Raw genomic sequence first — 141,008 nt, 5'->3', positions numbered from 1 at the left:
ATGCAGGAACACAACTTCACTGTGGGAGACTGGGACACTGAACTGCAGCACCTTTGCTGGCCAGCCTGGGGGCAGGGGGGTGTTAGCTATCTACACACACCCCAGCAGGGAGACAAGACTCTCTTTTGGGTAACAGCTCATGTCAAGTAAGCAACATTCTCATGTACAGTCACATCAGTGTTTGTAAAGTGATACTGAAAGCCAGGTAGGGCTGGATGCCGAGATGTGTACTGACAGAAACCACTTCCTGAAGCCCCTTTACAAAATGTAGGTCCTTAGCCCCTAGCAGTTGGCACTGCTCTGACACCAGGGATCCTTGTCTCCCCTTGTTCTGCACGTCTCCCTTTGCCAGCAGGCTCCACCAATCAGTACGAGGTCCGGGGCTTTGCATGCAGTGAAATAACTGATTTCACGTCCTGGTGCTCCCAGTACTTGGAGCAGTGTTTGAGATCCTGAAAACGTGACAGGCCGAAGGGGAGCCCTGCGTGCTGAGATCAGGGAGGATTTGATGCTGAGGATGCAGGCACCCCTCACTGCTCCAGCTCCGCAAAGCACCCCACACCTTCCTCAGACAGCATGGTTGGGGTTAACCCTCTCCCTCCCGCACAGGGCAAGCGCAGCAGTAGAGAAAAAGAGAATGTGACTTGCCCTGACAATTCATGCCTCCTTGAGCATGGCCCCCATGAAGGAGGGAGTCTACAGCAGCTCTGCTAGGCTGGAGTCTAGGAGAGGGAGCCAAGGACCAACCCACAGAGCACGCAGGAAGGTGCGTGCAGCTAGAGGAGAGCCGGTGGCTGTGTGTGAGGGATGGTTACACAGAAGGGGGTAAGAGGAGCCTGCAGCTGTCCAGAGGTTGGACACGGTGGCTACACAGACCAAAATGGGAGGCGCAACTGCGCAAGGACTGGAGCATGGACACTGCCCAGGATGGGACTGGGGCTGCGCAGGGTAAGGGAAAAGTGGGCTACAGCTGGGCAGAGGTGTAGGACAGGGGCTGCTAGGAGGGAATGTGTGCGGCAGAATGAGGGTGGCAGATGAACAGACTCAGTGGACAGGATTGAAGCTGCTGACGTGAAGGCACGAGGGTGGCACAGGCTGAGCAGCAGGGAGAACGAGCGACAGCTGCACAAAAGCAGGGATCAAGGACGATGTTAGCATGGGAGTAAGCTATACAGGGTGGGAGATGGGAGCGGCTCCAGTGGAGGAAGCTGCAAAGGGCAGGGCATGGGGGCTACAGAAGAGTCTAATGCAGGGGTGGGCAAACTTTTTGCCCCAAGGGCCACATCTGGGAATAGAAATTGTACGGCGGGCCACAAATGCTCACAAAATTGGGGTTGCGGTTCGGGAGGGGGTGAGGGCTCTGGATGGGGATGTGAGCTCTGGGGTGGGACAAGAAATGAGGAGTTCAGGGTGCAGGAGGGGGCTCCAGGCTGGGGAGTGGGGTGCAGGGGGGGCTGAGGGCTCTGGCTGGGGGTGTGGGCTCTAGGGTGGGGCTGTGAATTAGGAGTTTGGGGTGTAGGCGGGTGTGCCGGGCTGGGATCGAGGGGTTCAGAGGGCAGGAGGGGGATCAGGGCTGGGGCAGGGGGTTCAGGAGTGGGGAGGGGCTCAGGGGTGCAGGCTCCAAGCGGTACTTACCTCAGGCGGCTCCTGGAAGCAGTGGCATGTCCCTTCTCTGGCTCCTATGAGGAGATGCAGCCAGGTGGCTCTGCACACTGCCCTGTTCACAGGCATCACCCCTGCAGCTCCCAATGGCTGTGGTTCCTGGCTAATGGGAGCTGCGGGGGTGGCACTTGGGGCAGGGGCAGCATGCAGAGTGGAGCCCCCTGGCTGCCCCTATGCGTAGGAGCCAGAGCGGGGCCATGCCGCCGCTTCTAGGAGCCACGTGGAATGGCCTCCCACCCTGCTCCCCATCTGGAGCGCCGAAGCAGAGCAAGCCCCAGACCCCGCTCCCCAGTGGGAGCTCAAGGACCAGATTAAAACAGCTGGCGGGTCGGATCCAGCCCACAGCCATAGTTTGCCCACCCCTGGTCTAATGCAAACTGTTCAGCTATCGTAACGTCCTGGGGCCAGTCTGTAATTTGGGAGCTGGCTAGTGTGGACCAGGCTTCTTTCCAATTTTGTGGCCACCTGCTAGGTATTCACTTCCAGGAATCTGATTTGCTCCTGGATTTATTTATTTAGTTTATGTGACATCCCCATCCTCTAACAGAATCCAACAGAATCAATAGCTGGAAGTCTATGGTCTCAGCCCTGTGCACTGCTGCAGGCTCTGCCTCTGCCTCTTACCTCGGCCAATGCTGCCAATTAGATGAGTGGAAACGTTCTTGTTATGAATCCTGCCAGACGTCTGGTGAAGGATAACGTCCCGAACTGGGGCCTCCCTAGGGAGAAGGGAGAGATAAGAGGGGAAAGGGTTAGGGATTCCAGCCAGAGAGAATCCCGGAGCGGCCCAGTCACTGACCTTGAATCCCAGGGCAGGAATTTTTACACACACTGATTTCTGGAGACTGCCTCCTGTCCCAGCAGGGCAGATGGGCAGGGGAGATCAGTCCATCAGGGGGATGTTTCAGTCACTAAGAAAGCACAGGGTTTTCAACTGCCTGACTGTATTTATTTGCTGATAAATACCTGGGAAGGGCCTATGTGGCAAATCTGAGTGCATACGTGCATCATGGGGAGGGAAGGAATTAACTAAGAGCCTTTCTGAACCACTCACAGTTATATTGGACAAACTGGAGAGAGTTCAGCGGAAGGCAATGAAAATGATTAGGGGGCTGGGGTACATGACTTACGAGGAGAGGCTGACGGAACTAGGGTTATTTAGTCTGCAGAAGAAAAGAGTGAGGGGGGATTTGATAGCAGCCTTCAACTACCTGAAGGGGGGTTCCAAAGAGGATGGAGCTCGGCTGTTCTCAGTGGTGGCAGATGACAGAACAAGGAGCAATGGTCTCAAGTTGCAGTGGGGGAGGTCTAGGTTGGATATTAGGAAAGCACTGGAACGGGTTACCTCGGGAGGTGGCGGAATCTCCATCCTTAGAGGTTTTTAAGGCCCGTCTTGACAAAGCCCTGGCTGGGATGATTTAGTTGGGGATTGGTCCTGCTTTGAGCAGGGGGTGGGACTAGATGACCTCCTGAGGTCTCTTCCAACCCTAATCTTCTATGATTCTATGATATTGGCGGAAAAAATTAGACACCTGAGAAGGTGCTGAGAGACAGCAGAAAAGCCAAGGGAATACCAGTTTTCAGACAAGGAAAGGAAAGATCCTGAGAGTCACCCTCACTATAGAGTCAGAGAGTTTAAGGCCAGAAGAGACCACCAGTTCATCTCGTCTGACCTCCTGTGTATCCCGGGCCACCAACACCACCCAGCATCTGCACTCTAAACCTAACAATCGAAATGAGGCCAAAGTCTTTCAGCCGTCAGGAGACTAGACTATTGTGTGCCACTGGCAGGGACTAGGCCTGAGGCCCAGAACAGCAGAGAAATGATTATATTATAAGGCGGCCTTTTATTCACTTGGGAAATTGGCTAGGTAGGACACAAGAAGGTTCTGGAGGGAACAAGCCTGCCCTGGTCCCAAGGAGACAGACTGGATGAACGAATGGGGTTTTTCTGTTTAACTCCCAGGATTCAATTTATAAAGCTTCCTTTTGACACCTCTGGGAGCATGGACAACAACAATAAAAACCACAAGAGAAAAGTCCCACCTTGGGGCTGTAGATTCAGAGGGCTGACTGGGCTTCCTACTGGCTCCCCCTCCCACTGATCAGGCCCCCAATGAGCCTCCCTCCCCTTATCTGGGCATTCACTTGGCTTCCATCCACTTCCGTCAACTCAGCACCCAAGCTTCCCCAACTACTTTTGGATCTTGCAAGCCATTTCCTCCACACCCCAGTGGCACCTCCTTGCCCGGCATGCAAACGCATGATGCAGGGAGCGGAGCCAGAGCGTTCAGTCCATAGCAGAGCAAAGCAGGGAGCACTCAAGCACCAGGGTTTTGGGGGTGAAGATAGATGGGCTTACAGCACGTGGATGCTCCCAGAACAGGGGTAGGAGTAGGAGGGCAGGCAGTGAAGGAGGATGCAAAGTAAAGGGGGCAGATGGAGTGTAATCATCAATCAGAATGTGGTGCAACCATGCCTCCTTGTGGCAGGTCTGTAAAACTGCACCTCTATGTCTGTCCCATTGGATCCTAATGCCCACCTGCTGGTTGCAGAGCTGTCTCCTCCCTCTGCTAGGGGCTGCTGGTCTGGCTTCCAGGTGCAGAGCAGGATAGCGTAGCCACAGCCCGGCTGGGACACCATCATCTCGGGGGCACCATCAGGGCCCGGGTTCACAGAGAGGCTGTCCACCTGCACCAGCCCAGGAACAGTAAGCAGGATTGTGAGTGGAAGGACTGTACACTTCCCAAAGGGAGGGAGAGAGGGAGAGAGTGTGTGTGTTTGCGTGAGTGTGAGAGAGAGAGTGTGTCCCCAATCACCCCCAAGGCAACAGGCTCTCTGGAAAAGCAGGTTTCTGCCAGAAAGTCGACAGGCATTGAACCGAGTTCAACAAAGGAGATGACATGTCCAGTCCCATGTTGGGGGACACAATCCTTTTTCCCCAAAAGAGAATGGAAACACCATAGTGGGTTGCCAGTTTTGGTTGGCTGTATTCCTGGAGGTTTCATCACATGACATAATCTTTAATTAAAGACTCCAGGACAATCCTGGAGGGTTGGCAACCTTAGATTCAGGGAGAGCAGAGCAAGGTTAAAGCAGCTGACTGGACACCCAATCACCTGCACCTGTCAGCTGCCCTGCACACACCGCACAAACCCTGGGGGGAAATTCACTCCTGACGCACCCATTGCTGATCTTTTGTTCAGAAGACTGGGGCTTGGCTCCTCTTCCTTTGGAGGGCTCTGCTCTTTGGGAGACCTAGCTCCTGAAGTCCATACTCAACATACCTCCATCTAGGGCACCCTGCTTCCTACCTGCCCCTCCAGCAGCCACTTCTTCAGCAGCACCAGCTGGCCGGTGATGTGGTCGGAGCTCTCAGACAGGTCCTCCCAGCGGAAGGCTCGCACCACACGGTCCGTGTAACCCACCACCAGCTCGAACTTCCCATCTCCATCTGCAGGGGACACAGGGAGACAACAATGGCTTCCATCAAGGCATCACAGTCCCACTGCCTGCAGGCACACTTAGCACAGAGTCACACAAGCGTCCGCTGTACCATGATCCCAAAGATCCTTAGGGCTCAGATACCACAGTGAAGGGCACCTTAGAAAAATCTCAGACCTCCTAGCTCCCCAACAGCTCATGAACTGCAGCACCCCAAAAGCCCCAAGATCTTCTCTCCTCTCTTCTAGGGCTAAGATGGGTTGGGTTCCTGCTTCCCTCATGTCCTGGTACATGCACTGCCCTGCTGAGCCCCATGCACCTGTTCTACTCTTACCATCGCCATGTGCTTGAGCTCCTGCTCTGCCCCCTTCTATCCCACATACTCACCAATGTCGTTGATCAGCATGACCTTGGTGTTGGCAGGAATGTGCTGCTTGAACACCGGCTTCTGCTCATCTGCCAGTGGGGGTTCATGGTGGCCAGACGCATCTGGATGCTTTGAGGGTGGAGGAGTCAGGTCAAACAGATGAAACCAGCCCTCGGCACTCACGGCAACCACCAGATTCTGAGAGGAGAGGGGAGTCCTTGAATCAATGGAAGAGGTGGTGAGATTGCCTGCAACAGACCACCACGGGGGCAAGGGCAGGGCCATCAAGATGAACTGTGACTACACTGCGAGCTCTGTCTGCAGGGCCAATTGTTAGTGTTTGGCTAGGTGTGGTCAGTGCAGGGGCTACTGCGCCAGAGCCAGCTCGCACTCACAGAGAGATGTCTGGGAAGTACAGAGCAGTGCAGCAGAGCCAAAGCATCCAACCGTCTTGGTCACCTTTACCAGACCAAGGGCTTGCCTGCACTTGAAACGCTAGAGCAGTGGCACCGCTAGAGTGGTGGATCATATTACAGAAGTTCTGTATTAAAATCAAAAATGAGTTTGATTCCCCATAGTTTAAATTCCAGGGTATTACTAATTAAGAGGTCTCTTGGTTTTTGGTACTGTTTCGCTCCCTCTCTGTGTGAAACTTGCAAGCTGCTAATTGTGTTAGTACATTCTAAGACAGAGTCTGTTCTCGAAGCAATTCACACAGAGAGAGACTCAAAGCAATACTCTGTAACAACAGAAACAGCACCCAGAGACTCCCCGCCCTTTTGTTGTATTAACAATTGTGATTAAAATAGAGAGAGAGGATGTATGTGGATGGATGCTTGGTGTGGATAATAACCGAATGGTCAGGGAGGTGCCAGCCTAAGAATCCAGTGTCCATCGGCTGAAGAAGGCGTCAAGTGGAAATAACCAGAGGATCCCCGGACGGCAGACTAGAATCCACCCAACAGCCTCAAGAATGGGAGAACCAAAGAACAAGATAACATCTAGCAGCACGGAGCCGTCAGGAATGTGCTCTCTGCTGATTGATTCAGCAACAGCATGATGAAGCAATTCCCATAGACTGGCATAGGAAGAAATTCCTATAAAAACAGACTCTAAAAAGTGAGAACTTTGGGGTCTGATTCTGCAAACCAACTTCCAGGAGCATCAGATGAGCAACTGACAAGGCCCTGCTCCCTCCTCATGTCCAGGCCACCTGGCCAGTGGCTTGGCATGAGCAACTCTAAGGCTGGTAACTATGCTAACAACCTTGCAGAACCTGTGTGTGTGTGTTTGTATGAATGAATGTGTGAATAAATATGAGATTGAATGGAATGTTATAGCTATGACTAACTGCTTACTATGATTCTTTCTGTATTCACAATAAATGTGGTATTTTGTCTTTTTCCCTTCAATAAGATCCTGCTGGTTTTTATTTTATTGGTATAACAAGAGCATCTAGTGTATGCTACCTAAGCTGGCAGGAGGGCTTCTCCCATTGGTGTAGGTAATCTACCTCCCCAAGATTTAGGTCAACTTAACAACATCGTTCAGGGGGTTGAATTTTTCACACCCGTAAGCAACACAGCTGGGTCGACCTAACTTTTTAGTGCAGACCAGGCCTAAGTCTTCAACTGTCACAGTCCCTTCCTATTCATCACACTCACATAGTGTGACACTCTCTCTCTCTAGTGTATAATGGTTCATGAGGCTGCTATAGCACTTAAGCCATGGAACGTGAGTTTAGATGATGGGATCCAGAGGTCCGGGTTTAATTCTCCCAGATAATGGCCCAGCAAGAGCTGTCTTATTACACGGACTGGAGTCTGCAATGGCGCTTGGGCTGCTCTGCATCTCAGTCTTTGCAAGGGCCAGTTTAAGTGCACACAAGTGAATGGCAGGCAGGCAACAGCTGCACCACAGGGCCCAGCACAGTCAAGTAGTACACATGAGGATCGGGTGGGACACTCCAGGGTCAAACATGCCCATACAGGTTAGATGCACTAGTCATTGGCAGGTCACTTCCCTAGTAAGGTGTTGGTTTGCTTACTCATCAGGCCGGTCTGTGGCTCATACAGGACATTAATTGAGGGACAGTGTTTAAACCAGTAGCAGTGCTAGCTCTCTCAGAACCCGGGAAGGGCTGTACGGCGAAAGAACCTGGGGGACTCTCCTCCCCACTTCAGACGTGCTGCAACCCCAAACAACTGCACATGTCAAAGGTCAATCTCCCTCCTCCAGTGTGAGCATTGCTGCGGGGGGGTTGGGGGGGAGCCAAATGCCCTCACCTTTCCTCTATTGCACACGTCCCCAACACCAACGCAGGTGAGCTGCAAGAAAAGAGAGGGACTTCAGAAACCAGGAAGGAGCAAAGAAAACATACATCAATACTTTGGGCTAAGCCTGCACTAGTGATCCTTCAGCCCTCAGGATCGTCCTCAAAGTCAGCATCCCTCTGGCTGAGGACCTGTCTAACCTCACTCCTTCAGACAAAGGAGTGAGGCCAGGCCCAATGGCAGAACCTGGCTTTCCCACGCAGAGCTTGGGGGCAAAACCCTCTGCACACGGGGGAAAGGACGAGGATGGAGGAGGGAACAAGAACTTTCTCTCGAGTGGCTGTTCAGCACTTTGGACAGCACTGCTTGCCCAGAGTGTGAGAGCCCAGGATTGGGGCGGGGAGCAGGGTCTCTGATGCAATTGTGCAGGGCCTCAGGACCAGCCCTGATGCCTTCTTCTCTGAAGGCTTTCCATTCCCACATGGCATTCCAGGCAAACAAACAGCACAGGCTCCAAAGAACGCAGAGGAGTGGCAAACTCTGCCCCAACAGACCATTCCTTGGCAGGAGCGCACGGCCCAGGGCTTGCTATCGTCATTCTTGTACACGCAGAGTTTCCCGTTGGTGTCCCCTACCACTAGCTCGTTCAGCTGGAGAAAAGGGAAGAATGTTAATGATGGGAAATTCACACCCACCCTCATCATCCCCAGCAGGGAAAAAGAAACCAGAATTCAGATGTAAAGCTGCAAAACAGGAAGCAGAAAATGGAAAAGAAGAGAGAAAAGGGGAGATCAGAGATAACAGGAGAAGGAGGGAAGAGCAGCAGCAGTAGAGACATAAGATAAAAGACAACATTCTATTCCACCGGATAGTGTAGTGGTTAAGGGGGTTCCCTGGAGCACCTTATTCAAATTCAACTATCAGGGAAGATTTCCCTGTCCCTCCCTGGACATTGTTAAATCAGCCCTGTCATAAATATAAAGGGAAGGGTAACAACCTTTATGTATGCAGTAATATAAAATCCCTCTTGGCCAGAGGTGCAGAATCCCCTTACCTGTAAGGGGTTAATCAGTTCAATTAACCTAGTTGGCACCTGACCAGAAGGACCAATGGGGAAAGAAGATACTTTCAAATCCGGGGGAGGGGAAGGGGGAGCTTTGTTTTTGTGCTCTGTGTGTGTTCTCTTGGGAGACAAAGAGAGAGACCAAGCAAGTAATCCAGCTCCTACTGAATGATACATCTAAATTACAGGAATAGTAAGTAATAGCAAGGAAATGTGTTAGAGTATCTTTTGTTTTAGCTTGTGAATTTTCCCTATGCTTAGAGGGCAGTTTATCCCTGTTTTTTGTAACTTTAAAGTTTTGCCTAGAGGGGAATCCTCTGTGTTTTGAATCTGATTACCCTGTAAAATTACCTTCCATCCTGATTTTACAGAGGTGCTTCTTTTACTTTTTTTCTTTATAATAAAGGTCTGGGTTTTTTTTAAAGAATCTGATTGGTTTTAGAGTCCTAAAAACCCAGGGATTTGGTCTGTGCTCACCTGTACCAACTGGTGAGGATATTATTGTCAAGCCTCCCCAGGAAAGGGGGTGAAGGGGCTTCAGGGGAATACTTTGGGGAACAGGAACTCCAAGTGGTTCTTTTCCTTGAATCTTTGTCTAACTCACTTGGTGGTGGCAGCGAATACCGTCCAAGGACAATAAGGGATTTGTGCCTTGAGGGAGTTTTAACTTAAGCTGGTAGAAATAAGTTTAGGGGGTCTTTCATGCTGGTCCTCACATTGGTACCCCAGAGTTCAGAGTGGGGAGGGAACCCTGACAAGCCCCATCAGAGACTACATCCTTGGAGCTGTTAAAAATGCTTTATAAAACATTTGTCCAGTGTATTGGAGTGGGACTCAGAAGAGCGGGATTCTACAACTGATGTACTGTGTGACCTTGTGCAAGTCACTTTGTTGCTTTGTGCCTCAGTTTCCCCTCCCGTTCTCTGTTTAGAGTGTAAGCTCTTTGAGACAGGAACTGTCTCTTTCTCATGTACAACACTCAGCACCAAGGAGCTCTGATCTCAGTTGGGGCCTATCAGCACTACTGTAATATAAACAAATAATGCTTATGCCTTTGGAATGGACTAGAATACACCAAGTGGCAGGGATTTCAAAAATATCTCCTGGGGCTGGCCATTCCCTACAAGCTCTCCTGGCCCCTTCCAGTTATGTGTATTGCATTACGCTAGGAATTTGCTCAGTATAATTTCCATGAGCAGAATATAACTATTGCTTAGAAAGGGTGTGATGGTGCCCCCCATAAGGTTTTATGAAAATATACTTATGAATGTATATATGACATAACTAGAATGAGTTTATGCTACATATGCCATGTAACATATCTCTGTAAAGGTTATGATCTACCGAATCTATTAATCCTATTTGTATGCATGTATCATTTTTGTATTCGAAGTTATGAATTTTGCCTGTGTACTTGTTTGATTCTGAGTAGGTTTTAGTGAAGCAGTTGGTCAGCTTCCTGAGAAAAGACTATTCTCAGTAAGTGTCCAATCAAGAAGCCCTTAAGCCAACAATGAACTTGGAGATGCCAATCCACATCTGGGCTTTCCCAGGAATGTGGCTTGGCTGGTAAGGAACTCAGTCATGCATGGACATGTGACTTGCCCAGGTGACTCCAAAACTCCATTTTGCATAGGAGAGAGGAGGGGGTCTCTACCCACAAGATAAAGTCTATTTAAACCCCTGGGAGACCCCTCCATTTTGTCTTCAGCTGGCTAAAGAGAGAGCCTCTCCACCCCCAAGGATACCTGAAAGAAACTGGAACAAACGACAGTAACTACAGGGAGTTTGAGTGATTGCTGGACCCAGACTAGAAGGAGACTAGTCTGTAAAAGAGAGCTTACTGGAACTGGTGAGGTTTTATCTGTATTCAGTTTGATTAGACATAGACTTTTGTGTTTTATTTTATTTTGCTTGGTAATTCACTTTGTTCTGTCTGTTACTACTTGGAACCACTTAAATCCTACTTTCTGTATTTAATAAAATCACTTTTTACTTATTAATTAACCCAGAGTATGTATTAATACCTGGAGGGGGGGCAAACAGCTGTGCATACCTCTCTATCAGTGTTATAGAGGGAAAACAATTTATGAGTTTACCCTGTATAAGCTTTATACAGGGTACAACGGATGTATTTGGGGTTTGGACCCCACTGGGAGTTGGGCACCTGAGTGTTAAAGGCAAGAACACTTCTCAAATTGCTTTCAGTTAAGCCTACAGCTGTTAGGGGATTTGGTTCAGACCTGGGTCTGGGTTTGCAGCAGGCTAGCGGGTCTGGCTCAAACCAGGCAGGGCACTGAAGTCCTAAGCTGACAGGACAGGAAAACAGGAGCAGATGTAGTTTTGGCACATCAGGTGGCAGTCCCAAGGGGGTTTCTGTGATCCAACCCGTCACAGAGGGCGGTGACTATTAGTTGCCAAATGAAGCCACTGCCTTCTACAGTTTTGATTAGAACAGATAGTTTGTGTTTAAGTAGGGAAACAAATTACATGTTCATGATGACCTGTGTTGCTAAGTGGATAAGCTCCTGCATTTTGTACGAAGTGAGTGTTTTCAGGGTCAGTGGCTTTGTTCCTGAATAGGAGTTGTAATAATCAAGGCTGGTGGTCACAAATTTCGCTCAGGGAGCCTCATGGTGGCAGCTGACCAAAGTACCCCACTGCAGTGGGGTTTGTTTGCTCCATATTAGATGAGAGGAACAGGAGTGTTTGAACGGCGTTCCTGTGACCAGACCAAGGGTTTGCACTGCTGCAGTCTGACCCCGGTCAAACTGGGGCGGCACAGGATTTGTGTTGAGGCTGCCACCTCGTACTCCAGAACTCGTCTCTAACCCTTAAAGGTGTGGAAATAATGGTCCAAATGTGAATTGTGTAAACCAGTGCAGCCCCACTCATGCCAAGAGGGTGTCAGCTCTCACAGTCAGCAGGTGCCAGGGGGAAGCCAGCACCAAGGACCCAGGGGAAGGCAGCGCAAGGAGGGCGCCGGGGGAGGGCAGCAGAGGGAAGGCAGCACCGAGCAGCGCAGCGCAGGGAGGGTGCCCAGCGAAGGGCAGCACCAGGGGGCGCACCACGCGGCCCCCGCGAGCAGAACCCCTTATGCAAATACCGAGCCAGACCCCGCCCACTCCTCCGACCGATTCCCACAGCTGTTCGCGCGCTCGCCCGACCCTCCCGCGCTCGCCCGACCCTCCCGCGCATGCGCCCTGTACATCACCCTCTCCGCCTTAGACCCCAAGCCCCGACGCCTCTTGGTACCGTATCGTTATCGGCGTCTCCCAGGCATATGGCGTGGGGGAAGAGGCTCCCGCTGAACTCGAGCGCCACCCGCTGCACATAACTGACCGACCGCATCTCCGCGGCGACCATAGAGATGGTCTCTCTCTCTTGGGCGGGCCGACGCTCCGGCTCTCTATGACCATCGGGGTGCTACGGAGGCTCCACAGGCTCAAAAAGCGCACCGAGGGTGGGGGAGAAAGCGAGGCGTAATCACGTGACGGGCCGGTCCCTGAAAGACTCGGTTCCAGCCTGTGGTCGGGCGGGGGCAGCAGAGCCGGGCTCTTGGAGTCCCGCAGCCAAGGGAGGGCGGGGGCCGAGCTGTCCTCCCTTCCCCCCCGCCCCCAGGCCAAGGGGTGGGGGTCACCTCTCCAGCCCCACCTGCCCTTTGCGCGCAGGGGTGGGGCCTACAGCCTGAGCCTGGCTGTCACAGGGGTCTGCGTAAAGCCCCAGCGCCTGGAGTCAGGAGATCCAGGGCAGCTCCCGGCTCTCCCTGGAAAACCAGTGCTGGCTGTGGAGAGGAGCTTGACGCCTCACCATTGGTGGTGCAGAAGCCAGGGTGCAGCGACCCCACCAGCTGTTAAGTTTTAAAAAAATCTCATGATTTGAGAGCCAGTCTCAGCTTGTGGGGGCTCGACTCGTAAGTTTTGAAGAGCAGGGCTTGGTGATACCAGGGTTTAGGGACTCGCTGAGGACATCAACAATGCGGGGGAAGGGGGGATGAGAAGGGAAGAGCCTAGCTCAAACTCTCAGATCCCAGGCTGAATCTGACAGGCTCGCAGTTAAAAATACGTCTCTTGTTACTTGTAAACTGAGCACATTGGCTCTGGAGTCACCGAGACCCACAAATCATGGAGCCCCGTGATGCCATTTTTGACACTTGTCGGCGCCCAGCTTCAGTTCAATATAAAGATGAGACCCTGGTGACTCCAGCTTCTGGTATGTAGTGCTCCATAAGGCTACTCACAGAAAGCATTATATGTTGGAACACTGGACTAGAAAGCAGGAAATTAAAATTCCCAGCTCTCTAATTTGCAGCATGACCAGGGGCAAATCACAGGTCTCATCCCCAACTATAAAATGGGACGGATACTTACATTCCTTTTTAAAGCACATTGAGGTCTACCATTAAGATGCTTATGAGTTGTGCTGCAGTCACTACAGTGCAGATGACTGAAATCTCCATCTGCATTGTCCTGTGGTGGAAGCAACTTCTCTGAGCAGGTGTAGTGGTACAAACGAAAAGCAATATACAAGTACTATTATAAAAGATGGTAGAACTCTGTTCCTGTTTTGGGCTATGGATCCTGTGTAAAACTTCTCATGCTGAATTTGTTACATAATCAGCTCTGTGGAGGTGCTTGCAGGTCCAGAAACTCTGAGTCTAATCCAGGCAGTGTTCATATTTTACAGGTGGGGAAACAAACCCTGAGGCCCAAGACCATTGACTGGCTGGATGGCCTTGACCTGTCTCCCCACCTTTAAATTGACGATACCTATAGGTGTCTTTGGTGAGGAAGGCTAATGACATACAACCAGAAATTCTCTCTTCTGAGCTGTCTTTATGCTTGTGGCGCATCACACAAGGCCAACAGAGCAATTCTTCCCTCAAACCACTCATTCAACCATTAAGTGTGTCAATATTCAAAACCTTCCAAGGGGTAGGGACACTGTGGGCCCAGTTCTCTTACTCCCACTGCTGCAAGCAAGGAGGAGTTAGCGTCACTGAAGTCAATGGAATTACAGAATAGTAAGTGGGAGGAGAAGACTGTCATAGATCTCCAATGGGCACCAGGCAGCAAAGAGGGTGCTCTTCTGATGGACTATGCAAACTCTGTTCTTAAAAACAAAAAATAATAATAAAAAAATCCCTCTTCAGTATCTTCATTTTCTGGTTTTATTCTTCCTGACATCTTGTGGCTGTCTCAGGAAAACAGAATACATCTTAACCGGAACAGACACTATAAGACCCAATTATTTTTTCCATCAGAGCAGGGATGTTTGTTCTGGTTTCTTAGCCAAATTCCAACTCCCATTATATTCTACTTCCTTGAAATTCCCCCTCATAACTTCAGTTGGGAGACTGTTCTTCATAGCTTGTCCTAAACTGTCATATAGTGTTTCTAACGTTCCACTCAAGAGGCGGCTGCACTGCAGTACAAAAGGAAATGGGTCTTGTGCACATAGTCTGATTCTTCTCCGATTTACACTAGAGTAAATCAGGAGTAATTACATTTAAATCAGTGGTGTTACAGGGTATAAGTGAGATCAGAATCAGGCCCGACGTCTGTAAAGTGGGTCCAATTCAGGAGGAAAGGCAGTTACAGTAGAACCTTAGAGTTACGAACACCAGAATTACGAACTGACCAGTCAACACCACACCTCATTTGGAACCGGAAGTATGCAATCAAACAGCAGAGACCAAAATAAATAAATACTGTACAGCACTGTGTTAAATGTAAACGACTAAAAAAATAAAGGAAACGTTTAACATTTTATTTTGACAAGGTACAGAAACTTTCTGTGCTTGTTTCATTTAAATTAAGATGATTAAAGCAGCATTTTTCTTCTGCATAGTAAAGTTTCAAAGCTGTAATAAATCAATGTTCAGTTGCAAACTTTTGAAGGAACAACATTTTGTTCAGTTATGAACATTTCAGTTACAAACATCCTCTATTCCAAAGGTGTTCGTAACTCTGACGTTCTACTGTACATGCATTTCAATAAAAGTCATAATGTATATATTGGTTCAACTGAGTGTGTGAGATTTTTTTCCTTTCCTCATTGAAATTCATCCTGGGCTGTTCCTTTCTCCACCTCATTCTACTCCTCCCCCTCTCACCCTTTGTCCAATGGAAGGACAAAGGGGCATTTATACCTACCTTCTCCCCTCAAGGCAAAGATCCCCATCCTGTATCTAAATGAAGGATGTCTGCTCCAATATTCTGTCCTGCCTAAGTGGACATTCCACTTAAGACATCCAATTTGTGGTTTTGCAAGAACTCTGCCCTCAGAGTGAACCCGCCTACTCCTCTCCCCCTACTGTGTAGCTACAAAAGGAAAGTGCTTCCCCTTGGTTTCACTCAGGGTAGCAGGACAACCAACTGCAGATAAATTTAGAACCGTGCTACATTCCATGCCTGCAGCCAGGAAGCACACTTCACAGTTGGGAGGGGGGTACTACACATAAGGGCTTCCCTGTGGAGCAGTTAACAGGAGTCATTTTGCTACTTTCTTCTCAACAGCTTATGCTTAAGATTTAAAAATCCTGCATATTTCTAATGGTCTAACTTTAACCACTGCTGCTGTCCCTTTAAAACCTATGCATCAGTGAAGGGTATTTATGCAGGCCCAGCTAGGTGCTTCAGAAACTGAGTTTGTTGACAATGCTCCCATGAATAGAGATGCCATGTGCTAAAGCTGAGGGCACTGCTTTCAAACCGGACTCCCAGTATTTCTAGATACAGTGAGAAATGCATTTCTTCCCCTTGCAATTAGTGGCTGGAGAGAGCAAATCTTTTATAATAGTGAATGTAGTGAACACTGTATAATACAGGCATTCATTAAAACTATCATGGCTAAGATGCAGCTGCATGACTGGGAAGGCTTGGTATAGTTTGGGGACGCTGGGAGAATCAAGTTCTTTCGTAGAGCTGTGCACATCCTGCTTAAAAACACAAATTTGACCTTTGGGAGTTTTTCTGCTTTATTGCTCAAGCTTTGACTTCACAGTCTTCACCTTCAGCAATGTGCAAAGAACAGGCATAGAAGGAGGGTTACAACACTTACTCATGGGAGGGGGGTCTCTGCTTTAACAGAGGCAACAGCAAGGAGCAAGGTGGAGGCGGAAAAATTCGGTGCAGTGATTTGTTCATAAGTCTCTCAGGTGAGGACTCTCTCGGGAAAGGCAGATTGCTTTAAAAGAAAAAATCAAATGGGTTTAGGAAGCAGGACTGGGATTAGAATGAGCTGGGACCACAAAACAAGAGACACACCAATGGCAGAGTGAAATGAAACTGAGCAGAAGGAATCCTGACAGACCTCCCGACAACAACAGAGGGCTCGAATGAATAAATAAAGTCCCTAGGATTACACCAGATCTGGGCCACCACCGAGTTTCCTACATAGACATACACATGAAGCTGTAAATGACTGCGGTGTCGTGGCCCCAGCCTCTGCTCCCCTGAAGCCACCATCCAACCAGATAGAAAAATAAAGGTCTAATTCACTGGAAATTCTTCAGTTTACAAAACTAATGGAATTGGGATTGTTTTTATGCTTCTGCATCAACTTGTGATTTATCTTCGGCTCCGTTCTGTTTGTCTTCTTTCATGGTTGTGTCATCTTTACAGCTGCCACTGGTCTGGAGGGTATCAGCTTCTGGCTACATGGGAGACAATGAAAAAACTGAACGAAACGTTTACCCCTTCCCCATTCCAGCAGCTTATCACTATAACAGAGATTAATTTGGTGCTCATCAGCAGGATATCTGGGCTCCCTAAGGGGCTCAGCTGAGACTCAGGCTCTCTCATGCAGAGACCATGCACCCTGCTTCCCTAAAGTTTTATCAGTTAGCTAGGAAAACAAGTGCAGTTAGGGAGGCCTGGGCAAAGAGGTGCTTCTTGCAGTGCTTCCTAAACAAGGCCCGGGTCATGCAGGGAGCAACAACATGCACATGCTTCTGACTCTATTTTGGCTCTGAATGACGAGGATTTGTAAAAGAACATTTCCAATCTACACAACTCCCTGTGCTGCTTGGCTCTGACAACGCGGCCAAACATGGTACCAGAGGGCTGCTTCCATTCTCTGCAGATGCGGTGCTGGGGAGTCCTCCCTTTGTACCACTGGCAGCACTGAAGATGGCAAGCAGAATGCCCCAATCCCTGTTGCCTCTTTTCCCGCATGTATCCATTCAGTTCTCCCAGGGTTTTGCGGTGTGCTACCACTTACCTTGGCACCCTTGTCTGCAAGCCTCTGGAACATGTTGGCATACATCTTCTTTTCTCTCTCATGCTGCTCCCGGATCTTTTGCTGACAGGCTAGTAGCTGCACTTTGGCTGCTTTGTTGCTAGGGTAAAGTTGTAGCACCTTCTGGAAATCTGCCCGGGCCAATTCAAAGTCATTGACAGCTAGATGGGCCTCGCCACGCCGGAAAAGGCCTTTCTCGTTGCTGCTGTCCAACTCAAGCGCCTGGATAGGAAGGGAGCAGCAGGCTGTAGTTTGGTTTCAGGAATTCAGCCAGACAATCAGCAGGAGACACTTAAGGGATGAGCTTGCTTATTTTACAGGGTAAACACTCCAGGAATTCTGGGCTTGGTAAGACAAAGGGAGGCAGTGTGGTTTAGCAACTAGGGCATCTGACAGGGAGTCAGGAGATGTGGGTTCTAGTCCTGGCTGGGTCACTGGCTTCCTGTGTGACCTTGGGTAAGTCATCTAACTTCTCTGTACCTCCGTTTCCCTATTTGTAAAGTGTAGCTTACCTTCCTTTCTAAAGTGCCTAGAGATTCTCAAACAAGAAGCTATTAAAAAATCCCCCCCAGGGAACGAAGATGGAAAAGAATAATAATTTCCATTGAGGAATTTGATATATTGGCCCTTCCCAGGGGTGGACGCAGGGTAAGAGAGGCACAAACCCACCACAGTGATTTCTGTTGCCCAGCTAGTTACAGCAAGATCCAGATGCTCTGCCTACTTTGCTCACTAGGGTGTATAAAACCTTGTTACCTTGCTGCAGTTTTCCAAGGCCAGTGAGTACTCCTTCAGCTTCAGATGGCACATGGCCAGGTTAAGGAGGGCAGCAAGCCTCAGGCTCTTGGCCTTTGCATCATCCTCTTCAGAGAAGCCTGTTTCGTGCTCCAGCCAGGATGCAATCTTCTTGTATTGTAATGTTGCCTGTTTGTACTTCCCTTCCTGTAGTCAATAAAGTTGGAGTTAGTCCAGCTCCACCCTCCTCTTCACAACACTCCCTACTCCCTTTTTCAACCCAGGAACAGCTACCTTAAGGTGAACAGAGAAAATTTTCTGTGGCCAAACTCCACACAAGTGCTGTACGTGAAGACAAAAATCACATACTAATATGCTTCTGGGTGGTTGTGCACAAATCACAGGAACAGGCCAGAATCCCACTGGGGAGCACAGTCCCCCATGAGTGCCAGATGTCTGAAACAGAGCAGGGAAAGACAGGACACCACTGTCCCCCCACTGCCGCAACTGGTTAGATGCAGAGAGCAGGGAGCATGCTGTACTCTCTGAGCGTACTGCAGCTACCACTCTGGCATGTGTGCCATGAAGGCCCCCAAGAAGAAAGCAGCCATGACAGCTAAAACTCCTCCTGGCGACCCCAGCTGTAACATGGCCGCTTCAGGCCCCCCTTTGTGGGCAGAACCTTGCCCATGTGCAGCACTATCTCATAGCAGCAAATTCAAGCATTGTAGCTTTGCCACATTGTTCCTGCACAGAGGAGAACTCCCTGTAGAGCTGCAAAAGCCCCAGGGTCACTAACCCCAGACATATAAGAGAGAAAAATACCAAGTGGGTACACCTTGCAAGGCTCCACCTCCAGCTCTTTGTCCCCAGGGAAAGTGCAGAATGGACACTAAGGAGAGCTCCCTAACAGGACAAAAAAACCTCCAAGGCCCATCCTCCAGCATCCGAGAAAAAACTAAGATAAGTACCCCTATCTTCAGCAGCACATTGCATGCAACATGCCATCAATGTGTGAGACAGCCCTGCAACAGGGTCTTCTCCAGCACCAATACTGACCTGTAGCAGGGACTGGGCAATGCTGACCACACGCAGGGAGGACTCTAACTTACCTTGAAATATTGGGTGCCTCTCTCCTTCACAATGGAGCTTTGTTCCAGCTTCTCTTCTGTATTCATCTCCCAAGATTCCTTAGCCTGTCCAGACAGAAACAGTTCAGTCATCCATCAGATACTGGAAGAAACTGTGATGCTGGCAGACCAGGTGCCAGTTCATGCCAAGGTATCCATGTCTCAACTCAATACTGACAAATACAGAGCTGGAATCAGTCTGGCTCAACTGTGTGTTAGTATTGTTAAAACAGGTATGAGAATTGTAAGATTGTGTTCAGTGTTTACACTTTACTAAATGCTTGTGAGTTGTTGTAGACGTTAATCTCACTTAAAACATCTGTATCTCGTACTGTAAGATAATATTTGAACACTTGTATTGTGAGCCTCTGTGACTGTGTAAATCACCAGACACGAGAAAGACATTAACTAGTGTAAAGTGCTGATCTCCAACAGAAGAGGTTACATCCTACCCAATGGGAAAAGTCCATTGACACCAGACATACTATTGTGGGATGATAAAGAGGACAACGGATGTTTGTTATTTTGCCTCTTCACCCCTCTCTCCCTGTGAAGATGCTGAGCTTGCACCTCAGAGCACAAAGGATAAGAGGAATCAAACCCCAAACAGAAGGAAATCTATGCTGCTTGAACTGTGGGGGGCAAGGTTTACTAGGCGTAAGTGAGAGATCCCCAGTGCTTAACCTGGGTTAGCTCTAAAGGTCGTGTAGAGCTTGCTTATTATAGAAACTTCTATTACTTTTCAAAACTTAAGATTTTAACTCATTTGTGTATCTCTTTACCTGCTTTAACCTTGTAAATAACTCGTTTCCTCTTCCTACTTAATAAATCTTTAGATAGTTTATTATAGAATTGCTTACAGGTATTGTCTTTGGTGTGAGATCTAAGGTACAACTGATATGGGGTAAAGTGACTGGTCTTTTGGGATTGGGAGTGACCTGAATATTGCTGTGATTCTTGGTATAAGGGACGATCTACCACAAAAGTACGCTCACCTGGGTGGTGAAATGGATTGGAGTACCCAAGGGGACTGTCTGTGACGCCATGCTTAGGGCTGTTATAGTGCCTGAGGAGTTTACACTTGATAATTGGTTAGGGAAATCTAAGTATAAACTCACAACCAGTCTGGGGTTTGTGCCCTTCTTCCTAACAGTCTGCCCTGAGGTTGGTACTCAGGCTCTTGAGTCACTGCAGGCAGCATTACAGAAATCAATCAGTATGTGCTGCATCTTTTTATGGGGTAAGGAGAGGAAGGAAGGCATGGAAGAATGGGTGGAGGTATTGCCACTGAGCATGAGGGAACTGGATTACAGCAGGAGAGATGCTGCTCAAAGCAGATGTGGGTCCACTGAGAATATAGGGGATTTCGTCCAAGGATTCCTATTCCCACTTCACCTTCCATAGGTTTATTATTTTTCCCATCCTCAGCTGATCAAAGTTCACCTCTTCCTCCTGCTCTCTCAGGCAGAGCCTGTATCCACACACACCCCTTTCCCCATCCCAACAGGACTTCATCCCTTTGTTCCTACCTTTTCAAAGCTTTTCAGTTTCACTTCATATTGCAGATCTGCATTTGGAGGGATCTGAAACTTCTCCTTCCCAGCACTCCCAAAACCGTAGCTGTAAGAGAAATAAGTGGCTTCTAAAGAATCCAGCTAGACCTGTTCTCTGTTAGGGAAGCAGAAGCCAAGAGAACATGCCTATATAGATGCACCAAATTCGCATTCTGCTCAGTGTTACCAAATACACAAGGGCACAAGCAGTTTTTGCCTAAAAACAGCAGGGGTGCGGCCGGGGTGACTGTGTGGGATTGGAATGCAAAGTCTTTCATCTATAGGTTACCAGTTTGTATCGATTTTGGGTCAGCAGCCACCCGAAGTCGTTACCATCTCATGGCTGTTAGATGGCCTCTATGAAATGAGTTTGCTGGTCTCAGTTAAGTTCCTAGTGGATGTGACCACACCATAAAACTACTGGTAACTGGCACAAGATGCCTCTCTTGTTGTGAGGCCAAGAATTTAATGAGCTTGGACACTGAGCTATCTCCTCCCATCTGAAGGTAGTCCCTCAAGCTCAGGTGCCAGCATGTCGGATTGGATGAGCATGTCTAGCTGCTGCCTGTTCTCTATCCATTCTGAGAATAAACAGAGGACTCTGGTCCCAACTGCTGTTTAACCTGCACCATTCACTAGCACTAGATTCATTAAAATATTTCAAAACCTAAAACAAGCCAGGGCTTGCAGGAAACGGAGGACAAACTTTTCTCTTGCTTGCAATCCTGCTATGAAGCCTGCACCTCCCCCTTTCCACAGAATCTGTCTTATTTCCTTGGAAAGGGGAACTACTACTTACATGCAGGACCATCAAAAAAGCTGCAGTAGCTGGCTCTCCATATTCCAGGCCCAGCCATTCTCAGCTCACGCAAGAATGTGTATCTTCGAAACAGCTCCCATGGTGGATGCAGGGTTTGGACAGAAACTGGTCTTGTTTCGGAGAAAGCAGAGAGATTCTTTCTTCTCCCCAAAGGCCTCACAAAATGTTCATAGCTGTTCTATCAGCAAAGGGATTTTCTAACAGCCTCTCTCCTAACCTGAGCATCTGTGAGCTGGCTATTTTCTCACATCAGACTGGCCAAAAGGCTGATCTCAAGAACGGCCATCCTCTACCCCCAGCTCATTCACATGCATCACTGTACGCTGAGTATTACTGAGGTAAACAGCTTATTAAGAGTCAATAAAGGGCATGCACATTTATACAAATAGGAACAGCATGTGAAGTCCCAAGGGCTGGGATGAAAATGACAATGGCTGTGAATCCAAGTGCTTCAGAGCATAACTCCTCTCGGGGGGGCAGGAAGGCATTGACCACCACAGTTTTGTGCTGAATAGTTAGGAGCAGCATGTGGTTTTTACACCTCTCCCTAGCCCCTGAAGATGGCTAGACTATCGCTCTGTTCTGGTACAGCAACCCCTATGTTCCTACATGAACTCTTTAGCCAATGCTACTTTTCCACCCCAACAGTGCGGAATGCAGTTCATGTCCACCCACATTCCAGTTTGGCTGCTTCTTCAACCGGAGTTTCAGCTAGCTAGATACTTCCCAGGTATCAGGTTTCTGGGGCCATCCAAATTTTGACCAGGGTATTTTGGGGGGTGAGGGGGCAGAACTAAACTAATCAGAAAAACACACCCACTCCGTTGAGCTACAAACACGCCCAGAATAATCAAAAGACAGAAGTACTGGGGCCACAGTCACAGTCTAGTGCAGTGGTTCTTAACCTTTACTTCAGCCTGCATGCATCCCTTTGGTTCTCAAAATATGTTCTCGCACTCCTTATAAAAATCAAAATATGTTCTTGCACGCTTTATCAAAAATCGTTGAAGTAGGTCAGTTCTTTAAACCTAGATATATTTTTGTTTGTATATTACAGTAATCGTTAAAAAAATGTATAATGTTATCAAACACATAGGTTTGATGAAACAAAGGAGTTATACTTATGTGCCTGTGCTTAATTTGTGTTTTCGATGATTTACCTTCTAAAAAAATCTGGCATGTCTCGCACCCCCAGAAAGGGCATCTTGCACCCCCCAGGGGGTGCATGCACCCCAGGTTAAGAACCACTGGTCTAGTGAAACTACTGGAGTTCAGCAGATGCTTACCTGGGTTTGAGATACACCACAGATTCCTCTGACTTCTCCATTCTCTGAATTGCTTGTTCCAGGCCAGGAGGAAGGTCATAATTTTCTCCTTCTCCAATCTCAAACCGCAACTCCCGCTCGTCAAACACTCGATCTCCATGTCGACCTTCTAGCTGTACTGAGATACAAAAAAATCCCACAGGCAGGTTAGAGGGTATCTAAAGCAGCAAGAGAGAAGCTAGCAGAGGGAACCAGGAGAATGCCAGGCTTCCTTGTACTAAGCAACTTCTTCCCCTTAAAAAGACTGTCTGGGCAGCAAATGTAACATCTAAACCCAATAAACCCTTTCACTTGCACATCTGGGTTTTCTTCTTTGTGCAACACTGAACAAATGTCAGAACCTTCCCCATGCTCTCTATCTTCCTGAAAAATGTCTGGCTCTTCTTGTCAAGGAGGGTGGGCACCTAGGCAGCCCTACAAAGCCTCCTGAGTCCCCAAGTCAGGTTTCTGGTAGAAGGATAAAAGCTGTCCAGCAGCAGAATGAGAGGTGGTTTTGGAATGGCTCCTTTGCTACCTAGTGGCCAGCCATCGCTCCTGCTACCCACGCACAAGGCAACTTCCTTTAATAGTCCTGCATTTGCCCCCTGAAAGAGATTTACTCTCTACAAAGGCTCCCTCGTTGGGCTTGGAGTAGCCTTCGCCCTTCGTACGGATTCTTCGGATTATTCCGCCATCTTCATCCTCTGTGAGATCCTCTCCCTTAAACTCAAACAGCTCTATCTGCAGAGAAAAGGACAGCCTTACATTAATTCCTGTAGTGTCAACACAGAGCTCTTATGGAGTTCAGTCTCTAGTCATGAGAGGAAAAGCCACAGCAGAGAGGCCTTTGAAAATCCTGCTGCCCATAAAGGACTGTATGTTTCAGGCATCAGACAACTAAGGCTGGGAGATATGATTGCTCTCTATAAATATATCAGAGGGATAAATACCGGAGAGGGAGAGGAATTATTTAAGCTCAGTACCAATGTGGACACAAGAACAAATGGATATAAGCTGGCCACCAGGAAGTTTAGACTTGAAATTAGACGACGGTTTCTAGCCATCAGAGGAGTGAAGTTTTGGAATAGCCTTCCAAGGGAAGCAGTGGGGGCAAAAGATCTATCTGGCTTTAAGATTAAACTCGGTAAGTTTATGGAGGAGATGGTATGATGGGATAACATGGTTTTGGTAATTAAATATTCGTGGTAAATAGGCCTAATAGGTGAAATTCTGTGGTCTGCGTTGTGCAGGAAGTCAGACTAGATGACCATAATGGTCCCTTCTGACCTCAGTATCTATGAATCTGAGTGCACTTGCCCTTCTGCAAAATGGAGTCAGGGCAGCTCAGGTGTTTGTGATTATATCTAGCCCTCTAGTGGCTGGAAGCCCCCAAAGAACATAAAAGCCTGAATACTATGGACCATTAACAAGCTTTGTGATCACACAGTTCTGCCTTCCATGTACTGTTTAACTGACAACAATGATGCTGTGTGAAGTCAGGATGACACTTTGGGCGAGATCCAGCCCTCATCCTTCCACAGGCTGTTTAAAAGCAGTGTGTATTTGTGTGGGAGAGGGTAGGGGGGAGCGTTTACATCAAAAACCCCTTGGAACACAGGCAACACAGCAGAGATAACATTAAAGACTAGCATTTTAAAGCCTGATGGACTTGCTCATGGTTGCTGCTTTGGCACTGAGGTAACGCGCTGGAACTCAGTGCACTACGAGTGGGCATGGCCAGGACCTGCTCTCAGACAGGACTCTAGAGGGAACAGAAATGTTAACTGGGTCAGGGCTGGACATGAACTAAAAAGAAGAGGTAGAAATGGGAAAGATGGGCACAGAGAGCAGGGAGTGAGGGAGAACATGCAGAAACATCAAGTGCAGCTATGTCAGCTGAAGCAAGCTGCTCACTTGCAGCCTGATCCTGCTCTCACTGGCATCAATGAACAAACTCCTATTGACTTCAATAGCCACAGGATTGGAGCCCCAGTTGAGACAGATTCCAAGGGGCTGGTCCCACAGGATCAAAGGAAACCCAGGAAGAGCTCTACAGGGGTCTAGACAGAGATGAGACTCAGTCCAGCTTTATCTCAGCTGAACTCAAGTGATTCCCAACCTATATTCATTTGCCCTCCTTCTCCCCTTGTGATGGACTGGTGAATGAGGGTCCCCCATCCTCCATATCATCCTTCTCCTAGGCCTTAGCACCCTTGCTGCTCTCATTTTATTTCCATCCATGTTCTTCTCTAGCCTTGCCCACCCTGAAGTGAAGGGGGCCAGGTTGGGAAACACTACATTTCAGGTGTACCGAGAAGAGAAGGGTGAAGCCAAACCGACTCACTCTGAGCGTGTAGGCGGCTGGAAGGGAAACGCAAACAATTGGAAATTGACCTGGATGGAACATGAACCTGAGTTCTCAATGATAGTGTGGCATGAGAGTCTAGTTCCAGATTTTTAAGAATTGATCATTCTTCCAGAGGTACCTGTCTTGGGTCATTGTTGGAAACAGGATACCAGACTAGATGGACAAGCAATCTGATCGCCTATGGCAAGTCTTATGTTATGACAGTGGTAACAAGAGGTTGTTTTGACCAATAAACATGCTGTAGTGAGACTGATGGTAAAAACAAAGAGTATAAATGAGCAACACAGTTGTTTATAATCAGCCTTGTTTAGACTAATGCACCCTGTTTTAAGATGGCAAACGAATTTGCCCAAGGTCACCGCGGTGGAGTCCCACAGAACAGACCAGAATGTCTGGATCTGGAAAGGTGTTGACAGTTGTAAACAACAGAACACTTCTACTTGCACAATCTGATGAGACTTCTCTCTTGGGACTTTCTTTTAAGGGATAATTTTGAGCTGTGATCAGCCTCTGATTCCAGTTAATTCTTTCTCAACTTGTTTGGGCTCCTGATCCCAGATTAACACTCTGACCAGAGAGAAATGGGAGAAAGACCAGACTAGGACAAGCCAACTTACTCCACAACACTTTGCTGATGACAAGCCTCTGTCCCTGGTTCCGTAAAGAAGTCAAAACCCTATGCTAGCATATATCTATCTAGCTTTTTCTCACACTGTCCTAGCCCTCTCTGTTTTACTTTCGAATACATATTGAATCTGGCAGGAGGAGGGAAAAATGAGAAATGACTGCAGCCTGTGACCAGTGCCAGATGCTGGCGGGGTGAGGAGACAGCTGCTCAATCTCCAACTGCACACTCCTGAACCTACTGTGTACAAAGCCAGTCATGAGAAGGCACTTTCATTTCTGTTTCCCACTAACCCTCTTCCAGAATGCAGTGTGTTTCTCCCTCTTTTTTCCATGGCATGTGATGTCACTGCAGGGGAGCTGGGACTTTCTGATTGAGATACTGAAGGAAGGGATTCGCCCCTCCCTACAGAAAAGGGAATTCATAGATACTAAGGTCAGAACGGACCATTATGATCATCTAGTTTGACCTCCTGCACAACACAGGCCACACAATTTCACCCACCCACTCCTGCGAAAAACCTCACCTATGTCTGAGCTATTGAAGTCCTCAAATCGTGGTTTAAAGACTCCAAGGAGCAGAGAATCCTCCAGCAAGTGACCCGTGTCCCATGCCCCATGCTACAGAGGAAGGCGAAAAACCTCCAGGGCCTCTTCCAATCTGCCCTGGAGGAAAATTCCTTCCCGACCCCAAATATGGCGATCAGCTAAACCCTGAGCATATGAGCAAGATGCACCAGCCAGATACTACAGAAAATTCTTTCCTGGGTAACTCAGATCCCACCCCATCTGACATCCCATCACAGGCCATTAGAATTGTTCTACAATAACGGCTCACTTCGTTTGGATTTTCATAACTAGCTTTAATTTCAAGCCATTAAAGGCTTTAATCTTTTGGGTATGTCTAACAACTGTTGGAAAGATTTCCTGGGTCAGAGTCTCCGCACAATTCAGGCCTGTAGCACTGCTCAAGTGGCATCACAGGGTTGGCTAGTGGCTTTATCCAGCCACCTGAGAAGCCCCTTGTTTGCGGGAGGGAAGCTCTCAGTGGGCATAAAGCTGGTTCTATACCATCCCTCCCACTTGTCCCAGGTGTAAGGAGAGGGAGGGGCCCTGGCTGGAGCACTGCTGTTCTCTAGAAATTCTCAGCTTGTCTATCGAGGACTGTGACCAGCTGATCTAAATTAGAACAGCCTACCAGGAGCACACTGGACCTGCACAGGGCAAAGAAACGGATTTATAACCAGCTGAGGGCCTGCTCCCCTCTCCTGCAGAATGCAACTTCTTTTGGCTAGCAGATTATCACTTTGTAACATCATTCCAACCCCACAATTAACTGGCTAATGTGCAGGTGGTAATAAAGGGAACTTTACATTCTGAGGCCTTGTTTTCATAAAAATAAAAATTACAGTGGCTTAGTTAAATGGGTTTAGAACTTGATTTAATAAGTCAGTGCAACCCTGTGGCGGACTCACTTACTTTGGTTTAAGTACCTTATTGATTCCTTCACTGACTTCAGCTAAATCACGATCAGGTGCAGAGGGCAAGGAGTAGGGAGCTCTATGTCTGGGGGATGGTTCCCTCTTTCATTAGTCAGCTGGATATAGAGCAGGGAAGGGGGAAGCAGACGGGTGGAAGGTCTCCTACTGGGAAAAGAAAGGCTGGAGGCCCCAACTCACGGCTTAGAACACTCGGTACTAGAGCACTCATGCTAAGGGTCTGAGGCATAACAGCAGTGAGGGGAAGCAGAGGAGAGGAAGGAGCAGGCTGAGGTTAGTGAAAAGCGGACTTCAGTTCAGAAGAGAAGCAGTTGCTTTTTGGAATTTCTCCCCTAAGGCTCTCAGGAAAGTCATTTGCATCATATTACTGGAACTTATTTCGTTATAGAAAAGCTCCTCCCAGGCTGCTCAGCACAAGCATTTGGAAGATCAAACACATTTCTTCCCAGGCAGAAAAGCTGTAGTGTATTTGCAGTCTTTAGTGGGTTAGAATCAAGCTGAGCCACTTAAAATGATTACAATGATTTTCTCACCAGAGCTTTAATGTTACTTCTCTTTTTGCATGAATAAACTGCAAAAAAACATTTCAGTCAGAAAGATCTGGTATCCCCACAGTGCCTGGAGAGGATGCGGGGTACTGTTGGCTCCTGGGCCTTAAGGTATACAAGACAGTGGGCCAATTTTATTTTTTGAGCTAGTAGATCAGAACAATGCAGCATTTTTCAGTGGGATGGGGAGGAATACAAACTCATCTCCTTGATGCAACTGGTATTCTTATCAAAGTCCCTCCTGGGGATATAAACCAGGTTAAATGCTCTGAGGCAGATTTTTACCATGGGAGGGAGGCACTCACATGATGGGGCAAAGAGGAAGGAGATTTATGAGGATTCCATCGTAAACTTCCTCCCCAGACATTCCATCAGGGGGAACAGACCACAGCTCCAAGCCAGGGACCATGCACATCCCTACAAATCCACAAGCACATCCATGCAGAGACCTTGTGGTCTCCACAGCAGTGCATTCCAATGGAGTCACCCAGCCAAGGACTCTTTCAAAGGGGAATCCCTGGCCTGGAGGAATGAACTCAGCCCAAAACTATCATTTTTTGTTAGGAAAGTCCTCAAGGAGGGGAGGGAGATCATGTGTGCATTGGGAGGTGTTTTAGGGGGGCTCCTAGCAGAGCCATAGGAGTACTTTGTTTTGCAGGTAATTGACAGACTTCTCCAATCTTCAGTTGCCACAGCAATGTCCCAGGCTTTTGATTGCCTCATCAGAACAAATCAGAGCCTCTGGACCAATGCTCCTATGAATGTGCAGGAATGAGCATGGTTTCTAGGTAAGAAACCTGTTGCCTTTTCCCCCACTGGAACATCTGGGAAGGAAGGGAAGTATGCGATGGAATCTTCACACTACAAAACATGCTCCCAGACCTGCCTTAAAAGGGGGAATCCCTGGCTTGGAGAAATGAACTCAGGCCAAGGCTCTATCATTTTCTGCTAGGAAACTGCACAAGGAAGGAAGGAAAGAAAGATGTGTACCTCTCCATCCCTGCCCCCAATACAACCACTTCCCCAGTGTTGACAAAGAGGCAGCTGACAGCATCCTCCTTTTCCGCTTTGTATTCACCTTGGGGATGCTGTTTGTTGGAGGGGGAAAAAGAGGAGACCTCTCTGCTAGGAAGGATAATCTGGGCTTGGAAACACAGACACCACAGAGACTTCGGCCTAGATCCTCAAAGTTATTTAGGCACCTAACTCTAATTGATTTCAATGGGAGTTCGGCACCTAAATACCTTTGAGGAGCTGGACCTTCTAGCTTCACCACAGGTGATTCAAGGCCACTTATATCATGCTGCAGGGTGAATCAAGACATTATTTAAAGTAGTGAGAAGGAAAGGGCATTGAGTGCAGGGCAGCCTTCCGGAGAAACAGAGGCCTTTTAATAACAATAACAGGCAGCTGTTTCTATAAAATGAAGGGTTGCGTTTTTTTTGTTTATTCACAACTATATAACCATAACATGTTACACAGATCCCCACTTAAGGAAGCATGGGCAATTAGGGAAAGGCTGAGATTCAGCTATACCTGTGTTATTGGGGACTTTAGTAGAATGGCAGTGGAATACCTGAGCTCAGCTTGTGAAAATTTATGTAAATAAAATACAGTCAATCTCATGTGGAGTTCTCTTTCAAAGCATCTAGAGGAGCGAGACACAGATTTTCATATTCATGAGCTAGGAAGGTAAGAAGGAAGTGTTTCAGATCACGTTCATGCTATCAAAGATGCTCCATGCTTGTTGCTACTCATTCATACTGTACTGACAGTGAACATGTCAATTATACTTTTTTGGAATAAACTTGTATTTTAAATTTTCCAACATCAAAAAGAGGTTAATAGAAGGATGCCCCACAGAGCTGGTTTCAAATAGAGGCAGGATCTTCTCACTTATATATTTAACTGTGCCACACATGATTGCTGGCAGCTAGTATGACTAAATCCATACCTGGTCACTAAGTTGAACTCTTGTGAAATGCAGAGACTCTGCCTTGGGCTAAACCAGGGGTGGGCAAACTATGGTCTGTGGGCCAGACCCGGCCCCTCAGGGATTTGGATCCCGCAGGATTGCCCCCCATGGTGCCGCCAGCACCACGTCCCTGGGGCCCCGTGGAGGGGGGAACCACGGCCAATGGGAGCTTCGGAGGCGGGAGCCACACACAGCCTCCCCTAACCAGCCCTCCATACAATTTTGGAAACTTTATGTGGCCCTCAGGCCAAAAACTTTGCCCACCCCTGCATTAGAGGACTGTAACAGTGGAGGTTTAAGCCTTCCAGCGTTGAAGGTAGCTTCCTTTTCTCAGGCTATCTTTATAATTCTGCTTGTGTGTACATGCACTTGCAGACACACACAAAGATGTATTATAGGGAACAATACACTGTATACATGCATAGCCCAATAACCTAATACAAATTAACCACAATTAGCTGGAGGGAGAGATCCTGAGTAATGATTGCCAGGTCTTTATTTTAGGTCTAGATTGTGACCCCATTATTCCCATTAGCAAAAACAATTAATTGCATATGTAGCCCTGTTAATTCCAGTGGACCTACTCACATGGGCAAAAGCTCATCACTGGGAGTAAGGTTTTACAACCTAGCCCTCACTCCCAACAGTCTCTCCCCATCATTCTTCTGCGCTAGAAATATCTCCATGCAGACAGGTGGTTTAGTGCGCAGAAGTTAATAGGGGAGAGTGAAGGAAAGACATGTGAAAATGTCACACTAGATTTTATTTACATTCTCAACCGTGTTGACCAGCCTCCACTTTTCATTAAAGATGAACTGAAAAGATCATTAAATAAGACAAACTAATGACTATACTTTTATAGTGTTTTTACATTTTAGAAGTCACTGTATGAACTTTGGCCTGGTCTACGCTTAAAACTTGACATTAACTATGTTGGTATAGTTAAAGCAGCAAAGCCCTCTTGCAGAGAGACAGTTATACTGCTTATGCTGATGTAGCTTATGCTGGCTCAGCAAAGCAAAATAAGCTTTACCAGCCGAAGACACTAATACCAGTATAGGTGCATATACACTAGGTTTGTTTTTTTGCCCACATAGATATGTCAGCAACACACTCCCCCTATCCCTCAACAGACAGGCTATGCCGGTAACACTTTAACATAGACTATGCTTTGAACTAGTTAGTCTGACACCCTTGTTAAGTAGGCAAGTAAAACCTCCTTGCCTCTAGAAAAACTAGAATGAATGACTAATTCAGAACCAGAGTCCGTTTGACCTGCACTCCTGCCTCTTAATGATGAATCATTTAAATAAATGAATGTAATAATTGGGGAAAAAAACAAAACGGCATTTTGTGTGCTTTTACAAGGGAGGCAGCATTGTCTTCAGGGAGCAGGAGATTGTGTTCTAGTCCCACTCTGCCACAGAATTGTTATGACAGTGGGCAAGTTGTTAGCTTTGGTGTCTCTTCTCCTCCCGCACCTCCCTCCTGTAAGATGGAATAATGTTAATGACTTTGTAAAAAGTCATCTCCCTCTGATGGGAACCACCACAGAAATGTAAAATATTTTTTACTTGCAAGGATCTCAGTTCAAATTCTAAGTTTCTCCTGTTCAGCTGAGAACATCCCACAAACCAAGCAGGGAGCTACATTCCTTCCAACAAGGGTAAAGCTTTCCCAAAGTATGGCGAACACATGGATAGGAAGATGGTCACATGGAAAAACTCCACCCCCTCCCCCAGTACACACACACTTCTATTCACAAACCCAGAATTCCCTTATGGCAGCTGCAGCAACTGCTCACATGGAAAAAGTTGTGATAGGAAGAATTACAATACAAAGAACAAGATTTAGCAACTTAAGTTTTGTTCCTTTTGACACGAGTCAATTTTCCCCTCCTGTCCAGTCTGTTCCCCTACTCCGCATCCTCACTGCGGATATGTTGCCCAACTACTTCATTCCCTCCCCACCCAGCCACTCCTCTGGTCTTGGTGGCTGGTAGGCTCTAATTCCAGGGTGGCTCCAATATTTGAAGGCTGCTCCCACTTCCTCTTATGTAAGAGTGGCTCCTCGTGAGGCAGGTAAGTTGCCTCCTTCTGTTTCCAACTGCTTTTACAGGCCTCCAGGCTGCTTGCAATAAAGATTCTGGACACCCGTAGCAGTAGGAGGACGGGAAAAGTGCCAGCACTGAGGCCAAGATCCACAAATGGACTTAGGCACCTCTATAATCCACAAAACCACTGCTTGGCTGCCACCTAACCCTGTAGGTACCTAAACTCACTCAGCACTTAAAGTGTCACTGAAAAAGTTCCCTAGGTGCCAAGTTCCTGCCTCTGGGCGGGCACGCTGCTGCACGCTCACTTGAGAAGTCTGGATGCCCATCCCCAGTCTAAATCCTCATGTGATCCTTGAACCTGGGGAAGGTAAGTGTTGCCCACACCTACCTCACTTTTGAGTCCTAATGCAGTAAGCATGCTCAGAGCATGCTCACTACATCAGTGCCCACTCAAACTAAGAAGTGGTGGTGGTCCCTCCCTTATAGCTTTGTGTCCTGTGGTTAGAGCACTCATCTGGGACATGGGAGACCCCAGTTCATTTCCACCCTCTGCCTAATGGAAATAAGGGATTTGAACAGGGGTCTCCCACTGCTCAGTTGAGTGCCCTAACCACTAAACTATGGGATAGTCGGATGTAGGCCTCTCTGCATCTCTCCTGTTGAAGCTGTTCCATTTTTAACGAGTAATTAAATAGTCACTGGGGTAGGTGGACTAGACCCAGGGTCTCCCATATCCTAACCACTAAACTACAGAGGCCTTCTCTCTCTGTCTGGCCTAATGCCTATCTGACAAGCAGCTTTCCCCATGCATTGTATAAGGAGCACAGGCAACTAACCCAGGCTTTTTGGATGCCAGGGATTTTTTTTTTTTTTTTTAAATAAACACTGATGATTGCAAAGCTCAAGTCCCTTGGTGGATCCATCTCTGCAGATCACCAGTATACTCTGGACCACATTGCAACTGCTCCCTTACATTACTTTAAGGATTAGCAAGATATTTCATTCTTGCAGAAGAACTACAATTCATTGTGTTAATGCTACTGATGAACTCTGTGAACATCTCAATTAGAGCTCGTCACAATTTTGGAACAAAGTTGGTTTAGACTTAAAAACCCTAAACTGTCTCTCAAGTTGTGTGAAATTTTGTAGCAAGAACTGTGTAGCTCAAATACTTGTCTCTTCCATCAACAGAAGTTGGTCCAATAAGAGATATTACCTCACCTACCTTATCTCTAAGATTTGAAGAGACATTTATCCTATCATTGTTACTGTTAGTGGCTTTTTGAGTAAATGAAAAATTTATAGTTGTTTCAATAAAGTGAAAAGTAGGTCTGATTTGAACCCTGCAAAATGGAAGTGGGTTCTAAACTTTCATTTTTCAACTACTTCAAATCTTAACCAGTTTTCTTCTTTCACTGTTAAGATCCTTCGATAGGAGACATATACAATTTGTAAATGCTTTACTAAAATTAATTATGCCTCTGAGGTAAAAAAGCACTAGGGTAACTTGCAGCACTTCAGTGTAGACATTACCTATGCCGATGGGAGGGTTTCTCCTGTTAGCACAGGTAATCCATCTGCCTGAGAGGCGGTAGCTAGATTGATAGAAAAATTCTTCTGTCCACCTACCACTGTCTACATTGGGGATTACGCCGGTATAGATCCACACCTCTGAGAGATGTGGCTACGCCAATGTAAGTTCCCAGTGTACACCAGCCCTTACTCACATTTTACAGAACCCCCTAACTTAAGTTACACAAGAAGTCAATGGCAGCTGGGAACAGAACCCCGGATTTCTCATTCTCTGCCCTTCCAGATCATTCTTTCTCCCACTTTATATAAAGGAGTATTTCACTTTTAATGTATTATTTTGGACTGCCAATAAGGTACTGCCTTCGATCCTACCCTAGAGTGAGCTACACCTCTATGTCATTCTCCCTGATGTCTGCTACCAGATCTAGAGTGTAGACCAGATGAATAGTAACAGGTCACACAGTTCTCTCCTCCAGCCCTTTGGAGATGGTCCTGGATTCTGAGGGCAAGGACCATCCCATTCTGTTCCCACTGACGGACTACCCTGTCTTCCAAGCTAATGAAGGGAATTTACAGATAAGCGTCACCTTGTGGAGTTAAGATGCACTCCCTACATTCTACTGCAAATGCACCATCTTTCTTATACAACGTGTAGTCAATGACAGTCCCTACTTACCTCAAAAATCAGTGTGGCATTGGGAGGTATCTTAGGAGGGCTCCCAGCAGAACCATAGGCATATTCTGGTTTGCAGGTAATCCGACAGATTTCCCCAATCTTCATAGTTGCCACAGCAATGTCCCAAGCTTTGATCACCTCACCTGCACAAATCAGAGCTCAGTCATACACTTGGTAGGCACATATCAAAGAAGTGTGAGATACTGGTCATTACTATTAATATTTATTTTACACAAACACCCAAAAGTTGATTGGGCACTTTATAGAAACTACAGACTTGAGTCTGTTCTCACTTCAGCTTGTATACATCAGGATTAATTCCACTCAAGTCAAAATGTGGAAGTAATCAAAATCTGGCCTACAGTGCTGAACCCTAAATTGTTGCTCCCCTCATCCCCCAATCTTTTGTCTACACAGACTGCAAGCCATCTGAAGCAGGGAGCGTGTCTGAAGTTCCTGTCACGCTGCCAAGTGCTGTGAAATAATAATAATAATAAACTCTTGGAAGAGGAAGGTCTTAGAGTGTGAGATTTTTCATATTTTGAAAACAGACAATCCACAATGATGGTCCTTTCTCTTTGTACTTTATCAATTGGCAGAGGCCAGCACAAATGTTATCCAGATGTCCTTCAACATGAAACAAACATCTAGGAGAAGAAGCTCTGCTACTGCTGAGGACAGCTAGGGCACTAACTCCTTTAGACATCCCTAGAACTTGCCTTCTTCCCGCTCCCCCTTCCCCTCAACCCACGCCTCCCCCCAAAAAGATAAAGTTACACACAATTATAAAGGAGGGAAAAGACCAAATAGGGGACTGAAGCCAGAGACCAAATAGGGGCCTGAACCTCCGACGACATGGCACCATCAAGCCCTCTTATTCACCACCCCATATCCAATTGGTACACTATTCCTGGCGTTAATTATTTTAGGGCAGTCAATTTTACCCTGTCCCCTAATTTTTAACTGTGCTGAAATTTCTGGGTTGACAAAATGTAAGTGCTAGGAACAAGACGTCTGGGAGAAGCTGGAGGTTTTGAAATGGTGGAAGAGGTGACTGGGCTTCTGGCATCAAGGAGACAGTTGAGGCATGCTTCTCTTCTTTCCTGGTCCCTTTCGACCAAGGATGACTTAGAAGTGTAGGGGCAGAGGGGCTGGTTTCCTCATTCTCTACCTCCACAGTTTGACAGCTGCCCCACTGCAACCTGCTCCAATATCCAACCACCAAAAATAGGCATGCTTGCTTGATGTTTCTTCCAGGATGAAAGGAGTGAAATAGCCAGTGTCGATATTTTAAGTTATCATTACAGTTCAGGGTGAATTCCCCACTGAGATGAATGTAACAGTTCACTTATCTAAGCTATTGTTTCAGACCATCTTCATTCTTAGGGCTTCTCTACATGGGGAAATTAATCCATATTACAATAGGATGTTATTTAAAGGGGAATAGTTTTTCATGATTAACTTTCTATGTGGGTGATCTTATTCTGGAATAAGAGAGCCTTATTCCAAATTAGCTTAATCACCCTGGAAGTGCATTAAAAAAAACTGAAAGAAGGCATTCTTATTCCATACTAGGAATGTTCATACAGAAAGTTAATTGGGCAGAATTAATCAGGAATGACTCTCCATGTAGACAAACCCTTAGGTAGGCATTGCTGCATCGACTACACTCCATTCTTCAAAAATTGTTGAATAATTTAAAAAATTAACATTTAGTTCCTGGAGCACAATTATGTAGGAGCTTTAAAATGTGCAATTATGGAACAATTATATGGAGCCACAATCATTATACATGGAGCCTCAGTGTGAATGGTGCCAAACAGACTCTTAAACACAAAACATGGGACATTACCTTTCCCCAGGTCAAATGAGAACTTGTCTTTCCTGTCCAGGCTAGAGTCAAACTTTGTGCCATCCAGAAGCCATCCTGTATAATGGACAGTCACTTTATCACCTATCATGGGAGACTCTGTCCCAGTTCCTTCCGTCTTGATAACCTGAGAAAGAAATGCTCAATAAGTGATACTGAGCTGGATACAAAAAATACAGTTTGGATAACAAAGTCACATAACTCTGCCATGTGTGTAACACTAGGCAGGCCTAAACTATCCTAAGAGGTAACGCTTTGTTCTTTAGATTAGAAATTAGGGAAAACAGCTCTCAGCTTCCCTGTATCTATACAGATTTCCTTGACAATACCAACTGGGGAGATTACTACCATTACTGTGTTCTATTCACCCTAAAATACTACCTGGCTACAATAAGCTATTCTTTCATTTGAACTATTTTGGGTTGGTAGGTGTACTTTTTGCTCTGAAAGACGAAGAACATTTCTGAAGCTTTGAATCTACAGATCAGGCACCCAAATATGTATGAGCCATCTAAATTTAGGAGCCTAACTATAGGCACCCAGGTTTGAAAATTGCATCCTTAAAAGATGCATTAACTGTCTGAAAGAAAGCAAGTGAAAATATCAGGTTTTCAATGGAGGTGGTTTTTTTGTCTCTTTTTGTTTGTTTGTTTTTTTTAACATGGTAACTGTAAATCCAACTACAGGATTTACCCAAAATGGGAAAGTTTAGGAGAGAGCGTTTTAGCCCAACACTGGGGGTTATTTTGGCAGGGAGAGAAAGGTGGTCATCACAATTTTTCCCTATTTCATGAATGAGTGAGATTAACTTCCTCTCAGCCCTACTGACAGGAAATCCCTGACATACTCATGGAAATACTTCTATCCCAACATTGACCAAACTACTGTTAAATATGTTAGCAAAGAGTTGCTTACATAATTGTTTCACAGCATAGTGCCTATTTAGAAAAGGGACACTCCATCAGCTAACTTTTCATTCCCCGGACTTTAAAGGGACATCACCCAAAAGTTAGGAAGTGCCAAAAATAAGTATCCACAAAACCTTAATTCTGTTTCCTTATGCATATGCTTTATGGCTGTCTTAACCACAGAGGTAGAACTTTGTACTAAAGCGTACATGCAGTGAATGAGAAAGAAGCCCTCTCTTTTTCTGTGTGAGGACGTGTTCTAACATTAGATGGGGAGTTCGGACGCCTGGGTTCTATTCCCAAATCCAAGTGTTATCTAGTTGGGGACAGAGTTAAAGCTCTTAGGTTACAGAGTACTCATTCATCCGTGGACTCACAGCACTTTGTAAAGGTGGTGGTGGGGGGGATATCTCCATTTTGCAGACATATCCAAATACACAGATTTGGCATATTCTTTCCAAGAAGCACTGCCACTTGGGCTCAATTCCCAGCTCGACAAGCTGTAAACTCCTTCAACCTCGCTGATCCTCTGTTACCCAATCAGTAATATGGGAAACATTACTTGCTTTCCTCCTAGGGTATGAGGCCTTACCCAGTAATAGGAACCAGGAAGGTCTGCAAACGGAGGAGACAGAACTAGAACTAGTCCAGCACTTCGACTGGGCCAGAGGGTATTTGGGAAGAATGGAACACTCCATTTTGCTTGTGTTCCAGCTGTATCTGGAGAGCTACAGGAGGTTCAGAGGAGACAGGTGCATGTGCAGTGCAGCCTAGCAAAACCCAGAATGCCAACAGCTGTACAAACTCACCTGCACATGTGCTAATGAAGACTATCCCTAGAGATTATAAATCAGGACAGATTTTCATTATAACAGTAGGAGACAGGACTATCTTCCACCCAAATTTTGACTTCCTTCTTCCAACTACTGGGAGACTACGACTGTCAGAAAACATCCCCCTCCCCCCCCAAAAAAACTAAAAAAAAAAAAAAAAAAAAAAAAAAAATGTACACTGCATGACCCTCCAACAGCTTTATTCTTGAAAAGGACTGAACAGTAGCACCTAAGGTAGACCACAAGCATAGGAAGTTTCAGTCCAGAATGGTAGAGTCTGACAGACTTATCAGCAATTGACACAGAGTGTTATAATAATGGAAAGCCACCAGTGCCAGCTATAAGAGGAAAATATCCCTTACTTGTATAGATTTATATAGGGAGAGAATCCTGAAGGCTAAATACAGCCCGGGAGCCACTACATGATGGCCAATAGCTGCCATCCCTCCTACCCAATCTGAGGGTTGCTTTAAAAAAAAAAAAAAAAAAAATTGCTGGTGAACTAAGACAAACAACTTCATGACATCAGTCAAGAAAGACAGAAGTTCAAGCAACTGCTACGGTTGTAGGCTTCCATTTTTGGATTTAGATAAGTATATGTACATGGAAATAAAACAGTCTTTGGGTCTTGGAAAATTACGAAAGTAGCCTTTGGTGTCACCAATTGTATATCTTAGATTTCCCTCTCCTGCCCTTTAAAAAAAAAAAATCCAGATCTGAATTGTCAGAAGTGGCTATTGATGTTGGGGTGCCAATCTGAGATATCCCTGAAGTGGGGTCACTCTCAGAAAGTGCTGGGCACCCACTCTGAAGAGTCAGGTTCCTTTAAGATGTCTCATTTTGGGCACTCAAAAAAAATCAGTCATGCCTGACCTTGCACAACCTATGTATGGTTTACTTTTTGTGCTTCATTCAGTTTGGACAATAGCAAGTTTCACCTGCAATACCTGACAGTGTTGTCAATTTCCTACCCTGAATGAAATGTTTACATTTTCCTTCCAGTAGAACCTTAATTTTTCCATTCATAGTATGACTGTAAACTTTTCCTTACGCTCTCATTTTTAGGTTAATTTATTGAAAAGCCCATGTGCCGGGCCCAAACTCCTAGGCTACTTCCAGAAACACCAAGGTACAGCCATTGGGTCTGATTATAATCTAACACTGCTGAGAAACGGGAACAATCGCACTGAAATCTACGGAGCTATTACCAGTGAAAAATTGCAGTATGAGAGATCAGAGTCAGGCCTGCTGATTTCAGTGGGGTTATGCCACACAAACTGCCAGTCTGAAGAATCTGGACAGGTCTCCAACACTGAGAAAATCCTATTGTTTCACCCCTCCCAATTCTGCTGCTCCTAAGTCAATACACAAAAGCCCCTTGACTAATTATTAGAGCCTCTTTAGCTACTACAGAATTATAGCATTAAGAACAGAGGCAGACCACAGTGCTCTTCATGCTAGTTCATGCAGCCAGCTAGCCCATGATCCCTACCAAAGTGTATCTGCATTTGGGCCAGTAGGGACTGACTCCCCTCACACTCTGGAGACACGGTCAGGAGTGACTTCATAGGAGTGCCTGGGCCTGGTGCTCCAACTCTATTACACTGGTTTCACGCCAATGTAACTCCATGGACTTCTACTGATGTAAGAGAGCCCATTATGTCTGTCTTTCTCTCTCTCTAAATAAAAGCCTCCTGAAAAACTGTTGGATGAACTTCATGTCTCCCTCACACCGTGTCGTGGCATGGATGCCATGACCCTTCTGTTCACTGTCTTTCCATCTCTCCTTTTCGCTCAGTTTTTTCACAACCACCACTTCCTTCAGGTCCTGTTTCACTCCCTTCACTCACTGGAAAGCTTGTGGTGGGGACAAAAGGTACTGTTCTTGAGCCATGGCCTTGTGTTGTGGGAGCTCAGACACAAAGGCTGGATCAGCAGGCTACTTCCCGAGTCCATAGCCTGTACCTGAGAGCTGCTCCTGTGGTGAGCTGTATCTTGCACCATCCTTCACAGGAACAGAGAGGGAAAGTATGTGGCTTGCTGCTTTGCCCATGGCAGTGCAGTAAGTGGTGACGCAGCATCCCTCAGGTGCACTCCTCTGCTCAGCACCCCATACCCTCCTGGCAGGAGAACACTTTGATGATCTTGTTAAAGTCTAAGTCCTATTTTCCTACTCTTCCTTCTCTCCCCAACCCCACCCCCAGTGTAGAATTTTATGGTTTGTGAAATAACAGTCACCCAAATCCATCATATCTCAAAATCTTAACAGGCATCATGCACTGGGAGGGGGTCAAAGGACACAACAATCTGAGCTGTGCAGCTAACTCTATGGAGTGACTGCATTTTAGCCATCCCCATACACTCTATGTAAACTTCAAATAAACCATGCAAGTGTCTGCAGTTTCCATGACATGTGAATGAACCCCCCTCCCCCATTACAAAAACTGCGTACAGGCCCGACTCTGCCCTTGTTTCCATGAACAGAACACTTCTTGGAGGACACACTTGATCCCCTAGGTCGTCTAGGATTTTGTTTTAAGAAAAAAAATCCATGTCAGCTCTGGTCTGGGAAAGCAGGCTAAAAGTCTACTGGTTTTCACTATAGATAGGCCAGGGGCTAAGAGAGTAATGCCCTTTTAGTGCAAATACACTTACGTTAACATATCTGGTTGCAGGATAGACCCAAGGAAATCCACCCAGCCCAAAAGGAGGGTGGACAGTCTTTCATTCCATATAGTCTTTAATGGTGCAGTGTCTGGGTGCCCTGACTGACCAGCATGCTCACATTTCAACAAGACTAACCATGATCACCAGAACAGACTTTTGAAAGGGATTCTGCAGTACAGCCCTACAGTGGGACTGGGATCCCGTGGGTCCTGCTGCCATAATAGCGGGAACGGACAAAAAGTACTTTCTTGTGGGCAGCATTGGGTGGGGGTGGGAAACAGACTGCAGTAATTTGCAGGAAAACACTAAACCTCTAACCAGTTCACCATGTAAAAAAATACATCTGAATTCCATTTATATTAACATACTGTTTTTTGGGTTGTTGGTTTTTTGTTAAGTAGCATGGGGGAATTGGTCTCTCCTGTGGGACTTGAGGAATCTAAGATTTTTGTGGGTGGGAGTGGGATAAAAATGCAAGAAACAATGGAAGAGCAAGTGGAATTTAAAAAGAAAAAAAAAAGTCCTGTACAGGGCTCTACTCCGCAGTCTGGGTGGAGAAAGTGGAGAAGCAATACCAAATAAAGAAAAAATGAAATAAATAAATAAGAAAGAAAGAAAGCTAGCTACACAGGGTTTGTAAATTCAGAGAGTAAGAGAAGTCAGATTTCTGCCATTCTGGGTAGAGTGATTGGAAGCACCACTGCAGTCAGCTTGGCAATAAGCCATGCCTCTTAAAGCAAGGGCACAGGGACTTGGCCCAGCTGAGGGCTGCATTTGCAGCTTGCCAACAGCCCACATCTAATCTGTACAAAATTGATATATAGCAGCCTCTCCTCTTTTTATTTTTTTTTTTAAGCAGGGAGGTGGGGCCCCAGGTGACTAGAGGTCCAAGCATGCGGTGTTCCATCTTTGTCTGGGGGGAGGCCGTTCACACCAAGATAGAGCACCCCCTTCTGGAACCTTTAGGGTCAGATTCTCAACTGCAGTAAATCAGCAGAGCGCCTCGCATTTCTGCGGAACCAGACCCATTACACCAGCTAAAGATGTAGCCTGCAGTCTCTCCAGGGGGTGCATTTGGCTCCCACGGGCGTGTCTGGGCCCCTATCCCTTGTAACGTGCAACTCCAGCTGCCTCCCAGTCTCCAGGCAGGGCTGGTGCTGGACCCATTCGATGCACTCACGGTCTGTGCGCGGCGCGGGGGGGAGGAGAGGGGCCCCGCGCTCGCCCCGTGCCTGCTAGACGGAGCCCGCCGCTGCCCCTTATGCTGCGCCCCGGAGCCCGCCGGCTGCAGACACGCACGTGGCCGCGCGCTCGGGAGGGACCGCAGCAAGAGCAGAGGCTCCCAGGTAGCCGCGGAGGCTGCACAAGCCCCCGGCAAGACGGGCTGGTAGCCTGGTGCCCGCCCGGCCTTTGGAGAAGCGGCGCGGGGGCAGCGTTCACACGGCAGCCGGGCCTCGAGTTCTGGAGCGGGGAGGGCGGGGGCCAGGCGCCGGCTGCTGCCAGGTGCGTCCCGCCCGGGCGGGCCCCGGCGCTGCACCTTCCCCCCCCCCCCACCCGCGGCCCGGCCCGGGGGGGGGGGCGCTCGCGTGCGTCCCCGGGCTCCGACCCCCCGCCGAGCCAGCCCCCGCCTTACCTTGAGCACCCCCCCGTCGCTCTTGGGGGTGATGTCCGCGCCCTCCACGGGAGCCCCCTCCGCCTTCATCTCCTCCGCAGTCATGGCGCGGCTCGCTCCGCAGCAGGGGGTGGCGGCGGCGGCGGGGAGCAGCGCAGGAGCGAGGCGCGGCAGCGGCAGGAGGCGGGACTGAGAAGTTTCTAGAGGGACAGCAGGGTCTTCTAGTGAAAGGCAGGGGAGCGCCGGGGGCCGGGTCTAAAGTCCGCACGGCACAAGCGCACGAAAAACGACGGTTAACAGTCCTAGGGGCGGGGAGCCGCGAAGAGGGAGAAGAGCGGAGGCAGGTGTGTAGCGAGCAAAGCTTTGTGGCTGTGTGTGCACACTGCATGAAGGATCCCGCAGCTGAGAGAGAGAGTCCTCCGTGTTGTTAAAAATCACAGCCTGCACAGTGACAGGGGATTTATGGCTTATTACAACATCTGTAACCCACTAACCACCCCCCCACCCAGCTGCTTCCTCCCCTTTCTTTCCTCCCTGGACACATCTTAACAGGCCATCTCACCTTGAATGGTTTCAGAGGAGCAGCCGTATTAGTCTGTATCCGCAAAAAGAAAAGGAGGACTTGTGGCACCTTACAGACTAACACATTTATTTTGTCCCTTGAAATGTGTTAAGCACTTGTGCTACACAATCTGTTCCACCTAGTGTTTAAGCAGTTTTCAGAGTAACAGCCGTGTTAGTCTGTATCCGCAAAAAGAAAAGGAGGACTTGTGGCACCTTAGAGACTAACCAATTTATTTGAGCATGAGCTTTCGTGAGCTACAGCTCACTTCATCGGATGCAACTGTAGCTCACGAAAGCTCATGCTCAAATAAATTGGTTAGTCTCTAAGGTGCCACAAGTCCTCCTTTCCTTTTTGTTTAAGCAGTGACACTCTGAGTACATTTCCCAGTCCTGAAGAAGAGCTCCGTGTAAGCATGAAAGTTGGTCTCTCTCACCAACAGAATTTAGTCCATTAAAAGATATTACCTCACCCAGGTTGTCTCTCTTATTGCGGCCAGTCATTCCCGATTGCCATAGGTGTCCACTGGGCAGTTCTTGTAAATTTCACACGCATGCCTGTTTGTCTGCGCCCTGGACCAGTTAAGAGGCTTCTGCCTGAAAGTGAAAAGAATTACAAGTGATCTGGGGTAGCAGAAGCCAGTTCAATTCTTTCAATCCTTTTTTCACCCTTTTTTCTTTGCAGGGAAGAGGAGGTGGTATCCTGGAATATTGCATTTAAAAATCGCTTTAACTATTATTCATCATATTTTACATGTATATATTACATAACACTTTCCATCCATCCATCTCAAAGTACTTTAAAAAGGAGGAGCCGTATGACGATGCGTTACCACAACATTTTAAGTGTAGTAGAAAAGCCCTAATTTTCTTCCAAATTTAGTTGTCTTAACTTTAAAATTATTTTCATGATTTGAGGATGTCAGTAACTCAGCCAGAGGTTATGGATCTATTACAGCAGTGGGTGGATGAGGTTCTGTGGCCTGCAATGTGCAGGAGGTCAGACTAGATGATCACAATGGTCCCTTCTAGCCTTAAAGTCTGTGTGGTCATTTTACAGATAGACAAACAGGCATAGAGAGGAGATGTAATGTGCCCAAGGTCACAGAGTGAGAAAATGGCACAACCAGGACTAGAACTCAGCTCCCTGACTTTCCTGTTTAGTGCTCTCTCTGAAAATGGTGACTTTAAAATAAAACAAACAAAAACAAGAAATGCAAACACTCTCATAGCAACACTGACCCTCCCTCTTAAAAGGCCTGTTTGCTAGCCAGACTTCTGTTTTTGGAGGCACAATTTTTCAGCTACAGTGAATTGTGCCTACTGTTTTGTGACTGCCTTTTCCTGGCAATTCATTGCGGGGTAAAATGTTACCTGCAATTTATTGCAGTTTTGCCCCCACAAAAAGTAATGCCTTGTTTGAAAGTAAATATACACAATAGCTGCAATATGGCGTAGTTAACTTCCGATCTCATGCGCACTGGTGCAAATGAGGAGTAAGTAACTATACTGACCTCAGTGGAGTTACTTTGAATTTGCACTGATGTACAAGCGATCAGTATATAGGCCAATATTCTTGGGATACTTGATTTCATGTTAACTTTTCATTCTTACCATTACATTAATGTAGGGTTTGTTTGCCTTTTCCTTGTCCGAACCAGCAACTCTACAATTTCTCCTGTCAGCTGCACATTTTGGGCCCCCACTATTGCACACAGCATGAGGGTGCCGGCATGTTCCCGAGATTTCTTGCACATTCTCTTCCCATTTCCACTCACACTTTTCAGACGTCCCCTAAGTGTGTGGGGGCGTGGGGGGGGGGGTTGGCGCTGCAGCACCCTAGCCAGTAGGCAGTGCCCTCTGCTGCCACTTCCTGGTGTCTGCAGGAGACGTGCAGAGAATGCTGCCCTGCCTCCCGCCAGGCCCATTGCCCTGGTATGAAATCCCTGCATCCGGCTCCCCACCCACACCCCCACCCCGGCATCCGACTCCAGTGGCAACACAGCGCCCTGACACCAGCTTCATCAGTCCCCAGGTCTCCTGGTGTGATTCGTTCTCAGGAAAGCTCTGCCTCGCAAGTGACACCTGCTGCAAATAACAGTCATTGTGACAAGATAACCCACCTCCAACCACACCGCCCTGCATCTGCCGGGGAATGCAAACAGAAACAGCTTTTGTTTGGCACTTTTTCTTTTTTGCTTCTTCATCCTGCTTGGCTCACCCAGGGTGGATGGGTACCTCATGAAAGAGACTGACAGCCAGCTAGATTGCCTTACATTAGTGTTTCCACTGATCTCCTCTTCTACGTTCTAAGCCAGGGGCGGGCAAACTTTTTGGCCTGAGGGCCACATCGGGTTTCCAAAATTGTATGGAGGGCCGGTTAGGGGAGGCTGTGCCTCCCCAAACAGCCAGGCGTGAGCCAGCCTCTGCCTCCTATCCGACCCCCCTCCCCCGCTTCTTTCCCCCTGATGGGTCCCCGGGGACTCCTGCCCCTCCGAGTCCCCCCCGTCCCCAGATGGCCCCCCCGGGACTCTTGCCCCATCCACCACCCCCTGCTCCCTGTCCCCTGAGCACCCCTGGACCCCCCACCCCTGACTGCCCCCTGCCGCCCCATCCAACTGACCCCCCATTCCTGACTTGCACCCTGGGACCCCTTCCCCATCCAACCACTCCTTCTCCCTGTCTCCTGAGTGCCCCCGGAACCCCTGCCCCTGACTGCTCTCTGCCGCCCCATCCAACCCCCCGTCTCCTTCCTGACTGCCCCCCCGGGACTCCTGCCCCATCCAACCCCCGTTTCCTGCCGTCTGACCACCCCGACCCCTATCCACACCCCACCCCCTAACCACCACCCCAAACTCCCCTGCCCTCTATCCAACACCACCTGCCCCCTTACTGCACCGCCCAGAGCACCAGGTCAGGCTGCGGCTCTACAACTGCACTGCCTGGCCGCCCAGAGCATTGTGCCAGCGGGGGAGCGAGCTGACGCTGCGGGGGAGGGCGGACAGCAGGGGTGGGGCCGGGGGCTAGCCTCCCAGGCCAGGAGTTCAGGGGCCGGGCAGGAGGGTCCCGCGGGCCAGATGTGGCCCACAGGCCATAGGTTGCCCACCTCTGTTCTAAGCCCTAAAGGGAGGGGGAGGGAGAGGTAACCTTAGTGTAACCCCAGGGTGTCTTCTTCCTTAATATATGGGTGTAGCCTGCAAACCCAGCGTCTGTGAAAGAACATGCCTAGCCAAACAAACACACAGCTATGATATTATTTGAGGGGGAATGAGTAAATGGAGTAAGGTTGTGGCTTCTGGGTGGTACCTAATCACTATTTTCTTTCTTCCTAGAATCTTTTCATTCTGTATTTCCCTGGTGATATACTCTGTCTTTCCTTCTTTCATTCACTGTGATTTGACTGCATCTGGGAATTGCATTTCAGAGGATGAATGTTTGTATTGAACTCTTAGACAAATGCTCCTTCAGTAAAGGACTTTCGCTGACACCACGTGATATTTGACTGCTCTCCTTTGACGGTTGCTAGGTTTGCCTTTGACTTACAATCTGGCTAGGCCCCTCAACCCTGCAATGATCTCTGGTTGGGGGACTACTGTACCCACATGGCACCTATTGCAACAGCAGGGCCTTCAACAGTAGTGCTCTTACATCTAGAAGGGAATGGATGTATTGTGGGAAGAGCATGATCCCAGTAGTTTTCTCCCGCCCCCCCCCCTTCCCAGCTCTAGAAACTTTGTTTGTGTAAATCATAAAGTTGTCCTCCCCACAAACTTTATAATTTTTAAATATAAAATTGCACATTATTCAACACATGAATAATGTGCAATTTCATATTTAAAGTATTTGTAATGTTCCAAAAATGACCCTATATAATGACAATATTTCTATGTCACTACTTATATCAATCATTCATATAAGTGATAATGTCACATGAAACACACGATGGGACTGGTTTCGCCTTTTACAAGAAGCAACACTTCCCCAACTGCCCCCACCTTTTCTGCCCTCTCTGCTGTTCCAGGGATTCTTCTCTGCCTGGGACCTACCAGCTGCTCTTGCAAGAGAAGTCCTGGAGCGGAGTGTGTTGTGCATGAGCAGTGTGCATTAGGGGAGTGCTGCCAAGGCTCAGCTGCAGCAGGGATGACTTAGGCTCCACTCCTCCCGTAGTCACATTGTGTTGCTGCTGTGTCTGGAGCAGCCCTCAAAATTGCAGGAATGGAGAAGCCTCTCATGTTATCCTGAGAGCTCCTCCTGCAGGCTCCAAAAGCCAGTGACTTGCAATTAATTCACAAGAGCTGGCACTACTGAATTTGTGTGTGCTCAGAAAGGGCAATTCCACTATTACCAAAAACTGATACTGCAAAAGAACGTAAGGGTGGTCTAAACTTTAGACTATAAACTGTAACCTGGGGGAGAGAACATTAGGGGCTCAGGCTACGTGCAGAAATGGCACCAATTTAACTCACTTGGTTTGACGTGCTAGAAGTGAGAATTTAGGAAAGGTAGAAATGAAGAAGTAAGGAGAAGAGCTTGGTGAAAAAGTGCTGTCTGGCTGTTCCAGACATAGGGAATATCATGGAAAAAAGCAAGGAAGCAGGACTGCAAGAAGAACATGAAGGGGGCCTTGAAGCTGGTGTCATTGGTGTAGTGAAAGGGATGACACAGAGACACAAATAGAGACAAAGGCCCTGTTGCTTATTTTTACATGCTTTAAGACCTGTTTATACTGCTAGAACATTGTAAAAGAGACTTCCTGTAAAAAGGGATTCAGGCCCACTGTGAAAGATACAGATCAGAGACGATTGATATAGGCCCTCAAAAAGAAAAGACAAGAAGCATGCAAGGCAAAGGCAGCCAGTGGAGGTATTCAAAGAGGGGAGATGACTTGAACAGAATTCCGGGTGAGGACGAGGAGCTTGGCAGCTGATTTTGGACAGACTGGAAGAGGAGCAAGGTAATACCGGAGAGGACAGGTGTGCAGTAATCAAAGTGGCACACGGGTATAAACTGGCTATGACTAGATTGAGGTTGGAAATGAGAAGTTTTCTAACCATCCAATGAGTGAGCTTCGGGAACAGCTTCCCAACAGGAGTTGTGGGGGCAGAAAACCTAACTAGTTTTAAGAAGGAGCCTGATAAATTTATGAAGGGGATTATATGATGGGATTGTCTATGATAACAGGGGACTGGACTCAATGATCCAGGAAGATTCTTCCAGTCCTATGTCCAAAGTGGAAGAGGACTAGTGTGTGGGCAACTGCTATAACCACTGGAAAAGTGAGGAAGGGGCAGACAATAAAGACAGTGTTTCAAAAGATCAAATACGTTTTGAAATACTTTGGCCTATTACAATACAAAATGCTGTAAACGTGAAGGAAACTACATTTGAATTAAGAAAAGGAGGACTTGTGGCACCTCAGAGACTAACAAATTTATTTGAGCATAAGCTTTTGTGAGCTACAGCTCACTTCTTCAGATGCATCCAATGAAGTGAGCTGTAGCTCACGAAAGCTTATGCTCAAATAAATTTTTTAGTCTCTAAGGTGCCACAAGTCCTCCTTTTCTTTTTGTGAATACAGACTAACACGGCTGCTACTCTGAAACCTGTACATTTGAATTATGCATCATTTTTGTTTCAAGCATTTTTCTTTATATTTAATTGCATTTTGCATACCCTTTTCCTGTCCTGCGCCCTTTGAAGTCAATGGCAAAGCATCAGCCCACTTCAGTGAGACCAACAGCAAGTCTCAATCAGTAATGCAAAGGTGTTTTACAATGTAGGACAATAATTATCAGCCCCCTATGGGCCGAAAAGCAGTGAAAACTCCCTGGTTCTGCTGTGTGGAAAAGCTATGCTGGGAGACTCCATCACACTCAGTGGGATGCAGGGAAGGTTGGGGAATGATGGAAGTATAGCCAATGAGTCCAGCAGATGGGGCATGCAGTGGGCAGTAGTATGGACTGCAGTGAGTCCCAGCTGGGGCTGTGCACCCAGCTTCTGGACAGTGGGGTAGGATTCTTTCTGTCCCTCCGAAGCAGCCTGTGCAAGTTACTGGGATGCCTGTGTGCTCGGGCATTGGGAATGGACAAGTTTGACCCACATAGCATAAGCCAGAGGTTCTCAATCTGTTTCAGAACATGGCCCCACGCTGATGGGAGGGGGTCTCCTTTCAGCGTAAGTACTCCACCTCCCCAAGAGTGAGGCAGTAGCGATGCTGGGGGAGAAGCTCTCCATTCGACATAATGCTGTCTACACTGGGAGTGAGGTCAGTGTAACTGTGTCGCTCAGGGGCGTATGTATACTGCCATAAGTTGCTAGGGTTATGTAACTAAGCCTCACACGTGGCAGTCCAGCATGCTCGCCTACATCTCAGCTGCAATCTCCTGTGTGATGCATTTGGCAGACAGCGGCTGTTTCTCCTCCTGGCTGCCAAGGGACACTGTGGTGTCAGTTTCAAGCACCCTCTCCACCTCCCCTCTCTCTGCTCCTGCTGCTGGCATACTGCCAAGTGCAGGGTAAAGATGGCTGGTAGAGAAGAGAGGTGAGCAACAGGCAGAGGGTCTGGGGGAGGCTGATGGGGATAGGGACAGAGTGGGAGAGACTGTGCCTGGTTTCCCCTTACCCCTACTAACCTCCAGGCTCCCACTGCCTCCAACAGCCCTCTCCAGCTTCCCTGACTCCTCTCACCCCCACTGACCCTCCTAGTCTGCTTCCCCCCCCCAACAATCCGTCTTCCACAGCACCCCAACCCTATCAGCACCTGACTGCTTCCTCCTTCCTGCCTGGTCCCCTGGCTCCTATCATGGACCCAGTTCCCCATATTCCCTCCCACATCCTCTTTCTGCTGAGATATGCAGTAAAAGGGTCCCTTCACCTGTAATCATGGCCTGGGGGTAAAGTTACCACTTGGCCAGTATTTGACTGGCCTGGCCAGGTTTTTTTATGGATTTGCCAGAAAAATAATTTAAGCTGCCAGGTTTTTTTTTATTTTTACATGTGTCTAATGGTTTGCATTATCATCACAATACACTGGGATATCTAATGTTAAAAGTTTCTGTGTTCAGCTAAAGGTGCTGCAGTGTTCCCACTTCCACAGTTTAAGAAAGAAAATGATGTTATCAATCTTACCTATATGTATTCTCTCTCTAGATACTCTCTCTAGATCTCTCTAGTGGCTGTTGAAGTGGAGGGTTTCAGAGTTGCCATGTGGTTGGGGGTTGGAATTGCAGCTGGTTTGCCTTGGGGGGGCAGAGGGGTGCTGGGTTTTTTGCATTTCAAAGGTGGTAACCCTATTTGGGGGACCCCCGAAGGGGAAATCAGTGACTTTTTCTCATTGTTGAGAAATGTTCCACATGGAGCTGCACAGAATTTAGCACGTATGCATGGGCCCAGCCTGTTCTCCATAGGTCACAGCTGGAGAACCACTGATGGAAACAGCTATACCATTTTCCCTGTTTTAAAATAATTTTTTGCATTAGAACTGGCAAATTCTGCTCTCAGTTACATTTATGTAAATGTAAAATAACTCCATGAGAGTTAATGGAATTACTCAAGATCTAAACAGGTGATGACTGAGGGCAGGTCTACGCTTGAAAAGCTGCAGCGGGGCCACTGTAGCACTTTCGTGAAGGTGCACCAGTGCCAATGGCAGAGTTCTATGGAGAGTCCCATGACAGGTGCGGAGTCTGATGAATTGGGTGCATTTGCTAGCCTGGCAGGTGATGGGGGGTAAGACCTATCTATCACAGGGACCTAAAGAGATTAGAAACATGGTTGTAAACTAACCAAATAAGAATCAGCTTGGAAAAATGCAAACTAATGCGTCTGAAAAAAATATCTGAAACAGATACGTAATGGGAAGTAGGGGTGAGAGGGAGCAACAATCTAGATACAACTTTGCAAGGTGATATAATAGTAAAAAAGGCCAGTTTTGAGCAGCATAAACAACGACATGGAGCAGAGAGTTCCTCTCTATACAGGTTTCAGAGTAGCAGCCGTGTTAGTCTGTATTCGCAAAAAGAAAAGGAGGACTTGTAGCACCTTAGAGACTAACCAATTTATTTGAGCATAAGCTTTCGTGAGCTACAGCTCACTTCATCCGATGAAGTGAGCTGTAGCTCACGAAAGCTTATGCTCAAATAAATGTGTTAGTCTCTAAGGTGCCACAAGTACTCCCTCTCTATACAGCTGTTCAAGCACACCTGAAATACTGCCTCCAGCTTTGAGCAACACATTATAGCTGAAGGGAGTTCAGAAAAGAGAAAAAATATCAGGGATTGGAGGGACTGATTTATGAGAAAAGGCTAAGGCCTTGGTTCAGCAAGGTGCTTAAGCTCCTGACTAATTTTAAACACCTTTCTAAATCAGGGCTTAGAAGAGCTAAATATACATAGCTGGGCTAACGCAACAAGGTGGCATGTGATAACTATATGTCAAATCTCATTTTGTTATTTTCTTCTTGTTTTTCTCTCTAGCTCCCTTAATGTTTTTTCTCTTTCTGCAGTGCCATGCACAGCTATTCCCTATTTTGTATTATCTACCAGTTTTGCTGACCTGATGTTTACTCCCCTTTCCAGATCATTAATGTACATTTTAAATAAGACTAGATTCTACACTGATCTCTGTGGTACTCTACTAGGTACTGGTTATCATTACTTTTGTTTATGGTCTTTTAGCCTGTTTTCCAACCATAGGATAATATTTTTGTCTAATTTCAGAATAGCAGCCGTGTTAGTCTGTATCCGCAAAAAGAACAGGAGTACTTGTGGCACCTTAGAGACTAACAAATTTATTAGAGCATAAGCTTTCATGGGCTACAGCCCACTTCATCGGATGCATAGAATGGAACATATAGTAAGAAGATATATATATACATATGGCAACTTCCACCTTCTGTGTATGTGTATATATATCTTCTTACTATATGTTCCATTCTATACATCTGATGAAGTGGGCTGTAGCTCATGAAAGCTTATGCTCAAATAAATTTGTTAGTCTCTAAGGTGCCACAAGTACTCCTGTTCTTTTTGTCTAAGGCATTTTAATGAAGTTTTCAATTAAGTTTTCATGAAATCCAATATACTTTTTTTTTTCAAAAAATCTAAATACAGGGACTCTGCTGCATTTATTTCATCCACTAATTTTGAAATTCTACTTTTTAAAAAGCAATTAAGATTGCCTGGGAAGATTTATTCTGTACAAACTTAATTTTCTTACACCTTAACATTCTGTTTGCAACTGGATGTACCCATATGGATGAACATTACTGTCACCAAAAAGGTAAAAGCAGGTAGCAGCAGAGGGGAAGGAGAGGCAATGAGTGGCTGCCAGCGATAGGGTCCCCGGCGTGGGGCCCACAGTAGTGGGTGGGCCTGCCTGCCACCCCTTTTGCCCCCTGGCCACCAAAGGAAGTGGCCGGCCAAAGGACTGCAGTTTGCCCCTGAGCAAGGGGTGGACTAAGGGCTGCAGTTCACCACTGCAGTGAAAGGCCAGTTGAAGGACTGTTGGTTCCCCTGGAAGTGGGGGAGACAGTGTAGTTGGGGCACAGATGGAGGGCCGTGCCCTGAAGAGGATGCTGTCTGGGAGCGAAGCAGGTCCCCACAGACAGCGGAGACGGTGGAGAAGCAATGACTGAGAGTGAGACATCACACTGCTGATGGACAGAGCTAAATCCCCCCCCCCCGCCCCAGCAATCAGCAGGAGGTGCATGGTGGTGAGCACAACCCATTACAGGGTATTATCCCACATTAGCTGCTGTAACTACAAGTGTGACTGCGGCAAAGAGTCCTGTGGCATCTTATAGACTAACAGACATATTGGAGCATAAGCTTTTGTGGGTGAATACCCACTTCATCGGATGCAAGTGTGACTGTTACTGGGGATAAAGATTCTCCGATCCCTGTTTCAGTCCAGGGTTTCAGTGCATGAACCCCATGGCCCAAGAGTCCCAGGAGCTGCCGAGTCAGTGTTTTGCTTTGTTTCTTTCCTAGCTCTGCCAGAGCTGCCTCATCCCCGCTCGGGGCCCAGAGCTTCCTCACTGCCTGGGAAACTAGCCAGATTTGTCTTACTATCTGCGATCATTAATGATTTATTAGGATTATTAGAGTAGTTGTAAATGACATTTTACTTCTGAATTAAGGAGACATTACCAGTAGAAATAAGAGCATTATTCCCATTATTCTGAGAATTACCCTCATTATTTTTATTGCTCACCATTAGCAATTATACTTTTTAGCAACAATTTAATATTAGTAAAGTATTTACTATTCATTCTGATCTTTTCCATCACTTTAATTTTGTTTGTTATTCTAGACTAGTTATTATCTTTACTGATTTCTTTGATTTATTATAATTTATTAGTACACTTATTGTTAGTGACCGTGTATTAGAATGACTATTATGTGGTTGGGACAAGTGAACAGATGAAAGGGGAGGCCATGGGCTACTGTCAGATTATTTTTAATCCTCTTTCTGTCTTTCCTGAAGATTGGAGCTGCTGTGTCACTGGTTCTGATACTCTATCTTGTCGCCATCTACACCAGGACAGAGGAACAGCCCTATGGGAAGGGCTGACACTAAATACCATCTGTCTGTGTGTCTGGGCTGAGAGGAGAGTGAGTGCTCATCTGTGGTACAGTGAACCCTTGGCATGGAATGGCTGCTTACATACAGGGCCTCTTATAAGTGACAGCAGAGCTTATAAACTCTTAGGTGCAGCTGTTCATCTGACGGAGTTTACAAACCTACCTAGGCCCAATCCTAGGTTTTATTTCCAGCCCTTGGGGAGTGTGATCTCGTAGTTAGAGCTGGGTGTGTGTGTGGGGGAAGTAGGAGTCAGGATTCCTTGATTCTGTTCCAATCACAGTGATGGCGAGATAGATAGTGTTTGGAGCAATATAACGTTTGGAGCAAGTGTATCAGGACTATTGGATTCTGCTGCCACTGGGATAGAGCAGGGACCGCTGGGTTCTGTGGGGAGTGCTGTGGGGAACAATTATCTAGTGGTTAGAACAGGGGTCTGGTAGTCAGGACTCTTTTGTTCCATTCCTGCAGCCAGTGGGAGTTCTAGTATTTATAGCAGAGGAGGCCAGGAGCTCAGACTCCTGGGTTCCTTCTATTCCACCATCCTCCCTCCACGCAAATACACAGCATCCCTCTGCTGCTTTTTCCCCACCACACACACTCCTGGCTGCTGAAGTTTCCCTCCTAAGCCCTCAGATGTATTTAGTGTTTCCGCTTTGCACTATGTATTCTCTCTTCTGTCTCTGCACAGAGAGCTCATCTGTTTCTAGTTCTTCTGCCTGCACTGGATCAAAAGCATAAGGCTCATTCATTCCTGTTTTCCTGATTGCATCTCTAAATTGAAATTCTATCTCCGCACCATGCCACTGTGAGTATCCAAACAGATAAGTTCTGTCCTACAAGTTACTGGGCTCTGTACAGGAGCTACTAGGTAATTCTGTGGCCTGTATTCTGCAGGAAGTCAGACCTTAAAATCTACGAATCTGCACAACGCAGACCTACTCTTGGACTCCTCTGTCCAATGAATCAGCAGTTTACAGCCACAGGGCTGTTGCTTTTAACCAGCAAGAAAAGGAAACCAACTTGTTTGCACAAAAACAAGCTCTTTAAACCTCTTTCTGCTCCCTTTTTTGAGTATGCACTTTTACAGCTTGGTTTTAACATGATGCTCACTGCATGAGAAGACATTAGCAATCCTGAAACAGCACAGTGAATAGAGACAAGATCTGAAGTAGCAGTGTCTTACTAGAGGAGTGAGAAGTAAGCAAAACAGTTTGAGAAAAACCTCCTCTGTTTTAAGTGACATGCTTGTGGGGTGGGATTTGCCGCACTGACAGCCTACCCTCATGGAATTCTGACACCAGCTGGAGAGGCTGGGAATTCCCTCCCCTGACTCCTCCCTTCTGGCTCCGTCATTCTCTGTCTCTTCCGTTCCCCTCATTTCCTCCTAAAGAGGACTGTAATTGGGACGGATCTGAAGTCCAAAACATTAATCTGACTATTGGATTGCAGGAAGCAGAGACTTCTGTATGTGAGTGAGTGATTCCCCCTGCTGGGACCCGAGTAGGTGAGAAGGAACTGAGATTTTTTTTCTACCTCCATGCGAAGGGCCAGGGGAGAAAAGGGCTGTGAAAAGATTTATTAGTGGATTAGTCTCCTAAAGGGGAGAGGTTGTTTTAAAACTGGCCTGCCCAAAGCACTGGGTAATACTCTAGGACACAGTCTTACACTGGCTGAGGAGGGGTAAGATGGGATGCGCTTGGTGTGATTTAATAGTGAACCAGATCTTTCACATTTCTGTGATTGTGGTTTTCACAATCCGTGGGGTGACTCCTAAGGTCAGGCTGACAGACAAATGTTTTCCACCTATCAGGGACTTTCTTCTTACCCAAGAGCAGAACTGACCTGGATGAGATTGTGCATCATTAAAAGAATCCCCTGTTCTTAGTGTGGTTGCCCCAGGAAGGTGATGATACTGCTGTCACCCTGGCCCTTCCTCACTCCATGAACTCCCCAGCTCGTGTCATATGATTATTAATTATTATTTGTATTATTGGAGCACCTAGGAGTTCTAGTCAAGGACCACAACCCCTTTGTGCTAGGTGCTGTATGGACCTCAGTTGTAACCTGGAAACTCTTTGGGGTAGGGACAGAGCCTTTCTTTGTCTCCTGTGAGACACTCAGCACATCTTTGGAAGCTATACAATAATTAATAATGGTAATACAGCTGGTAAAAGGTGCCAGGTTAGTTGAGAGCCCATGGAGATTGCAGCCCTGTATTCATTTTAAATGAAGGGGTGGGGGGAAGGCAAATGTGATATTAAAACTGTATTTTTTACATATATGAAAGTCAAGAAATCTAAGTTATGATCGGTGGGCTAATGGAGCTATTATTAAAACAGTTCCCAACTTGTCCACACTGCAGTGACATGCAAGTGTTTTGGGCAAGAGTCTGAGTGTGCAGATCCCTTGGCAGGGGCAGGGGCTTCGTGTCAGTTTGTATACTTTAAAACAAGAGGAAGTGCAGACTAAGGATTTAGGGCCAGATTTAGGGCCACTCTTACCCCAACATGAGGAATACCTTACTCCATGAATAGTCGCACAGGGTACTTCTCAGTTTGAATAAGGATACATAATTTGACCATTTAGTCTTTAGAGTAAATGACAGGGAGCCTGATTCTCCTCTCACTTACACCAGTGTAAATCTGTCCGTGAAGTTACACCAGTGTAAAACTGGTGTGATGGAGTAGACAATCAGGCCCAGAGAATAATGACTACTTGGTTGCCTTCCAGTCCCTAGTTCTGATACTGGCTCATTGTGTGACCTTGGGCCAATCACTTAACTGGAGTCATGCAAAACTTGCAGGTTTCAGTTCACAGCTTGTGTCAAACTTTTCTCATAGCGTGTGGTTTCAAACTCTGGAGTCTACCTTTTAGTTTAGGGCCCATTGAAGCCCAGAGTGGCAAAGGTAGAGCTCAGAATGAAACCAGCAAGCATGGTTAAACTTTCTGGATTGGGCACGGTTTCCCTAGGATTAATCAGTACTGCTCACAATTACTAAAATCACTTTAAAAAGGTTTTGAACAGCAACAAAATCTCCGGTATGGTTGGGCAAGATGGAGGACGTTCCTTGCATGTCCAAGGACAAGCAATGGGTTAATAGGTCCTTGATTGTTGGCTAGGACACCATTTCTGAGCCCCTTGGACCAGGTGATAAATGAATCCGGAGGGAAGATCCTGTTCCTCCAACCAAAACTGGTGCTAGCAGATGAGTGACTTGCTTTCAGGGCAGCCAAATATTATCTGACCGTTTAGTGGCTGATTGTGAAAGCCAGCTAGGTGCAGCTTCAGTGTTTGCTTGGGACATCACACAGTGGGGAGGGCAGCCCTGCCCCAAAGCCTGCTGGTTTCTTCCTCTCGCAGGCATTCCTTCACCCTGTACTGAGTCAGCACTGGGGGCTCCTGAGTGGCAGGAGCTGATTGGCACCGACTCAAACACCCCACCCCTAAGCTTTGCTGTTTGGACAGTCTGGTAAGAAGGAGCACTGGCTTAGCAATGGAGGTTATTTCGATTAAGATTTCAGCCAGTCTTTTCAAAGCTGGGTGCCTAAATATAGGCACTTAAATAAGGGTCCCGATATGCAAAGGTGCAGACCACAGCCACAGCTCCTATCGACTTCAGGAGCATGTATGGGTGACCAGCACCTCCTGAAAATCAGGGGACTTTTATTTAGGTGCCTAACTTTGGAACTTTGTGTTTGAACATTTTACCTGAATTCTCTACTGCCTGATAAAGGAGAAAAATTTGTTAAATTGCATGTAGGTAATACACAGCATGTCTCCTGGGGATTAATTCTTTAACTGCAGATCAGGCTATCTCTTGATCTCTTTATCTATCTTCAGGGTTTATACTGCCACCTGGCCCTGTAATATCTGAGCATCTTTCATGTAAAATCAAGAGCAAAAGCAGTCTCTAGTGCAGTCTCTAGTGGCTCTTCTCTATACCACAATGAAAGTCTGAATGGGAAATTTTTATTGCTGCTTGGGTTTATCATTTTTTGCTTTACCTCTTCCCCGATGTGTAGTGGGATTAGTTAGGTCTGTAGTTTTTTTTCCTTGTCTAAATATTTTGCTCTGGTGAGAACTGATTCTATTCTTGTCATGTCTTTCTGTTTAAATGACAAACACAAAGCTTAAAAAAACCCCAAACAGACAAAAAAAATCCCCTCACCCGCCCTCTGAGAAAGGTGATATGTCCACAAAGTGCTGGAGAAGCGGAAAGGGAGAAGGCAAAGAGACAATGGAGAGCCTGAGTGTTGTCTACACCGCATTTTGGAGCCTGCGGAAGCAAGTGTCCCAGCCTGGGCTGAGAGATTCAGGCTAGCAGGGCTCATGCAAGTGCTCTAGAATTAGCTGTGTAGACAGCGCTTTGAAATCATGACTTAGGCACTGAAGTCCATCCCCATCCCTAGGCTTCAGAGCCTGAGCCGCAACTTCAAAGCACTATCTACACCAGAGGCGGTGTTACGAATTATACCTGGTAGGACATGCACACCAATGGTGCGAATTACACCTGATAGGACACGCACACCAATGCTGCGAATTACACCTGATAGGTCATGCACAGTTTGAATCTAGGCTGAGGCACAGAAACAAAGTCCACAACTGCAGAGTTCCCAAAAGACACTAAGTTTATTACGCTCAAGCGTGGTGCCCCCCTGCTAGCCAGGGGGGGACCCTGAATACAGATTATACAAAGATTATATACTTTTTAGCAAAGCATGTTGCCCTCGTGCATCGGAAACTTTAGCCAATAAACAAACCCTTGTCTTATCTACCACCTATCCCTGCTTGGTGCATTCCTCGTGCTATACCAGTATGTTAATTACACAGCATGGTCCTAAAGCCATGCATCAGTAACTTTTATTATCAGAATGGGAGGCCTCACATCAAGGCCAAAAGACAGGAAGTTAAAGACTGACAAAAACCAGATACTGGGAGTCAAGGCAGGCTGGAGACAAGGAGGAGGATTTTCACAGGGATTCAGTATCTAAGGATCACTCCTCCTGGTGTACGACGTGCTGGCATTTAAACAATGGTGGGCCCCAAACCAAAATGGAATCACATGTGCTAACTTTTCCTTAACAGTGGGCAGACTATGGCCCGCGGGCCATGTCCAGCCTGCGGGACCATCCTGCCTGGCCCTTGAGCTCCCAGCTGGGGAGGCTAGCCTCTGGCCCCTCCCCCGCTGTTCCCCCTCCCCTGCAGCCTCAGCTCGCTGCGCTGCCCACGCTCTGGCCTGCCGCTCCTGCTCTGAGCAGCATGGTAAGGGGGTGGGGAGCGGGGGGGTTGGATAAGGGTCAGGGGGTCCCCGGGGGCCTGTCAGGGGGCAGGGGGGTGGATAGGGTTCGGGGCAGTTGGGACAGGGAGCGGGGGCGGGGGGGCGGTTGGATAGGGGGTGGGGTCCCGGGGGGGGTGGTTAGCGGTGGGGGGTCCTGGGAGGGGGTGGTCAGGGGACAAGGAGCAGCGGGGGTTGGATGGGTCAGAGGTTCGGGGGTGATGGTGGTCAGGGGACGGGGAACAGGGAGGGTTGGATAGGCGTGGGAGTCCCAGGGGGCAGGGGGGTGGATAGGGGTCGGGGCAGTCAGGGGACAGGGAATGGGGGTGTGTGGATGGGGGTGGGGTCCCGGGGGGGCAGTTAGGGGTGGGGAGTCCCGTGAGGGGGCGGTCAGGGGACAAGGAACAGGGGTGGGGTTGGATGTGTTGCGGGTTCTGAGGGGGGCAGTCAGGGGGCGGGAAGTGGGAGGGGGTGGATAGGGGGCGGGGGCCAGGCTGTTTGGGGAGGCACAGCCATCCCTACCTGGCCCTCCATACAATTTCGCAACCCTGATGTGGCCCTCGGGCCAAAATGTTTGGCCACCCCTGGTCTACACAGCTATTTTTATTTGCTGCAGGCTCCAAAATGCTGTGTACACATACCCTGGGCTTGTCTACACTTGAAACACTACAGCGGCACAGCTGCTCTGCTGTAGCACTTCAGCATAGATATCACCTGTGCCGATGGGAGAGGTTCTCCTGTCGCTGTAGCTAATCCACCTCCCTGAGAGATGGTAGCTAGGTTCACAGAAGAATTCTTCCCAATCTAGTGCTGTCTACATGGGGCCCTAAGTCAGCTTCACTATGCCAGTCAGGGATGTGGATTTTTCATACCCCTGAGCAACATAGCAGGATTGATCTAATTTTCTGCTGTAAGCCAGCCCCCAGTGTTTGCAGGGCTGACACCCTCTTTTGTAAACAAAGCCCATTTGCTGGGGGCTCCTCGTGGGACAATTAACGTGGTCATTGACAGTCAATTTTCAGCCGAGCCACACCCTAATAATCCTTTTCTTTCCTGTCAGATAAAAGGAAACTGAAGATGAAGCCCGCTGCCACCTATGAGCTGCTGGTGGATGGAGTTGGGCAGTGGGATTTTACTGGAGATTTTGTTCCTTGTGAGCTGTTGCTCACAGGAGATACTGCATTCCCGGTGTTGGTAAGCCCTGAGAAGCAGGTTCTGATCGCTGTTTCTCACTATGGGAAGGGCCGGATGGTGGTCGTTTCTCACGAAGAAATCCTGAAGAATCCCAACTTTTCCCGGTTCCTTAGGAACGCTGTGGACTGGCTCCGACCCTCCCCAGAGGTGCAGGTTGGAGTCCAAAGGAGCCTGGATCCCCTCTCTCAGCTGCTCCTAAGGTCCAGCACTAAAGTGCAGCCTGGCGTGGGGCTCAGTGCCTCTCTCGGGGTGTACTGTACTGATGCCTATGACGATGCTCGGGCAGAGGAGCTGGTCCAGTTTGTAAAGGGAGGTGGGGGCCTGCTGATCGGAGGTCAGGCCTGGTACTGGGCTAGTCAACACGGTGTGGAGAAGGTGCTGTTCGAATTCCCTGGGAACCGAGTGACTAGTGTGGCCGGTGTGTACTTCACCGGCAATACAGTGCAGCCAGGGATCTTCAAAGTCTCGGGAAAGATCCCAAAGATCCCCTTGATCGTCCCGTGAGTAACTTTCCCATTATTGGCTTTGCCCCAGTAAAGTACAGCCGAGAGAGATTTACATAAATTCCCGGGAAAGGGGAGAAACACCCCATTTTCAGATATCCGACGGAGGGGGGGGTTTCAGATCATTATCCCAGCAGGGAATGGGGGGGGGGGTCCTTTAGTTAATCAAACCCTAAATTAAAAAGAGGTGTCCTGGCTAGTCATTTGGCACTGGGTTAAGCTATGGAATCCGAAATGACTGCTTCCCACCCAAGAGAGAATATCAGCAGGGCCATGAGGGTGTGAGCGGGTCATGTCTGTGGGCACTGAGCACTGACTGCCTGGTAGGCTCCAGGGAGCCTATTGCACACAGGATGTGGAGAGCAGTAATAGCCAGTCTTGGACCTTGCTCTTTTCTCAGCTGTGTACTCCAGGGTTGTGTGACATTGCAGGCACCTCAGGCAGAACAGAGAGTGGGGCCCGTAGGGTGTCCAGATAGCAAGTATGAAAAATGGGACGTGGGTTGGGGGTAATAGGCACCTATATAAGACAAAGCCCCAAATGTCAGGATTGTCCCTATAAAATGGGGACATCTGGTTACCCTAGGGCTGAGCCATTCATCATGCCCTAAGCTGTTTGAGGAGGAACACAATGCATCCCTCAGCTTCGGGATGCCCCTGCTGCTGCCACAGCTCTCTTGCCAACAACAGGCAACTAGCTGTTCCCCTGCCCAGCTCTCAGGGGCAGCTTGTCCCCCTGGATCCTACCTGAGCCAGGCCTTCTCAGCCCTCAGGACATTTCTTCCTTTCTTCAGTCCCCTAGGGATTATGGAGCTCTCTACTGGCTGAGTACTGAACTGAGTAACCCAGCATCCTTCGCTGGTTAGCCTCTTTCCCTGCTGCTCAGCCAAGGTGAGGGGAGGGTACTGAGTAGCAAGCCAGCAGGTTCATTGAAATACTGTATTATTTAAAAAAGAGTTGCAAGAATTAATGGATTTAATCTGCAGCAAGGGGATTTCAGTTAGATAGTAGGAAACAACTTTCCAACTCTAAGGATAGTTAAGCTCTGGAATAGGCTTCCAAGGGAGGTTGTGGAATCCCCATCACTGGAAGTTTTTAAGAACAGGCTGGACAAACGCCTGTCAGGGATGGTCTAGGTCAGTGACACTCAGACTGCAGCTGGCGAGCCTCAAGTGGCTCTTTAATGTGTCTCCTGAGGTTCTTTGCAGCACATGATATTACAACTCTGTGATTTAATTATTAACTAGTCTAAGTTATTAACCAGTCAGGATGCTTTTACAATGTTTTCAACCAATTAAGTTATAAATTTGTATGAAGTTATTAACGTCTTTGCTGTGAGAATAATATTCATATACAAATATTTCCCCATCATACTGTTTACATATGAATAGTCCTATAATAAGTGATACAATGAATTCACGCTACTGTGGCTGTTTTGGGTAATGTTGATCACTAATTTGGCTCCTGAACCACTGAGGTCTAAGTATCACTGGTCTAGATGGTCCTGCCTTTAGATGACCCCTGGAGGTCCCTTCCAGCCCTTCATTTCTATGCTTCTATATTTAAAAAAGTCTAATTAATGAATGTGCTTTAGAAAACACACCGAGTATTCCTTATGTTACTTGGATAACGCACCATGCTTTCGGAGTCTCAATCGCCTCTCACTGAAGTCAGCGGGAAGTCTCCTATTGGCTCTGGCAGGAGTTGGATGGAGCCTTTATGTGTTGTGATGATACATGAAATGCAGCCGTCTTGTGGGTGGAGCCCGGCAGACTGCATGAGGCCAAGAACAATCGGTGTAAAGCTTTGGGCTCACACCAGAAACTAGACAAGCTCGCAGCTGGCCCCAGAATCCAGGCCATGCCCAGCCATCTTCTTCCTGCCCCCACTCCCAAGCTGTGCCTGGCCCAGTTCAGAATCTGGGCTTCTGACTTGCACAAAGTGCAATGGGGTCTTTAATGACCACAACTGTTGCTTTGCTTTCACTATGTGGCCACTTCATTTCATGTAGTTAAACCCACAGCTGTTGTAAGAAAATTTTCCCCACAGATTTTTGTCGCCCCAGTCCCTTCCCCTTCCCTAGCACTGTTAATGAAACTCCATTTCTCTCTTCCAGCTGCATGACTGGTTTTGTTGCTCTTTAGATGCTGGGTTTGTTTTCCTACAAAGGTAAAGAGAATCTTTGCTGTAGGATGCAGAAAGGTACTCAGGACACAACTACAAATTAATGTAATTAAGTTACTTATTACAAGTTGCTGATTGATTGTCATGTTCTCACCTGCAGGGCACTGGAGGTGAGATTTTCCTCTCAGGAAAGTTATATGGAGATGATTGTGCTTTGGGAATTTTTACTTAGGGGGGAATTCACCCTATTTTGAGAGTTTAAGTGGGGCTTAAAAGGTGCATTCACCTTGTTCTGGCCCTCGGCATAGGAATAAATTTCACCCATAGCAAATAAAACTGAGCTTTAAGGCCACCAACATGCCACAGGGATTGGTGTCCTGTGTGGCAAAGAAGCTGGGAGAAGAAATCAAATGAGGAGCCCAGGGTTTTTAATTCCTGCCCTATGGACACATGGGTGTTATTTATTCTCACACTTTATCAAGTGGTTGGTTTTTTCGTTTGGGTGGAAAATCCAGACGTTCCAAAGAGCAGCAGATTCATCACAAGTGACAAAGGGAAAATGAAGTTTGGTAAAATGATACAGCAAAGGGGGAAATAAAACGAAAGCACTCGACACGGCTTTAACAGCAAGAGCCATGCAGGGGCAGCAGAAGGTAAAATGAGAAGTATGAGTGAAGCGAAATAGGAGCATTGGGAAGCAGAAGTTAATGGATAGGAAAAGGGTGGCTACGCTTTACAGAGATCAGAGACTTGTTTCAGATTGAGTCACTGAGATTCTATATATACACACACAGACAGAGGCAGTCCTCTCTTCTGAGCAGTAGCAGTGGGATAGTTAAGGAAAAGGCACTGGCAAATCTTTCAGGCTTGACTAGAGAATGCATTTCTGAGGTGGCTTAGGCATGCTAGGCCTCATGGTTTTGCCAATGCCAGGGGTTCAAAAATCATGAATCAGGCCAGTGGAGATTGGCTTAGAAATCAGAGTTAAAACAACCCAAAACACAGACTAAAGGTTGGGTTCTTTTTCTTTGGTCTCCTGGGTTCGGAGCCTCTAGATCACAGCTGGGACACATTTTCAAGCTCAACTCTGCAGGCTACAAATGGACTCTTTAAAAATGAAGGCTGAGGCTGCAGCAACTGGGGAGTTCAGAAAAACTCCACCTGACACCAGAATCCCTATAACATTGTGAGGGGCAGCACCATAGAGCGTGGGCAGGGGAGGAGATGGGCTAGGGGTGGCCTGTTGGGTGCCCCTAGCATCCCTCATGATTCTGTGATTGTATAAAGGATGTCGGGATTGGGCCTAAACAGGGGTGCCTCTTGATTTTGCAGGCACGGGGCTAATCTCAGCCAGGATGTAGAGCTTCTCCTCAATGGTGTGTCGGAACTGGATATAGTGACGGGTGGGGTGCCCTCCCCCCTGCTGGTGCATGGGGTGCTGGCCTTCCCACTCGGCCTGGACAGCTCCCACTGCTGCTTCCTTGCTGCAGCGCGCTATGGCCGGGGCCGGGTGGTGGTGGCATCTCATGAGGGCCAGCTGTGTGCCCCGAAGCTGGTAGGGTTCCTGCTCAATGCTGTACGCTGGCTGGATGCTGGGAGGCAGGGGCTGGTTGGGGTTGCTGCCCACCTGAAGGGGCTGTGTTCCTTGCTGGCCCAGGAGGGCCGGAAGTATCGGGTATCATCGCTGGCGAGCGACATGAGCGTCTACTGCTGCCCTTCTCACAGCGACCAAGAGGCGGAGAAGATCCAGGCCTTTGTGGCGGAGGGGGGAGGGCTGCTGATTGGGGGGCAGGCCTGGTACTGGGCCTCCCAGAATCAAGGCCAAGCTGCCGTTGCCGGATACCCTGGCAACAAAATCCTCAACCGCTTTGGGATCAGCATCCTGGGCATGAACCTCAAGGCAGATACATACCCAGCGCTGCTCCCGGGGGAGCTTCTCCATCACTACCACTTCCGTCAGGCACTCTCCCTCTTCCAGAGGCACGTGGAAAAGAAGGAGGCACTCGGAGCCCCCCTGGCAGACTGGCTGCATAGGCTAGGGCAGGACTGTTCTGCCTTCCTGAGGATCCCAGCTGAAGACTGTCCGGCGTTCTCCTCACTCCACCGCATCCTGCTCAAAGTGCTGCGCAGAGGCGGGATCCCGCAGGTCAGCAAGAAGAACCCAATCAAGAGCAACTCCAAGGAGGCAGCCCTGCTGTGCCTGGCAACACAGCTGTCCCAGACCATGACGGACTGTGCTGTCCTGGTTGAGAAACCCACCGATGGGGTCTGCATGCTCCCATCCAGCTGCCCTATCACCCTGGAAATCGATGGCACTAATACAGGTGAGAGGAGCAGTCTTTCCACCTTCCCCATGTAGAATTACATGGAAAACGTGTCACACACACACACTCCTGTTGAGATTGCACTATCACACCAAAACTCATACTTCCCCATGTGCCAATAACACATATAACACAGGCTGTTTCCGCCAATCAGATGGGTTGGTGTCAAGCTTGTACATTTGCTTGTGATTATGGGGCACTGCGTGTGTGCGCTGGGAGTGGTTCCATGTTAGAAGTGACAGTGTTGTGGAGTTGCAGTCTGTGAGTGTATGATGTAAGGGGTGTGAGTGGTGGCTTAGTTGGTGATAGACTTTTTTTGGGCTGGATGTGGAGTCTTTATTCACACTGTTGCACACTTACTCACACAGGTAGTCCAATGACCTTCAGTCGAGGAGGGGCTCGACAACCTGGCACTAAGTAATTGTGCTGAAATACACTTGATCAACCTTAACTCCAAGTTAAGGGAGGGTTTCTGCGTGGGCAGTATAAAGAGCTCTGAACTCAGCTGCTTATCACAGCTTTACAGTCTCTGCTGGGCAGCTGATGTTTGCAACTCCCTAGGGTGGCTGTCTAGAAACAAGTCTTACTATAGTGAAATGTCAGGGTACTCATGCTTTAGTTAGGGCTAGGGGGAAAAAGCCCCTTATGCTAAAATTTCTCACGCTTTCAGTCAAGCAGCACATTGTCAGCAAGTCTGGTAACACACAGGCCAATTCTGAGAGTTCTGAGCAAGAAAAACATCAGATTATTTCTTCGCACTCTGGCAACTCAAAACTGCATTACTTTAAGCATGGAAATGGGCAGGGGCCAGGAGTGCTGAGTAAGGCCTCAGTCCTCAAGGTATTTAGGTGCCTAACTCCCATTATTTTCACTGGGAATTAGGTGCCTGCATGCCTTTGAAGACCTGAGCCTAAGTGCTGTGTATTCAGACCTATCTTCTGTGGTTCCCTACAGGTGGAACAGCATGGATGAGTACAGGACTTTACCTACCTGATGGGAACACAGCAGTGTTAACGTTTCCTTGCATGGCGACCAGTGCTGGTCTGCAGGTAATTTCTGTTAACCCGGCTGGCTTTTATACATGGATACATTTGTGAGGTACCCATATCAGCGAGATGAGTTGAAACTGTTCTCAAGGATCAGTCTGTATTATGCCTAGGCCTGCTCCTTTCTCATTCCTTATCCTCTGCTGTCACCTTGTGGCTGTTTCCTGCCATTAAGTTTTTAAAAATTCCTCACAATTTCCTCTGCCCTCTCTTGACTGTTCTTTGCCTCCCCATTTTGCTTTGTTGGTTGGATTATTTCACAGCTCTCACTGCTCCCCAAGGTGATGTGCTCGCCAAGCTATCTCTGCTTCATTGTAGTAGTGCAGGGAAGCAAGGGAAGGTGGGGAGGGGACCAGGCAGCCACTGACACTTCAGCAGGACCTTGTGCAATAATAAGCTGCAGACACCCCTGTGTTACCTTACAGGACTCAGATGCTGGTGCAATGAGCCCTGGAGACTGGATTTCTCCCTAACTAGGGATGCCAGAGACAACAGCTGAGTCAGCATCTCACCCACACGTATTTTCTCCAGTTTGCTTCCTCTTTGCTCTCAAGGGACACCTCTAAGGGTACGGGGGAGTTCAGCCACTGTGGCCCTGTCAATCCATGGCCCCTGTGCTGAGACTGCTAATGAGGGAGGCATTCCAGCCCAGGTCCTCAAAGGTGCCAAACTCCCAGTGAAATCAGTCAAGCCACCTAAGTACCTTTGAGGACCTTAATGCTAGGGCTGTAGATGGCTTTGTGAGGGGTACAGCTTCCCTGTTATGAGCTACACTGAGCTTTATGAACTCTTGTTTCACATGCAGCAGTCAGACAGCAATTGCGACAGGGCTGGATTGCAATCAGTGCCCCACAACTGTGTGTGCTCTACTGCAGACAGGCCCTAAGGCAGAGGGGTGGGGTTGCAATCTGGAGCCTGGAGCGCTTGACCCTGCTCTTCCCCGCCCTTATGTTCCCCAGGTGCAGATCGGGTGTCACTCTGATGACCTCACCGCTGCAAAGGAGCTGAAACGGGCCCCCATGGTGATACGCAAGTGCCAGGTCAGCTGCCAGAGGCAGTCAGTCTCCTGCCTTTGGGGCGGCCTCATTTACATCCTTGTGCCAAGGGGAAGCCAGCTGGGCAAAGTGCCCATCACTGTCGAAGGGACAGTCAAGGTTCCCTACTTCAGACTGGGTAGGTGTTCATCCCTTGGGGCCTTTCCCCTCTCAATGTGGTGCGTGTGGGCACCCAAACCAAAATGTGCAGCATTAAATATAACCAGAGTCCAAATGGTTAAAATCAGAATTGGCAGAAAAATGACAAACTGGGACTGTTTTCTTTCTTTGCTGTTTTTTAAACCATCTTTTTTGCTGAAAACTGTCAACTTTTTATTGCCCTTTTGAAAGATTTCCACCAGCCCTTTTCTCAATCTTCCCCTTTTCCTCTGCTGCCCGTGTGTGGCCATTTCCTGTCACTACGATAGAAATTGACAACTGCCCCTTTGATGTGCTTGCTGCATTTCCCATCAGTCTTCTCTTTATTGGTTTATGAAATTTCTTTTTTCCTTCATCAGTCCAAACAAAACCAGTGTGTTGCTATTTGATGCCTGCTGATCTCATTCGGTGGAGGAGAAGTCACTTAGAGAAATGTGGACAGCAACTCAGGTGTCCCCTGTGAATCATCCTGTATTGATTTGGTTTTGCTTTGGTTTTTTGGGGGGAGGAATGAAGTGGATTTGGGGCCCACTTTTCACAAGCCATGGACTTGATTTTCCCATAACGTACTTAAATAGCATGACTAAGTTTGGATGTATGGGGGGACGACTCATCTCGTATCTTTACATAATAACTAGACAGGAGGCTCAGCAGTGAAATGAGGAAGGATCTAGTGCTTAAGGCAATGGGCTGAGAAATTGGCGAATTGAGTACTGTCCTTGGCTCTGCCATAGCCTTACTGTGTGGCCATGGGCAAGTCACTTAATCTCTGTGCCTCAGTTCCCCAGGTGGACACTACTGGGGACAGTGAGAGTTCCTAGGAATGCTGTGAGGATTAACTTATTAATGCCCATCCAGCACTTAAAAAATATGAGGTGCTCTAAAAAATGCCAAGTACTATTATTCCTGAGAGGAATTCATGATGAAGTCACATATTTTCAGCCAACACTCAGAGAGTGTAACTGAGAGACTGGGGTACATTTAATGTGTTTTCCATGTTGCTACAGGAGAGACCTGTAAATGCCAGTGGCTGGCCAGCATCCGGCACTACCCTGCTCCCTGGGCCGAACTAGCTACTGAGAACATTATCCTGACTGTGCCTGCTGACAGCATCCGCCATATAGAGAACCCAGAGCCTCTTCTGACCCTCTGGGACCAGATCATGCTGGCTATAGCTGAGTTGGCAGCGGCACCAGCGAAGTTCCCAAGGCCAGAGAGGATTGTAACAGACGTCCAGATCTCAGCTGGTGGGTGTATGGCCGCATGGTCCTAGCAGGGTTTCCAAAAGAAGGGCTTTAGGCAGCAACTTTAATTCATTCAAGGCTTTTTTGTTAAACTGAAACTTCAGACAAATGCAATGAGTCAAATAAACATGCAACCCGCATAGAGCTGAATGTTTTTAGTCCCTCATGGTGCTTCTCTGTGTCCTTAAGGGTGTCCATAGAATCATAGAAGATTAGGGTTGGAAGAGACCTCAGGAGGTCATCTAGTCCCACCCCCTGCTCAAAGCAGGACCAACCCCAACTAAATCATCCCAGCCAGGGTTTTGTCAAGACAGGCCTTAAAAACTTCTAAGGATGGAGATTCCACCACCTCCCTAGGTAACCCATTCCAGTGTTTCACCACCCTCCTAGTGAAATAGTTTTTCCTAATATTCAACCTAAACCTCCCCCACTGCAACTTGAGACCATTGCTCCTTGTTCTGTCATCTGCCACCATTGAGAACAGCCGAGCTCCATCCTCTTTGGAACCCCCCTTCAGGCAGTTGAAGGCTGCTATCAAATCCCCCCTCACTCTTCTCTTCTGCAGACTAAATAAGCCCAGTTCCCTCAGCCTTCCTCATAAATCATGTACCCCAGCCCTCTAATCATTTTCATTGCCCTCTGCTGGACTCTTTCCAATTTGTCCACATCCTTTCTGTAGTGGGGGCCCCAAAACTGGATACAGTACTCCAGGTGTGGCCTCACCAGTGTCGAATAGAGGGGAATAATCACTTCCCTCAATCTGCTGGCAATGCTCCTACTAATGCAGCCCAATATGCCCGTAGCCTTCTTGGCAACAAGGGCACACTGCCGATGCCTGTCCAGCTTCTTGTCCACTGTAATCCCCAGGTCCTTTTCTGCAGAACTGCTGCTTAGCCAGTCGGTCCCCAGCCTGTAGCGGTGCATGGGATTCTTCCGTTTTCAGTGCAGGACCCTGCACTTGTCCTTGTTGAATCTCATCAGATTTCTTTTAGCCCAATCCTCCAATTTGTTTAGGTCACTCTGAATCCCATCCCTACCCTCCAGCATATCTACCACTCCCCCCAGTTTAGTGTCATCCACGAACTTGCTGAGGGTGCAATCCATCCCATCGTACAGATAATTAATTAAGATGTTGAACAAAACTGGCCCTAGGACCGACCCCTGGGGCTCTCCGCTTGATACTGGCTGCCAACTAGACATAGAGCCATTGATCACTACCTGTTCAGCCCGACGATCTAGCCAGCTTTCTATCCACCTTATAGTCCATTCATCCAATTCATACTTCTTTAACTTGCTGGCAAGAATACTCTGGGAGACTGTATCAAAAGCTTTGCTAAAGTCAAGATATATCACATCCACCACTTTCCCCATATCCACAGAGCCAGCTGTCTCATTATAGAAAGCAATTAGGTTGGTCAGGCATGACTTGCCCTTGTTGAATCCATGTTGACTATTCCTGATCACCTTCCTCTCCTCTAAGTGCTTCAAAATGGATTCCTTGAGGACATGCTCCATGATTTTTCCGGGGACTGAGGTGAAGCTGACCGGTCTGTAGTTCCCCAGATTCTCCTTCTTCTCTTTTTTAAAGATGGGCCCTACATTAGCCTTTTTCCAATCATCTGGGACCTCTCCCAATCGTCAGGAGTTTTCATAGATAATGGCCAATGGCTCTGCAATCACATCAGCCAACTCTCTCAGCACCGTTGGCCCCATGGACTTATGCATGTCTGGCTTTTCTAAATAGTCCTTAACCCGTTCTTTCACCACTGAGGGCTGCTCACCTCCTCCCAATACTGTGCTGCCCAGTGCAGCAGTCTGGGAGCTGACCTTGTCTTTGAAGACCGAGGCAAAAAAAGCATTGAGTACATCAGCTTTTTCCACATCATCTGTCACTAGGTTGCCTCCCCCATTCAGTAAGGGTCCCACACTTTCTCTGACCTTCTTCTTGTTGCTAACATACCCATAGAAACCTTTCTTGTTACCCTTCACATCCGTTGCTATCTGCAACTCCAGTTGTGCTTTGGCCTTCCTGATTACAACCTCCATCTGTCTCAGCAACAGAATTGTTGATTAAATTTCAGCGATAGGGCTTTATAGTTACACCTATGCAAAGCTACTGAAAATAAGGTTCAGCAGGGTCACTGAGGGAAGAATTTAAACTGTAGAACCTTTATTGCTGGTGACAATGGAAAAGAAGGAACAAACCCAGCTTGACTCTGAGTCCAGGACGAGTTGCAATATTGGCATCTGGAAAAAAACAGAGCACATTTTTACTTGTAAACAGAGCACATCTGATCTAGAGTCACTTAGATTTGAAATATGGAGCCTCAGGAGGCTGTTTTTACTGTCACTTTTCAGAGCAGCACTTTGGGTGAAATTCTTCACCATGCAGAGAGTCAGCACAAGGTCTGTGCTCAAACGCTAAATTCCTGACCCCTGGTTAAGTGACATGGAAATATTTAGTGTGGAAATAAACTTAGTGTTAACTTCTGTTATCTTGGGCGGCTGCCAGTTAGGGTGATCACATTCTGCTGACTTAAAATTCCTCAGGGATTTCTAATGGACTAATGTTTTGCCTCTTTCTTGAGCTCTTGCAAAATGTTGTTGGGGGCTGTTGAACAGCTCCTGTGCTCCTCCCGAGAGGGGACACTGTGTGACAGGCGAAGTGATTCTTGAAATGCAGATGTAGATAGTGTATGTGGTTTGTGAAGTGCTTCGGGACCCTTCAGGAAGATGCATTTTCCAGGGCACTCAGGAACTGAACGTGGGTCTCCCTACTCTGCCACAGCCTTCCTGTGTGACTTTAGGCAAGTCACTTAGACTGCATCCACCAGGTGTGATTGCAGCTCATGCAGACCTACCCAAGCTGTCGTTCATCTACCTAACTCAGGTACTGGAGCAGTGTAGCTGCGGCAGCACAGACATTAGCGTGGGTTACCTGTGTGAGTAATAATCCAGGGCGAAGGGCTGGCTTGTGCAGCCCGCACTGAAGCCCAGGGTGGTGCAGCCTCACAGCGCCGGTACCTGCACTAGGTAGATCACAGCTAGCTTGGGGGCACTTGCACGAGCTGCAGCGGTATTGCAGTGCAGACATACTCTTAGCCTTCTGTGCCTTGGTTCCCATCTGTACAATGGGGATAACAGCCCAGCCCTGCCTCACAGGGGTATGGTGCGGATAAAAACATTAGCGATGGTGAGGTGCTCAGATAACTAAGGCACTGAGGGCCTTATTCCTCAGCTAGAGGAAAGGCCCTATGGAAATGGGTAGGAATTACTTAGTCATAATTTAGTAAAACAGCATCCATAGTGATCAAATGTGCCCTAAGCGTGTCTGAGAGTTTGGTGTTGGGGTGAGCACTCCCCATGTCTTCCCTCCAGGCTGGATGCACGCTGGCTACCCCATCATGAGCCACCTGGATTCGGTGAAGGAGATGGTGAATGTGGAACACATGCGAGCCACCGGCTTGTGGGGCCCAATCCACGAGCTAGGACACAACCAACAGCGAGCAGGCTGGGAATTCCCCCCTCACACTACTGAGGCCACCTGCAACCTGTGGTCTGTCTATGTGCATGAGAAGGTGCTGGGGATCCCCAGGGACAGAGCCCACCAGGCCCTCCAGCCACAGTGTCGGAAGCAGAGGGTCACAGGTTATCTGGAGAAAGGGGCTCAGCTGAAGGACTGGAGCGTGTGGACTGCGCTGGAGACGTACTTGCAGGTAACTATGAGAGAGGCGGGGTTGGAGATGGAGTGTTTTCATTGCACTCAGTGATCTCTTTGAGAGATAAACATCCTCAGTCTGGAGTCTTCAGCCCACACAAACATCTGCTCAGGAGCTGGACTTGTCCTAGGTCTATAAAGCACCCAGCAGGCATATGGATGGCTCAGTCTGCCATAGTGTTTCTCCAGGCCCGCTCTCTGCTGCAGGACTTTGGCAGATGGCATTGGCTCCTTTGCCTTGGTGGCGCAGCCCATCTCCCTTCTGGGCAGGAAAACAGGAGCTGTTGCTCTGCTTCTTTGCACGTTAAACTCAATAGGTGGTTAGTGCCTAAATACCTTGGAGAATCTGGGCCCTAGTTTCTCTGTGGCATCCGTGAAACAGGGATAACACTGCTGCCCTCCCTCACAGGGTGCAGTGAGGAGAAATACAGAGATAACAATTGTGAGGTGCTCAGTTACTAGGGTAGTGGGGGCCAGGTAAGTACTGCAGATGAGAGTGGGGGAGCTGTGGTTCAGCTGCCTTCCCATTCTCCCCCACCGTCCCTCAAGTGGCCATTGGTTGGACTGAGAGGCAGCAGTGGTGGCAAGCCCTCCCGAGCTGGGCAGTGAAAACAAGCCAGTGTTGTTCCTGCCACCAGTCCACAGAGCCCCTGAGGCTCTTCTTGCCTCTCAGCAGAGGAGAAGAAGCCAGGGCCTATGCATAGCGCTCCCAGTCTGGAAACATAGGAATTGCCGTACTGATCAGAGCTGAGGGCCAACCAGTTGAGTGTCCTGTCTCTGACAGTGGCCTCACCAGATGCTGCAGAGGACGGTGTAAATCCCCCCTCTCTCCCTCCATCATTTAGTAGTGTTCGTATAGTACCCTGGAGATGCCTTACATACATATAAGACGCGTCCAGATTGTAAGGTCATTAGGGCCCAAATAGACCTCACACGGGCCAAGGAGAAGAGAAGAGGATATGACACGCTTTCTGTATGATCCCCCACTGTCACCTCTAATTTAACCTAACCTTGATCGTTAACCCTAATCCCCAGCCCATGCCCAGCCCCCTTTTGCTTTGAACTAATTCCTCAATTATTTTTATTTTTGAAAATAACCCCCCGAAATCCTGTTCCAGGCCAAAGTATGCCCCACCTACAATCTCCCCTCCCCCATCCTCCATTCCCCCTCCCCCCAGCCTTTATACCACCTTCCTCTCTTGACAGTCCTCTCCTTCCCTCGGTGCAAATTACCCTCCGCCGCATCTATTAGCCGCTGCCAGACTGCAGGGAGGTTCCTGGGGCTGTGACACCAGGCTGCTGCTGCTAGCAACTGCAGCTTGGGTCTCTGAGCTATTATGTAATTGTGTGCCTATGGGAGATGTTTCTTCCTGTCCTTAGGCAAGTTGTCTTATGCCCAGAACCATGAGGGTTTGTCACCTTCATAGGTTTTTCCCCTGTCTAATGTATCTGCAGGTAACATTTAAAAATGACAGGTTTCAGAGTAACAGCCGTGTTAGTCTGTATTCGCAAAAAGAAAAGGAGTACTTGTGGCACCTTAGAGACTAACCAATTTATTTGAGCATGAGCTTTCGTGAGCTACAGCTCACTTCATCGGATGCAAGTGAGCTGTAGCTCACGAAAGCTCATGCTCAAATAAATTGGTTAGTCTCTAAGGTGCCACAAGTACTCCTTTTCATTTTAAAATGAGAATGTCTTCCACGAGGGAACAATGAATGCCTGTGAATTGAGAGGCACAAAGGTTAAGTTTAGATCAGTGAAGGGTTCTGTTTCCATATTCATGACATGGTCATTACTATTCCTGATTGCATCGTGAGGCTTTGCCTGAGGTGGGATCAAGCACAGGCTCTCATGTTATACTCGGGGACCAATATCGTGTTTTTAACACTTCTCTTCCTTGCCCCTCAGCTGCAGGAGGGCTTTGGCTGGGAACCCTTCATCCTCCTCTTCTCTGACTACCAGAAAATGCCCAATGTCCCCAAGGACAACCCCTCCAAGATGAACCTGTGGGCAGAGAAGTTCTCTCAGCAGGTGAACAAGAATCTGGCTCCTTTCTTTCTGGCCTGGGGCTGGCCCATCAAGGATGAAGTCTCCTTGAAACTGGCTTCTCTACCAAACTGGGAGGAGAACCCAATGAAGCTACATGAACCTGGGAAGAAATAAAATCTGAGCACTTAGTCTTCAAAACTAATCCAACAGCCACTTACCTTTCCTTTAAGCTGTACCAGAGTTTTCATTGGTCTAGCTGGTATACTTAATGGTGCCTCAGTGCAGGGGGCTGTTCTAGATGATATCTCGAGGTCCCTTCCAGGCTGACATTTCTATGATCATGCCAACACACTGATTCCGATTTTATATCCACAACCTCTGTTCTTCACTGGACAGTGGGATATGGACTTACTATTTCCCTATCTTTGCCCTGAATTCCATAGCTTGTTGCTCTCTGCGTGAAATCCCCTCCCTTCCTCCGTGCAGAGGGTCAGCAAAGGCCTATGTGATATCCAAATTTCATGTAAACCTTGAGAACTTACTTAGTGCATAGGGCTTGTGCTGACCCTCTGCCTAGGGGGGAATTTCATCCCTAGCCTGTCAGTTTGACCATGTCATCTTCTCTTTGCATCCCTCTCTTGGCTCCTATCACATCAAACAGAAGCCTCTGGTCTTTATTTTCAAGGCCCTTCCTGGCCTACCTCCACCCTACCTATCATCTCTCATTTGCTATCGAAATGTTTACTCCCATCTTTGATTGGCCCATGTTTCCAGCCTCCCTCATCCCCTTGTTAAATTTTCAAACAAGCACCCTTGTGCTTTTTCCCATGCTGCCCCTCATGCTTGGGAGGAACTCTCCATAAACATCCATAGAGCTACCTCCTCCTCCTCCTTCAAAACCCTCCTTAAACCTCTCTTTTGCCATGATACCTACACAAAACTTGCCAATGTAGTAGGCTGTTGTGGTGTGCTGAGATCACACACTATCATACTGACCAATGCTGTTTCACTGTTGCCTTGTACTCTCCCATCGGCTTGTCTGTGCCCATCTGTTGTCTCTTGTCTCATACTTGGGGCAGGTCTATACTACAGTGGGAATCGACGCTCTGAGATCGATCCACAGGCAGTCAATTTAGCGGGTCTAGTAAAGACCCGCCAAATTGACTGTAGACCTCTCTCCAGTTGACCCCTGTACTTTACTCCCGACAAGAAGAGTTAGGTAAGTCGACAGGAGATTTTCTCCCATCAACCACCCCCCCCCGCCGCCCACGGTGTAGACCCTGTGGTAACTCGACCTAAGGTACGTCGACTCCAGCTACGTCATTCACATAGCTGGAGTTGCGTAGCGTAGGTTGACTTACCACGGTAGCGTAGACATAGTCCCTGGCCCAAAGAGCTTACACTCTAAGGCTGTCTTTTTTTCTTCTGTGTTTGTATAGCTCCTAGCACAATGAGGTTTTGGTCCTTACCTAGAGCTATGGACTAGGGGGCCTACATGCTCTGGTAATATAAATAATGAGCAATAAATAATACACAATAGGGATGAAATGGCCACCCAGTGGCAGCAGAGCGTAAAGGAATGAAAGTGTTGTAATTAGATGACTGAACAGGTGCGTTGTGGAAGTGGCTGTGGCCGTAGTTAGGATATTTAATGAGAGTGAGCTATGGTCTGACCCTATCTGACAGGGAAATGGGATACTAGATGGTCCTGTGGTCCTTTCTGGAGTGCAGGAAATGGGATAACAAGCTAGATGAATCAGTGATTTAATCCTGTGTAGCAGACGGCTGGACTAGAGAGGACAGAGGCCTGATCTGGATAAGGAGGAGGTTAGGCACTGGACAGTGAAAGGGAACAATGCTGTTCTGGTACGCTAGAATCAAGCAGAGCAAGAGCTTGCACACCAGTGTGGGTGGAATAATGATTGAATATAGTATTACTTAAATGAAACTCTCCTCTGCTAGAGAGTGAATAAATTATTTCCTTGAGGCAATGCAATTTCTTTGCATGGTATTTTGAGAAACAAAGAATGCTACTGGATATTAATTTAGGGTCACAGTCAGTTTTTCTCCAGGGCAGAAGTCAGGAGAGATTCTCCTCCTCTTTGTAGTCTCTCTGGATGGAAACAGGCGTGGGTGAGAGGGAAGTGGTGTGATTTCCTAATAGGTGCGCCTCTTGTAAAATCTTATCACCAGCAACTTTAAATAAGGCCCTCCGGCATTTACTGTTTACAAGTTACAGCATCACTTTCAATGACCAGCCTTTTAATTAGACCCAAAGAGATTTTTTTCAAGGTTGCCCTCTGAGCCGTTCACTGCTGCGTGTTTGAACCAAGACATTGGTGTTTAGAACAGCAGTAACTCAGGGCCTACCAAAGTCAATGGAAAGATTCCAATAGAGCCTGTGAAATAGACTTGAATGGGATCCGCAGAGCTGAAACAATTCAGAGGCAGCCAGTCATGAAGCATGGCACCTCTTTCTTATTCCCTTGCACTCTTCTCTCTCCTTGTCACAGTTTCATAGAATTAATTCTCATCCCCTTTCCTTCTGCTTACTGTAGTTAACATCAGCAATTTGTATTTAACTTTTCAGGAGTTTTCCCCTTTTATTTCCTCTTTGTTGTTTTATTAAACTCAGTCTCTCCCCATTCAATCAGATAGTCAGAGTCACTGCTCTCTGTGTATGTGTTACTTCTTTATATTGTTTTTATTGCATTCAAGGTAAACAGAAAGAAGATAGTTATATGGGAACTGGAGAGTATTAAGTGTTAGAGAACACAAGTAAAATAAAATCTGTATTATGGGTCTGGTTTGTTTGTTTTTTTTACTGATTTATCCACAGTGATAAAGGGACATTGTCAGGCATCATTTAGGTTCTAAATCTAGGATTTCTTAATCAAAGGTATATCATTTATTACAGGGAATGTCAACCTTAATTTCGGCCCTCTTGTTCACATTCATTTTGACACTGTCTTTAATTACATTATCACATACAGTTTTTTCCACAGGACTCTGACCTCATTCAGGACAGGACAGATGCACCAATAAATCTGGCTTTTCCTATCTTTGGAGTGCTTGACTTTGCCACCTCAGTAACGTTTTTTTAGCATTTTTGTATGTTTTTATGTACACATCTCCCCTGCACCACACGCACATATGACAACATAATATTGATGGCAAGAGTACATTTTCTGTAACTACTGTATTTTTAAAAATATGAATGACAAGCAATTAAAAACAAAACAATTAAAGGAAATTTGCAAGGGCACTCAGGGCTAGATCCACAAAGAGACTTGGGCACCTAAGTTCCCCGTTAGGTGAGATCCTCAAAGCCCCTGCTTAGCAGCCACCTAACTCTGTTGGTACCTATGTTTCTGACGGTACGTAAAAAATTGATTCCTCCTGATGCTACTAAGTTGCTCAGTGCCCTTGTTCAAGCTTAAGCCTGGGTGGGCTTAAGCAGGAGAGAGTGTGTCCCAGTGGTGGGCATTTGCCTGGGATATGCGATCCCCATGTTCAAATCCCCATGCTGCCTAGTTTGGTCCAAGGGCTTGTACCCAGCTCTCCAGCCTCCAAAAAGATTTGACCTGGGCTGTTTCTCTCTCACTCTCCTTTTGGCAAGACTGGGTTGACCTGGTTTAGGCACTTAACTCCAGGAGAGGGTTCATGGCTGTGAATCTAACTACCTTTGAGGGGTGGAGCTTAGGCCTCAGCATTTCCTATTGGCTAATGTAGCTTGCTGGCTCTGTGAATCCCTTTCTTAGGTGCCTCTCTCTCTCCATACAATGCATGGGGAGCCTCAAGAGCAGATTCACAAAGTTTCTTAGGTGCCTAACTCCACATTTGGGCTGTGAATTCCACTGGGTGACATGTTGCCTAGGAGTTAGGTGTTGCAACACCTAAGTTCCCTTTGTGAATATAACCTTCAATGCCTTGTTATTAAGCCTCAGGAGGGAGCATGGATTTACAATGAACAGATCTTGCCCGAAAAACTAGTTTTTGCATTTTGTGACAGGATTACAAAGTGAGTGGAGGAAGGGAATGTGCTAGATGTCCTGAGTATGGATTTTAGGAAAGCTTTTGATGGTGTCTCATGAAATCTCATTCTGTAAAGGAATCCAAATTATCTTGGATATAAATATTGGTGTGTGTTGATTTAAGCCCAGCTCAAGGATTGAACTCTAAACAAGGAAAGGGTAATGATAAATGACAAACTATTGTGGGCCTGACTGAATTCCTCCTGAAGTCAATAGAAGGACTCCCCTTGACTTCACTGGGCTTTGGATCAGGCCCTGAGTTTGGAAGAGTGTGTTGCAGAGAACCATAGGGTACATTATTAGGTCTAGCCTTCATTAGTTATCTGGAGTGGGGAGTAAACAGTGGGCTAATTGCAAACCCCAGTGAGGACAGGAAAATAACACAAAGAGACCTCAGTGGGATTTGAGGTCATGTGCTTGAAGTTAGGGTTGTGCTTTGCTGGACTGGGGCCATAATCTGTAGTTGCTGTTCTCTCCCCTCCAGTGTTTTAACGTGATATGCTTCAGTGAGCACCAGGAATCCCCACCCATACTTTTTGACCAGAGACTACTTTGTCCCAATCTGGAGGACATTTAAAAGTCCACAGTGTGAGTAGTCATATGAGAGCCCATTGATTTACACAGTTTTTTAATACCAGCCTCAGCAGCAAGTTAATTGCTTCCTTTTTCTGCCCTTGATTAGTACAGCTGGACTGGGATGGCTATGACCTGTGGCTCACAGCCTGGAGGCTAACAACCAGAAGACAAGCATGCAGAATCCTTTGTGTCTTTACGCTGTGCAGCCCTGGTTCAGTGTGCTGTTCCTACAACACAGCAGGCCCCACTCTGGTTTCCGCCAGCCTTGGTTACTCCATGCAGAGGTGACTCTCAGCACACTCCCAAATTTCCCCAAAGCCACCTGCCCTGAAGTGTCCAGCCCTCTCCTTCATTTGCTCCTTCTGCTGTTTACTCATCCGTACACTTTCCTTTACTCTATCTCCTTCCCAAAATAAACAAACAGAAAATAATAAAACCATAACCTTTCTTTGGACTGTTCCCAGTCTCCACACTTGTAAATCCCTGACAGGTGTTTTACCAGAGCTTGAGGTATAAACCTCAGTTAAAATAGCAGGCTGTGTGTCAGTCCTGGTTAGACTACACCAATGTCACATTTTGAGGTGCAATCCAGACCAGCGAGGGGTTGTGGCACCTCTTGCTTTGTAACCCTGAGTACCTTAAATGCTCTGCTGCTGTGGCTCACCACCTGGACACTGACAGCCAGCAGACAAGTAGGCACTGAGTGTCTGTTTACTTTTGCAGCTCTGGTATGGCACTCTGACCCCAGCACTGTGCCTACATCCCCACCTGAAGAAGAGCTCTGTGTAAGCTCAAAAGCTTGTCTCTGTCACCAACAAAAGTTGGTCCAGTAAAAGATATTACCTCACCTACCTTGTCTCTCTCATCTCCTGAGATCAACACAGCTACAACAACTGTTAAAGTGCAGTCATTCAAAGGCTAATGCTGAGAACTGGCCCATGGAGAATTGCTGAATGATTAGATGGTGTCAAACAGAAGGTGTTGCCTTAGGGCCTTGGGGAAGCTGCCCCTTTTCTCCCCCCTCAGTGGCCCTGCCCTTCTGGCTCAGAGCGTGCCTAATCCCCACCCTCAAAAGACTGCCAGCGGAAGAGGTGCCCCCCTGTACTCCCATAGCCTGATGGGTTAGCACACTCATTTAGTATTTTAGAGATCCATGTTCAAATCCTCACTCTTCCTGATTCAATATAGGGACTTAAGCCCAGGTGCCCCAGCGCCCACGTGAGGTCTCTAACCAGTGGACTATTGGTTTACAGGGGATGCTCCCTTTTTGGATTTTCTTGAGAAAGGGCTCATCTGGCTTAGGTGCCTAACTACTGGAGAGTGTTTGCAGCTGTGAAATTTTCCATGGGATGGGAATTCTGGTTCCCACATAGTGCTACCTGCAGCAGCTGCCCATGAGGGGGCTTGTTTTTTTTAACTCAAGCAGTAAATGCTTGTACGTTTAGAACTATAGTTCTGGGCTTCAGATCTCTGTCAGTCAGAGTGGTGTATTACATGGACACCGGGTGAGGGTATAGAGTCTGCTAAAGTCAAGTCCACTTCCTGTCCCCATCAGTCCCTCTCTTCTCTTTCTGTCAGGATTGAACATCTTTAGCTGAGCCTGAGGACTAGCCAACCCAGCCTCTGGGCAGATTCATGAGCTCAGCTGGGTTGTGGTAGCCAGGAGGCCAGCTTTCAAGTTCAGCAACAGCAGGTTATTGGCTGCTCAGTGCTTTAGCCTGCAGCTGTGACTGTGCTTGTCCCTGCCCTGCTTCAGTTCTGGCTTTGTTCCTGTCCTGCTCCTGCCTTACTCCTGGTTTCTGACTCTGGGCCTCAGTGTTGGCTCTTGTTTCTGGCTACCTCAGCCTGGTTCTAACCATTGAGCTGGACTCCTGGCACCTGGGCATGACATTAATGCTCTGTAAGCATGATATAGTCTGCACAAAACTCATATGCCCTTGTAGTATGAAAAGTAACCAATGTCCTAGTACACCTGTTGCTGTTGGATGAGGAGGGTGGGAGGGGGAGGCCACTGAGACTGGGGCAGAGACAATGTGGCCATTGCCAGTGATTGGGTTCAGTGATGGTCTGGGCTTCAGGACATGTTGGGGTCCTAGGTTCAGGTATAGTTGCCTTAAGAGATATTCTGGCAGTGGGAGAATTCTAGCCTTTAATACTGTGATGGTAAATGCAATGTGCTCTCTAAATACTCAGGACTCTGAAAATAATTTTTTATCCCCCACACTTTTTCACAAAAATGTTGTGAACTTGTAGGTTTTTTTACTTGAAAGCATATGAAGTTTTTTAATTTTGTGATTTGATGTGAAAAGATAGGCCTTTGTCTAAATTAAGCTATGAATTTTAAATTTGTAAATCTGGACATTTCTGATCAAAACAAAGACCACTTTTAAGGGAAGATGGAACCATTTTCACTCCAGTCTGTCCTGTTTTGACCAAACCATTGCTTCCCCAAAAAACTCAGAAGGTTTCTTATTCAACTGAACCAGTTTCATTAAATTAAAATGCCATGTGAAATCTTAGATTTGGAGGTTTTGAGTTTCTTTGACTATTGCTCCACTTGTCATCCATATTTTTCCAATGAACATTCAGAAACATTCCGACTATTGAAGAAATTTATTATTCTGATTGCTGGGAGACACCACCTTTCTGATGAATATGAGAGCTTGCAGCGTTTAATGGTCTGTCTGTATTTCAGGCCAAATTCCAACAGAGGCATGCACATACCGGTGTCCCTGTGCACATACAATTATCTTTTTGTGTACATGGCCTTTTCTGCACCCATTAACTTTAAGCACCTTTGGTTTTCTTATTGCTTGTTATACTGAGAGATTGCTCAGCTGCCATAACAAACACACTGTCTATCCCACATCTGGTTACATTACAAAATCAGAACTTGTGGTAGTGTTTAACAGTGCAGCGTGGGATGTTTATCTGCTCTGCCCTTCATGGTTTCATTTTCTGACTGTTCTACGTTTAGGGAAGCAAAGAGCAGCAGCTCCTGCAGTCTGACCCAAGCAAGCAAACACATGCAGATTTGTATGCAGCATTAATGAAGGATTTACTGGTCTTCTTTGTTATGGTTCATCTTTTCTTTGGTTTGCCCTTTTGCGCAGGGCATGCATTATGCAATGTAGTTGAGGTCATCTTGATCGTTTTATTAATAGTAATAAATAATTCAGTGCTCACCAACAGAGCCCACATCGCCTAAGGCCAGAGCCCGGTCCATTAGAGCAGCTACAATCTACCACCTGCTTTTAGTACTGAGCTTCAAGCCCATGTTCTTAAGGGACCAACTCTGGAGTGAGCTGGGAGGTCAGACTCCATGGCACATTCAGTCTCTGCTGAGACTGCCCACAAGAGGCCACCTGCGATGTCTATTTTGGTGATATGCACCCTTGTCCCACTATGAAATGGATTTAGATCAACTCTTCATTTCACAAAGGTCACAATGAACAAATATCAGATGGAAATACCTTTCCCTTGCTCCCAAGGTGAGCTGGATTTGAACTCATGGCCTAGAGAGGAAAAACTTCCTATCAAAATCTAGCTCTAGGTATTTATTTGTCTCCCTCACTGCAGCATCTTGCACCTTCTCACTATTTAAAAAGAGAAATAACCATCAGTGAGCACCCGTGTGTTTGTTTAAAACACATTAATTTCTCAGATACTAAAATGAGAGGTGACCTAATGCCCAATATGGAGTGCCAGTCTCCTCAGTCCTCTAGCCCTGCCTTTCAGATGCTTTGATTAAAAGTAATAGTGGGTTTTTTTCAGGTATTATCTGCCTGCCTACATACTAAGGTACTACTCAACATAAGGGAGGCAGACTCTGACCCTAAATCATTCTGCTGATTATGCAAATGTATCTTTTGTTTTCAGACCCTGCCCTTTGGGCATTCAGCAGTAGAGCCTCCGGCATCCAGCCCCCCCAGGAGAAAAGGGAGATCCTGCCAAAAGAGTTCCCTCCCCAAGCCAAGGGGAACAGAATGGTCCTATCTATTCCCTCCCCTTCCCGATGCTTTGTAACATGGAAGTTGGGGACAACCCTTGTGCTCCCTGACATCACAGATCCACTCTCTAGGCACATACATGAATGCACATGTGCACACACATGTAACTCTGACAGATCCCACTTGTCAGCAGGTGGGATTCACCCTGGGACCTCTGAAGTTTAGTGCATGAGCCTCAAGCCAACTGGCTGTTAGCTAAGGCTGTAGAGCAAACTCATTAATCTCTCTAAGTGGTCTCGGTGCCACTAGATGGGACAGAACACCATACCCAGGAGGTGTGTGGGTTACCTACTTCCCCTAGCTGAGGAAGCGTGTCCTGAGCTTCAGAGACTTTCCAGTTGAAATCCCGGACGAGCCCCCACTTGTAACGCCAACAGATCCCGCTCGTCGGCAGGCAGGATTGAACCACACACACACACACGTTTGCATGGCTGGCTATGGGCCTGCTTGGGACATGGATTCCTTTCAGCTACATGCACTTCCTTGTCCCCCTTCTCTTCCTCATGCCGTGTCCCATCACATAAGATAATAGGTGGAAACTCCACCACATAGAATATCAGGGTTGGAAGCAGTGATGAGCTGCCAAAATCTTAACAACTGGTTCCTTCCTCACCCTATGAGGGGGTTGTGGCCCCCCCCAGGACCCCTGCCCCATCCACCCCCCTCCCCTGCCCCCTGACTGCCCCCGGAACCAGGCAGGAAGGTCTCGTGGGCCACCGTAGTGGGTGCCCACTCCACCCCACCCCTAAGAGCCAGAGGGACCTGTCGGGGGGCGAGGTGGGGAGTCCCCGAGGTGCTTACCTGGGGCGGCTCCCAGGAAGCATCCGGCAGGTCCCTCTGGCTCCTAGGGGCGGGGTAGCATAGCTGGGGGGGAGCAGGGGGAGCGGCCATTCCCCCCACTGATCACATCAAAAGTGGTGCCTTAGGCACTGACTCTGTGGGTGCTCCAGGGCTGGAGCACCCATGGGGAAAATTTGGTGGGTGCAGAGCACCCACCAGCAGCTCTCCGCCCCACACCCAGCCTCAGCTCACCTCCGCTCTGCCTCCGCCTCCTCCCCTGAACGCACCGCCCCGCTCTGCTTCTCCGCCCCCCGGCTCCCCCTGAATCAGCTGTTCGTGGGGGAAGCCAGGGCGGGCTGAGAAGCAAGCGGCGGCTTCCTGCTCAGGCCCAGGGAGGTGGAGGTGAGCTGGGGCGGGGAGCGGTTCCCCTGTGCCCCTCCCCCTGCCGGGTTACCTGCTGCGGCACGGGCAGCCCTTCTCGCGCCCCCCTGCCCCAGCTCACCTCCTCTCCACCTCCTTGGGCCTGCGCGCGAAGCTGCCGCTTGCTTCTCAGCCCTCCCAGGCTTCCTGCGCGAACGGCTGATTCGCGGGAAACCGGGGACGGAGAAGCAGAGCGGGGCGGAGCCTAACTCAAGGGTGGAGGCGGAGCGGAGGTAAGCTTGGGACGGGGACGAGGGGAGCTGCCAGTGGATGCTCTGCACCCACCAAATTTTCCCTGTGGGTGCTCCAGCCCCAGAGCACCCACGGAGTCGGCGCCTAAAGCGCCACTTTTGGCGGGTTGTTAAATTTAGAAGCCCTTTTAGAACCGGTTGTCCCACGAGGGACAACTGGATCTAAAAAGGCTTCTACATTTAACAACCAGTTCCAGCTCACCACTGGTTGGAAGGGACCTCAGGAGGTCATCTAGTCCAACCCCCTGCTCAAAGCAGGACCAATCCCCCATTTTTGGCCCAGCTCCCTAAATGGCCCCCTTAAGGATTGAACTCACAACCCTGGGTTTAGGAGGCTAATGTGCAAACCACTGAGCCCCATCTTTATTGACCCTTCGTGAATCCAGAGCAAAGGTGCTTGATCACTTTACAGGTAAAACAACTGCCTCACATACTCAGCCTGGGATCTGAGAGTCAAGCTGGGCTTTTTCCTTCTCAACCATCATTAGCAGTAATCAAGAGTCCACAGGTAAATTCTACCTTCAGTGACCCCGTGGAGCCCAGCTGTAGTCAGTACGGAGGACACACGTGTACATGAGGGTGGAATTTGACCCTGCTGTCGGAGCTTACAGCAGCTAGTGACTCTGCTCATGAGTCACAAGGAAGAAGAGACTCCTGCTCCCTCTCGTGGAGCTGTGTTGGCTCAGCAGGGTGAACACGAGTTAAGAGCGGTGTCATTACAATAAGCAGATTGGCCTCTGGTTATGCTCCAGGAGCAGATTTGCTGTGTAAAAAGGTGCTATTTTTGCAGTCACTTTTCAGGGCAAAACCACGCTTCAAGTGAATGTACAGCCGAGGAGTGGTGCTTGTTGGGGAGCCCACACAGCAGCAGTACAAGGGTCTCTCAAACAGCACCTTTCACCAGCATGCTCCACATCACAGCTGAAGGGATCATCTATGGAGTTAACAGGGTATCCATGCTCATTCGGAGCTTGGCCTCGAATGAGGCTGCCTTTTTATGGAAGCTATTCAGATACCATGGTGATGGGAGACTTTATAAAAATCTAGATGTATAAATAAGCTGGATAGCCAGACAGACTGTGGATTAAAGCACATGCTTCAGAGTATGATGGAATAGGAAATAGGTCACATAGTTGTGCAGTGATATCCTTGCCTGTGTATGTGAGAATTTCCTTCCTGATACCAGCTAGTGGTCAGTTTATGCTATGCACCATGGCAGTTGATAGCCCTCATCATTTTAACATTGCTAATATCACTGCAGATGCTGTTCCTAATATTAACGCTAGCTAGGGTAATATTCAAATGTTTTAAAAAGAGATCAAGGTATTGTCTCAGTTATATCCTGAAACAGTGAATCATAGAAGTTAATTATACATCGGACAAAGAAATACACGACTGAGTATTACTTTCACCCTTTAGGAAGAGGCAGAGGAGAGGCAGTGTTGCCTAGTGGATAGATCCCTGGACTAAGGCTCAGAAGACCTTGATTCTATTCCCAGCTCTGCTGCTGGGTGACCTTCGGGAAGTCACTTCCCCTCTCTGCACCTCAGTTTCCCCATCTGTAAAATGGGGATAATGACATTGAGTTTCTTTGTGAAGTGCTTTGAGATCTACTGATGGAAAGGGCAAGATACTAGCTAGGTATTATTATTTGATTATAAATCACTCTCGATGACAAGGATGTCTCTGGTTTTTCCAGACATGGATTAAATAGAAAAAATGATTTAGAGGGTCTTCTGAAAGGAATGACTGAATTAAAGGTGGAAGAAAGCAATGTCCCCTCTCACGTGCTGATCCATGGATCTTTAGCATTCCCTGTCGGATTAGATGACTCCCACCAGTCATTTCTTGCAGCTGCTCACTATGGAAGGGGTCGTGCTGTAGTAGCCAGTCATGAGAAACAGCTCTATGCACCAGCAATGAAAACTTTTATCCTCAACGCTATCCACTGGCTGGAAGCAGAAAAGGGAGGGAAAGTTGGCCTTGGAAACAACATGCAAAACCTTTGCCCTCTGCTAAGTCAGGAGGAGATCTTGTGTGAGCTAGCAGACCTGGAGGACAACCTGTGTGTGTATTGCTGCACAGCCAATAGTGACAGAGGGGCAGAAAAGATGCAGGAGTTTGTTGCAGAAGGAGGTAGACTGCTGATCAGGGGACAGGCCTGGTCATGGGCTACAGGCAATACTGGCCATCATGCCATTGCTGAGTATCCCAGCAACCAAATATTGAACAAGTTTGGAATTGCAATCCTGGAGAAAATCCTTGCGGTATTGAAATACCCGGCTGTATGCTTTGAAGATGTTTCCTCCCATTACCACTTTCGCTGGGTACTCTTTCAATTTCAGCAATACCTTAAGAAAAAAGAGGCTCTAAAACCCCATCTTCCTCATGGATCAAGAAGCTGGGGGAGGAGTCGACAGCATTCATAAAGATCCCAGCTCAGGACTCTCCACCTTTATTCTCCATTCAGAAGGAGCCAGCTGAGCTGGTCCTGGCTGGTGGAGTCCCCCATGTCAGTGCAGAAAACCCCATCAAAGGGAAGTTTGAGGAAGCAGTTTTAATCCACTTAGCTGCAGAGCTGTACAATATCTTCCCTGAATTCCAAAAATAAGCACCTCCCCTGAGTCAAAATCCTTTAGAAACTCCCCTGGCCTATCCTGTGACTGTTCAGATAGATGGAAGAAATGAAGGTAGGACACATCTTTCTTTCTTTCTTTCTTTCTTTCTTTCTTTCTTTCTTTCTTTCTTTCTTTCTTTCTTTCTTTCTTTCTTTCTTTGTATTTCATCAGATTGTCTCTGCAGTGCCTCTGGATGGAGTTGGGTGCTTTGGCTGGCATGCTCAGCACCTGCTCTAGGGACATAAGGCCCAGTTGAGGTGTCTCAGGTTGGGCACTGAGGCATCCCAAATCACTAGTCACTTTTAAAGATTTAGGCCTGGGCTCTTTTCTGCCTTCTGTGTCGCAGACAGATTTGTTATTTCAGTTCTAACTGCAGGGCCACCTGGTCTGTAAATTATGCCATTAGTTACACCTGTGCAAAGCAACAGGGTCGCACGGGTATTGAGGGTGTAATTTGAAGAGCCCGTGTACAGTTTTCATTCTCTCATAACTCAAAAGACGCAAAAGGGATTTTGCTCAAACATATCAGAAAAATTCAACTTCAGCCATAGACCACGCTTGGAAAGTTTCACCCACCCAAAGTAAAAGCTTCAGAAAAATAAGCGCATGCAAAATCCGTAAATCTGGATGGAAACTGTTATTCATCCTTAACTCTGAAGGTCATGACCCCTATCATATGATCTACCTGTGTTTCTGTCATGTCAGCTGCTGTGATTTCTTATAGGCATGACGGCATGGAGAAGCACTGGACTCTATATTCCTCCAGGAAAAACAGCCACTCTGCTATTCCCCTCCACTGCCATCAGGGCTAATCTGATTGTGAGTACTTTCCATTGCTCTGAATTACAATCAGACAAACCATTCTCATTTCCTTGTGTAACCCACAGACCTCGTGGGTGTGGTGTTCTATCCCATCTAGTGGCACTGAGACCATTTAGAGAGAGAAAATGAGTCTGCTCCACAGCCTTAGCTACCACACAGCTGGCTTTTAGCTCATGCGGTAGAGGCCCATGCACTAAACTCCAGAGATCCTAGGGTTGATCCTGCTCACTGACGACTGGGGTCTGTTGGCGTTACACTTGCACTTTGTCTTTTGCTGTACTGACACCAGATACATGAGCAATTGCTTCTCATGTTTATGCCATCAAAATCCTGGAAGGCGGCTCTTTCCATTGCCTGAGGCCACGCTGCCATGCTTCTTCCTCTCAAAAGTTACTCCACCAAAATATGCAAACCCAGCACATCATCTATGATCTCCTTCATCTGCTCTAGACTACTCCCACCAGGCCACATAGATCTGGCACTTCACTTCTGACCAAGTCTTTCCTCCTCTTCAGGCTGCTTTCTCTGCAGAAACTCTTGTGTCTCTATGAATGGAAGAGATGTAGCCACCACTGCCAGTTATAAATCTATAGCCTCCCCCTCACATTTGAAAATGTTTATCTCTGTCTTCTGCTTCCATCCTCCCTTATCTCCAGGCCTCCTAATTCTAATAACTTGTTTTCCTTCAGGATTTATTGGACTTTGTTATTAGGACATAAGAGGAACTGCACCAGACTCAATCCATGTTCCACCTAGTCTAACGCTCTCCGATAGTGGCCCATACCTAATGGTAAAGGGAAAGGTATAAAACCCACATAATGCTATACTGTGGCAAGCAATTCCATTCCTTTAAGGGGACAGCAATAGGAGGAACTATGGAACAGATTGTGCCTGTCTCTGAGTGGATGTACAAGGAGCCTTCCCACTCCACTCTGACAATCACAATCACATTCCTTGCACACAGGTGACAGCATAGTCACAAGATGGGAATACTGTGGTTCTGAAGAAAAAAAGATCATGGATCGCATAATATTTGATCCCGTGTTCTCTTAGGCCTTGGGGATTTGCTCCAATTTCAGCCATCAATGGCCAGTCCTCGAGGTTGCATACTCCTAGTGTAGATAGGGTAATCTGCGGCAGATTTTGCAGTCATTTGCCCTGGTGCAGTTTACCCCTGTTTCCAGCAGGGGTAAGCTCCACTGGTCCAAATAGTGGCTTTGCCTATCCACATGAAGTGTTTGCATCAGTGCAGTGATGCCGGTGAGGGGGCACAGGTGGGGCAAATGACCACTGTAGACAAAAGCCTAGTCACATTGGAAGCACCCCCAAAGGGAAAAGCCTCCTGTAAATCAGCACAGGGAAGGAGGATTCTGCTTCCTCTGTGGCAACCTAGTTGGAATGTTTGGTTTAGACGCTTGGGGCTCAGTTCTGCCTTCAAACTCCTCCATGCTGCTCTCATCTGAGTCAACGTGAAGGGTCCTCACCTATCCCAAGGCGTGACCGGGTCCTGTGCTGTGTAATATTGGCACTAGCCAATGGAAAGAAGAGTGTGTTGCTTATGGGAGTTGGGTAAATATATTAAATTCAGGGCAGTGGCATATCTAGGATAGGAAAACTGGGTGGGCCCCGGCTTTTGGGTGGGCGGGCAATGACGGGGGGCCGCTTCCCCTCACAGAGGGGATTACGGTTTTGTGGGGTCCTGGGCCAGGACAAGTGGGGGTTCCTCCCCACTCCTTCTGCCTGCAGGACCCCCTCCTGCTGGAGAAATGCGGTCGGGGTGTGGAGATGCCCCGATCCCCCCCGCCCCCACTCCTGCTGGAGAGCAGAATCCGTGAGCGGGGTCTTGCCCTGCTCTGCCCCACCGGTGCACCTGCTGGGGAGCGGGGTCAGGGCGTGATTTGCGTGGGCCTGGATGCTAAGTGGCATGGGCTGCGACCCACCCAGACCCACCCCTGTCTACACCCCTGGTTCAGGGATGAACCATTCCAATCTGTTGCCTCTCTGGTGCCTTTAGCTGAACCCTAACTCCTCCAGGTGCAGATTGGCTGTCACTCTGATGACCTCGGGGATGCAGAGGAGCTGAAGCGCCCTCCTGTGGTCATCAGAAGTTTAACATTGAAACTGCAAAGATGGAAGTCCCTAGTCTGTGGGGTGGCCTCATCTACGTCCTAGTGACAGAGAAATGAACACTGGGCCAAATATCTGTCACCACAGAAGGGGCTATGCGGGCTTCTTTTTCAGGCTTAATAAGTGGACACTATTCCTAACTGAAGACAAAAGAATAAAGACATATTTCCATGCTGCTGACTTGGCCACATTTTCCTGCATTTTCCATGGTCGCATGTTATATCGTCTGCAGCTGGAGACAGCATAGTCCTAGGGATAAATGTTGCACCAGGGGAATTGCCCATAAACTCATTGCAGAAAGTGTTCTGTTCCTAGCCTGGAGTTCTATTTTATCGGTCTGTCTACCCCCCACCTCTGTGACATCATCACCATCTGCGTATCTGAGCTTCCTAGCCTCATTTGAAGTGGCTTGGTATTAAAAATGTTTCCACTCTTCAGCCAAACAGTGGGTGTCATACATGAGGGTGTCATTGGAGCTAATCAGTCCCCAGCACGTTTTATAATACATCTCCACGAAGTCTACCAGTTGGTGTGATAGAAACAACCCTATCCAGAGGGACTATGAAGTTAGGATGATTCTATTGGGTGAGTTTTGGTGGAGCCGTCCTTCTTTTATTTATGTATAAAAAATCTTTTCAGCCAATGACATTTGGCTTTAAATGCTGAATTAGGGGAAACCAGCATATCTGCCTGGCAGGACACCGCCCGTCACTACCCTACTCCCTGGGCTGAACTGGCTAGTTGGAACATCATCCTGACAGTACCTGCTGATGACACCCACAATATAGAGAACCAAGAGACTCTGCTTTTCCTCTGGGAAGAGATCTTGACAGCCATAGCCAAATTGGCAGTCAAACCAGCAACTTTTCCAAGGCCAGAGAGGATTGTGGCAGATGTTCAAATAGCTACTGGCAAGAATAATAATCATAACATTTTACCTTTCTCTAGGATCAGTATTTCTAAAGGGACCCTAGTGCATTAAAGTTACAACCCGATCTTGAAGATCCTTATTTATATGCATCATTCCATTGACTTCAGAGGACTAGCCATGTGAGTAAGGATTACTTGTGTGACTCAGATTTTCCTCTATACATGTCACATCACCTGATACTGAAATGCAGCCAGCTCAGGGGAAGAATACAATAGTTTTTTAGAGAGAGAGACTGGCAGGCAGATGTAGGATAACAGTTAACCTATGCATCATTGCACCTACTGCTGTGGGAGTGAACCATGGTGAATGGGGACGGAAAGAATAGAGCTGGTCCATTGGGACCTTATGTTAAATTAGGGCATTCAATCAAGATTTAGGTAGTTTGGTAGATAATGTGGCTCTGGAGATATGCATGCACAAAAGCTCTTAAAGCAGGATGGAAAGTGGTGTGTTGTGTATCAGCAAAATGCTGCTTTCAGTTGTTTAGAAAGCAAATGCAGCTTTATGACAGTTCACTAATGAAACACCTGTTAGAAAGTAGGTCCTAATGGCTCTGTGCTCTAACTGAAGCGTTGGTAATAGGTAGTAGAAGCCCTCTGAGAGCAAAACTTGCCAATTTTCATAGTTGTACCTGTTTTAGGGGATCTGTTTTAATCTGATCACAAAAGCAGCTGCTACAATCTCACAGTTTGTTTCTTTATGAAAGATGGCAGTCATCTCTAACTTTATGAAAGATGGCAGTTTCAGTGTGTTTGAAGCTAAGCTACTCTCAACTAGGCTGATCTCCGTATCTCCACAATCTCCGCAGGCGGAAGAGATGTTGCCCGAGGAAAGATGACCACTGTCTCTTATTATTTGCAGCACTGTGCTCAAACAAGCTACTTGATCCCTGTTCTCCCGTATGAACAAAACCTGAAAAGATGTTCTTGTTTGGAAAGCAAACAGCTTTAACTCAAAGGTAGACAGGGGTCAGATATGCGGAGGGCTTGTCTTCACTGCAGAATTGTCTCGAGTGATAACCCAAGTGTTGCCCCTAACTTGCATCCCTTCCATGCAGCCACACACACAACCCCTTTCCTCGAGTGTGGTGGTGCTTTTCGCTTGACTTGGCTGGCCTGTCAGGAGGTATAGGGCATGTTTACAGAACAGCTAGATGCCTGTGGCTCCAGCCCGGAGCTTTGGCACCTTCCCACCCTGCAGGGTCCTAGAGTCCAAGCACCAACTCAATCTACACAACAGTGAAACAGCCCTGCAGCCCTAATCCCGTGAGCCCAGGTCGGCTGGCATGGGTCAGCCATGATGGTCTAGTTGCTGGGTAGACATACCCATACAGCCTGAGTTAGCACAGCTTGTCAGCTAATACAATGTGCATGTCTACACTGCATCAGGTTGTGTGATTGCAGCACACAAAGACATACCTGAGCTAGCTTTAATTTATTTAGCGTGGGTACCGGTAGCAGTGAAGCCACAGCAGCATAGTCTTCAGTGCAGGCAGTACAAGCCTGGGACCCTGGGTAATTAATTAAACCTGACCTCCAATTTTACTGCTGCAATATTACATACATTTGTGCCCATTCTTTCTTGTGAGTGCGAAGTATCAAATTTACATGCAAAACCAGTCGGTGTTCTGACTACCCAACAGATGTGTAAACATTAACAGTAACCCACAAAGTCAGAAGGTTTTAAAATCATGCCCTAAGCCTACCATGGCTGTCTTTGCAGGAGTATGTTAGCTCTGATTATCCTTGCCAACCTCCTGTTCTGCTGTCATTCACCCTGCAGTGTAAACATCTTCTGCATCTTTTTCTGGCCTAAAGTATGAACTGGAGTGATGCTGTACAAACAGATGTGTTCCAGATGCCTGCATTTCAGTGACAGGAGAAGGGATTCCTCCATGACTCTGTGTGTGTGTGCATAGAGGGATGGATGTGTATGCAAAGAGGGACGGGTAGGTATTTTGTAAAGTGCTGTGAGATCCTTCCAGATGAAAGATGTTATATAAACAAGCTGTCTATGTGTGTGTTTTCATATGAATATATAGAATTAAAACAGCAAATAGAAAGCTCTTTAGAGAAGTGTTTGCGAACTAGTTTAATAGTGCTAAAGAGTTATTTTTATTTTTGTACATGTACTTAGACTTTTTCAGACAGCCACATTTGTAGAAAAGAAAAGAAAAATATTCCAAGTGAAGATCAGGGCCTGCTCCACCCAGCAGCGAAAGACTTACTCGTTGTTCAGGAATTTTTTTCTAAAATACTAGGGAAGGGAATTGTATTTTAAATTATGTTTTTGTTTTGTTTCTTTTCTGACCTTCAGCTGGAAAAGGCCTTTGGATGGGAATCCTTCATTCAAATCTTTTCTGAGTACCAAACATTGTGCCATGTCCCAGCAGACAATGACTCAAAGTGAATCTGTGGGCAGCAAAGTTTTCTCAGCAGGTGCAGAAAAAATTGGCTCCTTTTTTTTAAGGCCTGGGGGTGGCCTATTAAGGAAGAGCTTTCCCAGCAGCTGGCCATATCATTCCCAAAATGGCCAGAGAATCCAATGGAGCAGTATCTTTCCCAGTAAGCGACCAGTTACAAACGTAAAAGAAAAGAAGATAAGCACAGCGCAGGGGGATGTAATAGTTGACCTCTCAAGGTTCCTTCCAGCCCAACATTGCTACAAGTCTATGATTCTATAATTCCACTTTATGACTGATCCAAGATTCTGCAATTGTTTTAATTGGCATCTGAATGGTAGAGAATGAATCTGAGTGATGGCTCTGCATCACACAGGGGATATAGGCACCCTCTGCTTAGCTTGTCCTCCCCCACCACCTTGAACTGTAGCCCTGCATCAATTCCCTCTCTTTAGCCATGGAAGAGGGAAAGACATTCCCCCTTTTAAAGCTTAGGGAACCAAACACCACAATAATTTCCCCTCTTCTCTTCCTCTCTGGTCTTTACTCTAAAAGACTATGGGGTCTGCATTTAATTTGTGGTTGGAAAAAGTAGAGTTTGTTACTGAAAATGATCAGATGAAGAATGGAGACAGGGAGGAAAATGATGATAAATACAAAACCAGGAGGACGTCAGGAATAATACAAATAGGCATCAATATAACTGTAAGGGTGAAATTATGGCTAAAATAGTCCTAAGAATAAGGATTGGTGGCCAACACATTTATGTTATGTTAGAAAATACCACATTCTACAAATGCCTGCAAGTTCTAAGAGCTGAATTGCCTTTGTTTTTCCCAGAGTTCTGTTCACTCATGCTGAGCTACATCCCACAATTCCCTGCAATAGCACAACTCAGCATTTGGCATACGCTGCTAGGAAACTTGTCAAAATCAAGATACATTTGTTCTCTGTCTCGGTACAAGCTGCTGGGGACGGTATCTTCACGGACTGGTACCTGCAGCGCTAGTACCCAAAAGAAAGATGAGAAAAGGAACAGAACAAGCGAAGGAAGTGGGACAAACTGATGGGCTGGATTTTAGTGACAGGCAAAAAGTTCTGTAACTTGTAAAATCATCATATAAGTACCCCTAGCTGAAATGTGCAACTTGGGGAGCAGGCTGTGAGTGTAACAATGCCGCACAAGACAGCTTCCTGGAGCCTGCTTTCTTACTGAACCTTTTCCCTGCACTATATTATTTTTGGCTTAGAGCAATAAACCTGACTGACATTGGTCATTAGGGGACTTGAATATATTTCATAATGAATCAAAGTGTGATCAAGCAATTGACTATACAATTTATCACCAGGATGGAAATTCAAAGATGAAATTGAGACTTTCCTGGTAAAATGGGTAGGCCAAACATGCTTGCTTTTTGTTATTTTGAAACAGGTTTCTCTCCTCTTATAGAAATGACAGTTTGTTAAACTAAAAAAATCTGTTTGATTTAAAAAACGGTGCTGGGCAGATGTCACAGGCAGTGAGAGGAAAGAGGGTGACCAGATGCCAGCATTGCCAACCCCACAAGGTGAAAAATCATGCCTGGCCCCCAAAACGATGGGATTTTTGAAAAAAAAAAAGGATATTATAATTGTTGGTCTTTTGATTTTTGCATTCGCCTCCTCCGTGTGTGTGACAGGTGTGGTGCTGCCAACTCCCCCAGATTCATACAGGAAGGTGATTCTGGCCTTGCTGCAGGAGCTCTCTGGCTGCCTGATGGTTCAGAGCTTCCAGCTTCCCAAAAAAGCCAACATTCTAATCAATTAATTCTGTGCTCCCCCAGCCCAGCGGTGAATCGCGCTGATCAGCTAGTTCTGCCCCCACCTCCTCTCCTGTGAGGAAGGTGACAGCTGCTCCCTCCCATCCTGAAAACTCCTCTGGCTCCTGAGTGGTGAGGGGGAGAGCTCTGCTTGCCTTCTTCAGCAGCTTTGACTGGCTGTTCTTCTCCAGGAGTCAGGGTTGTGGGGAAGAGAGCCCATCGGAAAGGGTTGTTCATACAGACTCTCCCATGAGTGCTTGGAATGCAGAACTTGCAGTGTCAGGTGCCCTAGTCTGTCTGTCTAGCTGCTGAACATTTGCAGCAAGGAATGCAGCCACCTCAACCCATATGTGGTCAATTGAATTGCCCCACCTTCACAGATATTGTAGAGACTGCAGCATGCAGTTATTTTAACACCAATATCAACATGTGTAGGTGGGCATAAGGAGGTCCCACTAGGGGATGGAATGGTCCCTTCTGGCCTTTAAATCTCTGACTCTCCAGTTCATTTTAAGCTGGTCAAAGCTACGCTCCATCACTAATCAGCATGTGTTAACGCTGTGGTGAAACCTTTGTTCATCTGGCTTTGTTGAGTCTATGTATGGCTTTGTTACCAAGAAAGCAGAGAGTATGCAGGGTCCCCAAAATACCGGTAGGGGTGGGTACACTGTGGATGTCAATGTTGTGAGGAGAGAAGAATGTGCCATTATGTCCATGCCTAAAAAAAAATCAGACTTAAAAAGTTCTGACATCATACCCTTTTCTGGCTCAACCCTTACAGACATCCAAGAACTGTCTGCATTGGTCCACCACAGCTTGCACCACAATGAAGCAGCAGAATTTCTCTTAACTAACTCATTGTGCTGGTGGCATGAGTACAGAATGAGCCTGTTCATACCATTTAAGTGTCCAGCACGGTTTGGGAATCATTGCTTTTCAAATCCCTCAGTGAGCTTGAGTACACTCGACACCTTGATCACAGAGCCCTGCAGCATATTATGTGTTGCCATACACCATGGTACCCACTGCAGATATCCCGACCTCAAACTGGTGCCTGCCTAACCGGTAATTGGCATCTACAGACTCAGTTTTTACAGAGCGCTCTCCATGCCTCCTTGGATGAACCCCTCTTTTAAATGCACTGATATGAAAGTACAAAACGCTCAATAAACTCAGAGCAACTTTGATTTGTTTCTTCACATTTCCATGATAAAAATGATAATTGCAGCAAAATTTTCTGGAAACGCCAAGCACTGGGGAAACTGTGAGTAAGAATTTGAGTTGCCTTATAGCACCAATGCCATCACAAATTCCACATGAGGTCACTACCCTGAATTGTAACATCACTGTTATCAGAATCCTCTGGTTTGAAGAAAAGAACCAGTTAAACAACTTCTCCCCATTTTGCTGGTCCATCAAGGTGACAGAGAGACACAAATTAGCAAAGGGTTACAGAATATTTTATTAGAACTTTACACAACAAACAGAGCTGAGGCCTAAAAAAGCAAACAGGAAGCAGTTAAATAAGGCTCTAACAGTCAATGCATTGTTTAAAGGGATGGTATCAGGATAAAAATAATGTGTTCCTTATGTTATAACTACCCCCTTAGGCTATTAACTCTGAAAGAAATGTAAGAAAAATTAATGTATTTCTCTCGTCCCTCTTTATGCTGTTCATTTACCCTTTGCCCCTCACTCATCTTGGAGAATGACCTTACATGAGGTCAATTTCATTTCTGCTCTGGGTCAGTTTCACTCTCTGGTCATCTGGCGTTAACCACACATTTAAAGTAAAAGAAAGTATTCTCTCTTCTCATTACTTGTGTTTTAATTTTGTTCATATTGGTTTTTGTAAAACTCTTCTCCTTCCTCCCTTTTACAATTCCCTACATCCATTTTTATATCGAAATACAATCTAGCTCTACAAAAACCTACCTTTTAGGGCTGAAACTACTGACTGTTTCATCCTCAAATCCCATTTCCACCCCGGGTCTCTTCCCTTTTGCGTTCTAGCATTACCCATCCTAGTTATTCTTCAGGGGTCTGGAGTACTATACAATCCCCATATATATGTCCCAATGGGAAAAAGTATTTTACCAGACTCCTTAATATTTGGTGGCGATGGCAGTAGTTGGGACGTGTAGATTATACTAGCCCACTGAATACTCAGCAGAAGGGAAGAGAGATGCTTGCTCATGCTCCTCCCTTCATTAATATACACATGGGACTGTATTATACCTTTTGATATGTAACAGAGAGAGGCATGCAATGCCTCTTTAGACTCTACACTTCATTTTAATATACCTAAGGTAGAGCTGGACTTTACCCTCCTGCCCAGTCACAAGAAAAGTGGGATCAAGTTTTTCTCCTATCCTTTTTTACACCTATTAAACACTAATCGTAAACCACCAATCAGAGCAGAGGACCCCCCCCCATTCCCACCAATCAGAGCAGAACATGTTCCAATGTTCTAAACCCCTTGTTCCTGCACAGTGCGGAATCCCCATATTCAAAGAGATGCAGCAAGACGCAGGCCAGGCGTTTGGGAGGGGTGGCTACAGCCTGAGCCACAGGGAGAGGGATGGGGCAGAATAATTCCACAGGGCTACCAGGCCAACTGAGGACAAGAAGTGCCTCCCCCAGTCAGCCCCAGCAGGTGTTTGCCAATGGGAATCTCTGTGGGGAACAGGGGCTGGCAGAGGCTGTGCCATGCTGGGAATCGGTTCCCCCAGGAGAGGAAAAGATCTCTGGGGGGCAGGGTTGGGGTCCCACGGGAGGGAGCTACATTTGTGCTGAAAGGGAGGTTAAAGTCCCAGATGGGGTGACCCATCCTGTGGATTTAGGGCCAAGTTACCTTTATGTATATCGGGATAGGGTTCCACTGTAGAGCACTGTGTGTGTGAGTTAGAGGTGTGAACAGGAGTTGGGGTCCCTGGGGAGGACTGTGTGTGTGTGGTTTATTGTGATATATCAGAGGAGAGGCCCCATTGTGGCATCGGTGCACGCAGAGTAGGAGTGGGGGGTTCAAGCTAGAGGCCCTGCATTGAGCTACTCTGTGCCTCAGTGTTACATTTCAAAATTACTCTTTCTCCCAGGAGTTGGATTCCTTCCATGAAGAGCGCTCTGGCTCCCCTCAGACATCTGCTTCTTCAGCCAGTGAAAGTACCATTCCCAACAGCCCACCCCAAAAACGCATGCGCACGGCCAAGGGAGAGAGCTCCCAGAGCCCCGAGGAGGCCTCTGAGTATCTGGGTGGTGACAATGGGGTCAGATTTCACATTCATCCAAGAGATGAAATTAAGATTTGTGACCGCTTCCTGCTGGGGGGCTGCACCCAGGGGGACAGCTGCCCCCTCCACCACACCCACTATCCCTACCATTGGCAGATTAGGCGGAGGGACAGCAAAGCCTGGCAGAGTGTTAGCGAGTCAGCTCAGCGGCACCTAGAGAAACTTTACTGTGACACTGGAAAAGAGCAGATTAAGTTTGTGGACAAGTAAGTGATGGGAAGCCAAACTCCAGTCCTGGAATCGACCAGCAGGAAGAGCTGTAGGAAACAGTGGGAGAGGTGCTGAGTATAGGGAGCTCATGGTGTCTCAAGTCCCTGCCCCAATCTGGGATGTAGCATAGGGAATACCTTGCACGTTTCCCCACTTTCATTCATTCCACTCCCCAGTCCCTTATGTCCCACATGTGTGGGACTCCCCTCACTTTTCTTGTTGAAAATTATTTTACATCAGAAATAGACTCAAGGAACTAAGGTTACAGAAGGGGTAATTTGCACTAGAAGCGTGGATCCCAAATTGAGAGCTACGGTGTAGGCCACAGTGCTGGCTGCCAGGAGCTCCCACCCTACTGCTGTCCTGGCCTCACCCAGCAGGAGGTGCTGTAGAGAACTGGGCAGGAGCACTGGGTGCAGGGGAAGCTGCTAGCTCCTCCAGTCCTGGCCTCTCCTAGTAGGAGGTAATGGAGGAATTATTGTTTACTGTATCCTTTTCCCGCTCACAGAGGCGGTGCTGTTGGGAGCATTTTTCTGCACTCCATGAAGCTGGTTTGCTTCATCGGACCCTATGACAAAGTGCGGCGACTTTCCAACACCTCTGATCCAAAGGAGAATCCCCACTTCCCCACAGAGTGGGCGGCCTATTGGAAGAGCAATGACAATTGGAAGAAGTATGAGGAGGTGAGGAAAAGGGAACGGCAATCCAACCTGCGTCATGTATATCATACAGTGCGTTTCCCCAACAATGCCTCACTGAGGTATGCAAGGGAATTACATACTGTAGTTAAAGCAGAAACAACAGCAAAGGGGGAGACACACTGAGGGGCACAGACAGAGGAGAGAAGGTTTGTGGAGGGGAGATACTGAGGATGGGGAAGGAGCTTTCGTCGGCAGGAAGAGAAAGGAGTTTCTCTGCTATGGCCTGAGGGAAAACCAGGCTGAAAAGGCTAAAGGATGCTGTAGGGAAAGGAAAGGTTTAAAACCAGGTCATAGTTAGTCAAGATGAAGACAGGCTGGATACTGGCAGATCTTTGCCTCTGGCTTCCCCAGATAGCTAAAGAATTATTGATGAAGGTGGCAGCCTAAGGAGCAGTGTGTGTGGGTCCTTGGCTTTCCTTTTTGGAGCACTCTCCCTGTACACCTTCTCTTCCTTTCCCCCTCAGCCCATCTCCCAAGGTCTCCTTGCTGCCTATGAGCAAGACAAAGACAGCTACACCTTTGAATGCCAGGGCCACTTCTTCATTGTGGATCTGAAGCGCCATGTGCAATGGAACCGGGATAAGGGATACGTCCGCCTGGTCCAGCGCCGACCTTCCTACCGTCCCCTCCTCAGTATGGTGCCACATCTGATGTAAGTGACTCCCCTGGCAACCATGGTCCTAAAGGAATATAACAGCATTCAGAGGAGATTAATTCTTGTCTCACTATCTTCCTAGGACACTCCCAAGAAGACCCTGGGGAACAGTTCCTTCCACTTCTGACGTCCTCGGGGAGAATCCAAAGGATGGCTACTGTGGATCCTATCCTGTTGCCTGGGTCCCGAAGCCACCAGATGGCCAGGCTTTCCTGCAGATGGAGGTGCTACCAACAGAGGTTGCATACCACAGAGTTTGTGCTCTCTTCCATCAGTCTGTCTCAGAGGAAAAGGCACTGGTGCTGGGGATTTACCGAATCCGGAACGACGATCTCTGGGAAAAATATACCAGGTATAAAGAGAAATGTTGTGGGGAGATTGTGCTTGTATGTGTACATATGTGAGCGTGAGAATCCTAGCCCGAGTGCCAGAGGGGGAATGCTGGAGCTAGTGCCTATACGTGTGGAGCTCACCATGCTCACGGCAGGAAGTGTAAAACCTAATGTCAGTGCTTTAGGGTGCAGAACCCATGGCGCTGGAAGCCTAGGAGCATGAGCCCTGGAGCTAGTGCGCTAAGGTGTGCACCCATAGGAGTATGACTGAAGGAGCTAGTGTGCGAGGGTGTGAATATTAGTGCTTGTTTCCTCAGGTGGGATTTTAGCACACCGGCGTGAGCATGATTGCTTCTCATTTGGCAATTCCTTGTGCTGGAGTGTAGGTAGATTCAGCTGCACTGGAGTTTGCATATTTGGATGCATCCTCGGGAATGGGTGCATGGATCCTAGTGCACTGGGTTGTTTGCAGGGTCCATGCATGTGCACTGGTGCAGATAGTGCACTTGAATGTGAATATTTGTGCAGTGGTGGGCAAATCCTAATCTGCTCAAATGACATTGGATGCACTTGTGTCATTGTTGGATGGATCCTTGAGGGCTGGGGAAGACTGACCCCCTAAGTCTTTCCCATTCAAGCTTTTGGCCTTTATCTATTGAGTAAGTGGAGATGGAGGGAGTTGGGGGGAGTTAGGCCTCTAAGTTTCCCCAAACATCCCCTCTGGGCAGGATCTAAGCCTGCTTTTTTTCCCTTTGTGTCTCCTTCAGGAAGAAGGCCATCATGTCCCATGCATGTTCACTGCAGGAGAAACACCAGCTGGAGAAGCACCTCTTCTATGGGAGTGCTGCTGACTTCCTGGAGCCCATCTGCCAGAACAACTTTGACCCCAGCTTCTCAAGGCTGCATGCCCCAATCTACGGCAGGGGCTGCTATTTCTCCAAGAGTGCCATCTATTCACACCGCCACGGCCAGGCGAGCAAGGCCGGGCTACGCTACATGTTCCTGGCCAAGGTGCTGGTGGGCAAGACTGCTGTTGGGCATAAACTTTTCCGCCACCCCCTGCCCGTGGTGCCTGGTGGGCAGCTCTTCAACTCCTGGGTCAACAGCAAAAGCAATACCCAAGTGTATGTGATCTCTGACAACTGCCAGTGCTACCCCTACTTCCTGATCAGCTACAAGATGCTCTCTGACCCCGTAGCAGTGGATGGTTGATAGTGCAAGGGGGAGGAACTGCTCATTAGGAAAGATTGCTGACGCAGCTTTTCTGATCAGGCTCCACTTCCCCCTGTGGGGACACACTTTTTGTTGTCACCTACAGCCTTCCTATGCAACCTGCTCTGTAAAACCCACTCTACATCCACTCTGAGCAGCAGCTGTGACCCTCCCAGTGTATGTGGAAAAAAGGCCATCTAGTTTCAAAAGAGCTCTGTCCCATCCCATCCTATTCAATCTCCAGCGGATTTACCCACCCTGTGTTCAACTTCACCCCTGTCACCTTCACTATCTGTCCAAATGCAAACATCCCTGGAGGCTGTGCCATCAGACACTGCTCCAAGCTCTGGCCTGGAAGCTGCTCTATTACACCATACGAGCCATCACCCTCCGTGACCTCTCACTGCTTTTGTAGACTGCAGTATGTGATTCACAAAAAGTCACCACTTTGTTCATGACTCACCTTCTCTTCCACCTTCTAAAGGGGCCTTCAGCCTGCGGGTAATTGATTTGTCAACAGTTGTTTGCACAGTGGCTTGCTGTAGTGTTTGCTAAGTTTTCTGGTGTAAGACTAATTTAGAAGTATTGTTAGAATATTCACCATGGGTCAGAGTGCTCTCATGTGTTTGTAATTATTTAACATATAGGTTCGTTATACAAAGGCAGAGTGGCTGTAAGCATCTGCTGTGTTTAGTCTGTTGCATGAAACCCCCCAATGTCAAGGATCAGGGAAAGTTTCTGGCTGCTCAGGCCTTGCTCCCAATGATAACATGTCACCTGCCCCTGCAGGAAACCTCCTGTGATCCTCAGATTTTGGGACCTAGGAATTGGCCAGTCGTTAGTGAGTTAATATGTCCTAATGCCTGAGAACCTGTGGATTGCTCATTTATTCATGTAAGCAATAACTCTTTAATTCACACTGTACTATTAACATAATTACTTTCTTTGCCAAGTTTCCTTGCCTTCATAATTTGCGATCACTTGCCTTATACTTTACATTATTTTCTTGTCTTTAAAATTAAAGAGCTAAGAATGTTGTTTACTGCACGATATCAGTGTGAGCTACATTATCTAACACTTGGTTCATTAAACCTGTTACTTAATTTGATTTAATACCCCAGCAATCACAATTAATGTAGTCTAGGAAGTTACGCTATGTAGAATTATAGAAATATATGGCTGGAAGGAACCTCCAGAAGTCATCTAGTCCAGCCCAGTGTCCCCCACCTCCACCTCAACACACGCTGAGCAGGACCAAGTGACTGGGAGTTCAAGGTAAGTTGTGGGTACTCTGTACCTCTAAAAATTCTCCTATCACGATTAAGTGCCAAAACATGGATTTGGGGCCTACATTTTCAAACGGGACTGACCTGAGGTGCTCTGCAGGTGACACGTTTTTTCAAAAAGGCCTGATTTTCACAGAGCAGTGGCTCAGCACTTTTGGAAAGTCAGCATCCTCTTAAAGTGTCAAGTCAGGTACCTCAAAGCTAACACACTTAGGATACTATACAGTTTTGTCGAGAAAAGTCAGCTTTCGTCAACAAAACAGTGGAGGTACACGCTGAAATGCTTCTCCCGCTGATCTAGCTCTCCTGCTCCGCCGATATCATAAAACCACCTCGACGAGCAGCATAGAGCTTTTTGTGATGTAGTTAGAGCAACGGATCCTGTGTTTCTTATGTCGCCACAAGAGGGCGCTAGGAGGTGTCTCAGAATGCCCATCTTGACCACTTTGGTCACCATTTTGAACTCCGCTGCCCTGCAGCCAGTTACACAGGCATATGCCTCTCCCCCCTTTAAAGGCTTGAGAATTTTTGAAATTCCACTTCCTGTTTGCTCCTCCTGAACAGCTCACATCGCAGCTGTCTTCCCAGCTGACAGTGCCGGCTCCCTGCAGCAAATACTCTTGTGCTTGGTGTACACCGGAGTTGTTGGATCTGCTGGCTCTGTGGGGAGAGAAGGTTGTGCAGTCGCAGCTCCGCTCCAGCTGTAGGAACTTTGATTCCTCTGGACAGATTTCTCATGGCCTGGAGGAGAAGGGGCAAGAAAGGAACACAGAGCGGTGCCGTGCTAAGATCAAGGAGCTGAGGCAGGCGTACCTGAAGGCAAGGCTGGCCAATTGTCAGTCTGATGTGTCACCAAAGATATGCTGCTTCTACAAGACACTGACGCCACCTGACACCCCACCTTTCTTGGGGCCTGACCAGGTACAACTGAGACTAATATTGGAGTGGGAGACTTTTCCTGTTGGGTTATTTCTTTACCGTCACAATGGGGATTTTCTGTCTAGATCTCGATCTTTTTCGAATATTTTTTCCTACAAATCCCAGTGGATCTAAAAGTTGGATTGGCCAATGAGCCATGTGTTCCTTCATGGAATTTTAACTCCATGCTGAGTGCAGCAGCCATCCCTGTTGTTGTAGATGCAGGATCTCCTCGGGATTGGCTCTCAGCCCAGTCCTCTGGAGTGACACTCACTGAGCACTGCCACAGTTAGGGGTGCAGCTCAGACACTGAATGTGCTGGGTGTGTAGAGATTTCCTATAGTGATTGTAGTTCATGTTAACTTAATAGCCAGGGAAACTGTCTTTGATTCTAAGGGTCTGTCTACACAGCACCTAGATACTCGTGGCTGGCCCATGCTACCTGACTCGGGCTCATGGGGCTTGGGCTGTGGGGCTGTTTCATGTGTACACTTCCAGGCTTGGGCGGAAGCCTGGGCTCTAGGGCCCTATTACCTTTTGAAACTCAAGATTAGAATGAATTTGTGTTTCTTTGTTTACCTGCTTTAACCTTGGAAATAACTCTCTTATTTCCTGTTCCTATTTAATGAATCTTGAGACAGTTTATTATCAGATTGGTAACAAGTGCTGTCTTCAGTGTGAGATCTAATTGACCTGGGGTAAATGACTAGTCCTTTGGGACTGGGAGTGGCCTGAATATTGCTGTGGTTCTTGGTGTAAGGAACGATCTACCACAAAAGTACGCTCACAAGGGTGCCAAAATACATTGGAGTACTGAAGGGGACTGTCTGTGACTCCATGATTAGGCTGTTACAGTGCCTGAGGAGTTTACACTTAATAATTGGTTGGGGTAATCTAAGTATAAACTCACAACCAGTTTGGGGTTTGTGCCCTGCTTCCTAACAGTCTGCCCTGACATTGGTACTCATGCTTTTGAGCCACTGCAGGCAGCTTGACACCCAGTGCAACTGGTCTCACTGATATAGACAGAGAATGCCTTCCCTCTGGGACTCTAATATGGTTCTTCCACTACATAGGCCCCACAAAGTTCAGCCCACAGCACAATTCATGCTCTCCTGTTGGCGCAGTAGTGACTTCACTAAAGCAGTAACTCTGATAGAACCAGGCTGCCAGCTGCTGTGTGTTGCAGTTCAAACTGTTTGCTGATTATTAAACAGTCATATTATGGTGGATGCCTAAGGCCGTATGGTGCTGAGCTCTGAACAAGCACTGAAAAGGAGACAGTCCCAGCCTCAGAGAGTTTATAGTCTTATGCCATAGGGGTACAGCATAAGACCCCCTCTCAAATATGGTAACCCAGTGGAAGCTGCCCTGGGTCTGTGTTATTTTTTCTCTGGCCAAGGCAGGATTTTTTTAAAATGTCTGTGTCTTTTCTGTGTCTACCTCACTGACAGGGGCTGTGACCCCAAACCTCGAGAGAACCTATGGCCCTTAGGCAGGGCTGTGGAGAAAAAGAGAGTAACAGGAGGGTAAAAGTCATGAGATCGAATAGTCACAGTAGCAGTTTTAGAGCTCAGTTGTGATCAGATCAGGATCCAGTGGCAGTGACAGCTCCCCCGCATCTCATTCTGGCAATAGCTCATAGGTTGCTGAGAGCCCTCTGAGTGTTATCGCAGGGGCTACCCGTGGGGATGGTCAGTGTAGGAAGCTGGCTGCTGAACCTCTGGATGAGGATGGTCATTGCCCACCACCCAGGTATTCCTGGTGCTTGCTGCTCTCTGGGGAGGCTGTTGCATCTCTTGATCATGCCTGGAAGTGCAGGGCTGGTGGGGCAGGGGATGAGATCATAGAATCTCAGGGTTGGAAGGGACCTCAGGCGGTCATCTAGTCCAACCCCCTGCTCAAAGCAGGACCAATCCCCAACTAAATCAAAAGTGAAACTTCCCATACTGGGAGTTGAACCCAGGCCGCCTGGGTGAAAACCAGGAATCCTAACCGCTAGACCATATGGGAGGTATTTAAAAAAATAAACCCAGATCATGCTTTGCATTTAGAACTTCATCACACCTGGTGAGACAAGAAGAGACTGAATCAGAAGCTGGGCAGATCTGAGCCTCATCCCACAAGGAAGAGGCCCCAGTGATGAATGTGGCACCTGCGGAAATGCAGCCACTTCTGGGGCAGGACATGGCAGCCACTCTGCCCCAGTGTCACTCTGGTGAAGGGCCATAGGAAGGGAGGAATGGAACTGCAGGGGGACAAAATGGAAATACCTGTGAGGAGGCATTTGGGCAAAACATTGGGTTTATTCTTGTACAAAGTACCCTGGAACTGACCTGCTGGTGATCAGTGCAGTGTCCAGCAGCCCAGCACCACCTTGCCGGATGCTGAAGCAATGCCTGATCTCTAACAATCTCAGACACACATGCCCATATCTAACTAATAGATATTTAGTGAATGCCAGGCATTGTTCCAGGTTCATTCAGCTCATTTCAAAACCCAGCATTAACATGGAATAGATTGGCCACAGCTTTCTAAGAGCACCAACAACTGCCTGGGGACAGCTGTATTAAATGTTCCCTCTCACCCCTTGTACCCTTTCACCATTTGTCCCTCTGCCAATATCCACTAATAGGCTAACACAAAGTCAGATCCCCCTATTTGCTGTCTCACTGCCCAGCTCCCTTGCTCCAGAGATCTCCCTCCATAGGGGTTATGGGCAGAGGCTAGACTGTCCATCAGACACTTGTGAACATTGGCATTCAGGCCCTAGTGACAAGCAGAAATGTGTCACTCTCACAGCTCGGTACTGTGAAGTGATCAGGCCCTTGTGCTTTCAGGTGTGGGCACGCGAGCCTGTGCTGGGGAGTTTGTAGGTCTAGAGCCCTCAGACTCAGCTACCCCATACAGAAGCACCCCTCAGAGGCTCCGTCTCCATCAGCACTTCCTGTGCTGCTCTGGCTGATTGTGGAACCACATGGTCACCTGGAAGGGCAGAAGGAAAGGGATGAAGGAGATGCTGATGGAAGTGGGAGCCAATCCCCTCTGCCCACTGCACTCCCTCCTCTTCCCCACAGGGACAGTGTCATATTGTATAGTGTGTTTTAGACTAGGAGGCAAGAACGCAAAAGTACAAGACGAAGAGAATGATGGAGAGGTTCCCCACACCCCCGCTGGCCAGAAATCTCCCTAAGCCAAGTCCCTTTCTGGGTCGAGAGAATGGTTACCTGTCACCTACCACATTTGCAAGCCTGGGTAATGACCCCTCTGGTCCCCATTTCCCTCCCCCTGATCTTCCTCAAAGGAACTGCTACGGCATCAGTTTGTCCTGACTTTGGGAGGCGGAGACAGAGGAGGGAGACGCCCCAGCAGGAGAGGCTGATTTCACCCGCTTCTCAGTGAGGGCCAGGGGCCGAGCCAGCACAGCGATCGCACTGTAGTCGGGGTCTGCCTTGTTGCCGGCACCCAGCGCCAGAGGCAAACAACTGCAGGGGTGCGTTGCCCGGTGTGTGTCACCCAATAATCACAACGGGGTGGAGAAGCAGAAAAGTTTATTTGCAGCTGCAACCAAGGTACAGGGAGAATAGAATCTCAAATCCTGCACATCAGAGCAGGTCATTACACACACTTTTATATTCCTTAATGCTGCTGCACTACACATCAGCCAATCGAAGCTTTGCACAAATGCTCTGCCTTCCTTATACGGGTTACAACAATGTGTATTTCCCGCAACCTCTAACAAGCATTCCTAGCAACTTAAACAACCAGCACATCCTGCCTGGCCTTGTAGCTCTCTCCTGTTATCTTTAACTTGGCATCAGCAAACCTTACACTATGAGGCATTCTCTGCCACTGCAACATTGTTTTAAGAGCAAAAGAGCTTACTCAAACCAGCCAGGCCTGAGTTCTGTTAAGGGGGGGTTGAAAAGAAGCCCTTAGGCCTACAGCAGGGAGACCGCCTCACCCTTATGGCCCTCCATCCCCTGGACTTAACTCGTGGCCATGCCCTGGGGTCTCGGACAGCCGGCCTCCCAAAGGCCAAGGTCAAAATGCTCAGCTGCAACTCGCGGTCCTGGCGCCATCTCCCCAGCAACGCCAGACACAACGTGGCCTGGCGCAAGAGTGGAGCCTGCCGCGGCTGCTGCACCGACCCTGCGCTGAGAAAGCCCCACGTGCTGGGGTGGGGACAGCCGCCCCCCGGGGAGGATGAGGCCGGGAACCCCCTCCCCAGGGCACCCGGCAGAGACCCGGGTCCCCCAGGTTACGGGAGCCCGCGCTGGTGACCCGAGCTCCCCCGGGCGCGCACGGAGCCGGCGGGCGGGCGACGGGCTACGTCGCCCTCTGCTGGGATGCGCCCGAGCCTGCCGGCGCCCCTCAGCACCGCGGCCGGGTCCCTGGGCCAGGCCACGGGGAGGTCCCCAGAGCGCGGCTCGGCTCGGCCCGCGTCGCCCGGGCACCGTGGCTCCGGGCCGGGACCTGGTGGGTCTCGCCAGGCGGCGGAGCCCCTGCGCCTCCGCGCTGCGCACCGGGCCCCCCGGCCCGGCAGGGCGCCCGCCCCGGTGTCCCTGCGGGCCAGGCTGCGGTCTGAGCCCTCTCCCGCGCTGTCACCCTGGCGGGGCGGTGTCCCTGAGGAGGCTGGCTGCCAGGGCTCGGGAACACGGCGGGACATGCGAAGAGGAATGACGTAGCGCCTGGAAAATGGCTGCACGTGCCGTGAAGGGCGAGGCCCAGGGAGGGCAGCTCCCGCCTGAGAGCCCCCAGGCCACGCGGCACTAAGGCTGCTTCCCATTCTTGTGCCGGCGGCTTTTACCTCCGCACATCCCACCACGTTTGTGCGTCACACGTGCAATCGATGCATTGACCTCCTCCTTTATTTTCCCCTTCTCCCCGCAGCCGGCCTTCCCTTCCACTGGCCCTTAGTCCTGGGGGGAAGGACAATCACATCAGCCGCGAAATGAATCACCCGTTCAACTTCTGTGACAGGCTTTGCTGAACTCAGCCGGGGATTCAGATGAGCACAGAGCTAATCGCATCACACCTGAGACCTTTCCAAGGGAAGCTGTTAGTACATCAAAAAACCCGCCTTACCAGTCAGATATTCAGGTTGCCAGATCAAGCGCTGCAAAGATTAAAAATGCCAGAAAATCTGGTCTGTGAATACCTGGGATTCATCACAGCCACCTTTGAACTACCCCCTTCTTGACAGGACTGCGCTGGGGAGGGGGTGCCGCTGGAATTCTCACCTCATCGAAATGAATTAGGAGGCAGAGTTAACAGTGCATTGGGTGGAAGATGAGACAAACTGTCACCTTTCCGGCTGCTGTTTGCAATTTCTGCAAGGCTGAATAAACCATGCAACACACAGCTGCTTTCAAAGTGGTGGCTGAAACTCTACATTTCCTTTGGTAATGAAAGTTCAGGCTTGGCAGAATCAGAAGGAATCCAACATTGCAGAAACACTAAGCAGAAAGGATCAACAACTTTTTGACGTTCACTGGAATCAGCTGCGCATCCATGGAAAGAAATATCTCAACCTGCCTGAGGCTGAAATGCTGTTGGGGATGATGGGACTCACCTGCCACCAGGTTTCAGAGGAACAGCCGTGTTAGTCTGTATTCGCAAAAAGAAAAGGAGTACTTGTGGCACCTTAGAGACTAACCAATTTATTTGAGCATGAGCTTTCGTGAGCTACAGCTCACTTCATCGGATGCATACCGTGGAAACTGCAGCAGACTTTATATACACACAGAGAATATGAAACAATACCTCCTCCCACCCCACTGTCCTGCTGGTAATAGCTTATTACCAGCTGGTACCTCTTGTAACTTTGCAAAGATCTTACCCCTTCTGTATTGTTGTTTTTATTTATATAGTGCCACCAGGTACATCCAACCCCTCTCTCTGGGGCTCTGGATTCTCCTCTCTCTGCTTAAGAGACATTTTGCATTTCTAGAAAATGGTTTCTACAGCCAGGGCACAATAGGGAGCCATAGCAGAGGGTTGGGGGAGTGGAGTGGTGCTGGGGTCTCTGTCACTCAGAAAGGTGCTGACAGTGGGTCTGGAGGTACTGGGGCTGGGAGGACAGTTTCTGTGACCTGGACGGAGCAGGGGAAAGGGTCTGTTGGGGGGGGGAGGGAGGGTGTGAGAATCTTTCATCCAACCGGAAAGCAGTGAAGGATCCTCCCCTCTGTCCCTGCCTCCCATTCTTCATTCAGGGCCATAGAGATCTGCTGTTGGACACAGAACTCCTCCCTTCTTCTCAAGGCCTGGGGAGGGGAACAGGCTTTTTCAAAGCCTCTCAGGAGGGAGGGTAAAAGGAACAGGAATCAAGGGGTCCCTGAGGTTCCTTCTCTGCCAGCAGCTCCTTCAGTCCCTCTTCTCTCCAATTCCAGATCTGGATTTCATTCCAGAATAGAAGAGGGAAGCACTGGAGACTTTACACTGGAGACGGGACACCTGGGAGCAGCCTCTGTACCCTGCAGGTGAGAACTTGAGAGCTACACACACACACAAACACAGTCCCAATCACCCCCTCAGACACACGCTGAGTGTCCCCCACCCACACCTCCACTCATCCACAGAGACACTCAGACAGCGAGACACCCCAAGGAGCAGACACCCGCTCACACCTGCCAACAGACACTCGGGCACTCTGGGCCTTTTCCACAGGGATGGTGTGAGGGGAAATTCACTGGTGTTTGGTCAGCGCTTTGGAAACACAGGGCCAGATCCCCAGCGTGTGTAAAGCCGGGCAGTTCCAGTGAGTACAGTGCAGCTAAACTGAGCACCGGGAGTTGGAGCCTGGCCTGTGAAGTGCTGGGAATCTGCTGAGATCTTAGCATTACACTGATCTCCCTCTGGGCTGTTCCTTTCCTGCCCTGTCAGGTTTGTTGGGGGCTGGTTTATGGGCCATTGGAACCCGTTGAAGAGTCAGATTTCTCCCCTCAAAGCATCCCAGGTGCAAGTAGATTCACCACCTGCAAGTCCCCTTGGGATCCTCTGGGACAGAAGAGCCTACAGAAATATCCAGGACAGGGCTATTAGTGCTGCTAGCAGTGAAGAGAGCTGAGCCCTGGGGATCAGTGCAGGGCTCTGGGCTCTCTGGGTTGTGATTAAATGTTCTGCTTTCTCTTCCCTACAGACCCAGTGCTGTGCACGCTCCTGCAATGATCCATTCTCCCTGTTTCATTGGCCAGCACTTCCTGGATCCCCAGGACCTGATCCAGGGATGCAATGGGCTCTGCAGGGACCAGCAAGCTCTGCATTGATTCCAGAATTGACCGGGCTCCCCTCCAGCCAGCTCCCAGCTGTAGTTCCAGGGCTACAACACACAGGCCCCAGAAACCAGCCTAGGAACCTCTCCCCCTGCTGTGCAACCAGTGGCTATTGACTCTACTTCCTCCTCTACCCCCAGGTTCAGTCCATGGAGTCTCTGGAGCTGTCACTGTTAATCACTCTGCTCTCTTCATTGACACATGTTGACACCCAGGGAGTAACTTCAGCTTTCCTGTCTGGACTCCCCACTGGCTCTGTTTCCCAGCCTGAGTCGGGGAGTTCTCAGGCTCTTTCACTCCCGAGGAATCTCTGACACTCTTCACTCATGAAAACACCAAGATTCCTTCAGACTAAGCGAAAAGCTGGGCAGAGGGAGAGGGAAAGAGCTGTGGTTTAAGTGTTTGCAGAATGCTGGGAGGGTCTCTCTCATTTCAGTGGTGCTTTTCTGCTGTTAGAGTGAATCCATTGTCTTATTGTGATTTTGCTAATTTATAATAAACTAGTTTTAAATAATACTGGGAGTGTTTCTTGTACAGTTCCTGAGCTATAATTAGGTCCAACCCTCATAACCTCTCCTCATCACAAACAATTAAAATCCCCCTTCCCTCCCAAAACCCACAAATGGGCCAATATCAGTTGTGTGGGTTTACCAGAAGTGCTGGTGTCACAATGCTAGCCCCTCTCCCAGCCCCTACCTATGGCAGGGTTCAGCCATAACTGGGGCAGGGGAGCGTCTTTCACAGTGACTCTTCTTTAATTCCCAAAGATTTGCTGATCATAATAATCCTGCCAAGGGCAGTGGGAGCAAACTTGCTTCACTGAGGCCCTGAACCACAAACTTCACAGGAGCAGCATCAGTTGGGCTGGTGGCAGAGGTTGTGAACCAAAGAGACTGCCCATGGAGGGGCTTTCTCTAATCAAGTCCTGCAGCTAGCATGGTGCTCATGCCCATGCAGGCAGGGTTTGGCCACGGCATGTCTGTAAAAAGAAAGGGGCTGTTGGACCTGAACTTCACACCAGTCAGTGATCTCATTATCTGCTAACGTGATCAGGCTTCCCCTCTCCCAGGAACAGAAATTCTGCTGAGTCACATGCAAGGGAAGCTGCCCTGGTACAGAAAGATATTTCTGATCATTACCTGTATCTTAAAAGAAACTAAACTTTGTTATTTACATTCAATGGCTATTGCCGTGGGAAAAAAATCAGCATTGATGAGGATTATACTAATCACATCACTTCCTCTACTAATGCGTATCCCTGGTTTTCTCATGGATTCTAATGGGAGCTGTGTTCCCTAATCCCCAACCTTCATCCTCACAACAGTGGGATGGCAAGCTCTGACCCAGGAGAGACTGTACAGCCATAGTGAATCTATTTTAATTGCCTGCCCTACCTGTGACCCAAAACTTGAAACATCCTCATTGATGTAATACACAGGTCTTTAAAACAAACACTTCAATATTTACAATATTCTGCCTCGTCAAAGCCAAGGGCAGCGATCTCACAAAATAATCGCCACCGGGACCACTAAGGAAATAACCCAACAAGGGACGCCTTTGCGTGTAATAGCCACCCCAGATGCAGCTGGCCAAGCCTGAGAAATTCCTGAGGAGACTGGAGTGAGCAGTTTTGAACACATTAGACCAGGGTGCATAGTGCCACAGATATCTCGCTCAGTGATATGAAAAGATCATAGCCCTGAGAGATGTAGTTAAGCTAATCTAAACCCCAGGCCAGGTCTACAGTACAGACCTGTATTGGTATCACTACAAATAAACACCCCTGAGGGAAGAAGGTCTACTTACCTAACCCCCAGTGTGGACAGTGCTATGTCAAACAGGAGAGTTTCTCCTGCCGACACAGCTGCTGCCTCTCAGGGAGTTGGATTAACGATGCCGATGGGAGAAGCTTTCTGGTCGACATAGTAGTGTCTTCACTAAAGTGCTACAGCCATGCAGCTGCGCCTCTGTAGCACTGTACATGAAGACAAGCCCCCAGGGCCGACAGCGCTAGGTCCGTGGAAGAATTCCACCATTGACCTAGCTACTGCCTCGCGGAGAGGTGGATTTTCTATAGCAATGGAAGAACCCCTTCCATCACGGCAGTGTCCACGCTACAGCAGTGCAACTGTGCTGCTCTAGTGTTTCTAGTGTAGACATAGCCTCAGGCATTGACAGAGAGATATCTGAGCCAAATGAGAGTGAGTGCCCAGTGTTGTGACCCGGTGTGTGGAGTCGCAGGGCCACTCATGCTTGGAGCAGGGAGACAGGCCCAGCCCCATGGGATAGAAGTTGCTGCTGTGGGGTGAGTGTGTGTGGCTTGCTATCTGCCTCTGGCCTCCCTTCTGCACCAGGCTGTGAGAAGTGTGTGATTGCCTGGGTCCCTGCAACTATTCTAGAACCTTGTTGGGACTCACTATTTGGGAAGCACTGGCCTTGAGCCAGGCAGCAAAGTGCATTCTCAGAGGCAGAAACTTTGGTGCTGAGGGAACTTTTACCCTGAAAATGTATGTGCTGAATGAGTTCAGACACCTACAGTGGTTGGCAGATGTTTGCTGCATTACAGTGGAGCCTAAAGCTGGGTCTTAGATGGCTAAATACCTTTGTGAATCTAGCCCAAATACCCCATCACAAGCCCATGTCACTGGTCTTCCCAGCAGTGTCCCATGGATGGGGCCATCCTGCTCTCAGTGATTTCCCTTATTCCTGTTACACCTCCAGGAATGGAGCCTTGTAAATGGCACTAGAAAGCTTCTGGGCCAGATTGTGTCAATCTGATGTAAGTGCATTGGTTTCAAAGGTGCGGCTCCAGATTTATAGCACGAGAACACAGACCCGAACTTAGCCTTTGTCTCTCTATCGGCAGCTTCAGGCAGGTGGCTCAGCATCAGGCCAGCCAGCAGGTTTCCCTCATTCCCAGGGGAGCTAGAAATTCATGCTGTGAACTATGTAAACTTCCACTGTCCAAAGGCTGCTGGGCCTCCAGAGATGCTGCAGCAGGACAGTCCATCTCAGAGTGATCCTGTTAAACAGGGTTTACTTCCATCGACACTAGGTTACCCTCAGCTGGATTCATTATAATTTGAGCAGCGTTTGCGACCTGTGGCCACTGCAGTCAGCAGGGGCTTTTCTTGCAGGCACAGGCTCCTGGGCAGTGATTGGTGGAGGAGGGGAGGGAAGCAGTGACCCTCCCCAAGGGCCACCAGCAGGGGTCGGGTCCTGCCCCGCTCTGGAGCCAGAAATGCTGGAGGAGCAGGCAGTCGGTGTGAGTTCCCCACCTTCCTGGGGCTGGTGGAGCGCGGGCTTCTGGCTTCAGGCCTGCGGTGGCAGGTTGTGGGCGGCAGGCTCCAGCCATGGGGCAGCAGGCTCTGGTCCCTAGTCAAAGGGCTTCAGTCCGGACAGGCTGGGCCCCACTGCCTCCCCCAGCCCATTGCCCCTGGCCCTACTGCCTCCTCCAGCCCCTCCCCCCCAACCATCACCCTGGCCCCTGCTGCCTCGCTACCCACCTCCCCATCCAGAGCTTAATTTGTCCTACAACTTGCCAGAGCTTTGTAAATTTGCTGTGAAAAGTTATATTTGTATGCTTGTTAATATCACTTTTCATAGCAGCAGACTTGCTAGCAAGCTGGGAGGCAGTGAAAAGTGATATTAACAACATACAAACATCATTTTTCATAGCAGCAGACTTACTAGCTAGCAAGTCTACAAAAAGCAACCAAAAAAGCAAAAGCAAGAACAACAAAAGACAAGAATATGCAAAAACCCTTATTTTTGTGTCTATTCTTTTTGGGTCCAGTAAAGAATAGAGACAACTGTACATTATTTGTATTATTGAGTTTTCAACCCCCCCCCCCCAAAAAAGCTGTACATAAATAAATTACAATGATTTGGAGGTGTATCTGTGCATTTTGATTTGTTTTTCCGAAAGTTAATTAAGTATTTTAGGAAGAATTGTCACAACAGCCACCCGCAAGAGTTGGTGGCTGCACTCTGAGGCCACCAAAAGAATTGTTGTGAGCACCCCTGAATTAGAGTCCCATGTTAGAGGGTCTCATATTTTGTGTCCCTATGGAATCAGATTGTAAACTCTCTGGGGCTGGGACTGTCTCATTTTCTGTTTGGTCAGATCCCAGCACTACAGAGCCTAAGCCCGTAGGCATCTACTGTAATATAAATGGTTCATAGTAAAGCAATGATTTAAGCAGCTAATTCCTTTCAAGTTTACACACAGCATCTGGCAGTCTGGTTCTGGCAGTGTAACACTGAGCTGGGGGAAGAAGGTATTTTTCTCACTCCCGGGCAGCAGAAATCATGCTGTGGGCTGAAGCTGGGGCGCGGGGGGGATCTATGTCGAAGGAGGACCATATTAGAGTTCCCCTAGGTACAGTGCAGCGCTTGATTCCCGTTGCATGGGAAGAGATCCTGACTGGACACAGGGAGGGGGAGACTGGCCAGTATGAAGGGTAGCACCAGAGTAGAGCGGCTTTTCCAGATTCCTCTGCAGCACATAGCTACCCTGTGCCCTGTCCGAACTGATATTCTACGATCCTTTCCACTTGTTGAACTTCTGCACCTAACTCCCTGTCTCCCACTGCACCTTCCTTCCTCGGGCAGTCTGTGGGTATTTCCCGTGCTTCTGGGGGCAGGGCAGGACGAGCATGGGCCCCGCTAATGCCTAAAACAGGTTGTGTGTGAGTTCTCCCCCAGACAGAGAAAGAAGCAGAGACCGGAGGTGTTTGGCAAAGCACGTTCCCCGAGGTCTCTCTGTGTCTGACCCACAGGAATGGGCCGCGCTGTCTGCGCCGCGTCAGGACCATGGAGAGAGGCTCAGGGGGATGTGTCTTTCTTTTATGTGGGATGCAAAGACCGCCCCTGGCTCCTAGCTCGCTGTTAGGGAAATACAGGGCAGAAGCTGGGAACCCACACGGGGGCTAATTGGAGTGTCTCATGGTGACGGCTTCCTTCTCTCACTAAGATCCACGCCCTCCTTTTTTGCTCTAATCACAATATCCCACTGCATCCAAATGACCAGAGCCAGGTATCCCACCAGGCCCCAGCCTCCCCGAACCTGACACGGAATTTGGAATGTGAAGCAGGCAGGAGGGAAGCAGGTGAGCATGGAGCACATGTCTGCAGGATCAGGGAGGGCTTGTGTTTGGGGTGGGGGACACATTTACAGAGTAGACAGTCCTCTACCTCTGCCTATACCGCCATAAGGACTTGGCCGCAACATGGTTCTAGCTGAAGCCAAATTTCACACAGGCTGTGGCTGGTCTGGCTCTGATCCCAGTGCAGAAAGGACCTTAATCCCATCTTCCTTCTCACCCGTGGGGGCTTCAGCTGCCATCCTTGAAAGTTTATCTCTGGGGGAGAAAGTCAAAGCCCCTCTCCCCCAGCCCAGAACAGGGAGACCCACCAGGAAACAAGAAGGCAGCAGCACTTAGATCATGGAAAAGACATTGGGAATGGGCAGGAAGAGATATTAGAGAGACCCTTCAATGGTTCAGAACTTCTGCTCCAAGCCCCAGTGATGCTGCCTCTGTGAAGTTTTTGATTCAGGGCCTTAGCAAAGGAGCCTAGCTCAGATGGCCCTCAGATGGCGTTATTATGATCAGTAAATGTCTGGAGATTATACACCTGAGTCACTATGACAGACTCTCAAAAATACACCCACTCCCCCCATTCTCACAGAACCCAACCTTAGCCAGTGGCTAGGAGATTGGATAGGTTCATGACACTGCAGTCTTCGGAAACCCACACAAATGATATTGTCCTTTCTGGGGGTAGCAGGAGTGTGAATTTTAATTTTTCATGGTGATTAGCAGTTCTGGAAGTTGGACCTGTTTACAGCTCAGGAATAGAACCAGAACCACTACCTGATTATTTAAAACTGTTTTACTGGAAAATAACAAAACCAAATTAACATAATGGGTTCATTGTCACACCAGGAAAATATCACTGAAGAAATGCACGTATGCACAGCATTGTACAAACTCTGAAACCACATCTCTGTCCCTCTCCCTCTGTCCAGATCTCATCTTCCAGTCTGAAGAAGTCTTGGTGGTCTCACTAGTGAAGAGTGTCAGATATTCCTCGGGAGTGGATGAGCCTGAGAACTCCATGACTCAGGCTGGGAAACAGCCAGTGGGGAGTCCAGACAAAGGGGCTGAAGTTATTCCCTCTGTGTCACCAGGGCTGGCTATCCCCATGGTTGGGCCCCCACTGCGAATTCCCTTGGGAATCCATACAGAATGAAGAGAGCAGAGAGTCACCGGCATTGATCAACTGTGACAGCTCCAGAGACTCCATGGACTGAATCTGAGAGAAGTGGAGGAAGCTGGAGTTGATGGTCACAGGGTGCACAGCAGTGGGAGAGGTTCCTATGCTGGTCTGTGGGGCCCATGTGTTGTAGGCTTGGAAGTCTGTAGGCGTGGAAGGGGACTGGAGGGGAGGCAGGTTAATTCTGGAGTCAAAGGCAGAGCTTTCTGGTCCCTGCAGAGCCCATTGCATCCCTGGATCAGGTCCTGGGGATCCAGGAAGTGCTGGCCAATGAAACAGGGAGAATGGATCATTGCAGGAGCGTGCACAGCACTGGGTCTGTAGGGAAGAGAAAGCAGAACATTTAATCACAAACCAGAGAGCCCAGAGCCGTGCACTGATCCCCAGGGCTCAGCTCTCTTCACTGCTAGCAGCACTAATAGCCCTGTCCTGGATATTTCTGTAGGCTCTTCTGTCCCAGAGGATCCCAAGGGGACTTGCAGGTGGTGAATCTGCTTGCACCTGGGATGCTTTGAGGGGAGAAATCTGACTCTTCAACGGGTTCCAATGGCCCATAAACCAGCCCCCAACAAACCTGACAGGGCAGGAAAGGAACAGCCCAGAGGGAGATCAGTGTAATGCTAAGATCTCAGCAGGTTCCCAGCACTTCACAGGCCAGGCCCCAACTCCTGGTGCTCAGTGTAGCTGCACTGTACTCACTGGAGCTGTCCGGCTTTACACACGCTGGGAATCTGGCCCTGTGTCACTGAAGTGCTGGCCAGATACCAGTGAATAACCCTTGTGGAAAAGGCCCAGAGTGCCCGTGTGTCTGTTGGCAGGTGTGAGCGGGTGTCTGCTCCTTGGGGTGTCTCGCTGTCTGAGTGTCTCTGTGGATGAGTGGAGGTGTGGGTGGGGGACACTCAGCGTGTGTCTGAGGGGGTGATTGGGACTGTGTTTGTGTGTGTGTGTAGCTCTCAAGCTCTCACCTGCAGGGTACAGAGGCTGCTCCCAGGTGTCCCGTCTCCAGTGTAAAGTCTCCGGTGCTTCCCCCTTCTGTTCTGGAACCAAATCCGGATCTGGAATTGGAGAGAAGAGGGGCTGAAGGAGCTGCTGGCAGAGAAGGAACCTCAGGGACCCCTCGATTCCTGTTCCTTTTACCCTCCCTCCTGCCCTCCTCCTGAGAGGCTTTGAAATAACCTGTTCGCCTCCCCAGGCCTTGAGAAGAAGGGAGGAGTTCTGTTTCCAACAGCAGATCTCGATGGCCCTGAATGAAGAATGGGAGGCAGGGACAGAGGGAAGGATCCTTCACTGCTTTCCGGTTGGATGAAAGATTCTCCCATGCCCCCCTCACCCCCCCGACCCTTTCCCCTGCTCCGTCCAGGTCACAGAAACTGTCCTCCCAGCCCCAGTACCTCCAGACCCACTGTCAGCACCTTTCTGAGTGACAGAGACCCCAGCACCACTCTGCTCCCCCAACCCTCTGCTATGGCTCCCTATGGTGCCCTGGCTGTAGAAACCGCAGAACGCAAATTGTCCCTTAAGCAGAGAGAGGAGAAACCAGAGCCCCAGAGTGAGGGGCTGGACGTACCTGTTGGTAGGTGAGTCCCGTCATCCCCGCCAGCATTTCAGCCTCAGGCAGGTTGGGATATTTCTCTCGATGGAAGAAGGACTCCAGGATGTGCAGCTGATTCCTGCTGTACAAGTTCCTCTTCCTCTTCTTCCTCTCTTGCCCTCCACACTGACTGTGGTGGGGATCCCTGCTGGGGGCAGCAGCTACCACATGGGGCCCAGCAGCAATGGACGGGACCCGGGGCAAAGCCATGCATCCCTCTCTGGAGTCGATCCCTGCTGTAAATCCAAAGGGAGAAGAGAGGAGAAGGGTCAGAGGAAGGCGCAAACCCCAGGAAGGTAGAGGCACTGCCTGGGGGGCTTGAAGAGGCTGAGAGAGCTCGGGGTGAAGGGGGATGGAGCTGAGCTCTCATTCCAGGCTGGGGGTCAGGAATCCTTCCCTCCCAGTGGGCATCTATGCGACTGAGGAACAGAGTCCCTGGGGGAAGTGGTGGCAGCCCCATTGTCCAGTCAGCTGGAGGGAGGACAGGGCAAAGCCCTGCAGAGCAGACTGAGCCTCAGCCCCGCAGAGCGATGCTGCCAGAACTGCCCTGAGCCAGGCCCGGTGCATTGGCCCCCAGCTCCCCTCCTGACAACCAGCCCCTGGAGGGCTCACCTGAACCATGCCGGCCTGGTCCTGCTCTCCCCACCAGTCCACCCCTGGAGCCAGCAGGCCCCGTGCAGAGGGGCTGGCCGCCCCCGCCGCTGCTGTCGAGCTGTGCTGGGTGGAGCGCGAGTGGGATGAGGTCCCACAGCTCTGGGGTCATGGCTGCAAAGGCTTCCTGCAGCTCCGGGGCAGAGTCCATGTTCCCTCTGGGGCTCCCTGCTGCTCTCTGCTTCCCCGCTTCGCGGGCCTCTTATACCCGGAGCTCAGGCCATTGTGCTCCTCACCGGGGAGGGGCCAAGGGGCCCCATCAAAGCTCCAGTTCAAAGGGCTTCTCCAAGGGCCCCTGGCTGGGAAGGCTGAGTCACCCCAGCCCGGCGGGGAGCCATCCCAGGGAAGAGGTGGGGCAGCCGCTCGCCAAGCCCCGGCCCGGGTCCCTCCCGGGGGCTGGGGTTTCAGGGGGTTGGAGGCCGCAAAGGGGGGTCCCCGGCTCCAGTTCCCACCCCCCACTTCTCAGCCCTTCGTTCTTCATCCTTTCAGGGGTGAGACGAGCCGTGGGCAGGGAGCCCCGGGTGCCCAGGGCCACCGCGCGCGGCTGCGGGCTCCAATCGCAGGCCCCGGCCGCGCTGGTGACCCGAGCACACGCGGCGGGGCCGGTCTCCCCCGGGCGCGCACGGAGCCGGCGGGCGGGCGACGGGCTACGTCGCCCTCTGCTGGGATGCGCCCGAGCCTGCCGGCGCCCCTCAGCTCCGCGGCCGGGTCCCTGGGCCAGGCCACGGGGAGGTCCCCAGAGCGCGGCTCGGCTCGGCCCGCGTCGCCCGGGCACCGTGGCTCCGGGCCGGGACCTGGTGGGTCTCGCCAGGCGGCGGAGCCCCTGCGCCTCCGCGCTGCGCACCGGGCCCCCCGGCCCGGCAGGGCGCCCGCCCCGGTGTCCCTGCGGGCCACCCCCATCCCTTCATCTCACCGCCAGAGGCCACTGTCCCGTACTCAGGTCTGGGTCTGTTACCTACTGGCTGGCGGGGGGCAGGCGGAGAGCAGTGCACTCACATACCGATTGCCACGGATTTTGAAAATGTGTCCAGAGGGGGCTGTTCTGCCATGCTGGGGATGGTCAGAGCTCAGGGGATGCAGCTCCCATTTGGTTCCAGGAGAACACCAGGGCTATCGTGCAGGAAGGGAACTTAATGTAATCCTCATTTCAGCAACGGATAAACCTCTGCAATAGCCATTACATTTGACATTACCTAGGAAATAAATGCATTAAACGACGTCTTTATTTTTCTGTGCAGTTCAGTGTTATGAACCCAAGATCCCTTCTCTAGCAATGCAGCTTCCCTTTCATCCCACTGGCCGTTATTCCTGGACAGAAGGACAATCACATTAGCAGTTAAACGAATCACCCGCTCGATGTCCCTTACAGGTTTTGTTGAACTCGGCCTGGGCATGAACTGATCATTGATCCAATCACACACAGGCCTGAGCACATTCCAGTGGAAGCTATTTTTACACCTAAAGACCCCCCACCTTACTAGGAAGGTATTTAGGTTGCCAATCAAGTACTGGAAATTTACTAAATGCAGGACTTGTGGTTGACTGTGCAACCTTAATTTAGTTCCTTTGGGCATATGCATTATGATACAGTCTTTGTTTGATCCCACCATTTTTTCCACACTGGGACCCACAAGTAAATTTATTAAACGTAGACCAGGCTTTCTGTTTGTTAAGATCACACAGTTCAACATTACTTACTAGATACCTCAGTGCACTGGGTGGATGGTGCTCAGGCAATTAGACAACAGTGCAATATTTCTTGTGAGCCACATAATCCAATGTGTGCCTGCAAATCTTATTCAAACTAACTGTTGGAATATCCGAGCCTTACAGATATTAAGGGTAGGTCTACCCTATGAAATTACTCCGATTTTACAGAAGTCAATTTTTGGGAACAGATTGTATAAAGTCGAGTGCATGCGTCCACACTAAGCACATTAACTCGGCGGTGTGTGTCCACAGTACCGTGGCAAGCGTCGACATTCCAAGCGGTGCACTGTGAGTAGCTATCCCACAGTTCCCACTGCCCATGGGAATTCTGGGCTGAGCTCACAATGCCTGATGGGGCCAAAAATTTGTCACAGGTGGTTATGGGTAAATGTCATCAGTCAACCCTCCCTCCGTGAAAGCAACGGCAGACAATCATTTCACACCCTTTTCCCTGGATTGCCTGAGCAGACGCCATAGCACGGTAAGCATGGAGCCCGTTCAGCTCACCACAGCAGTTATGACCATTGTAAACACCTCACACATTATCATGCAGTTTGTGCAGAACCAGAACCTGAAAAACCAGGCGAGGAGGTGACAGCAGCACGGTGACAAGAGTGATGAGGACATGGGCACAGATTTCTCTAAAACAATTTGGAGAATTGTCCCCAGCAATTTGGAGATTATGGTGTTAATGGGGCAGACTCATACCGTGGCATGCCGATTCTGGGCCCGGGAAACAAGCACAGGCTGGTGGGACCACATAGTGTTGCAGGTTTGGGATGATTCCCAGTGGCTCCGAAACTTTTGCATGTGTAAGGGCACTTTCATGGAACTTTGTGACTTGCTTTCTTCTGCCCTGAAGCGCAAGAATACCAAGATGAGAACAGCCCTCACAGTTGAGAACTGAGTGGCAATAGCCCTGTGGAACCTTGCAATGCTAGACAGCTACTGGTCAGTCGGTAATCAATTTGGAGTGGGCAAATCTACTGTGGGAGTTGCTGTGATGCAAGTAGCCAATGCAATCATTGAGCTGCTGCTATCAAAGGTAGTGACTCAGGGAAATGTGAAGGTCATAGTAGATGGCTTTGCTGTAATGAGATTCCCTAACTGTGGTGAGGCTATAGAAGGAACGCATATTCCTATCCTGGGACCAGACCAACAGGGCAACCGGTACATAAACCGCAAGGGGCACTTGTCAATGGTGCTGCAAGCACTGGTGGATCACAAGGGATGTTTCACCAACATCAACGTGGGATGGCCGGGAAAGGTTCATGGTGCTCGCGTCCTCAGGAACTCTGGTCTGTTTAAATGGCTGCAGGAAGGGATTTACTTCCCAGACCAGAAAATAACTGTTGGGGATGTTGAAATGCCTATAGTTATCCTTCGGGACCCAGCCTACCCCTTAATGCCCTGTCTCATGAAGCCGTACACAGGCACCCTGGACTAGTAAGGAGCTGTTCAATTATCGGCTGCGCAACTGCAGAATGGTGGTAGAATGTGCATTTGGACATTTAAAAGCATGCTGGTGCAGTTTACTGACTTGCTCAGACCACAGCGAAACCAATATTCCCATTGTTATTACTGCTTGCTGTGTGCTCCACAACCTCTGTGAGAGTAAGGGGGAGACGTTTGTGGCGGGGTGGGAGGTTGAGACAAATCGCCTGGCGGCTGAATATGCAAAGCCAGACACCAGGGCGATTAGAAGAGCACAGCAGGAAGCGCTGCGCATCAGAGAAGCTTTGAAAACCAGTTTCATGACTGGCCAGGGTACTGTGTGACACTTCTGTTTGTTTCTCCTTGATGAAAACCCACCCACTTGGTTGACTCTAATTCCCTGTAAGCCACCCCCCGCCCCTCTTCGATCGCAGCTTGCTTGCAAAGGAAATAAATTCACTATCATTTAAAAAACATGTATTCTTTATTAATTGATAATAAAAATAGGGAGATAACTCACAATGTAGCCCAGGTGGGGTGTGGGAGGAGGGTAGGAGGGAAGGAAAAGGCCACTTCAAAACTTGTTGAATGCCAGCCTTCTGTTGCTTGGGCTGTCCACTGGGGTGGAGTGGTTGGGTCCCCGGAACTCCCCCCCCGCGTTCTTGGGCATCTGGGTGAGGAGGCTATGGAACTTGGGGAGGAGGGAGAGTGGTTAAACAGGGGCTGCAGCAGCAGTCTGTGATCCTGCTCCTGTTCCTGAACCTTCATCAGACGCCGGAGCATGTCCATTTGATCCTGCAGTAGCACCAGCGTTGCTTCATGCCTCCTCTGCCAACACCTCTCATCTCGATCGTCCCTCCTGTCCTCACGTTCATTGGCCACTTTCCTGTACTGTGCTACTGTGTCCCTCCACACATTCTGCTGAGCTCTGTCCGTGTCGGACGACTGCATGAGCTCAGAGAACATTTCATCACGTGTTCGTTTTTTTTGCCGCCTTATCTGAAATAGCCTTTGGGACGGAGGAGGGAGGCTTGAAACATTTGCAGCTGCTGGAGGAAAAAAACGGTGTGAAGTATTTAAAAAGATACATTTTACAGAACAATGGCTATACTCTTTCACGGTGAACAACACTATTCACATTACATAGCACGTGTGATTTTGGTACAAGGTCACATTTTGCATCTTATATTGAGTGCCTGCGGCTTTGGTGTTAGAGATCACACACGCAGGGCCGGGCAACAGAATTCGGCTTGCAGGCGGCCATGGTAAGCCATAGTCTTTCAGCTTCTGCAACCTTCATAACAGCAGCATCCTCCTTTCCCATATCAAGCAAAGCACGCTGACTTGGCCATTTAGTGCTGCGTTTTTCGTGTTAACATGCAGCAGTAGAAACCAAACTAACTCCCCCCCCATCCAATTCTCTGGGATGATTGTTTTACCCCTTCCCCCACTGCATGGCTGGTATCAGGGAAGATCCCTGCTAGCCAAACGTGAACTGCTTAGTGCCAATGCCCCCCCCCACCGCTTGGCTGACTGCGGGGAGGATTTCTTTTCAGACACAGGCAAACAGCCCAGTAGGAACAGCCACCTCTGAATGTCCCCTTAATTAAACTCCTGTATTTCAACCAGGTTACTATGAACGATATAAGGATAACACAGAAAGATAAAGAATGGATGTTGCTTGAATGCCAGCAAACACTGGGACTATACGCTGCCAGGCTTTGTCATGCAATGATACCAGATTACTTGCTACTAGTATGGCGTGGTAAAGTGTCCTACCATGGAGGGAACGGGATAAGGCTGCTCTCCCCAGAAACCTTCTGCAAAGGCTTTTAGAGTACCTCCAGGAGAGCTTCATGGAGATGTCCCTGGAGGATTTCCGCTCCATACCCAGACACGTTAACAGACTTTTCCAGTAGCTGTACTGGCCACGAACGCATCCCAAGTCCTCAGGGCAAATTAATCATTAAAAAATGTTTGCTTTTAAAACATGTATTATATTTAAAAAGGTACACTCACCAGAAGTCCCTTCTCTGGCTTGGTTGGGTTGGGACGGTATTTCAGTCAGGGTGATAAAAAGATCCTGGCTGTCGGGGAGAACAGTGTGCTGTGTGCTCTCCCCAAGCTCCTCCTCCTCCTCATCTTCCCCTCCGCAAAATCCTCAGGCATGGCGGAGGGTACCCCATCCTCGGAGTCCATGGACAGGGGTGGGGTAGTGGTGGTGGCCCCCCCTAGAATTGCATGCAGCCCAGTGTAGAAGCGGCATGCCTGGGGCTCTGTCCCAGAGCGTCCGTTTGATTCTTTGGTTTTCTGGTATGCTTGTCTGAGCTCCTTAAGTTTCACACATCACTGTGTTGCGTCCTTGCTGTAGCTTCTGATCCTCATGGCCTCGGAGATTTTTTGAAATGTTTTGGCATTTTGTCTTTTGGAACATAGTTCTGATAGCATGGATTCATCTCCCCATACAGCAATCAGATCCAGTACCTCCCGTTCAGTCCATGCTGGAGCTCTTTTTCAATTCTGGGACCACATGGTTACCTGTGCTGATGAGCTCACCTGGCCAAACAGGAAATGAGATTCAAAAGTTCCCGGGGCTTTTCCTGTACACCTGGCCAGTGCATCTGAGTTCAGAGTGCTGTCCAGAGCGGTCAAAATGGTGCACTGTGGGATAGCTCCCTGTCAGAAATATAAAGGGAAGGCTACACCCCTTTAAAATCCCTCCTGGCCAGAGGAAAAATCTTCTCACCTGTAAAGGGTTAAGAAGCTAAAGGTAACCTCGCTGGCACCTGACCAAAATGACCAATGAGGAGACAAGATACTTTCAAAAGCTGGGAGGAGGGAGAAAAACAAAGGGTCTGTGTCTGTCTGTGTGATGCTTTTGCCGGGGACAGAACAGGAATGGAGTCTTAGAACTTAGTAAGTAATCTAGCTAGGTATGTGTTAGATTATGATTTCTTTAAATGGCTGAGAAAATAGCTGTGCTGAATAGAATGAATATTTCTGTCTGTGCGTCTTTTTTGTAACTTAAGGTTTTGCCTAGAGGGATTCTCTATGTTTTGAATCTAATTACCCTGTAAGGTATTCACCATCCTGATTTTACAGAGGTGATTCTTTTTTTACTTCTATTAAAAGTCTTCTTGTAAGGAAACTGAATGCTTTTTCATTGTTCTAAGATCTAAGGGTTTGGGTCTGTGGTCACCGGTGCAAATTGGTGAGGATTTTTACCAAACCTTCCCCAGGAAGTGGGGTGCAAGGGTTAGGAGGATTTTGGGGGGAAAGACGTTTCCAAACTATGTTTTTTCAGGAACCCAGATAAAGATTGGTGGTGGCAGTGGAAGTCCAAGGGCAAAGGGTAAAATAGTTTGTACCTTGGGGAAGTTTTAACCTAAGCAGGTAAAAGTAAGTTTAGGAGGTTTTCATGCAGGTCCCCACATCTGTACCCTAGAGTTCAGAGTGGGGAAGGAACCTTGACATGGTGGCAGAGTGGTGGGATTAACCTGAAATCCTTTTGAGATCAATTTGAGATTTTTTGAACCAGAAAAATAGATTTTAAAAAGGAAATATTTTTTTTTCCTTTGGGGCTGATGGAAAGGAGGTCCAACTGAAAGCAGCTAGTTTTTTCTCTGCTTTGGGGCCGGAGCAGAGACAAAAGGGGATTATCTTTGTGAATTGCAGGTTTTCTTTGCTTGGAGGCAGAGTAGTTAACCTCCTGCAGGGAAATTCACAGTCTTCACAAACCTGAGGTTTTTTTTCCCCTAAAAGTAAATAGGGGAGTGTTCTACCCATTTGCCCGGAGACAAAAGTGGTAGGGTTATTTTTTTTTTTTAGGATTTTGATTTTTTTTTTTTTTTTACAAGGAGCACAGATTTGAAAAGGAAATTTTTTTCCTTTGGGCTGCTGGAAAGCAGGTTTCCAAGTAGCTGGAGGTTTTTTGCTTTGATTTGGGGCCAGAGCAGAGACAAAAGGGAATTGTCTTTTTCTGACAATCACTATCAGAGAATAGCTATCCTATTCCAGCACAACAAAATTTTACAAGCCAAGTTTTGTTTGTTTTATTTCTAAACCTCGGGTGTAAAGTTAGTTAAAAACAGAGAGGTTAGGATGACAGACTCCATGGCTCAACAAAAGCTGGAATTAGCCAGATTTCAGGCTGATGAAAAACAAAAGGAACATGAAAGACAGATAGAACTCATGTGGATGGAGAAGGATGTACAGGAGGCTGCCCACAGGAGGGAAATGGAGGCAAGGAAGCATGTGGAGGAGGAGAAGGAAAAAGAGAGGAAGCATGAACTGGAGATGGAGAAGGTAAAGGCTCAGCAGAATATACCAACAAACCCTAGCAATCCTTCTCCAGGTACCACTTCCCATCCCAGAAAGTTCCCCACATACAAGGCAGGCGATGATACTGAGGCCTTCTTAGAAAACTTCGAAAGGGCCTGCCTTGGGTACAGCATCTCTACCGACCAATACATGGTGGAGCTGAGGCCGCAGCTCAGTGGACCCTTAGCTGAGGTGGCGGCTGAAATGCCTAAAGAACACATGAACAAGTATGCACTGTTTAAATCCAAGGCGAGAGTCAGAATGGGGATAACACCCGAGCATTCTCGTTGGAGGTTCAGAGCCCTAAGGTGGAAACCAGATGTGTCATTTACCCGACATGCCTACCACATTGTGAAACATTGGGATGCCTGGATATCAGGAGCAAGTGTTGAATCTCCTGTAAATTTGCCCTTCCTAATGCAAATGGAACAATTCTTAGAGGGTGTTCCTGAGGAAATAGAAAGATACATCCTAGATGGGAAGCCCAAAACTGTAATCGAGGCAGGAGAGATTGGAGCCAGATGGGTGGAGGTGGCAGAGAAGAAGAAAACTGGTCGCAGTAGGAGCGGAGACCAGAAGGGACAACCCCAGACCACACCATATTACCGGGGGCCGCCCAAGGCCCCACCTACCTCCCAAAGAACCCTCCAGACACCTTATCGTCCCACCACCCCGTTCTTCAGCAACCTGCCTCGCCCCAGTGACCCGTCAGCTGGACGATGTTTTAAATGTAATGAGCTGGGGCATGTAAAGGCCAACTGTCCCAAGAACCCCAACAGATTAGAGTTCATTGCACCGGAATCACACCAGAGTTCCGCAGGCCCAGATACCTCCCAGATACCCTTGGAGTGGAGGGAAACTGTGAGTGTGGGTGGGAAGAAGGTCACCGCATGGAGGGACACCGGAGCACAAGTGTCAGCTATCCATGCTTCCTTAGTGGACCCCAATTTAATCAACCCAGAGATCCAAGTGATGATTCAACCCTTCAAGTCCAACTCTTTCAATTTGCCTACAGCCAAGTTGCCTGTCCAGTACCAGGGCTGGTCAGGAACGTGGACTTTTGCAGTCTATGATGATTAGCCCATCCCCATGCTGTTGGGGGAAGACTTGGCCAATCATGTGAAGCGGGCCAAGGGGGTGGGAATAAACAAGCCGTGACGCCTAGCTCTATTCCGGAAACTTCTATCAGGACCCGGTCAGAAGTGATGGACCCAGACCCCAGGCCAATGTCTGCAACAGCAGTAGTGGATCCAGTCCCAGAGACCCAGACGGAACCAGTCCCAGAAGCGGAACCAGCAGAACAACCAGCACCATAAATGATCTGGAGGATGGTGTGGATTGCACTCTCAGCAAATTTGTGGATGATACTAAACTGGGAGGAGTGGTAGATATGCTGGAGGGCAGGGATAGGATACAGAGGGACCTAGACAAATTGGAGGATTGGGCCAAAAGAAATCTGATGAGGTTCAATAAGGATAAGTGCAGGGTCCTGCACTTAGGACGGAAGAACCCAATGCACAGCTACAGACTAGGGACCGAATGGCTAGGCAGCAGTTCTGCGGAAAAGGACCTAGGGGTGACAGTGGACGAGAAGCTGGATATGAGTCAGCAGTGTGCCCTTGTTGCCAAGAAGGCCAGTGGCATTTTGGGATGTATAAGTAGGGCATAGCGAGCAGATCGAGGGACGTGATCGTCCCCCTCTATTCGACATTGGTGAGGCCTCATCTGGAGTACTGTGTCCAGTTTTGGGCCCCACACTACAAGAAGGATGTGGATAAATTGGAAAGAGTCCAGCGAAGGGCAACAAAAATGATTAGGGGTCTGGAACACATGACTTATGAGGAGAGGCTGAGGGAACTGGGATTGTTTAGTCTGCAGAAGAGAAGAACGAGGGGGGATTTGATAGCTACTTTCAACTACCTGAGAGGTGGTTCCAGAGAGGATGGTTCTAGACTATTCTCAGTGGTAGAAGAGGACAGGACAAGGAGTAATGGTCTCAAGTTGCAGTGGGGGAGGTTTAGGTTGGATATTAGGAAAAACTTTTTCACGAGGAGGGTGGTGAAACACTGGAATGCGTTGCCTAGGGAGGTGGTGGAATCTCCTTCCTTAGAAGTTTTTAAGGTCAGGCTTGACAAAGCCCTGGCTGGGATGATTTAATTGGGGATTGGTCCTGCTTTTGAGCAGGGGGTTGGACTAGATGACCTCCTGAGGTCCCTTCCAACCCTGATATTCTATGATTCTATGATTCTATGACCTATTGCCAGCACTGAATCCAGTACTTGCAACCTCAACACCAGAGGGCCCCACCGAACCTGAACCAGCAGCAGCCCATAACCCTAGACAAGAGGCTCAGCTGGAGCCTGAACCCCAACATAGTGTCCCAGCGGAGAGCGGTTCACAGTCAATGGAAACAGCCCCATCCTCTACATCGCTTCCAGAGGGACCAAGCATAGGTCCACAATCCGATGAGGAACTGATGTCTCCAGCATCAAGGGAACAGTTCCAGATCGAACAGGAAGCAGATGAAAGCATCCAGAGAGCTTGGACGGCGGCACTGAGCAACCCACTGCCTCTCAGCTTTTCTAATCGATCCAGGTTTGTTGTAGAAAAAGGACTTTTATACAAGGAAACTCTTTCTGGTGGACACCAGGAAGACGGGCATCCTCAGAGACAGTTGGTAGTTCCAACTAAATACTGGGCCAAGCTCTTGAGCTTAGACCATGATCATCCTAGTGGCCATGCTGGGGTGAACAGGACCAAAGACCGTTTGGGGGGGTCATTCCACTGGGAGGGAATGGGCAAGGATGTTTCTACCTAAGTCCGGTCTTGTGAAGTATGCCAAAGAGTGGGAAAACCCCAAGACCAGGTCAAAGCCCCTCTCCAGCCACTCCCCATCATTGAAGTTCCATTTCAGCGAGTAGCTGTGGATATTCTGGGTCCTTTTCTGAAAAAGACACCCAGAGGAAAGCAGTACATACTGACTTTCATGGATTTTGCTATCCGATGGCCAGAAGCAGTAGCTCTAAGCAACACCAGGGCTAAAAGTGTGTGCCAAGCACTAGCAGACATTTTTGCCAGGGTAGGTTGGCCCTCCGACATCCTCACAGATGCAGGGACTAATTTCCTGGCAGGAACTATGGAAAACCTCTGGGAAGCTCATGGGGTAAATCACTTGGTTGCCACTCCTTACCACCATCAAACAAATGGCATGGTGGAGAAGTTTAATGGAACTTTGGGGGCCATGATATGTAAATTTGTAAATGAGCACTCCAATGATTGGGACCTAGTGTTGCAGCAGTTGCTCTTTGCTTACAGAGCTGTACCACATCCCAGTTTAGGGTTTTCACCATTTGAACTTGTATATGGCCGTGAGGTTAAGGGGCCATTACAGTTGGTGAAGCAGCAATGGGAGGGATTTACACCTTCTCCAGGAACTAACATTCTGGACTTTGTAACCAACCTACAAAACACCCTCCAAATCTCTTTAGCCCTTGCTAAAGAAAACTTACAGGATGCTCAAAAAGAGCAAAAAGTCTGGTATGATAAACATGTCAGAAAGCGTTCCTTCAAAGTAGGGGACCAGGTCATGGTCTTAAAGGCGCTCCAGGCCCATAAAATGGAAGCATTCTGGGAAGGGCCATTCACGGTCCAGGAGTGCCTGGGAGCTGTTAATTATCTCATAGCATTCCCCACCTCCAACCGAAAGCCTAAGGTGTACCATATTCATTCTCTAAAGCCCTTTTATTCCAGAGATTTAAAGGTTTGTCAGTTTACAGCCCAGGGAGGAGATGACGCTGAGTGGCCTGAAGGTGTCTACTATGAAGGGAAAAGTGCTGGTGGTGTGGAAGAGGTGAACCTCTCCATGATCCTTGGGCGTATGCAGCGACAGCAGATCAAGGAGCTGTGCACTAGCTACGCGCTGACGTTCTCAGCCACCCCAGGACTGACTGAACGGGCATACCACTCCATTGACACAGGTAATGCTCGCCCAATTAAAGTCCAACCTTACCGGGTGTCTCCTCAAGCTAAAACTGCTATAGAACGGGAGATCCAGGATATGTTACAGATGGGTGTAATCCACCCCTCTGGAAGTGCATGGGCATCTCCAGTGGTTCTAGTTCCTAAACCAGATGGGGAGATACGTTTTTGCATGGACTACCGTAAGCTAAATCCTGTAACTCACCCAGACAACTATCCAATGCCATGCAGAGATGAACTATTAGAGAAACTAGGACGGGCCCAGTTCTACCTTGGACTTAACCAAGGGGTACTGGCAGGTACCGCTAGATGAATCCGCCAAGGAAAGGTCAGCCTTCACCACACATGTCAGGCTGTATGAATTTAATGTACTCCCTTTCGGGCTGTGAAATGCATCTGCCACCTTCCAAAGACTTGTAGATGGTCTCCTAGCGGGATTAGGAGAATATGCAGTCGCCTACCTTGATGATATGGCCATATTTTCGGATTCCTGGGCAGAACACCTGGAACATCTACAAAAAGTCTTTGAGTGCATAAGGGAGGCAGGACTAACTGTTAAGGCTAAGAAGTGTCAAATAGGCCTAAACAGAGAGACTTACCTTGGACACCAGGTGGGTCAAGGAACTATCAACCCCCTACAGGCCAAAGTGGATGCTATCCAAAAGTGGCCTGTCCCAAAGTGAAAGAAACAGGTTCAATCCTTCTTAGGCTTGGCCGGTTATTACAGACGATTTGTACCACAGTACAGCCAGATTGCTTCCCCACTGACAGACCTAACCAAAAAGAAACAGCCAAATGCCGTTCAGTGCACCAAAGAGTGTCAGAAGGCCTTTAACCAGTTTAAAGCGACACTCATGTCTGACCCTGTACTAAGGGCCCCAGACTTTGACAAACAGTTCCTAGTAATCACAAATGTGTCCGAGCGTGGTGTGGGAGCAGTTTTAATGCAGAAAGGACCTGATCAAGAATTCCACCCTGTAGTGTTTCTCAGCAAAAAACTGTCTGAGAGGGAAAGCAACTGGTCAGTCAGTGAAAAAGAATGTTACGCCATTGTCTACACCCTGGAAAAGCTACGCCCATATGTTTGGGGACGGTGTTTCCACCTGCAAACCGACCATGCTGCGCTACAGTGGCTTCATACCGCCATGGGAAATAACAAAAAACTTATTCGGTGGAGTTTAGCTCTCCAAGATTTTGATTTCGACATCCAACACATCTCAGGAGCTTCTAACAAAGTGGCTGATGCACTCTCCCCTGAAAGTTTCCCAGAATCAACTGGTTAAAATCGTCCTTGAGATGTGGAAAATATTGTTAGTCTTTATGCACTTGGTAGTATATTTAGAGGTGCATGTGCCTTATTAACTCTGTTTTTCCTAGAGCTCCAGGAAGAAATCCCAGCCAGCGTTTCACCCTAGCTGAGATTTGGGGGGCGTGTCATAAATATAAAGGGAAGGGTAAACCCCTTTAAAATCCCTCCTGGCCAGAGGAAAAATCCTCTCACCTGTAAAGGGTTAAGAAGCTAAAGGTAACCTCGCTGGCACCTGACCAAAATGACCAATGAGGAGACAAGATACTTTCAAAAGCTGGGAGGAGGGAGAAAAACAAAGGGTCTGTGTCTGTCTGTGTGATGCTTTTGCCGGGGACAGAACAGGAATGGAGTCTTAGAACTTAGTAAGTAATCTAGCTAGGTATGTGTTAGATTATGATTTCTTTAAATGGCTGAGAAAATAGCTGTGCTGAATAGAATGAATATTTCTGTCTGTGTGTCTTTTTTGTAACTTAAGGTTTTGCCTAGAGGGATTCTCTATGTTTTGAATCTAATTACCCTGTAAGGTATTCACCATCCTGATTTTACAGAGGTGATTCTTTTTTTACTTCTATTAAAAGTCTTCTTGTAAGGAAACTGAATGCTTTTTCATTGTTCTCAGATCCAAGGGTTTGGGTCTGTGGTCACCTATGCAAATTGGTGAGGATTTTTACCAAACCTTCCTCAGGAAGTGGGGTGCAAGGGTTGGGAGGATTCTGCGGGGGAAAGACGTTTCCAAACTATGTTTTTTCAGGAACCCAGATAAAGTTTGGTGGTGGCAGTGGAAGTCCAAGGGCAAAGGGTAAAATAGTTTGTACCTTGGGGAAGTTTTAATCTAAGCTGGTAAAAGTAAATTTAGGAGGTTTTCATGCAGGTCGCCACATCTGTACCCTAGAGTTCAGAGTGGGGAAGGAACCTTGACACTCCCGGAGGCCAATACTGTCAAATTGTGTCCGCACTAACCCTAATTCGAAACGGCGATGTTGATTTCAGCACTAATCCCCTCATTGGGGAGGAGTACAGAAATCGTTTTTAAGAGCCCTTTATGTCGACAAAAATGGCTTTGTTGTGTGGACCGGTGCAGGGTTAATTTGATTTAAGGCTGCTAAATTCAACATAAACTCGTAGTGTAGACCAGGCCTGAGGGATTTACCCTCACAACTCCCCTATGAGCAGCAGTGTATCATTATTCCATTTTATAGATGGGAACAGAGGCAAAGGGAGGCCAGAATTTATAAATGTCTCTCCTAATATTAAGTGCCTAACCCGAAACACCTACAGCCTGTTTTTTCAGAATACTTGGCATCTGATATCACTTTTTACACCAAAGCACTGTACAGACACGAACTAATTAATCCTGGAGAGATGCAGGGCCAATATTACCATCCCTATTTTATAGGTGAGGAGACTGAAGCAGAAAGACAAAGTGACTTGCGCCAGGCCACACAGTGAATCAGTAATGGCACCAGGTTTGGAACTCATTCCTCTGGGCTACCTGCCCTGCCACAGGCCCTGGGAATCCACAACTTGCTCTGAGTTCAGGTCAGCACCTCTGAAAATCAGGCATCTGCACAGGCTCCATGGACACCTGTGGAATGAAGCAACTGCGCAATGGACCAAGGGAAAGGGAGCTGAGAATGTCTTTGGGAATGGATGGGAATGCCGTATGAGAAGGACGCACTGTGGTTAAGGCACAAATCTGAATCCTGGTTCAGCGACTGTCACTCTATGAAACCTTGGGTCACGTCATTGCTTCACTTCGCCATCTGTAAAACCAGGGTCATGGCACCTTCCTCTGTAAAGCACTGTGCGATCTGCAGGTGAAATGAGCAATAGAGAGTTTGCACAAAACCTAAGAGAAAAATTCTATCTTGGACCTGGAAGCTCCTGACTAATTTTCAGCCCCATTGACCTTTATTTGTCTGTTTTGTTGGGTAGTGATACTAGGGTGCATATTGAGAACTGGGTTGCACCTTAACTATGGAACTACTGTCCCCCCTTCAGTTTAAGGATTCAATTCAGTGAGATGCTGAGCCCCCTAAACTTGCACTGTAGTTAACTTTGGGGGTGGGTTTCATGATTCATGGACACCCCCACAACACCTCAATAGCATTTTTTACCTGATCTCCCACACTCACTCTTTTCCCCCAACCCACCCACAGCTCCCCACATATCTAGCTATCTATTAACAGTTTGCCCAGTCAGACCTAAAAACTGTTCAACTGAAAATCTGGCCCCATTAAGGTGTCTCAAGTTGGGTACACAAATTATGAGGTTCATAATATCACTAGTAAGTTTCTAACCTTAGGCCATATTGTTTGTAGTGTTGAGGTCACACAGTTAAAAGGAGTTCAGACATCACAATGATATGGGATAAAACCATGGACAGAGAGACAGAAAATCAACATAGGCAATGGAAAACTTCTGGCTTCTTCAGCAATAGCTCAGCGATATAAATTAAAATGTGTTTCCTGTTCTTTATGTTGTTTGGTACATTTCTCTTTATTATGTGGTTAAATATAAATAAAAACAGCCCAGCATTTATTTACTTAGATAAGAAAAATTGGGAGAAAAAGGAAAACCTCTTCTGTGCATAAATCTGAATAGTCATAACCAGCTTTGGTGCCACCCTCTTTTTGACTGAACACATTTATTTTAGTCATTAAGGCTGGGATTTTCTAAACCACTGAAGAGACTTGGCAGAGCAAGTCCTATTGACTGTCTATGAGCCTCTTTTTCCTAAGTAACTTGAACCTTTCAAAAATCTCATCCTGAAGCTATCAGATATGACTCTGCTCCTGATTCTGGTCTAATAAATGAACAAAGTGTAAATGAATCGCCATTGAAGTTTCTCTGGAGTTTGTACAGATCTATTTTAGAGCAGCATCTGTGGAGTAAGGCTGAGCCTTTACTGCTATCTCATTTTTCAGAAGAGAAATGCACTCTGTTGACTCTGCACTATGCATTCCCCTATAGCCAGGGGCTGCTACTTTGGGGCTGTACCTGGGAGCCTGATAACATTGCCCCGAAACTGACATAGCAAAATCTTCAAACAATTTTTAAAAAATCAAAAAACAAACAAATCAACAAATTCCTGTTTGAGGATCAGCAGATGGAGAATATCAAAAGGAGCAAATTGCACTGAGTGTTTAGTGTCTCTGCAACATTGGATTCTCTCTGATTCTGCTAAATTTAAACTTCCATTAAAAATGAAATGTAGATTTTTCACTTTGGAAACAGCTGTGTATTGCATGGTTTATTCAGCCTTGCAGAAACTGTCTCTGGCTGAAAATAGGAGCAGGAAAGGTGATAACTTGTCTCACATTCACCTTAATGCAGTGTTAACTCTGCCTCCTAATTAATTTCAGTAAGATGAGAAATCCAGTCCTAACCCCCTCCACCAGTACAGTTATATCAAGAAAAGGGTGAGTTCAAAACTGACTGTTCAGATATAAGCAGTGTAGTTGCAGCTGTGTTGGTCCTAGGATATTAGTGAGACAAGGTGCATGAGACCTAAAGAGCTCTGTGTGGATCAAAAGCTTGTCTCTCTCATCAACAGAAGTTGGTCCAATAAAAGCTATTACCTCACCCACCTTGTCTCTATATATTCACACAAGGTTTTCTGGCATTTTTTAACTTTCAAGCACCTGTACACTGCATATTCTTTCTTCATTTCAGTACAGCTCCTACTAAATGCAAACTTTTTGGGGAGGTGAAGTGAAGAAGTCCAAGGTATAACACTCCATCCTTCCAAAATGCAGGTGAAAATGAAAGGGAAATTGAGACTGTTTTTACCATATGAGTGAACCAAAAAGACTATTGCAATAACTGGAAAAAAAGTACAGAGACACTTTAGCAGGGTCAAGAACAATTACCAGGAACTTACAGTGGAGGGGAAAGTATGTTATCAGTGGTGAATGGACAGTTTTGTGGGGGTGGTGTCTTTCTTATCAATGTGTATCTTTAGATCTTGGACAAATCACTTAATCCCTCCATTTACCCTCCACACAACTGGAATAACTTTTATTTCACTATATTCTTTGTCTATTTAGTTTGTAAGCTGTCTGGGGAACAGACTGCCTCTTATTTTGGGTATGTACATTTCCCAGCCCAATGGGGCTCTGATCTCCATCGGTGCTACTGCAATACAACTAGTAATGATAATGGAAATCTCTTGTCTCCTTATTTCAAAGGACTGTCTCATGCTTATTTGCTGGTAACACAGCCCCATGCTGATTGTATATGAGCTATTGGAGGCAATTGTGGTGGGCCTGCTAATACCAACACCAGACTGCCCCTTCTTTTCCTCTGCAGAAAGACCACTGAGCTGCACAACCTGAAAATGAGCCTCAACAGGTGGATAAGTCACCAAATTCCATCTGTGGGAGGCCAGTAGATGGACCAGCATATGAAACAAGGATACCGGAGCATGTTTGAGGAGATGAACTGTCATAATTCCTCTTTAGGTAGATATAAATGAATTAAAACTTGAGAATGAAATAAATTTTGGTGTTAAAGTTCACATTGTTAGTTTCAATGTTTTGGACTCATGTAGCTTAAAAATTACCGATTGCCAAAAGAAAAAATATCATACATAGTGGGAATGTCTGGAGTTATGTGGTTATTTTGTTAATTAAAAAAAAGCAGCATTATCTCTCATAACTAACTCCTTGTGTGCTGAGGTTATCATGGTATGGGGAAGCCTTTAGCATAGCTTCGAGAAATATGACACAGCCTTTTGTCCTATGTCTCCAAATATTCCCTACAACTGAAATTGGGGGTTAACATGGAGAATGGGGAAGGCATTTTGCTAGTCCAGGAACATTTACGATGTGCCAGGAAAGATCTACAACTAAGGAACAGATGCTTTATCAAACACCAGGATACCTGTGAAACTGCTCAGCCAGTTCAGTACCACACTGGCATTGCGGAGATGACAACATATTTCGGTTTGCCATGTCACAGAGGAGTGACAGCAGGACCATTTTGTACATCATCATTACATTGCATAACTGTCAGGAACAGTATGAGCTATGTTCTGTCTCAGCATCATAGCGCTGGCATCCCAGAGTGTAATCCTGTCATGTTTTGACACAGCCCTGTTGCACTACCATGACAGTGACCCAACACCCCAGTGTGCCATTACAGCAACACTGTGTTGACATCACACAGACATGCAATCACCTTGACATCAATGCAGTAGCTGGTTGCACCACTTTAGTGCTGACAGTAAGTAGAGGACTAGCACCATGATCTATGCAGTGTCATTGCACTGACATCTGACAGAGGTGTGAGCCACTTGTCACAATTCAGGGCAATGGCTCCTGTGTTTCCTCTCTATGGCCAGTAAGGGCACCTGCTCCGGCACCTCAACCATCACCTCTCTTGGGTGGGGACCCGTATCTCTCTCCTTCCTGACCATGGCTTTTCCAGGCTGCACAGCTCCCAGCCTACACTGTGACCTTCTCAGAAAATTCAGGGTTGCCTAATCTGGCCTGCTTTACTTTTATCCCCAGAGATGGTAAACAGTGTAATTGTCACAGTTAAGCTACCACACAGCTATTTCTAAGCAAGCACATGTATTCCTAAGGTAAAAGCATCACAGAGAAAACATTTTAAAACAACAGAAGAACCTAAACACATACTAAGAACCTTACCAGAGATCACCCTCAACTCCAACAAGGGCTGTGGCCAGTGAACAGTCCTCCAAACCCCACCCAGGGTTTTCCTGGTGGCCACAAGTTCATAACAGCTTTTGCTCAGAAACAGCATTTCCATAAGTAAATTAGTTACTCCTTTAAAGTTTGTCTTTGAACTGATCTCATGTAACAGGTGCAAAGCAGACAAAAGGTCCCCTCTCAGGGCAAAGCTTTGAAGGCTGAGTCCTTAAGTGCTAGTTGCAATCCCCTCCTCCCCAGTACTCCCTAGGCATTCCTCTTCACACATAATTTCCCAAAAGATCAGTTGCATCTGCTACATTGTTCAGCATCATCTTTTGAAGCCCACAGTACTTCCCAGAGAATGCATTAATTCTGTCTTCCTCCTAAAGAAGTTCCAGCCAATCTCACAATAATACATGACTATTTGCCTTTTATTATACATTGAACTCCTAACATGTGGAAACTTTATTCAGTAAGGTTTAAAAATAAGATTTGTCTAGGACAGGAATTCTCAACCTTTTTCTTTCTGAGTCCCCCCCGCCAACATGCTATAAAAATTCCATGGTCCAGCAGGGGTGGGGGACAGCTCAGGGCTCCAGGCTTCAGCCACCAGTGAGGGGGAGGTTTGGGACTTTAGCACTGCAGGATGCTGGAGTTCAGGGCTCTGGGCTTCTGCCACCAGGTGGGCTGGGGTGGGGTTTCAGGCACAGGTGTAGTTTGACTTCTATGGCAGGGGGCAGGGCCCAGTGGGGTTCAGGCCAGTTCTGCATGGCAGAGCCCCAGGAGGGAGTGCCATCTCCAGCCCCGACTCACCTCAGCAGGCCACCCAGCCTCTCTGGGTTGGGGGGAGTGCAACCAAAATTATAACTCAGTTCAAAAAGTTTAAAAACCACTCAGGATGCAGGCAGGGTGGTAGCTAGGGACTGTGTGCAGGCAGGGGGTAGCTCAGCATGCAGGCAAGTGGTAGCTAGGGGTTGTGTGTGGGCAGGAGTTAGCTCAGGGTGCAGCCAGGGAGTAGCTAGTAGCTGTGTGTGGGCAGGAGGTAGCTCAGGTGCAGGGACAGGGATAGCTTGGGGTTGTGTGCCAAGGGAGGCTCCCCCCTGTGGTATTTGCTCCTTGAGGGCTTTGTTGGCTTCAGAACCGGGTCCTCCCACCCAGACAACTCTTACTGGCTGTGTGAGCAGTGAAAGGGGTACTCCTGGGGGAATTCTGCACCACTTGCACGTGCACATAATTAATGAGCAGTGCACATTTTAAATTTTTTATGCAGAAAAAACCTGCTGAAAATTTGCTGCAGTTCCACCTTTTGCCCACCAGATGGTGCTGTGGCAATAGAACACAGCAACAGCTCTCAGTAGAAAATAACATCTGCAGTTCCACCTTTGGCCCACTAGAGGGCGCTGTGATGAACGAACACAGCAGCCTCTCCCAGCCAGCTAGGAAAGAGGAAGAGGCTGCAGAGCCTTCTTTACAGCGCCTATTGGGCCAGGTCAGGAGACAGGGGCTATGGGGAGACAGCCAGCCTGGGGCTACTGGGGGGGGTCAGACAGAGGCTCATAAGGGATGGTGGGGGAGGACAGACTGGGGAAGGGGCTGAATGGGAGTGGAGGTGCAGAACCACAAGGGGGAGGGAAGCTCAGGGCCACATGGTTATGGCGGAGTGGCTTAGTGGGGGCACAGAGACACACGGGAATAGGGAGGGGGTGCAGGGCCACATAGGGACAGGGGATGGCTGAGTGGGGTCACAGAGACACATGGGGATGGGGTGGATGCAGGGCCACATGGGAGATGGTGTCTGAGTGTGTGACAGATTTAAGTTACCAATTGGCCTGGGGCTTTAGGTGATCAGGCTGAGGTCACAGGATCTTTAGGGGAGGAGATGAAGGAGCACACCAAGTGACTAAGTTTTAAAGCTTTATTAATAAAATAACAGCGGTGAGTGCTGGATTCTCTCCACGTCACTCAAAGGAAGGAAGAAAGCATTAGTGCCCGAGCCCTCACCCGCTTTCATACTCACACACTCACAACCCAAGGCTGGCCAAGTCCAGGTGTAATGTAAGAAGAATAGGGGGAAGGATGGACGAGAATTTTGTCCTGTGCACAGGCCATCCAGGGTTCGTTGTTGATCTCCGACTTGCTTTGGCTCTTGGGAGGATTTTTAAGTCCTGGGTTCTTCTGGGGGCATTTCGTTCAGGGACCTTTGTTTCCCATGCTCTTTGTACCAGTTTAAACCAGCTTTTTGCGGCTTCCTCAGCTTTCCCAAAACACACTGGCTTCAGGGACACAAGATTGTTGTTTTCCCCACTTGCTGACCTTCGCCGTTTTACTAGGTTTTGCAGCCCCTGCAATTCTGTTCAGCTTAATTCTCCTTTCTCATGGCTGGTCAGGATTAGAATTCAGGCTTTCATCTCTCTTGGCATCAGCTTGTGTGCATTGGCCTTGGGTGGCTGGAGCCAGCTTCTTATCTTTGGATCTAGATGGATCGTCGAGTTTACTTGTTTCTTTCTCCCTTCCTCCCTCTGTGGCCTCTTGCAACTTGCAAAGGAATCTTTCACTCCACACTCACACCTTCAACCCCTCCCAAAATCCTTTCCCATGTATATGCATATATAGGCGTTAGCGACATACAATGCTGGTGCTTACCCAGGGAACCCCATGGGGGGCAATTTTACTGTGACTGTGACAAATGGAGGTGGAGGGACACATATGGACAGCTGGTGCAAGGACACATGGGGAAGGGGGAATGGGGGTGAAGGAACATGTGGACACAGGGGGCAAGGATACATGGGATTTAGGGACACATGGGAGCAGGAGCAGGTGTGCCTGACTGAATGGGAGAGTATAGGGAGCCAGGGTGGCTTCCCTCTGAACCAGAGGGTAAAGAGCCACCCTCTGAGCCTGAGTGGGAGGGCCAGACCAAGCTTACGCCAATCCCCGGAAGGGGAGGGGTGGGACAGGAAGTACAAAGGGCGGGGCCCTTTGCCCAGTGAGGAGAGCACCAGGGAGGGAGACAGACACAGGTTGCTGGCTGCTCCCTCGCGATCCTGCTGCCGACCCAGGGGAGGCCCTGGGCCAGGAGGAACCTGACCAGGAGGAAGGCCTGCGGCAACCAGGACTGCCAGCCGCTGAGTACCCGGAGGACCTGGAGGGGCCGGCTGTAGCCCGGGCCAGCGTGAGTCCAACACAGAGTGGGAGCTGGAGCTACCAGCAGCGGAATACCCGGACGAGCTGGAGGGACCGGAGAGACCCGCTTGAGAGACTGGGTAGGAAGTAGCCCAGGGGTAGAACTGCACCGTGGGTTGGGTGTGTTTGGTCAGCAGGTGCGGATAGGCCCCCGCTGACCGAGCAGCGGGACCTTCAGCTCCTGCCACTGTCAGGGCCCTGGGCTGGAACGCAGTGGAGTTGGGTGGGCCTGCGTTCCCCTACCCCGGCCAACCTGCCTTGGGTAGCAGAACTGTGTGCTGCAGACTCGTGCCGGCGCTCCCCCTGCCGGAGGGGTGCGCTGCAGACTCGGGCCAGCACACCTTTCCCGCTAATTCCCCAGTGCCCGAAAGGTGTGACTAAGGCCCGCCAGTGGGACCATAGCTCTCCATCGCCCCCTAGGGGCTCAGAGGACCGATTGAAACCTGTCACAGAGAGGCTAGGGGTCAGCCAAGGTCTGCATCGGGGAAGCTCCCTAACAGTCTCTCTCTGTGGCCCCCAAAAGCCCTGTTTCATACTTTTCCCACCCATATTCAACAACCCTCCAAGTTCACACCCAGGCTCCTTCCCAGCAATTACTTCCCTCTCCCTCAGCTCCTACATTACTTCTGACTCCCCCAAACCTTTGCACTGCTTCTGAGGGGTGCGGGAAATATGGTTCTGTACTGCAGTTTAAATGAATTATTACTCCGAGTTCTGTATTAATATGCCTAGT

The 141,008-nt window shown here is 48.2% G+C and overlaps 5 protein-coding genes, 1 long non-coding RNA gene, 1 other non-coding gene and 1 pseudogene across 12 annotated transcripts in view; 4 read left to right on the top strand and 4 right to left on the bottom strand.

Annotated features, from left to right (window-relative positions):
- The window catches only part of ITFG2 (integrin alpha FG-GAP repeat containing 2), a 22,987-nt gene extending 10,727 nt beyond the window's left edge, over positions 1-12,260 (bottom strand). The window contains exons 1-7 of one of the 2 annotated variants that reach the window (XM_075120701.1): positions 12,065-12,260; positions 8,301-8,396; positions 7,759-7,800; positions 5,494-5,671; positions 4,977-5,116; positions 4,205-4,353; positions 2,287-2,381 (exon numbers count right to left, since the gene is read on the bottom strand). In XM_075120701.1, coding sequence (XP_074976802.1) covers positions 2,287-2,381; positions 4,205-4,353; positions 4,977-5,116; positions 5,494-5,671; positions 7,759-7,800; positions 8,301-8,396; positions 12,065-12,175 — 811 coding nt within the window. In that variant the 5' untranslated portion in view covers positions 12,176-12,260. Of the gene's footprint in view, positions 1-2,286; positions 2,382-4,204; positions 4,354-4,976; positions 5,117-5,493; positions 5,672-7,758; positions 7,801-8,300; positions 8,397-8,441; positions 8,490-12,064 lie in introns of both variants that reach the window. The other variant, XM_075120712.1, reaches the window with a different exon arrangement.
- A 3,510-nt stretch (positions 12,261-15,770) lies between these two features.
- Positions 15,771-41,961, bottom strand: FKBP4 (FKBP prolyl isomerase 4). The gene is made up of 10 exons (XM_048823257.2): positions 41,783-41,961; positions 35,724-35,868; positions 33,872-34,014; positions 23,213-23,333; positions 22,575-22,731; positions 20,445-20,535; positions 18,898-18,981; positions 17,807-17,992; positions 17,033-17,272; positions 15,771-16,466 (listed from the first exon to the last, which is right to left on the bottom strand). The coding sequence occupies exons 1-10, from the start codon at positions 41,864-41,866 to the stop codon at positions 16,356-16,358; spliced, it is 1,362 nt and encodes a 453-aa protein (XP_048679214.2). The 5' UTR covers positions 41,867-41,961; the 3' UTR covers positions 15,771-16,355.
- A 6,880-nt stretch (positions 41,962-48,841) lies between these two features.
- On the top strand, positions 48,842-76,319 carry LOC125623604 (TRPM8 channel-associated factor 2). 4 transcript variants are annotated; one of them, XM_075120689.1, is made up of 8 exons: positions 48,842-48,863; positions 59,243-59,876; positions 63,335-64,326; positions 65,281-65,375; positions 66,332-66,545; positions 67,573-67,812; positions 71,188-71,525; positions 73,436-76,319. In XM_075120689.1, exons 2-8 carry the CDS (start codon positions 59,260-59,262, stop codon positions 73,688-73,690), a joined length of 2,751 nt encoding a protein of 916 aa, XP_074976790.1. In that variant the 5' UTR covers positions 48,842-48,863; positions 59,243-59,259; the 3' UTR covers positions 73,691-76,319. The 4 variants fall into 4 exon arrangements, with proteins under 4 accessions (XP_074976790.1, XP_074976791.1, XP_048679189.1 ...); XM_075120690.1 differs by lacking the exon at positions 48,842-48,863 and adding an exon at positions 53,634-53,711; XM_048823232.2 differs by lacking the exon at positions 48,842-48,863 and adding an exon at positions 54,251-54,410.
- Positions 76,320-79,620: 3,301 nt separating this feature from the next.
- Positions 79,621-94,293, top strand: LOC125633727 (TRPM8 channel-associated factor homolog; annotated as a pseudogene).
- A 2,573-nt stretch (positions 94,294-96,866) lies between these two features.
- LOC125630308 (protein mono-ADP-ribosyltransferase TIPARP-like) lies at positions 96,867-101,637 on the top strand. The gene is made up of 6 exons (XM_048836060.2): positions 96,867-96,941; positions 97,381-97,781; positions 98,294-98,468; positions 98,951-99,138; positions 99,224-99,493; positions 100,241-101,637. The coding sequence occupies exons 1-6, from the start codon at positions 96,867-96,869 to the stop codon at positions 100,683-100,685; spliced, it is 1,554 nt and encodes a 517-aa protein (XP_048692017.1). The 3' UTR covers positions 100,686-101,637.
- A 3,193-nt stretch (positions 101,638-104,830) lies between these two features.
- Positions 104,831-104,902, bottom strand: TRNAE-UUC (transfer RNA glutamic acid (anticodon UUC)). The gene has a single exon. It is a non-coding gene; the product is annotated as a tRNA-Glu (tRNA).
- A 2,511-nt stretch (positions 104,903-107,413) lies between these two features.
- On the top strand, positions 107,414-110,679 carry LOC125630307 (uncharacterized). Its single transcript, XR_007354622.2, has 3 exons — positions 107,414-108,474; positions 109,282-109,371; positions 110,031-110,679. It is a non-coding gene; the product is annotated as an uncharacterized LOC125630307 (long non-coding RNA).
- Positions 110,680-116,100: 5,421 nt separating this feature from the next.
- On the bottom strand, positions 116,101-119,871 carry LOC125630305 (homeobox protein DLL homolog). 2 transcript variants are annotated; one of them, XM_048836037.1, is made up of 4 exons: positions 119,685-119,871; positions 118,010-118,269; positions 117,408-117,497; positions 116,101-116,760 (listed from the first exon to the last, which is right to left on the bottom strand). In XM_048836037.1, exons 1-4 carry the CDS (start codon positions 119,731-119,733, stop codon positions 116,350-116,352), a joined length of 810 nt encoding a protein of 269 aa, XP_048691994.1. In that variant the 5' UTR covers positions 119,734-119,871; the 3' UTR covers positions 116,101-116,349. The 2 variants fall into 2 exon arrangements, with proteins under 2 accessions (XP_048691994.1, XP_074980589.1); XM_075124488.1 differs by lacking the exon at positions 119,685-119,871 and adding an exon at positions 118,646-119,123.
- Positions 119,872-141,008: the final 21,137 nt, after the last annotated feature.

Source organism: Caretta caretta, chromosome 1 (genome assembly GCF_965140235.1).
Source record: "Caretta caretta isolate rCarCar2 chromosome 1, rCarCar1.hap1, whole genome shotgun sequence".
Lineage (NCBI taxonomy): Eukaryota > Metazoa > Chordata > Testudines > Cheloniidae > Caretta > Caretta caretta.
This window is presented reverse-complemented; position numbering and strand designations above follow the sequence as displayed.

Bases quoted from the DNA above. Each gene is read 5' to 3' on its own strand.
- LOC125623604 (XM_075120689.1), top strand. From the start codon at position 59,260: ATGAAGCCCGCTGCCACCTATGAGCTGCTGGTGGATGGAGTTGGGCAG. The intron at 59,877-63,334 runs GTGAGTAACTTT...TTGATTTTGCAG, and splicing joins AAGATCCCCTTGATCGTCCC to GCACGGGGCTAATCTCAGCC. The intron at 71,526-73,435 runs GTAACTATGAGA...CTTGCCCCTCAG, and splicing joins CGCTGGAGACGTACTTGCAG to CTGCAGGAGGGCTTTGGCTG.
- FKBP4 (XM_048823257.2), bottom strand. From the start codon at position 41,866: ATGACTGCGGAGGAGATGAAGGCGGAGGGGGCTCCCGTGGAGGGCGCG. The intron at 23,334-33,871 runs GTAAGTAGGGAC...TTTTCTCTGCAG, and splicing joins ATGCCACACTGATTTTTGAG to ATAGAGCTGTTTGAGTTTAA. The intron at 18,982-20,444 runs GTAGGAACAAAG...CTGTCTGGACAG, and splicing joins AACTGAAAAGCTTTGAAAAG to GCTAAGGAATCTTGGGAGAT.
- LOC125630305 (XM_075124488.1), bottom strand. From the start codon at position 118,835: ATGGACTCTGCCCCGGAGCTGCAGGAAGCCTTTGCAGCCATGACCCCA. The intron at 117,498-118,009 runs GTACGTCCAGCC...CTCCAATTCCAG, and splicing joins CGGGACTCACCTACCAACAG to ATCCGGATTTGGTTCCAGAA. The intron at 116,761-117,407 runs GTGAGAGCTTGA...TCTTCCCTACAG, and splicing joins GCAGCCTCTGTACCCTGCAG to ACCCAGTGCTGTGCACGCTC.
- LOC125630308 (XM_048836060.2), top strand. From the start codon at position 96,867: ATGGGGCAGAATAATTCCACAGGGCTACCAGGCCAACTGAGGACAAGA. The intron at 97,782-98,293 runs GTAAGTGATGGG...TCCCGCTCACAG, and splicing joins CAGATTAAGTTTGTGGACAA to AGGCGGTGCTGTTGGGAGCA. The intron at 99,139-99,223 runs GTAAGTGACTCC...CTATCTTCCTAG, and splicing joins AGTATGGTGCCACATCTGAT to GACACTCCCAAGAAGACCCT.